This window comes from Ascidiella aspersa, chromosome 4 (assembly GCF_963924565.1).
Source record: "Ascidiella aspersa chromosome 4, kaAscAspe10.2, whole genome shotgun sequence".
In the NCBI taxonomy this organism is placed as follows: Eukaryota; Metazoa; Chordata; class Ascidiacea; order Phlebobranchia; family Ascidiidae; genus Ascidiella; species Ascidiella aspersa.
In genome coordinates, this window is record NC_139450.1 from 7,623,044 (window position 1) to 7,767,222 (window position 144,179).

The window sequence follows — 144,179 nt, forward strand, 5'->3', positions numbered from 1 at the left end:
GCGAAGCGCCGAAACTTTAGACGAGCATGTGTACAAACAGGGATTTATGTACACCTGTATTTCACAAACCTTTCAGCGAGGGGGAGGGGGCTGCATAGCGCCAAAATATTAATATGTGCACGTGTACAAACAGGGATTTATGTGCACCTTTATTTTTTACTTTTCAAAACACCGATGTAAACCAAGTGAACACTGTCAAAAATTGGGTGTGAATTTTGCTTGTTCAGTGTGCACCCTATGATTTGCATTATATATATATATATATATATGTGTAATTATGATGCATATATAGTTGAATGTGCACCTTCCACAGAATGCAAGTTAGCATATATAGGGTCGGCGCATAGACGTCATGTAATGACATACGCAATTGCACTAGCACTTTGACCCATCGTTATTATTTAAAGTGATTTTTCGTCATCACTATGCGTTAACCCATTAGTATCGACGTCAAAATCAATCGTTTAACAATATTTTACATCAGGTGCGTGCGGCGTGATGGTAACTTGCAAATGCCAAAGATTTATTAAATGAATATTTCAATCATTCACACAGTTAAGTAAAACAGCCGTTAACCTGGCCATTTTTTCAGCGAATAGCGACGTATACCTCGCTTCGCAAGCGGCCTTTGTTGTGATTTGACCTGATATTGATATGTGGTTCATCGTGCGAGAAACCTGATTTAGGTGTTCTTTCTAATGTAAAGCTCAAAGGCTACCACAAAAAACACAACCACAAGGCAGTATAGGCAATAAGTGGATAAATACGTCCGGTGTACACTCATTTAATTGGTTGGTCAAGTGAAATTCTTTCAAATAAAGGCGAATTCGAAATGAAGTTCTTTTTTAGACATATCATTTTTTAGGCACTGAAATTGAAAAAAAATCCTCACAATCAAGAGTATTGCGTTGCACAGCAAACAACATAAACCTAATTTTTAGCGTTGAAACCGTTCTTGTTGTCGAAATTCCAAGAGATACCTACGCGATCGCTTTCGCTATTTCGTTCATCAATTCGTTTTTCGAAAAGTGCAAGGCTATTGATTTCGTCAGAGGGCTCAATGTAATTTAAAGTCTTTCTGTGACATTCGCAACCAAATGGGTTGATTTATATAAGTCAAGTCATTCAAACGGGGCACTGAATTACTTTGGCACACGTCCACCCCTTAGTCCACTCCCCACGTGGTCCCGCGAGTCGGCCTGTTCAATTTCGGCAATTTCAAACTGACAGGGGCCAATCAAGAGGTTAGCGCGCGGTTAAAGGGGTCGGCGGCCTCGGGGCAGGGATGACGTGTTGGCCCGTGGCTCCGTTGGCCGGCGTCAGGCCGCAAGGCAAATCGCGGTGAATTAAAGTGCTCAATCCCTGCGGGTATAGCAGCGGTTTACGCAAGCCAGGAGCGACGCGCCATTGATTCATCAGCAATCGACTTGTCTGGGAGCCCGAAGTGGCCTAAGATTTAAATTAATTCACGATGCGCACGTCCAGGCAGAAGCTCCCAAGTCCAAGTCGGTTATATACAATGCGAAGTGGACGAAACAAGACGTTTTTCGTATTCTGCTATCGGAGCAGTGGCGTCTAAACGTTTTTCTGGTCGTTTTCACTGAGAACAATTTAACCGTTGTCGAACTTAAGCGTGGCCTGCAATCAAATAATGATAAAAAAGTAAACCACATACTGATTAAGGTAATAGGTTACACTCAAATGTCCTTACAAGTTAAACAACTAAAGGCCTATAGTTGCCATTGCTATTAAAGCGGTTCATAATCAGGCTTGTTTTTCATATGCCCTAAATAGCTTTAATTATCCTGCTATGGGGGTTATTATTAACAGTTCATTAGTTTAGACTTAGGGATTAAAAGAGAGGCACCTGAATGCGTTGTTTTTACGTGTTCCCAGAGCTTAAAAAAATACCAAAAATAAATCATCTGACGTCACACTTTAGCCTGTCGTAAAGATACACTTCAAATCGAGCAACACTATAACTACTTAAAAAAAAAACTAAGAAAAAACTACCAAGAGTGCCAAAAAATTTCAAACTAATTCATAGGACTCGTTAAACCAGAGAATGGTATTGCATTCGCAGCATAGCATCATTGTATGTGTAACATACAGGTACCTGCTACGTAAAATAGCATTTGTCGTAGTCATTTCAAAGCAAATAGTGAAGAGGATAACTGATTCATTTTGCAAGTGACCCCTTTTGTGATTGGACTTGAAATAGGCATGTTGTTATGACAAAACATGTTGTTATGCAAATCATGACAAACCTGTGTTTTTATGTGTTAAGCTCAAGAAATCAGAAAAAAATGAAAAAAAATGCTTTTTGGCCATGTTTGACAGTAATATGACAATTTTACGATTTAAAATATTGCAGGATTGCTGAGCAAAAAAAAAATTATAAACAAGGGGCATCGGCGTTAATTCAAACCGAACCATTTGGTGGGAAAATGCAATCACACTTGGCATTTCACATCACACTCTGAGACTGCCAAGCTGAATTTGTTCACCATATTTTTTGGGTGTCTTTCAAATTTATTCTTTTTCGGTAAAAAAAATAGAAACGAAACTCAGGTGGGGCAAATCGAGGGCGCGGGTAACAAAATCAAAACGGATGGCGAGGCTCAGCGACAAATGAGCGTCTGAAATAACAAGGTGAGAAAACACAGGGTGAAAGCGGCGAAAAGGCCTGGGGACTGACTGGGGCTAGAACCACCCGGCACCGCGGCGGTGGTGCAACCGGCACATTTGCCCGGTAGCCGAGAATGGCGCACTTTAAAATGGGTAGTGGTGTTTGTGTAAAGCCGATGGTGGCTACCTGCCATAGTCACAGTGGTCAAGTCTACAGCGCCATGTCGGTGGTCATGGTGCTTGTTAAGCTGACTCTGTGTGGTGGGCTTGGGCTCCGTCTGGGCTGAACAGTTGTAGCAGTTGGACATTGTCAACGCCGGCTCGTTTTCTGTATTCAGGCCTGAACAGAACATAACGTTGTGTTGATTTTTTATGGTTTTAGCTGGAACTTCAGCCATAAGACAACGAGATAAGAACAACATCAACGTCAAAATATAACACAGTTCGGAATAAGGCCAAAATAGGACTAATACATAATGGTTGTAGTGCTGTTTAAAACAGAATAAGTCCTAAATCCGTCGTAATGGGACCTAAATGGACAAAATCAGGCCTAAAAAACACTTTTACTAACCCCAAACCCCACCCTTAAGTACATCACTAACTCCCCTAATAATTTAAACCCTAACCCAGGGATGTCCAACCTGCGGCCCGCGGGCCACATTGCGGCCCGTCTGAAATTTTTGTGCGGCCCGCTAGTCATTTTCACACCCAAGTAGTATTTTAAACGTTCAATATTAGCCCAATTAAAAGGTACCAGTCAGCTTTTAGGGGCGCGCTAACAGTACAATATGGGTAAATAAATATATATATAACTCTGAAGGACCGTTATAACTCTAAAGAGCAATACCTAATCTTTAAACGTAGTAGGTTCTGCGGCCCATTGAATTATTTCAAGTGTCAATGCGGCCCACTATAATAAAATGTTGGAAATCCCTGCCCTAACCTATTTTCTAACCCAACCCATTATCCTACAATAACTCCAAACAGGACCAAAAATCTGGCATCCAAACATCGTCACCAAAACGGCAGATGCCAGACCGACGGCCCCTGATTTTCCCATATCCTCCACACACAGTTTCAGGTGTTATTTTAGCCATTTTAGCCTTATTCGGACGATTTTAGGACGTATTTCGGCAGATTTAAGCTTATCCAGATGATTCCAATCTTATTCTGTAATGGATATTACTGTGTATTTGGCTATATTATGTGGTTGGTTTTAATTTATGGTTTTATAGATTTTTCTGCTTTAGGTATCATTGCTTTTTAGGTCTTATTGTGTGTTCCCCCAGGAACCTATGGCTGTTTTGATAATGTATTCTTGATCGCAGATAAATCTAAGCAATTATTATTTGTTATCATGACTTAAATAAAACTACATGAGGGCATGACCCCTTTTAAATGTATTTGTTTAAAAACAAGTGTATATCATAACAAAATTCTCCACACTTTGCTCGAATCCTGTTTGTCTATTCTGCCTGTTAGCCGATTTGACGAAGACCTTTATATCCGTACAAAATTTTTTCACACTTCCTGCATTGTCTTTATAAACAACCAAATTCAACTAGATGTGGAAAAATACAATATGGCTCATTGAAATACAATCAAAAACAGTTGGGTTTAATGGCTCCCTTCAAAGTAAAAAAGGTACCAGTTCACTTAATTGGTTTATTAATTAGGAAACAGCAGCCTAGTTTCGTTAGTCTTGGATTTTAGCGGCATTTTTTTTACTAATCAGTGGCCACAAGCGGAAAACATTAACGTCCTGTATTTTGATCTACCTTTTAAATAACATTAACCAACTGTTGGGGTTTGAGGCTTTATGTATCGTTTTTACTGATGTAGCCCAATAGTAAAAGTAACATGTTCACTTCTAGTTTTTACATGTTTGTGGACGTTAATAAAAACATCTGCCTAACGCTGCCCATCAAAAAAGTTTATCATATAATCTAGAACCGGGATCCGCAACCTTTTTCTAGTTGTGGGCCAAAACCAAACTCAGCAAGGTCTGGCAGGTTAGAATAAATTTCTTTAACAATTTTGTTATAATAATGTGTGGCTCTTGACAATTTAATTAGAATAAACGTTAATGAAAATTAGTCCAATTCTATTACAAAAGGCAGCGTCGCAGAAGCGCGAAACATTTGGCATTTGTTTAGTTTAAGGCAACATTTTCACATTAAAAGGAGACGTGACACATTGCACACACAAAAATTCACACAATGCTTATACTTTAGTTATATACTTTATATATATCACTAACTAAGAAATGTATCAGCGAAAAATAAACTTAGCAAAACTTGTATTCTAGAGAGTTTCAGTGCAAACAGTGCTTTAAAATTTCTGTAGTGTGCAGCATGCCAAAAAAGGTTGCGAAAAACTGTTTTACAGGTTTTCACTATGACTCAAGGCTGACGCTCTCAGTGATGCAGTTTTAGCCAAATTAATCTAGTTAAAAAAATTCTACACTTATAAACGCTTCGTTGCCAGTCTCGTTGTCACTCGATTTCATTTGCGCACAAGTTCAACGATAGTAGCAAGTTTGTGGACCTTATATGTCCTTCGACGTTACTTTTTGACGATGCTTTGCGGCGTCATCGTTAAACTTTTCATACCCTGACCAAACGAAAATGTAGCCTGCTTTATGTGGCCCGCCAAGAGTAAGCAACAAATATTGTGGCCCGTGATGCTGTCAACCTTGGACCACCCTGATCTAGACTAGTGTTTAAGACGTCTTTTTGCACTTTCGTTTGCTTTAAACAAAACAGCACAGCCTACAAGATATTTCACCATTTTATGCGAGTGTCTCAGCTTGTAGTTTTCTTGTTTTATGTTTGCCTGTTACTGAAACAGTGGTAACTGCCTGTGTATTTACCTCGGCAAATGAATACAGGCTGTCCACCGCGCAGCTTGGTCTGGTTGTAAATCCTAAAAAAGGGGCAGGAGGCTTCAGCGTCGAGACAGTGTGTTGAGCAAGGCTTGTACACCACCAATGAACCATTCTTGGTCGCCCTGTAAAGTTTATGGTGCTCCGAACAGACCCACGACTTGTAGGCCGCCTGAAAGAAGAAACACAATATGGTTGTTTAATCTGTTTTGGGTTGACATCTTTCGGACAAGGATATTCATATTGGCAATGTTTATCCATGCACTGGTTGAAAAGGCAAGCCAAAACATAGAGGAGAAATCAGGCTGCCTAATATAATTCGGTTTCTCTCTAATTATATATGTCTACAACAGATGCCACCAAACTATGACCAGCAGGTCTGATTGCAGCATTAGTTTTTTCAGCCTGTTGGATATTCTCCTAAGAACATAAAATATGGTGGAAATGTTGTAGGCTACAAATCCAAATCAAATTTAGAAAAAAAATTGTGTAATAAACAGTGCTGCAACTGCTGGGTTGCACTAATTTCTCACAAAAAGTTTGGCATGACTGAAGGTAAAAACAATTAAGAAACCTGAAGTTTGGGAAAAGTACAACGAAAAAAACGGGACAATTTTTTTGATTTTTCTTTCTGGCAACACCATCAATTTGAACAAAAAAACTGTAAACAAAGATCAATGCTTTGCTTGTTCAAAAATATCAACCCAACAATACGACGACAGACTTGTCAAAATTGCCAGCAAAGCAAACAATTCAATGGGGCAAAAGTTTACTGGATAAAATTTAAAAAAATCAGGCTCATGAATAATTTAAAACACATAGAAACTGCTTTCAGAATGCACAAACAAAACAAGCAAGAAGAGCCTCATAAACGTCAATGATTTTGTCATGTAATAACATTGTGACCATAGAAGAAATGCTTTTGGGAAAAATTAATTATTTATTTGAACACTTTTAACTGAAGTACTTCAAAATTATACGTACATGAAAGTTTTGAAACATGTTGTAAGTTCATTTGTCATTTTCTTTGTGTTAGTGGATTAGGCAGACTAATAATGACGTTTTTGAAGCCTTCTCCGTTGCTACAAATTTTATAGTTTTTGAAAGATTTTTTTTAACCTTACAACATCTTGGATTTAAATGAACTTCGTAATATTTACAGATTTTAAAAGTAATTTCTATAAAAAATATAACAGCCAGCCAATTCCAAACAATCAACCTACGATCTTACTGATTTTATTGTTAACATCAAGGGTTTGAATTGAATGAGAATAACGGCTGAATGAAGTCTATAAAGCCCTTAAATTCAACAATTACTCAAAGTTAAGCAGGTTGGCAAAACGGCAAAACATCAATTAAATAACTAAAAAAGAGGGATTTAAACAAGTGATCAACAGCTCCACAGTTAACACCAAAATAACCCACAGGTAATTGAGATCCTAAAAAAATACAGCTGCTAAAATCAATCAATTTGGTAACAGACTGAAGTGTCAATTAGATTTACTGTTTACTGAGTTCCTAAGCTAAAAAGGCATGTGTGAATACATTTTTATGCATTGCTTGTCATTAATCACATTTTAAATAGCTGATTGGGTTTCCGATTAGCATTTATATTTACAATGACTTTATGTAAAGCATAAAATCAATGCAAAATGAAAGACATTGTGGATAACTTATATATAATCCAAAATAACCATAAATTAATTATCAACGATGACATATTGTGGATAATTTATAATTCAAAATAACTATGGGTGTCTTGTATATTCGTCATCCTTAGCTTGACAGAATATTAAACAAATATAAAAAATAAATGCAATACTCAATCTTCTAATTTCAATTATAATTAAGTGAGTTTCGCATTAGGCCAGATTTTATTAAATTATTTAGCTACATACATATTCAATGTATTTATAAATGTGGGCCATATGCCATATAAAGCAAGCTAATTTATAAGTAAACCAAAAACTAAATTTACTGCGATAAAAAAGGTTGATGTTGCATCAGAAAAAAATAATTCTTTCATAAATAACTCAGATAACCGAATGTTGGTATAAATGCAAAAGAGGAATAATGTTAGGTAATCATACATATAAATCAAGCTTGATTCAGTTCATGTATATATACCTATTTAATTGCACTACCCTTATTTTGCATGATACAGATCACAGCAAACTAAGCAATATGTTAATTAGTTTATTAATAAGAAAAAGCGATAATAATTTTATAGCGGATTATTGGCAAAAACATCAAGGGTAGACAAATTATATTTTCTAATTTTAATTGCAAAAAATTAATATTACACAACAATGATATATTATTGGGTTAAATGCTAGCGTGTAATGCCGGGTGTATAGATTAAACATAAACCTAAATGCATCAAGTTGCCAATATTTAACAGGAAATTGCGCTGGCCTCAGAAAAGTTATTTCAACATGGAAGACATGACCACCGTGCTATCTTAACTCCACTAAATTGATACTAAACAATCTGTCGTAGCATTTCAAAGAGCATACTGTCAGGTCGCTTATAGATTTATCATACATTCACAAAATTCAGCATAGTTCTTTCAATGAAATGGCTTACAGCGCAGTAAAAACATGTCTTGCAAGTAAGGCATGCATCTGTTGACTGTTGTTTTTTATTCAGGAGGTTACTCAAGGTTAACTTCAGATGTAATTGGTAATCGATGGCAGCATAATAATTGACTGCATAATAGATTGTACCCATTTAGCAAAGTACAACTAAACATTCAACATGTTTCATAAAACATAAAAAACTTATGATCAAGATTGATAAAGAGGTTTTAGTGTTTTGCATGGCGCTTATTAGATCTATCAAAAAACAAGTTTCACTTATTCAAGGTTCGAAAACAACTATTGTAGAAAACCTGGGTGCATTGAACATCCCTAGTCCAAGCTGATAATTGAGAAAAGATGGCGTGCCACAAATTTTAAACTTATTTTTCTCCTTTAAGCTTTTTATAACTGCTTCCATGATGGTGCATTGGACAACTAAGGACATTTTACACTATTCAGTATATTATAAATATTGACTAAGTAATCAAGCTTTAAATAATTAAGTGTTTCTGAGTGAACGACTCAAATGGTGCTTTAGTCTTTGAAGAAATTAACCACTAATCACACTGGCAGATTTCTTTTAAAAACAGGTAAAACTAAGTAGTACTGTTAGATAACAATATTCTGATGTTTACACTTGTTCATTTGTGGACAATGTTGCAGCAAGAAAAAGAAACCAAATCAGATTGGTTTAAAATAATGAATAATACACAATAAAAATTATTATGGCAGAATGCTAGCGACTTACATCTATGTTGCTTAAAGAATAAGGTAGAAAAAGAAAGAAATTAATAAATAAATAAAAATGTGTATATATATAATATTTTTTACACTGTTTGTCATTTAAAAACAAACGATTATTATACCTTACAACATGAAACAAGTTAAAAAACACTTTGTCAATCTTAATAGTTTTTGAAAGCATGATAATATGCGAAGACTTCATACTAGAAATAGTGGAAATCTATTATGTTATGCAATTCTGAAAAATGTTATATATCAGTATGTACAACTTATCTATAACAGTGCGAGTGTAAGAAAAACAGATTATATACCTCTTTACGCCCTGTTTGTCCTACTAATCGAGTGGTTTTAGTGCGACTCAAATTTGAGTATTGTGAACATCTTTGGACTCAAGACACATACGACACCCAGGGGCGTATCCAGAAAATCAAAAAGGGGCACATTTTCAACTTAGGGAATTCCTTATTTTCCGTCTATCGTTAATGCATAATGACGTCGTAAACAAGTGATGGATATGACCTCATAAAAAATAACCAGACACAAACAATTAACGTCCAGCAAAGCAAACTTTTACGATGCCAAGCAAACACGTGTGTCGAAACGGCTAAGTGTGCAATCGTCAGGCGAAAAAGTAAACCAAGATGGTGAAGTATGTGTGATTGATTTTGGTAGAATCATGTTTAGACCATCAGCAGCGCATTTTCCTAAGTTCTGTGTACAGAACCACACTCAATTGCAAGCAGCCAAGCACATCTTATTAAATTGCAAGCAGGTCTCTCACCACATGAAATACTAAACGGAGATCGTTTATCTTGGATTTGATTGTGTCATGATTAGCGCAGCATCTGCGCGTAGCAGTGGGCTGAATCAGCTAAAATACAAGCTGTGGTTGAGGTCACAGGATCGTAGGATATGCTTATATACAATAATTTTGCGGTAACAATCATTATGTATAAAAGACCACTTTGAAAATAACAGTTAACCCTCTCAAGAGAATCTGCTTCAGTTAAAAAAATGCATGGAACAGCGAGGAACATTAGCTGCACCTAACTCGACATTTTTAATGATAAAAAATGTAAAAGACTTGACTTTGTGTTGTCCATTGTTGACTACACCCTTGCTAATCAGCCAACCTTAACGAATAACGAAAGGTGAAAAAGAAAAAAATCTTCTGCATTTACGGTCGACCAAACAAGAGATGAAAAACGGCGTTTCCGTTTGATTTTGGTTGAGCATTAGCTTAAGAGGCGATGACCTAATTATATTAAAAAGATTGCTGCTTAGGACAGTGAGTAAACCCTGATAAAAACGACAAGCATAAGGGTACACTCAAATTCCCGCTGCATTGAACTTCAGTGTAATTACTGTCACACTGGTGATGTAAGCCTGGGTTCTTCCAGTAAATTCTATATCAGGGTTATTCGTTCAGGTTGGCTGGTTAAAGTATGTATTCGACAATTGAATAACAACACTAAGCCAAGCCTTCTTCACTTTTCTGATAAAAGAGTTAGGCTAATGTTTCTCGCTGTTCGTGGTCGGCACTTTTGAACTGAAGCAGATTCTCTTATTAGATGGTCTAAATGTAACTGTTTTGCGCGTTTTTAATTCGTTATTTTTATGTAATGATAATTACCGCAAAATTATTTCTCAAAAATATTCTAAGACCATGTGTTTATTTCGCAATTGACACAACTTACTTTCTCTAAACCGGACTTGAATTTTAGCTGACCTGGCACACAGTCCACGCAAATGTTATGCTAATCATGGCATAATAACATCCGGATAAAAGGCTTTTTGTTAGATATTGCAGGTGGCGAAAGATGTGCTTGTAATTTAGCGCTATTAGTCCCGTACATGGAACTTCGGCAATTGAGCTGTTGATTCTTATGTTGCCAGACATCCGTAAGTATTCATTTTATGGCTGTGAGCTACATGAATTCAAAAGATTCAATTTGGAAAAAAAAATACACAGTTTGATCAACAAAAAATAAATGTGACTTCAAGGCTGAGGCCAATTCCAGCAATTAGTTTGGAGCAGGGGTGTCCAACCTTTCAGCTTTTGACGGCCGCATTGACAGTCTTATTTTCCTCACGGCCGCAAGTTAAATTTTTTAGGGATGACTCAAAAAGTTATTGTTATAAACACAAGCATTTATGTAAGAATTGGATTTTATTTGTAATGCAGCGCAATATGCCATGATATAAAAAAAAAAATAAAAAAATAGCGTTTGTGCAAAGCGCGAAAAAATAGCGTATCTAATGACCAGCAATGGTAGACGAATGTCTGCCTGGCCTATAACATAAAAACCCCTGTTTATTTTTAGACCTGCCTCAAAGTTCCAAATTTAGCATTTTTTTTCTATACTGGCATTTGTATTAAATTTCGTGCAAGTTTTTATTACATCGCCAAAAATAAAAAAACAATTAAAAAATTTTTTTTTTTTTCGGGCCACATAAATATTTGCCCAATATTTTAGAATATGGTTTCTGTTTGTCGGCAACCCACTTGTCAGCCTTCCACTGTTCAACGGTAAAGGAGTGCTGATCTAGTTCAAAAGATGGACTCGTGTCTAGTTTGTCCAAAGAAGCCGCGGGCCGGATAAATTAAATTGGCAAGTCGATCCGGTCGGCGGGCCGTAGGTTGCCTACTCCTGTCATACACTGATTTCTTTGTGCATCAATCAATCAATGAAATCAAGTTTTTTCCGTGCACATAAGAAATCTATTCACTGAGAATGTAGCCAAAACATCTTAGCTCACTGATTTAACTGCAATCCCTATAGTCGTAAAAATTCCAATCTGCATTTAGCATATCAACCATTACACATGCTTATTAAAATACGTGTTAATGGCAGCACAATTATTCATCGACGGCCGCAGGTTGGACACCGTTGGTTTAGACTTTAGTTTAGAGTATTATACTTTGCAGTCGGTTTTAATATAAATTGGTGATTTATACATATTGCTGCAATTACAATTTAGTTAAATTTCAATAAACGCATTTTAACTTAATCTTCGCTTAAAGCAGGGATGTCCAACCTGCGGCCCGCGGGCCACATTGCAGCCCGTCTGAAATGTTTGTGCGGCCCGCTGGTCATTTTCACTTCCAAGTTATATTTTAGACATTCAATATTAGCCTAATTAAAATGTACCAGTCAGCTTTTAGGGGCGCACTAATAGTATAGGATGGGTAAAATATATATATATATAATTCTAAAGGCCCGTTATAAACCTAAAGAGCAATACTTAATCTTGAAACGTAATAGGTTCTGCGGCCCATTAAATTATTTCAAGTGTCAATGTGGCCGACTATAATAAAACGTTGGACATCCCTGGCTTAAAGTAATATCAAGTCCAGGCAGTAGCATATCCAGAGGGGGGGGTCTGGGTATCCGGTCACCCCTCTTTTTCGTTAGTGATTTTAACATTTTATTTTTGTCAGGGTTTTACTCACAGTCCTAAGCAGTGTTTTAATGTAGTTAGGTCACTAGTCTTAAGTTAAATGCAAAACCATAATCAAACGCAAATGCCGGTTTTTGTCTCCTGTTTGGTCGATCGTAAACGAAAGGGTTATGAAACCTTCAGACCTGTGTCATCACCACTAGTAAGCCTTATTTAACAGTGTTCTTAATACTACGAATTCACACAAAAAGCTCTGAAGGCAACAATTGTGACAAAAAATATTTTCTCAAATACTTGTGACGACAATTATTAAGTATATTAATACCAGCTAGGTAATATTACCGCAGCAACAGCAAACCACTATAATACTTACTGAATAAGTAGAAACTACCACTGACTTTTTAATAAGCCCTTAAAAGTCTGTATCTAAGCTTATTGTTTTAAAATTTCAATCCAATTGATTTTAAAATTGGTATTGAAATCAACAAAATAAGGAGAAGGAATTTCATACACATTTCATCCCAATAACCATATTTTGTGCAAAAAGTATATATATGACACAAATGATCTCAATAGGATTGTCATTTGTCAATTAACTTTTCTAACATGATGAGCATAGCTTATGTTTTTCAGGTATTTTATCTAAAACTTCACTATCTTAGAACGGTAAATTTCACCATTTTTTAGAAATTTATCTTTTAATGCAATTTTGCAAAAATATAATAAACATTTAACACATCGTTCAAAGCCTGCTTAACTACACAAATGAGATTATACCAAATCAAAACAACCATAAGTATTAAGCAAATATAAGCCAACCTATTGTATGTTTAAAAATAATATACTTACCAAGCATTGGCCAATATTCCACTGAACCGAATAATGTCGTGGAGTTGTGTACTTTGTTAAGGTGTCAAGAAAAGGTAAATAATCCTGCCAGGCATGGTGGTCGTTTCGAAGTATATCCATGATGCTATCTCGACATTGGTCCAAACAGGTTCCGTTAAACTGATATCGGTAATCACAGAGTTTGAAGTGGCCAAAAAGCAAGTTGTTCACTGGTAAGTGGTTGCAAAACAACCAGCTGTTTTCTGGCTGTGGAACTTGACAGAAGCTTTGATTGTGAACAAATTCAAAGGCACTCTTTTGTTTTGAGTGCTTGAGGTCAGCCATGTAAAATGCGATTTTATTACAAATGCACAAACTGCTTTGCTGATAGTTGGAACTTGGATCTAGCTTGGTAATGCAGTCGTCAAAGTTGAATAAAGACTGATTTATTGCCTTTTCCCTGTAAAAGCTTTTGTAATCGTCCGGAAAGGTTGTGTTAAAGCATTGCACTTGAATAAACAGTGTATTGGATAGACAAAGCAACAATATCAGGCTGTGTGCAAGGTGAACTGAACAGCTCTTCCACAATTCAAGGCAACTGGAAAGAAACATGCCCCTTAATTCATGGAGAAACTTAAAGCGTTTGCATTTTGCTGGATGATAGGCATATAGGGAGGTTCTTGACATGGTAGTTTGTTTTTCGGAATTTTTAAGTGGAAGGTTGTGCGAAGTGTTTTTGCGTTGATGCAAACCACAGGTGCATTGTATGCACAAGGGAAGACCAGGCACACCTTTAATTGGATCTCCTAAAGAAATCACAGTGGATTGTCTACTTTTGGGGATGGCCATTTGATTACAGTTGTCAATTTGTGTGCTAGAATCTTGACCATGATGTGATATGCAAGGAATAGTTTCAGGGGGAAGTTTAAATCGTTCTTTAAACGAGTTGGAATCTGTCCTTAAACAAGCACTTCTTGGGCACACAGACTCATTCTCATCCTGTTGATAATCTAACTGACTGTACTTGTCGTAATGTAGGAGCAAGTCATATAAACTTTTTTGCTGCTTACAATCGACAATTTCGTCCTTATTCAGGCACATCTTCGAATTGGGATAATCAGTAACATTGATTGCGCAGGGATTTCTTTTTTAAAATGAATGTCATTATACCTTTTAGAACATCTGCAATAAATGGCACAGAACTTCAAATTCAACATGAGTCTGCACAAGAAAAACAGAATAAATAACATAACATATAAAACAATTCCTTAGATAACATATTTATATCGCAAGTCTAACATACTCCACATTATAGTGTAGGATTTGCATTGCACAACTGCAAATAATAAAATATTAATTAAAATTGAAAGGACCTACTAGCCTATCCAATGCAATTATTTAAGATCTGTCTGTATGACATAAAAAATTAATTGGCAATGATATTACTATATGCAGAGCACCCAAGGTGCACCTTTGTTGCACCCAGGCGCCCAGATTTATGAAATAAGCCAAAATTATTATGGCTCACTAAAGAGCCAAATGAAATAAACCAATATTATTATGGCTCACTAACTAGGCAAATAGAATAAGCCAATATTATATGGCTCACAAACAAGCCATACAATATAAGTCAACATGATTTTAAAATAAGCCAATATGACATTGGCTCTTGAGTAAGCCCTATAAAAAAGTACATATGATTTTGGCTCACTAATGAGCCAAGTAAACAAACCAATATGTAATTATGGCTTATGTATGAACCATATCAAATAAGCCATTGAATTTTAGGCTCAGACATGAGTTTAACAAGTTTTTTGCTTGTCAGAGAGATAAATAAAAAACAATTTTTTTCTGGATTTTGCATGGGCCATAGATATATCCAAACTACTGCAAACGCAAACAATAAGAAAGGTGCTGACTTGGACATGTTACAGAAATTAGGACACCAGTTCAAAGCATTTTTATTTTATTGAAAGTTTGTTTTAATAAGTAATGCCAAAAGAGGATTAATTATACCAGCGTAAGTGGCTCATGGCTCATGCCACAAAAGTTTAGTATATTCCACAAAAGTGTATAAATTTTTAGCTTTTAGCATGTAATATGCATTTAGCAAAGAGTTTAGGTCACAAGTTTTAAAACAGTTAGCGAGCAATAACACTTTGCTTGCAGTAGGCAATATTTCATCCACTTGGCTAAATGATGGCATGTCATTTTTGACACTTATTTGTACGAAGCATTTTTTTTAACCTTGTGCCATTTGGCATTGAACCAATTACAGCATTTAGCATTTAGGGTTGCAACAAAATAACCTTTTTCAGATAGATTGTGATTTAGGCCTTCAGAAACAATCTGTACCTGGCCAAGCTGACATGCGTTTGCAAACATTTCACCATCTCATAATTCCATGCAAAAGTGTTTTTGTTTGGGTATTATGTTTTTTTCACTGAAACACTTTTTAAACATTTGCAGGTAATTGCTGATTTGGAGATCAAGCAATGCAAGTGTTGATTTAGAAATAGCTGGAGAAAACAAAGTACTTGTGGTTTTCAATTGAGTGATTAAACAAGTATATACTGGATCAAAAGTATCTACGTGAGAATAGACTCCCGAACTTGAGGTGTGCGTAAAAATTGATTGCACCCCTGTGCCTGTTTGAAAAGTTTGCAGACCTCAGCGCGATCTTGCGGATGCACCCCAAAAAAATCTGAACTGCACCCCAAATATGTAAAAAGCTTGTGCAGCACAAGTTTACAGTGCAATGTATGCAATACAGAGTGCATCGGAAAATCATAAAGTGCACCCGAAAATTTGAAAGTGCACCTCATGTGTTGGTTGGACAGTGGGTTTAATTTTTTACCAGAAATCCATAGCTAGTGACCTAGGTTTGCATTAGGGTTCCTCGAATGTTTCGACAGAAAATTCCTGGGATTTCACCCTAATTAACAATCCTGAATCCCGGGAATTTTTTTTCTTAATCCCGGTTATTCGGCAACATAGCAAAACTTTAAAAAAATTGTCTTTTTGAGAACTATAAAGAAAAAAATATGGCGCTGGTCTAGAATCCTACCACAACGAAACACCATTTGGGTTAGGGTGCGGGTTAGCGTTTGGGTTAAGGTGGGTCAAGTATTATTATTAAACAAAGAATATAATAATACTTGACCCACCCACACCCAAACGCTAACCCGCAACCTAACTCAAATTTTGTGCGTTGATTTTAGAACTGTGGTAGGATTCTAGACCAGCGCCAAAAGATGAGCCCTGGTTTGCATTTTTCAAGAACTTTGCAGCTAAACCCAAAATATTTAAAAACAAATTGGCGTTGGTTTAGAATCCTACCACTTTTTAGACAGTAAGGAAATACAGTTAGAAAACTAGTATTCAAAAATGAAAATTGAGAGAATAAATATAATAATACCTGACCAAACCAAAAGCTAAAGCTATTTTGCTAATAATTATAAACGCTGTGGTAGAATTCTAGGCCAGAGGCCTGCTGCGTCCTTAAAAAGAAATAAAATTGCGTCACAAAGTGCTATTTCTTAGCATAAACTTTCCTAAAACACCAACTGCAACTACAAAGTAATTTAGTAACACTGCAATCACCTTTTTTTATCCTGATTGTTATTTTATAGTAAAAATGCCACTAAAAGTTATACACCACTGAGGAGAATTGTCGCAGACCTTTTTACTTAGAAATGCACTAATTTCTAACAGACCAGGTGAAAAAATACACCTACTCCAAGTCCAGTCGACATCTTGTCGGAATTTCCAAAAAAATCAATAAAAGCCCAAATTTTCTGAGAGCATAGAATACTAAAATAAACATTGCAACCACTGATCTCTATGTCTTTATAGAGATTTGATTGTAAATCTAAAAGAGGGAGTCGAACCGGAACCGAACCGGAACTTTATGAACCGGTTTTGGGTCAATTCTTTCCGAACCGTAACCGAACATGAACCGGTTTTTATAAGATTTTAAGGAGCCGAACCGGAACTGAACCGAATAATTTGAAAGTACCTGAACCTTAACCGAACCCGAACCTGTAAACTAAAGCGGTTCGCTCCAGCATGACGTCACAACTTCTATTTTACAGAGTCAAGTTACGCCATGTTCGAAATTTTATGAAAAAAATATGAATATTGAATAAAAAAACGTTCATTTTTTATTTTTTATATATTTCAATATTGAATTGCTGTTTTTTTAATAAGTCACGGAACTTAGATTAAATGACTTACAATTCAAAGATTGTTCCCTACATTTATCGACCCACATTTTGAGATTTAACGCAAATTATATTGTATCTGAACCGGAACTTTATGAACCGGTTTTGAAATAATGATGTTCGAACTGGAGCTGAACCGGAACTTTTAAATTACTCCGAACCGAAACCGGAACTGAACCGGATTCCGAAAAAATCCTTGAACCCGAACCGAACCTGAACCGGAAAAGTCAAACGGTTCGACTCCCTGTTCTAAAACCTAAAACCATTAAGCAATTTGCACGAAAGGCTATTTGCACATTTAAAAGTTTTTCGTGTCAACCAACTTATATTTTAGTCCAGGATTCGGTTTACTTTTCCCGAACAGTTACCGAAACCGACGTTATGAAACAACTTTGGTAAAAGCGGATAAACCTGAACAGATTAGATAAAACGGTTCAATCTGTTAAACTTTTAAGGCATTCTTGGATCGGTTTCAAGTTTTATTTTTCAAATGCGACAAGATTTGCTAAAAAAATAGAAAAAATCGTAACGCTGGGATAGCAGGTGGTAGAATATTTGCCAACCACGTATTGTGGAGGGATGAATAGTATGACACCCCTATAAGTGTATTGCTGAATGCCCACCTTATTTAAGTTAAGCAATTTGGTTAATAAGAGGCTGTACAGGTTGAGCTGGACTCACGACTCGACCGAATCGGCATGTTTGGTCGGAGTAGGACTCCGGTTCACAAACTCCGCAGCCCTGTTTAAAACTTATCCTGGCGGTTTAGTTTTAGATTATGTTCTGACGGGTTTAGATCTTCAAACTTAATTTTAAACAAAAAGTGATAACAACCACTTTTATTTTTTTACTTATAACTGACAGTAACAAAAACTACCAAATCAAAGAGTGCAAAACGTGACTTGCACGAGAATAAAACCTAGAAGCCCAACCCACAGAAAACGCAATAACTCGACCACCATTAATTCGGTTGAGGGATTGGAGTTCGTTTATAAGTTCATAAACGACTAAAATTCTTAAAGCAGGACAACAAACCAAAAGCCGTATAACTCGTGTAATAGGCTAACAAAGGTTTTAGATAGACATTTTTACACATTACTCATTACATAAACATTTTAATCGAATTTTTTTAAAAATATCAAAATTTATCTTATGAATATTAATATCAGGGATATTCGATTAGAAGCATTGTACGTGCAAAAAAACCTACCAGATTTATTTTTGGGTGAAAATACTTTTCGTTCGAGTACTTCAAAGAAAAAAAAACAACAAAAAAAGAAAGCACTATTTTTTAGTTTGTTTATTCTTTGGGACAAACGCTTGCTGTCGCTTTGGCCGTTATAAAGGCAAGCGCAGCCTCGCAACAGCGACAAGAAGTGGAACTGCGAAATTGTACGAAACAAGAAAACAGGTGCAATAGCTTGTGAGAGAACTTTTCGATTGGCTTGAACTTCAGTAGATTGCGGAAGGTTAGATCGGAGAAGTTGCAGTTTTTGGGTGTAGCGGCGCAAATCGACATCAATTCGTGAATACGCAAGGTTTTTAAAAAAAGAGCCGACGCGAAAAAAACCGGCTGGATAATTTTGAAAACTCCATAATGCCGACTGGGTGTTTGCATATGGTCTTGACGGGAAATTTAGCCCGCAAATATTCCATCGCAAACAAAACCTGCAGAGTGTTTTTTTTTTAATTTGATACTAGACCAAAAAACGGAAACTCGGGAAAAAATAAATTTGCTGCTCCAATCTACCAAGTTTTATGTTTTACGTAAAATCGTCGCGAGAAATTGAAAGTAATTAGTGCTGGCTGAAATTAAGGCGATGAAAACGCGTGAAGTGCTGAGGTAACGCTAAATCGCAATCGGGGCTCTTAAAGGCTTTGAACAAAGGAGAAGCGCAAAACTACTAAAGAAAGACATCTGTTTGGAGAGCCATGACCCGCCGTAATTCTCCCCAAAAATAAAGCTACCCGCGTCGGGCAACGAAACGCGACGAAAAAGACACACTTACACGACGCAGCGAACTTTATCGCGAATACCAATGGGCAAACAAAACAAAAAGAAACACAAATAGATCATGTATTTTGGGGAGTCACACAAACGAACAAAAGAAGAAACCGAGTTAAATTGGAAGTTCGAATTTGACGTCGATCGAGGCCTCTTTGGCAAGATGAACGATGTTGGACAGTTTGACGGTCTGCAAAGCAACAGAAATCAGGATAACTCAATGGTAAGTGTCTGGTTCTGAGTGGTCTACAGTCGCCTTTACTTGTAATGATAAAAGTAAGTTTTGAGACAAATATGTTTTCTAGTGGGAATATCCAATGTTGATTTTTTAAAGTAGCGGTGTTGGGTAGCTTCGGTAGCTTAGGTGTTTATTTTGAAGCATGGCTTGAAATGGTAAAAAAATGAGCAGGTGTTTTAATGGTTTAGCTTTGGTACCCGTTAGTAAATTAAGGGGCGTCAACCTTTTTATCAATTGTACGCTAAGCTTAGTGCTAGTTTATTGCTATATAGTTACACAAGTAAGCAATGTTTTGACAAACCGTTGAATAAATTTAAAAGCCCGATTTGACCGTTTAAAAAACACTTTGAAAACAACACTACTTAGTACCTAATGGCATACAGAGAGGTTCTCAAACATTTAGAGAATACCCACTGGAATTGACATTTATCTGCATGTATGGCGCACCCCTTTAAAATATAATTTGAAAATACAAAAATGTGTGTTTTTAGTATTGGAAGACATAACTTTGGTTTATCTCCATAAATGTATAAACTTCAGCAAAAATACATTTTTTAGATTATCGTTGTGGAATCTTCCCAAAGAAACCTGGCTTACATCATCAGCACGCGAGCGGATAAATTGACATCCACCACAGTTACTGTAGTTGTGGCCAGTAACGTCACAAAAGAGTGTAAAAATATTTTGGTTACGCAACAGACAATAATATCCGCCAAGAGCCTAAAAATAGGGTTAAAAATAACCGTTGAATATAGTTGAGCAAAAGATTATTTAGTAGTTTGCTACATAAAATAGCATTCCAGTAAAAGCGGTTTGAATAGCAGCCAGTCAAGAGCATGTACATTGTACAGAGGCAAAAACCTTGAAGGGCGATAGCAATTACTCTAAATAAGGGTGCAAAATCAAAGAGACATCATTATCTGTCAACTCTTTACGTCTTATGAAAAGTAACAAATTGTGTTTAAATTATTCCTATAACTTGCGGTCAGGGGCTGCCAGTGCATGTAAGTTTGCATACAACTGAATTAAACGTAAGCACCGATTTATTTTAACCAATAAAAGGAAAACTGTTAAGTGCCAGTAAATGAACTTGCTCGCGTCGCATACCACTTTCGGAGACGCGCAGCCGAGTTTATTAAACCCTGGTATAAGGTATCAGTTTCAATTAATATTTTAATAACGGACCTCCTTATAGTGTAAAGACCGCAAATAACGATTACAAAAAAGAGGGGTGAAAAACTTACCATTTTAGCAGCTTCGTTCAGGTTGTCGCACGTCAGGATTCTCAACTGGGATTGTGCGATCAAGGCTTTTGCATCTTCAACTTGTGTGCCTGGAGGAAAAAAACGAGTTAGACCGCACTTGACTGTAATCTTGTTTGCCTCATTTCCGCCGAGAAGAATTCGATCGATTTTCATTAGTTTTTTAAACGAAATGCATAGGTTTTACAGATCTAAAAATCGATAACTTAACGAAGTATAAACCATAAAAAAATATCAAAGCTATGGCCAACACAATAGCAAAGTTAAAAAGCAGAATAGCAAAGTTAAAAAGTAATATATTTAAAAAATATTTTTTTTTAACATTTTTCGACAAGCAAATCAATTTTAGACAATCGAAGCCCTTTAAATGTTTAAATACCTTGTAGCATACCTGTTTTACTCGATACCTATAGCAACAACCAGCACACTACATTCTAAGCAGGGCTGCGAAGTACGCTAAAAATAACCGTCCAAATGGGGCAAAAAAATGAATGCGAGTAAGACCCCCCTTTCGGGCGCCGGCCAAATATGCCGATTTCACGGAGTCCCGAGTTCGGCTCCGACTCTACACTCTCTATTTTACCCAACATTACTAACCTATAGCCAGCGAGAGAGTGTAGTTGGGTTAGGAGCTGCTTAGTAGAAAAACAACATAAAAATAATACCTTGAAGGCGAACGACGATGGGAATCTTGAGGTCGAGGGTCTGTGCGGCCTGGATGATGCCTTGGGCGATGATATCACAACGCATAATGCCACCGAAGATGTTGACCAGGATCGAATTGACCTAGAGCCGAGTAACAGAGGATTAAACGTTTGTTTCCGTAAATTTAAGTTCGTTGTTTAGTCAAAACGTATGCAATTATTGAAAAAAAAAGAAAAAAAAAAGTTGAAATGTCACTCAAAAGAAATGTCGGAGTTCAAAGTTGAAATGTCACTGAGCTACATTACAGCTTTGTTTCAAAGGGCTGCATTATATATGTAACTATATGATTAAGTGAATTAAGTAATTACAACGAACGCGTTTAAAGGTATGTGTTACATTTCTAATGTGTTTAATAACATCTGTGATCTAGCCCCTCGGAAGTTGCTTTATGAAATTATTGTTCCAATTGATCAGTTATGCAAAATAAAACAAGTACCGGAAGAGCTTCTTTTCAGTATATACTATGCCTGGTAGCAACATACTACTCAGTTATACGAGTTTTGTCCCACTTAAGCGTATTATAATATAACATAACAAGTCTGGTCATACCAAGGAATAAAAATAAATGTTGCAAAAAAATTAAAATTTTGTTTGGAATACTCACTGAAGCCACTTTAAAAAACTTTGAAGTCCAATTTAGGTTGTGAGCCTAAATTCTAAGTACTAGAGACAAGCAACTTCGTCCTAAATAGGTCGTTAACGTAAAATATTTTAGTCCATGTGGAGCAATTTTGTTCTTAAAGTCCAAATAGGTGGTTTTACACAAAAGAGTATAGCGGCGCCGTTAAGTCAATTAGATCCGTACAACAGAATCAAAGCCCACAAGTTAAGTCGTTAACTAAAAAGAGTTTAGTACATGTAAAGCAGGGGTTCCTAATCTTTTTTGTGTGTTTTATCCTTTTAACAAAGAAGAACATCAAATTTACCCCAAATATATAAAGTGGTGCTCATTTATTAAAAAAAACGAAAGTAACAAATTACATCAGTGCGACGGCTGCTTAAATGCTTATCCTAGGATTTACAACTAAACAGAGGAAATTTACCCCCTGGGGTAAATTTACCCCAGGTTGAGAAAGGCTGATGAAAGCAAGCCCTAATAAGTGGATTTGGCAAAAGACTCCTATAGGACAATGACGTTGTCCAACGCGCATCAAATCTCACCGAAGAGTCGGAGGTGATGAGCTTGAAGGCCTCTTCCACTTGCTCTGAGGTTGCTCCGCCTCCAACATCCAGAAAGTTAGCGGGGGTTCCCCCGTGGAGCTGGATGATGTCCATGGTGGCCATGGCAAGACCGGCTCCGTTCACTGCAAAGCAAGTCGCTTGTGGTTGGAGTGGAGGTTGTTTTTCAATGTGTAATACACTTGCTTGTTCAGATTAGGTATTGTCCGAAAAAATTGGATCGGAGCTGATAATAACCTATGCCGAGTGGTAGGATCGGCACCACCCAAAACTAGGGTCCAGGGTGTATCGGTGCCGTGCCGATCCGATACTAAATTAGTTTGGAAATCTTGGCAATGACATGCAATCCAACGCAGCGTTTTCTACCTTTTACTAAAATTTAGTAAAAATATTGGGATAACAATTGGGGGAAACTAAACTTATTACAGCTAAAACCAATTTTGGCCTTAAAACCAAGAAAAAAAATACTTTTTGGCCGTTTTTTGTTTTAGCTTATAGTAATCACGTCATTTAGTATTGGATGAGTTCGCAATACTGTTTTAAAAAATATTTGGGTATCGGTATCAGAAAATGATGAAAAGTATTGGCCATCGCTATAGTTTAGATATATTATAACCTATAGCCTATAGAGAATTAGGGATCTGTATCCGATACTTGTTATTTTGTTCCCGTGCCTTGCGCCATGATTTAGCTAAAACTTATGCATCTTCAGGAAGTCATGTTAACGCGCCGAAATAGAAGAGTGTGTTAAATCATTTGTAAAAAAAAATTTAGATAAGACGCATTACAACTTTTTTTTTTTACCTTGCAGTTCATTTTGGGTCGCTTTTATTCACCTAGCGCAGGGGTGGGCAACGTTTTGCTTGTGTCACGTGGTTATGATAACGAATTGCTTTCTAACAATTACACTTGTCTAGTAAGGTGTAGCAGACTTTTGGCACGCATATTGACTGAGATGTTATGTTTAATAGCTGGTTTTGAATTAAGTCTGTTAATTAAATTGTACTGAGCCGATCCATACGATAATGGCGTCATTGGGATTATAGGAAAATTTATTTCCGAATGCAAGTAGACAGCACTGACAAAACTGACGTAGTTACAGCCTAGTAGCTCATTTTTTCTAGTAAAAGCTCAAAATATGAATTAGTGTTTATTTGATGTGCGGCCTTCCTGTAAGTTTTACATTTCCTAACTGGCCCTTGTATTGAAAAGGTTGCCCACCCCTGACCTATAGCGGAACATTTTTAGTAAGTGATTGCTTAACTGTGTGGCGTGCCTCGAGAGATTCGTAAGTTGAAAATAAGACACGCAAGTAAGCATGCGAGATTTGAGTGAACACTACAATTTGGAAAACAGCTAATATTATAGTATTCGCATATTACCTAGTTGTATACAAAAGGCGTTTGACAAAGTTTAGGTGTTATTGTTTGATGAAAGTTTGCCGCCAACTTACGCCGCAAAATAAAATAAAGTTTGAGAAACACCGCTTTGAGTAGTATTTTTTTTCAGGGTATACATTTTAGGTGTTAAGATAAAACAATGGGCAAAAACAACAAATCAAACCTAATTGCAATGCGAAACTGGTACTTCCCTACACAACTTTAAAAAGCTTCTGTTGGGCATGAAATGGCGAAAGCATCGCGGTTCTTAAAACATTTTTTTAACGCGTACTCCTTAAAATTTTGATTTTCGTGGACCAGGGTCGACGTGGAATTTTTAGAGATGACGTCATACAATAAGTTGACTTAGAAATCCTGCCGTTTTCGGTCCGACAAATGTATAACTGAAATCAAGTACATTTGAGAAAGGTGCCAAATCGTTTCTTTTTAATTTAACTCTTTTCTTTTTCAAAAAAAAAGTTCGACTTAATTTTTAAAATATTCACCAAGCTTTTAATTAGGCTTTCATGGACCTCCTACAATTTGTCCAGGAAACCAAGTTCAAGAATCCCTGATCTAACGGGCTATAGCTATTGGCTTAAACCAAAATTTAAAATATATATCTTAAAAAAAACTTGCCAAGATGAAACAAAGAAATACCCCAAGTCGCTATTTAAAAGAATAGCTTTTCAACTTTAACTTTAATGCAAAATAAGTGGCAGCGGACAAGTGATAAAAGAGGGGTCACCCACCGAGACAACCAATGTTTCCATCGAGGCCGATATAGTTGAGGTTATGCTTGGCCGCTTCCACGTCACGTTCATCTTCCTGGCTCCAATCGCGCTGGGAGAAGATCTCCTGTTGACGATGTCCGGCGTTGTCATCGAAATTCAGCTTGGCGTCCATACAAATAACTACAAAGGAAAAAGCGTCCATTTACAAATGCTATAGGATAAGTTTGACAAATTTTCGTTTGATTAAGTGCCACAGCGCAGAGGGCGACTTTTATCTTCTCCAAAACACGCGGAACTTACAAAAAAGACAAAAGAGCGAAACACCAAAACAATTTCCTTTTTTAGTCACTAAAACAGGCTAAAAATGGAGTTAGGCGGGGACATTATATTCGTCCTATGTTTCAACTAAATATGTTTCGCCCTGATGCGAAAAAAATTTCGCCCTGATGGTATTTTGCCCAGGTCTGGTGTAGACAAATAGACAGTTTCAGTACTGCTGAACGTCGGCAAATAAATACAAAGGTTACGTTTGTTCTCAGTTTATGTGTGGCGTTTTTTTCAGTTTTTTATTGCGTTTTAGCCTCTGTTAGCCTTGGGTATCTGGCGGCAATAGTTGAATTAAGCGAGGCGGGATATTCTGGCAAGTCTTAAAACTACTTACTATCAACTTGATATTTAACGTGAGGTTTAATTTAAAAGTTTGAACCTTATAACGGTAAAATGCTGTCGCACGTTTTAATTACTTTTCACATTGACTTGCTGGTCACCCCTGATTCACATGAGAGCATGCAACCAGATACACAACAAATTGCAAGTGTTGAGAGATTCAAGCATTTTATAACGCCAACAACTTGAATATAGATTCAACCATTCTAGTAACGGATTCGGAGTTGATTGCTGTTTACCAAGTATGGATAAACTCTGCATTTACTATTTACTAGTCAACTATACAGTCGCCATTAAGCTTATTTTGACTTTTACCTCCACCGTCTGTATCTTCTGACATGGGGTTAATCTCAATTAAAGTGGCGTCCAACTTGACGAACAAGTTGTACATCTTTAAAATGTAGTCGGCAGCTTGTTCCTGATTGGACTTGGAGAAACCCATCCTGGATGCAAGCCTCAGGCACTGTTCCTTAGTTGCTCCTGAAAATATCGAATTTTGCATTAACCAGGCCAGGGACGTCGAAATCTACGTTTAACAGCACTAGATACTTTTATTTTCTTTAGTATTATATTATGCACTACAGTGAATGATTATATACATATAAAAAATATTTTTCTTAGCATTTTTTAAAGAACTTGTAACTCTTAAACACTATGCAACCCATATACACTGAAATCTATGCTAAACGGTTAACAGATGCTTTGGTTTCCTTAGCATTATGTAGAATATGCATTACATTGAATGATTATATACATATAAAAAAAATATTATTCTTAGCATTTTTTAAAGAACTTGTTGTAACTCATATACACTACGCAACCCATATACACTGGAATCTATGTTAAACGGTTCACAGATGCTTTGCTTTTCTTGATATCTTATATTGCAGTTGAAGATAACATAATTATGTGAAAGAAAAAATAATCCTTAAACATCCAACTTGTTTTTTCGTTTTGAACTTTCTAAAATTGTCTGTCATCTATATTGAAAAAAAGAAATACAACAAACAAGGGAAATTGAAAAACATTCTTTCGCAATTGTGAAAGACAAAAGTTAAACTTATGTAAAATTAATGTGTTGAAAGCAGTTCTATAAAAAGAATCTAAAGACCTAACCTGTTGTTACATCAACATATTCCTTTAGGATTGCTTCTGGTTGTTTCATTGCTACTGCCTCTATGTCCATTCCACCTTGAGAGCTGCCAATTAAAACTGGACCCTAAAAACAGGTAATTGTGAAAGAATTTTCAAGCGACAAAATTTTTCAGAAAGGAAAAAACATTGTTAAACACAATCGGACAACCATATCTAAAAAAACAGGTAAATTAATCCCAGGTTAGTCTACTGGCACAATTGAAGTACCAGTTAACTAAGGTTTTACAACTCTTTGTTATTTTTTTGGCCCATTCAAGGTACACTTATGATAAACCTTGGTTTTCAAAAATACTTTTATCCGATGGGAAGGTAATACTTTTAAATTGAAGTGTTGGTTATAAGATTTGAAATGGAATGGTATCACCATATCCATGGGTGTAGCCTGACGTTTAGAATAATATAATTTTGTTTGAAGTTGCATGCTGTTTTCTACGTGGTTGACAGGTCGTAACTCTGTTATGATATTTTTCTGATATCAGGCCTGTGTTGGATTAAGTGTCTTGGTGACAGATACTTAAATCATGGGTGTAAGGACAGACAGTTTTTAATGCCAGGTGCAATGTTGCCGGTTTAACATTGTAGCAATCACCTTTTTTGCAAACATTATATGGTGGAATTTTTGAAGGATGGTGTTTAGGCTTCTAGATACCATGCTACACCCCTGAATGAATTAAACATATCAGGGATCTAAACCACTTTTGTCTGCACTGTCTAAAACTTAATAATCAGCAATTAGCTTTTTTTAATTTTACGTAGTTATTCTTAAAACAGGCAATATAAGCTTTTAACAAAAAAATGCAAATCACCATTTATACTCTTAGATTGTGTTTACTATGAGTGACTGGAAAATTGTATTCATATCCCCTAACCTTGGGATGAAAGTTGTAGCAAGTAGTTTTATTTATTATATATATATAAATTTAAAGCAAACTTACAAAGCGGTCAGTTCCTCTTTCCATTGTAATGGCAAAGTAGAATTCGCGCCTTGCATATCTTCGTTCAACCACAAGGACTTTGTTGCAAATCCGTCCCTTTTCGCCCGTTTGCTTCGTAACAAGTTTGTTGCCAATCATTTGACTTGCAATATCTTTTGCTTCGTTTGGCCTGAACATAAAAATTTTATTATTAGTAAATTAACAAAAACTGGTAGAAAAATTAATCTAACCTTATTACAACCAAAATCTATGCTTTTTATATCAATATTGCTTGAAAAAGCTGTTGGCAGCACAAGGGTTTTAATTGTATATTATAATTAATAGTTAAGTTGAAACACGCGGATAAAAAACAGCATCATTTGATGTAATAAATATATACACACCCAAGTAAGTTAGTTAATTCAGAGACCTCTAACAATAACAAATAACTTAAACACATATTAAAAAAAAAGTTAATAGTATGAGAACACATGCCAACAGGCAACATAAATCATATTTACACTTACGAAAAGACAATTTTCACACCCCCTTGCAGTCCACTTTCAAATGTACCTTTCCCCCGACCTCCAGCCAAGACCTGTGCTTTGATGACAGAATCTTTGGTTTCTAAAATCACAAATCATGGAGGTTTAGAACAAAAGCTATGAAATGCATAGGCACGTTTCTAATGACTTGTTGTTTATAGTTGTAATACGACACTAATGTTGTCCATTCATAGCTGTAATGCAACAATTTGAACAGAACGATTGTTGTCTTTAAAAATCTGGCAAAATTATGGGTAAGGTATTTATTAACATCTTAAACAATATTTCTTAACAGAAAGTTGAAAGTAACCTAGTTATTAACGCCTTAAAAAAAATTGACAGCAATGACAAACCAGCTGCACACATAATACAGTTACGATAAAAAACTTACTCAAATTTTTGGCAATGTTGAAAGCCTCCTCTGGAGTGGATGCAACTCCCCCTTCGGGAGTTCCAATGCCTGCATCTTTCAAGATACCAAGGCTGATGTATTCATGAAGCGAAAGTTTTCTTACTTGGAGTGTAGAGGCTCCAGACACGAGCTTAAGCAGAAAATATTCAGCGCATTATATATACATTCACATTTAGTTTTGTTTTATTAGGAATTATTTGATGGCTTGAATAGATAATTGTGTCACACATGTTTTTAGCAGTTTTTAACATTAGCTTATATTTTTTTTACATCCATTTTTTGTAGGTTTAAGGGATTATAAAATTTTGTTCTAGGTAGTTTAAGGACCTGAATGATTGTTTCTCGACCTTACACGGACTGTGCCCATTGTCCATGCCGTCTTTCATGTCTTCTCCACTAGTTGTGGCCTGCCTGGTCACGATTTAGAAAAGTTTGTCATGGAAATTCACAATGAAAACCACTTTTTTGGGTTTAACTGGTAATAAACTTTAGCATGAAAGTACTTTTTATTCTGCGTTCTGATGTTTTTTGAAAATAACATAGGTTTGAGTTAGATCAATGTTATATATACCTACGGTAGTACAAAAGGAAAGTAAAACACCTACACCCAAAGATTTTAGTGAAAAAAAAACAAGTCATAGTGTATGTTTAGAAGCGGCTATTTCCCCAGACCGTTTCTTACATCATTTGCATGAGTTCCATCCTTAATCAACTGAATTACTTTGTTAGTTGTGTCAAAAGCCTAAGAAAGTGGCTATATGATGGATTTGGGTTTTTATGGCTATATGATGGATTTGGATTTTTATGCATTAGTGATGATATTTCCAAATACTTAAGTGTTTAGGGTAAATAACCTCTTCCCTTATGTTTTGTGATGTACTTGCTAGTGCTCTTATTGGCGCTAGAATCCTACCACTTTTTTTACACTAACAAAACGAGTTTGTCAAAAATTGCAAGAAATAAATAAATATGGGAGAATAAAAATAAAAAAGGCGCTGGTCTGGAATCCTACCCTGGCGTTCAAACAATTATAAAATCATTGCACAATATTTGGGTTAGCGTTTGAGTTAAGGTTCCTCTCCGGGAATGTTTCGACGAGAAATTTCCAGGATTTCCCACGAAATAACAATCCCGAATGCCGGGAAATTTTTTTTATAATCCCGGTTATCGGCAACATAGCAAAACTTAAAAAAAAAAAAAAAAAAAAAATTGTCATTTTTGACTAATTTAAAGAAAAAATATGTTACCAAACCTATTAAATTCGTTGCTTAAGTTGCTTTTTTTGCGCTTACCAGCGGAAAAACGTAATTCAATTTATTTTACCAATAAAAATGCGCCTAGTATGCTCGTGTTTTCTAAAAAAAACAAATGGGTGATGACTTTAATACGAAAAAAAAGGGTGATGACTTTAATACGAGAACGTCTTGTCAGATTGTAGAAGCAATACTACAGAACATAAATGAGCTTAATTAAATGTTTGGAGCTAATATAATGTAATTTTAAACATCATAATGAAGTAATTAGGGCACGAAAATTTCGTCAGGATTCCTGCGATTCCCGGGAAGTTTCATTTGTCAATCCCGTTTCCCGGGAGTGAAAAAATCCGGAAAAAGGAACCCTAGTTTGAGTGGGTCAAGTATGATTATTTAATAATAATATGCTTAACCCACCGAAACCCGCACCTTTCCCAAATAATGTGAATTGTGGTAGGATTCTAGACCAGCGACCTCTTATTTGTTTGCATAAATAGTAATGATTTGAGAACCACTTACCTTGATTGCGTTTCTGACAGAAATCTGGTTTACATGCTTGGTCAGGAGACTTCGTGCAATCGATGCCATTTTAAAACAGAAAAATAAATAGAAAACACTAAACGTTTAACGCCGTTCTCTTGCACAAAAATGTCTGCACGGTAACAGATCAAGGTAAAGGGTGTCTTCGAAATAAAAGAATATCAGCAGACGTGGCAATCTTACCATAACGGCCATAGATTTGGAGATGCAACAGAAACGGTTAAAAAACTTGCCGAATATACACAAACAAATGCCGCAACATTTGGAACTACACGGGCTTCGTCAAATTTGACCACAATACTCAGTCACTTTACAATAACTAGTTCGACTTTCATCTGGTTACACAACGCACACCATTTTACAGCAACGACTACAGCTACAGACAACAAACAAAACATAGCGGCGTACTTTGTGAGTGAAAGTCAATTTGTCAACATTGCCCGGACTAGTCGGTAAAACTTTTGTTACGTCATAACGCCAAGGTGATATCCATTTTGTGTCAGTCGAAAAATACATTTGAACATTAGTCAGCAGTTGTTAAAAGCCATTTCAACATGAAATTAAACATACCGACAGATATATATGTTTACCTTATTATATCTACTTGGGATGTTTAACAGTACCGAAAAAGCAGACACAGGATGTGGTAAAAGGGCTACCATAGACGGGATGCCATCAATATTTCATAGTTTAGGATTGACAGATCCGGATGAAGAAATAAACATGATTGAGTTCGTATCAGAAGTCCGACCACATATTATAAGTATTTAGGACCAATTTGAAAAAAAAGACCGACTTCACTCTTCTTGCAAAGCCGATAACTACAGTTGACAATCAGTTGACTGATTACAAAATCTATGGATATACGATACGGCTGTAGAGAATATTAATTTTAGGCTGACTATTCCCGGACCGTAACAAATTACTGAACCGTTTCTTCATAAGGTTTTAAGAAGGCGAAGCGGAACTGACCCGAATAAATGAGCTATTCACTCCAGCATGGCGTAACAACTTCTATTTTCATAGAGTTAATTTCGTTTCCATTCTATTGTTTAAAGGTTTCAATCATGAGCGGCTGTTTATTTCTGTGTTTTTTAATAATTCATAAAACTTAAAACTTCATGAAACTTAAAAACTAATTCAATAATTATAATTAATAATAATTATTTTATAATTTTATTGACCCACAGTTTGTGTTTAACGAAATTTATATTGCACCCCTACCGGAACTTATGAACCGGTTTTGACTGAGTCAAACGGTTAGACTCTTTGTTGCATAACGACTCTTTATAATTGACCACCTATGCTATACGGTTTAAATGCCCGAACCACAGATGTTTTTAACCATTAAAGTTTTTGGATCACAACCTTCAAACATTTTAGTGTAATAAACGCCTATGCGGCGGTTCATAAAGTTGGTGTTCGCTTTGAGTCCCTGGACAAAACACAATGCTAACATTTTAGGGCAGTGCATGGTTCCCAAACTGTGGGCCATGATCCAGCAGTGGGCCATGAGACACGGAATAAAAAAGTTTGGGACCACTGTTTTAGGGCGTAAAACTTTGTTGCTTGAAAAAATACTTATAGTTTAATAAAATTGGTAATAGTCTACTAATATTTGATACAAAATACGATTGGACAATTTTTGTAAAATTTGGATGCAAGCGCCTCAGGTTTCTTGGATAAACGTTGCTTAAATTAATAATACCAGTAACCTTTCAAGAAAGAAGACAAGTATTTATTCCTAGTATATTATTGTAATACCCTGATTGGTTTTCTGTTACATTAATGATTAAGCCTAAGTCCACATGAAAGTTTTTGCGCCAATATCATTGGCGCAACATTTTTTACTTGTATGTTTCATTTTGTTGTCGCGTGCGGATTTTTGTCACATATTTTTTGATTTTTTGTTAATTTTCACGTTTGTTGTCAGGGAGTTCAACCAAACCCAACCAGATTTATAGGACCTTTGTAAACCGATTTTTTTTTCGAACCGTAATCGAACCAGAATCGGTTTTGTAACATTTGAAGCTTTTGTAGCAACCAGCGTCTGTATTTGTTATTTGCAGTACTGTACGTTTGTTGTGCGTGTGCTAAAGTCTTTCTGGCGTATTTCCTTTCCCTGCATCCTGCTCGTTAACTGGCCAGTTTTAATCCCCAACGCATTCGCTTTTACTGCAACGTTGGTCGTGTCCTTTCTACTGCAAAACAGTCAACGATGCGCTCCTTACTGGCAACCAGGGCTGGGAAGCCACCGTAAAATAGCATTAGCTCCGGCTCCAGCTCCGGAGTAGTAAAACTCAATCCTTTGGCTCCGGCTCCAGCTCCGGAGCCATCAAACACACACCCAATGACTCCGGCTCCAGCTCCGGTGCCACCACAGTCACTTATTCGATGACAAGTTTGAAAAAATACTTTTGGCTAACTAACATTGGAGATGGAACAAAATATAATTTCTTAGCTTTAGCACCACAAATTGAAAAATGGCTCCAGCTCCACAAAAATAATAAAAAGGGCTCCGGCTCCGGCACCAGCTTCACAAAAATAATAAAAATGGCTCCGGCTCCGGCTCCAGCTCCACAAAAATAATAAAAATGGCTCCTGCTCCAGCTCAACAAAAATAATAACAATGGCTCAGGCTCCGGCTCTGGCCCCAGAGAAAATGCTTAGCTCCGGGATCCGGGCTCCAGCTCCGGCTCCCCAGCCCTGCAGTGGCAACACGTGTTTTTACTGCGCTGTAAGCTCTTTCATTGAAAGCGAAATATGCTAAATTATGTGAATGCACAATAAATCTTTAAGCGACCTGACAGTATGCTCTTCAAATTACAATGGCAGTTTGTTTCAGTTTCGATTTAGTGGAGTCAAATAGCACGGTGGTCATGTCTCCCCTGTTAAAATATACACTTCCAAACCCGATATAAATCAGTAATTTAAAATCACTTGAACCTTATTCAGAAATACTGTTAAAAAGAGGTTTACTATAACGGATAACTGTTTATTTGTTGCTACAATGCGCAGGCCTACACACTACACAGTAGCAAAGGATCAACGAAAAAACACAAATAGGTTATCGTCAGTTAACCCTGAAGGTATAAGAAACTCAGGTTACAACAGAAAATAGGAATTATCAATATCAATCCTTTGCTACTGTCTACGCCAGAGGTCGGCAACCCCTGGCACGCGTGTCACTTGTGGCACGCAAGCTGATTTTGCATGGCACGCCAATTGATTTAACGCGCACGATACATCACCTTAAGAAAGTGCAACCATTAAATTACTAACACTATTAAATTACTAACTAAATGGTTGCACACATCGCCAGTTCGTGTCACAAATAAGTGTCTTAACTGTGTTGTATTTAATATTATTTTTTGTGGGCGTTATACTTGTTGTTTACGATTAACCGTTCGTATTACGTCACAATGCCCCAAATTTGGCGTAACGTTTACTACGTTAAAGCAGGATATTCTACATCAGTGGTTCTCATACGCCGGTCTGCTTCAACTTTCCTGCCGGTCCGCCAAATATATTGCAAATTTATGTCTCAATTGTAAAAAGCAGGATGTTGAAAGCTTGTCCATCAAATTTAGAACTTAGCCAGTTCCGTAATTTGCAACATTGTGACGTAACATAGAGCTAATGGTCTATTTCGGACTTTATCGTACGTTACAATGCTACAAGTATTGTGCCCAATTGTTTAAAAGTAGGCTACAACTTGTTTAAGTCTTAAACTTCAAGACAAGTTATACGTGAAAAACTTCAAGGGAAACACGTATGATATCAAAAAGACAGCAGCAAATTTCTCATTACATTTCTCATTTCGTTATTTGCTTTTAAGTTGCATACTTTTGTCATAATTACATTTTGGGTTGATTCTAATTTTTGAAGGTCCACCGGTCCACAAACATTGTTTTAAAATTTTACCGGTCCGTAAATTAAAAAGGTTCCACTGTTCTACAATGAAAGTAAGCACGTGTGTTTTTGTACGACTGAGAAACCAACAAAAAGCGAAACTGATAGTTAACACTTAGGTTTAACACCTAGGTATCGGCTTAAAAGCATCGAAGTGTATTTTAAAAAAGATACGTAAATTAGATGCCAGATCACAGCAGGGCTGCTGAGTCTGACTCGGAACTCGAGTAAGACCAGGTAAAACTACCCGAGTCCGACGAGTGCGGCATGTGCAGCACCAAATTTCGAAACTGATAAGGCAGCAAACTGTAAATTGTTAAGGTGAAATAGCATATGCTCGTGGCATATATTCCATGACCCTAAGAGTGGATTGCCGAATATTCACCTTAATTGAGTTGTTAAATTGATCAAATACAGGCTGTAGAGCCAAAGTCGGATTCGGGTTTGTTTTTAACCAAGTCCGCAGCCCTGATTGCCAGTGCGAAACCAAACATAGAAAAATGTTTGGCACGCGAGTTGTTATATTTTGACATTATTCATAAACTGGCACACTGCGTACGAAAGGTTGCCGACCCCTGATTTAGACAAAGTCGAAAAATTAGTTGATCAAATTTTGCCAACAATTTGCAAACCAGAGAGTCGAATCGGAATCGAACCGGAACTTTATGGACCGGTTTTGGGTCAATTTTTTCCGAACCTGAACCGTTTATTGTAAGATTTTGAGGAGCCGAACCGGAACTGAACCGAATAATTTTAAAGAACTTGAACCTCAACCGAACCTGTAAACGAAAGCGGTTCACTCCAGCATGACGTCACAAGTCGCAACTTTTATTTTACAGAGTCAAGTTATGCCATGTTCAAAGTTTTACAAAAAATATGAAAATTAATTAAATAAAACGTGGATTTTTTTGATTTTTTAGATATTTCAATTAAGAGTTGTAGTTTTTTAATACGTCGCATAACTTGGATTAAATGACCAATTCAAAGATTATTCTCTACATTTATTGAACCACATTTTTAAATTTAACGCGACTTGTTGTATCCTAACCGGAACTTTATGAACCGGTTTTGAAATAACGACGGTCGAACCGGAGCTGAACCGGAACTTTTAAATTACTCCGAACCGAAACCGGAACTGAACCGGATTCTGAAAAAATCATTGAACCCGAACCGAACCTGAACCGGAAAGTCAAACGGTTCGACTCCCTGATGCAAACGCCTATAAGTGGCATTTAAGAAACATCCTAAATAGGCCGTCTTCTCTCTTCTGTGATGACAAAGTACCACATAAACAGAAGGTTATAAATTGTGGAATCAATTAGGACTAAAAGCTGACGCTGCTATACTACCATCGGTCCATCACGTACCTTGTACGAATGTACGATTTACCAGACATAAACCCAAATTCTAAAAAATATTCAAACTGGAAAAGTCCATTGTTTGGTCTAATCTGTTTCGTAACAAAGGGCAGATAGCAACGGAAGTAAAACACATAATTGTTATACAACTAGTCACTTAAAATCTTAGATTTAGATAAAAGACAAACTGTACGAAACTAAGAAACCTAGCTCAGCTTGTTTTGTTTTTTCACAATTTAGATTTAGCCAAATTCTTTTATTGGAAAGAAAACTGTAACTTGAAGTTTTAACTGTTGAAAGCAAAAGGCAAAATTGCTGTCATAAAATTGAATATAAAATAACTAAAATTCAGCTTGACTTTAAAATAGATTTGTTTGTCTTGTGTATGTTCACAGTCGCTTAATTTTGTGGGTATAAATATCAGGCAAATTATTTAAACAGGCATTTAATGACAGATATGACTCGGGGTTCTTCATGAATATAGCTTGGGAATATTTTTCTTTTTGAGTATATTAAAAGGTTTTGCCTTGAAATAGTGCACCAACGTTTGGTGATTTTTAACAGTTGATACATATATTTTTAATCGTAGTCAAACACGATTACTAGACATTGTAAAGCCTGTATTTCACTGTGATGTTTAGGGAAGTAAACGAAGAAATATACCCCAGGGTAGGAAGTATTGTTCAACATGATTTAAGCTAGTTGTTTCCAATTATTTAGTACCACAAATGTAACTAACAATAAAAGTGTCCAGTGTTAATAGTTTCGGATACGACAAACGAGAACTGATACAAAATATTTCTCGCTAGAATGAGAAAATATGTGAAATTTTGGAAACGTACTTTGTCACAAAGGCTCTATGAACAATTTTTATGTGATATTCGTAGCCTATCCAACGCGTCCAATCACTACGACTTTAAGTTGTGCCAAATAGGCTACCCTGACATTGAAAGTACACTCCTTGTAGTCATATTCTGTATATTTTGAACGCTGTAACATGTGAAATATTTTAACAAGATGGCAATTTTAAGTAGTTTTTAAAGTCTTACAATCCCCGAATTTTTAGTCGTAGTAAATTAAACCACTTCACAACGCTTACATAATGTGGAAGTACAAATCACATTTATTTACAGTTTTGCCATACGAATTCGCCTAAACAGTACAACCTGTTTCCATATTTACAAAAATATGTGGAAGGACCATAGGGGTCACCAATTTTTTTTTATAAAGCACCGAATAACTGCAAAGCCTTAATAACTATAAAGCCGGATAACTGTTACAAATGATGATTAAAGGCCTGGGCCCCGCGCGGGCTGTATAGTTTTGTGACACCTGGTTTAGACAAACATGTTGTAGAAAGTGAAGCTGGAAATACAAAAGTATGTTGAGTTTTACTTTTAAAATATATACGTTGTAAAACTTTGGCAGGACATAAATCTCTTTTAGAGTGATTAACTTTGTTGTAAATAAGCACAGCGTTCAGTGGAAAACGAGATAGCACAGCGATTAGAAAAGCCACCAATCACAAAACACAAAATCAGCCAAAGTTGCGAGCTGCTGTATTGACTTTTTTGGTCTTAATCAGGCGAGTTCAAATCCAGTGTTGTGATAACCTAAGTCAATGACCTGACTCTGTTTTCAAATGATTAGACTTAAAGAAGGATTTTGGGCAACTTGACTTGACTTAAGTATTTCAGATAAACGACTAGACTTGACTAAAGTCTTTTGAAGAAATGACTTGGGTTGAAATAAAGTGTTTTTAATTAACATTTGTTTTATATAATTGGATTAGTTTTCCAATTTGTGCGTGAAAACATTTGGACTTCGGTAATTTCAAAATGACTTGTTTATAACAACGTTCACATCTTCATATTTTAAACTCGTCTAAATAAGACCAAACTAAGTCATAAAAAACATTGTGGATTTCATTGTATTATGTCGTTGGTCCTGTTATACATTATTGTCCTGTAGGTATATTCGTATGTGTTCCTGTTCAGTTATTCTTTGTTAGGTTCACTACCCAGGCGGTGATCTTCGGGGTAAGCCTGGCAAAGACCGAATCGGCTTCCGAAGTTCCGCACTTGGTCGACGCCCTTTCGTTTTCCAAATCCAGTGACAGTCCCCACGATACGACACCGTAGACGCTAAACTTGTTGGTGGCGCTGTTCTTTATCATGAACGGCCCTCCTGAATCGCCTCTACACGTGTGGCTGTTAGACGAACCCCTTGAACACAAAGAAAACTTCGACTTGCGAAAACTTTAAAGCAGTGTTTTTTAGCCACGGAACACATATGCATTAAAATAATTTTGCGAACACCAAACGAAAGTTCGTAATAATGTGTAAAAAGTGCCCCCAAACAGTTTTTATCTACCTTTTCAGATTATCGCAGAATTTATACACTTAGGAAGCAATATAGGTCCACGCAATAACATTACTATTCATATAAAACGAGTAATGTTATTACAGAACAATAAGTGGAGCAAATCAAGACGTAACATTCCAACTGACGACAGCTTTCTTATGTAAAAACTATTTACGCTTATTATGTTAAACCAGTGATTTTCAACCGCTGTCCCATGGAACATAACTTAGTTACGATATATTACTAATTTGTGACAAATTACTTTTTCAAGGTAGACAACTTTGCTTTGGATGACAAACTTTAGACGAATTTTAGTCAAACGTAAAGTTGGTTACTCAGTACCGGTAGAAAAATTCCTTTTTGTATTTAAACTAAGATTTAAGCTGCATATTTGTGTACTACATCGAATGATTACCTCAGATTAACTTTGTGACGTCATCTCTGAAAATTTCTTACCATTCAAATAAAAAAATATTCTACCTTGCCTTTGGTGTGGATACTATCACTTGGCAGCGGGCAATTATTTGAAACCGATCAAACGAGACATCCCTATTCTATCCGTTTGCTTAGATGCTAAGGGTGAGCAAACCTAAAAAAGTTTAAGAAACACTGGTCTAACTTACGCGGAATCAGCGCAGAACATGTTGCCGGTCACCGACAGCCACGGATCCAATGTAACGTTGTTGTTCGAGGCCAGCGTACGCATATTGTTCATGCAACTCACGGTCGGGATGATCATCATTCTGGAGTCCTGCAGCACGTTTGAACCGACTGTATCCTCGCTGAACATTCCCCAACCCGCCACGGAGCCAGTGGTAAAGTCGGGCTAAAACGCAAGCGGGAAAATCGTCGAATTAGACGAGTGTGTGTATATCAATTGTCTCCAAACTATCTCATAGTTGTAATGACCAAATCGCTATTTTTAAGTGTCTTACTGTTTTTAAATGACCTGACTTGACTTAAGTGTTTTAGGTATAATGACTTGACTAGGACTTGAGTCAATTTGGCAAATAAATTGGTTTAATTGTAAATAATTTGAGTTTACTTTAGCAACAAAACTCTATCAGGTGCGGTTCATGTTTCCGTAAATAGCTTTAGTCCGAGGGATTGCGATTCTGCAAATAGGCTATTCCAGGGCTGGGCAAATGTATTCAATGGAAGAGCCATTTGCAGAAAATACAAGTACCAGGGAGTCTTAAAATTATTTCAATACAAAAATGTTAAATAATTAATTCAAGCTAAACAATAACAACAGAATTGGAATATAACAAAACGGTAATAATTAACACAATAGTAATAACGGTAATAACAAAATACCACGCACAATGTTTATTAATATCAGTCTTTTGTTAATTAACTCTTCGGTGCAACGTCATAAACGAAATGCCAACAAAAAGAAAAAGAGGGAAACTTTCATCAACGGAATCTTGATAGACTTTACAAGTATTTCGGAATTTTACGATTCAACTAGAGCCACGAAAAACATGCCGGCAAGCCGCAGTTTGTCCACCCCTGGGCTACACCGTTTCACAAGTCTTACCGGGCTCCGGTTCAAAGGCAAGCAAATTGGTCGGACGTCGTCGTCCATAATCACTTCTGTGGCGAGTCGTAGGACTCCCACGTCATAGTCTTGAGTTGTAGAGTTGTGACTGGGGTGTTTAAAAACTTCTGCCACCCGAACCATTCTACAAAAGAGCATCTTTCAACAGCAGTTTTCATGTTTGTAAGGACTTTAATTTAGTGCTCTCAAGAGTTCAGCAAAAACTAAGAAGCAAAACTTTTGACTAAATTCAATCACTTGACTTCGGAATACTTCAGTACACTTATGTCACTGTTTTTTATTATCATTTAGCTTGACTTTAAAGGTAAAATATTTTAAATAGTTAAACGCCGGGAACCAACAACTTGTCTTGGCCGATTGGACATTAAGGAAGATTTTTTGTTTTTTTCGGGGAGGAAGTTTGTTCCAGGGAGGAAACATGATTAAAAAAGAAGATATTTTTTCGGCTATATGCAAATAATAAGCTTACTTTACTTTAATGGTTGATATTGTAAAGGGTCTGTAATCTAATAATCTCTATAAGTAGCCTATATTGTTTCATTACAATTACAGCCACATAACGAGTTTAGAGACTATTGCCCTGCTACCTGTTAAGCCTACCACAAAACCTTGCTCTTTGAACCATATTAATACCAAAGTTACCTTCCAAACCTAAGTTACCTTTCCAACTGTCTATAGCATATTCAGTGAAAGTACATTAGAAACAGCAATGCAGGCATTTTTACATAAGTGCAAAATTAAAGTTTATACCATATACATTCAAATAAACTCAACTTTTAGGCAATTAACGCATCCGAATTTTGTAACAAGTCTTGTTTTATTGGATCATTTTAACTGTGACAAACTGACGCTAAAAGCAATGTCAGCCAAACGAAATAACACTTACCTGGCAACAGTTTGTCCTGCGGCGTCATTATCCCGATTATGTGCCCCTAACCAGACGAATATCTCAGATGGGGCACGTAGTGTTTCGTCTTGTTTGATGAGGCAATGCGCGGCGGTTAAAACAAAGCTAAAAATGCACGAAAATATGTAACAGGAAGATTTGAAAATCACCAATGCTCATTTCATTCCCGGGTCAATTGCTATCGTTTTGAGACAATTCCAATAATCATAATATAACGTCAAATATACAAAAGCAAAAAACAAAAGGGGGTGAAAAACTTTTTAACGACACGAAATTGATTACCTACTACGCGTATCACATATGTTACTCAATCTGACCGTCACCAACATCACATTAGTATTCAGTAAGATTTGTTAGTTGATTTAAATTCAATGGCATTATGAAAAAGGCGCGAATTTAAACAGAAAATCATGTGCTAGAACAAGTATTTAAATTAGTGGCTCTTTCTTTTTACAGACAAGACAAAACACATTTAATGAATGATAGATGCTTGTGCTTAGGCACGGTGTTACAATGACTTAAGTAAATAATTGCACATAAGTCACTGTTTTAAATAACTTAACTTTACTTACACCTTTTCAACAAATGACTTGGGTTTAAACAATGATTTTATTAAGCATTTTTCTTTATAAAATTCGATATTCATCTCAAGTTTAGCACATAAAAAATATGTTGTGTTTTCTGTTATTGTAGACTTGAGTTACTAGGCCTATCATAAAAATCGGACTAGTTTACCAATTTTAAAGGTAACGTTTAATTTTTATGAAAAAGACTTGACTTGAAATTGACTTAATTGCTCTATTCATGACTTGACTTGGACACGTTGTTTCTCTGCGAATGACTTGAATAAGACTTTGGTCATTTTAAAATGACTTGATTTACAACACTGCTTAGAAGTGAGTGAAGTTTATGCTATGGAGTGAGAAAAGTTTGTAATAGAAACACTACAAACAGTTTGTGTTGCGGAGTATTTGTGCTTAGGAGTGAGTGCAGCTTGCTTTTAGGAGTGAAAGTAATATGTGCTTAAGAGAGTGTGAAGATTTTGCTTAGATGTGAGTACAATTTGTGCCTAGAGCAGTGGTTCTTAATCTTTTTCCTTGCTGCACCCGTTTCAAATCACCAACCAATTTTCGCACCCCCTTCTGTAATTGCTTAAATAACAAAACCATTGTAATTTAATTTTTATACAAGTAGGCTAACTGATAACACAGCCTGACACGAGATTTCCGATGAAGAGGAAAAATTGACGCTTAGCGCTTGACTCTAAAAATTGGCGAAATAGCTGACGGCGCTGTCACCTTCGTCAACTAAAAAATAAACTAACGGCGCTAGCGTGAGTGTCAACGTACAACACTGATAATGGGTTTTTGTATTTGCATAGAATAAACCTAACCAACCTTAATGATTCAGCATCCCCGCACCCCCTACAAATAGTTCTCGCACCCCTTGGGGGTGCGTTCACCCCTGGTTAAGAACCCCTGGCCTAGAGGTAAATGCAGTTTATGCGGAGAAGTGAATGCAGTTTGTGCTTAGAAGTAAATGCAGTTTGTGACTAGGAATGAGGACAGTTTGTGCTTAGAAGAGAGTACAGTTTATTTAGTGCTGTAAACGAGTATTTATTTTGTTCTCCGATGTGAGAATACTTTGTACTTGTGTTGTGGACCCGCTTGATTTACTTTTCTTGAGGCAGTAATCACGTATGCGCATTTTAAAGTCACGTCTTTCGTTAATTGTACCGCATTTCTTTACTGTTTTTCCTGTGGTGATTACAATTCGTCTGTGTTATGTAAATTGTACTAACTAATTATCCAAGCTATAAAGGCTTGTTACGTTTATTTGTTAGTCCCATTCTATTTTACTCTTCGAGCGAACAATGCAAAAAAAGAAAAAAAATGAAAAAAAATACAACATTAAGAATAAAAAAAAATGCAACATTAAGTATGGCAGAACTTACTTGGCGTCGAAAAGTGATCCACCGCAAACTGCTCTGCTGGAGGCAACGTCGGGTTTAGTCCCAAAGTTGATGAAAGCCATCCAAGGCCATTCGTTAGGCGACGCATCAAGACCATTGCTGATAAGCGTTTGCAAGAGGGAAGGTCTATTCTTTTCCCCGCAGACTTAAAAAGTAAAAAAGCAAATTGAGTTTGCAGATCGAAAGGAAATTTACTGCTACTTGTAAAAAGTTCTGCCTGTTGTGGTTCGCGGTAAAATTTGCCCATCGTTTATATAACTGTTAGACATAAGAGCTTCAATTCACCTGGCAAGTTTTTATTTTTGCGGGCTCACAACATTCTCAAAGTTAAACGTCAGTGACTGGGAAAATCCTTTTTTACTAATTTACAAATGTGTTGTGTCTAATTTGTTTTAAAAAAACAACTCGGATCTTTTTCGATTAAATATTTTACCTTTAACGCTTCAATAAACAGAGTTTACACGTTGCGTGCCTTTAGGCCTAAAAAGTTTCTGATGTTCAAAATGCCGTCGCAGGCAAATCGCATTTTTTCTATTTCAAATTTGTGTTGCATAACACCTTTGTATACACTAAGCATCAAAGAAACGTTTTAAGCACTTGCCACTTACCAGCTAAAAACGCTGAAAAGCAATTAGTTTAGTGCGGTATTGCCTTTCTAAACCCCGAAAACTAGTTATTTAAACGTTAGGCAAATTTTATTTTAAGGCATTTTCAAAAAAGATGATTAATTATCGCACAAACTATGCTCGTAACTATACTCGTAACATTTTGCTTACCAGGTTTACATTTCGGTAAAACGTTTTCTCTGTTCCCGGTAGGCACCCATTGCTTGTGTTCATTGCATGTCCACGCAGTAGTCCCGCCTGTCAACTCGTACCTATAAAGTAAGTAGGCCAACATGTTTTAGAAAAATTGATAAACTCGAATTTAAAATGGACAAATACGAAACTGTCGCACAGGGCTGATCACAGTATTTACTCATGTGGATTACATGGATCCCCATACATAAATTTGTGTGTAAAAACAGGATGCAACAGCCAGTTATTTATCTAGCCTGCCCTGTTTGTATCATTGATCGACAGATTCGGTGAGTCTGCGATGGCTTGCGGTGTACTAAATTTCTAGTCTGGCCTTGCGTGTGCTGCGATCCAGATTAGGTCAATGTGTCGCACTATTTAAAAAAATCTATCGTTTCAGAACGCTATACGTCTCTTTCGCATCGGGATTGTCGATGGTACCAGTTTTTTTTTAGTTATCTTTTTTCAACAAAATCAACTGCATTTTCGAAGTGTTTAACTGTTAAATACAGAAGGGTGTCGTGCCTTTTTAATATTATTTAGCTTCGCAGCACTATTAGGATTTAATTATTGAATGATTCGGGCCAAACTGAAATGAATCTAGCTTTGGCTGATGATCAATATTTTTCGCAGTGAAACGGCCCGAGGAAATTAAACAGAAATGTGCAGACTGGTTTTAACTTTGAGTCGTTCTGTCTACTATTTTCGAAACTTTAAAAATACGTGGTGACGCACAGTGTCGCTGGGTTTGGAAACTTCAAGACAAAACAAAACTGCCCCGGGTTTAATATTACCCAGAAGCGTATCGCGTAAACATGACGAATGAAAAGAAAATACCAAATGAGTTATTAGGTGGTGTGCCAAAATTAAACATCAAGTGCTGTCACTGAGTGTTAGTTTTGTATATGACGGCACCAAGTTGTTAAAATCAGTTGAGTATATAGCCGTGTTTTTTCAAAATAAACACCAAGAAAATATGAATATGAATTTAATCAACTATATATAATTCTGATTGACAGTGTAGTACAGATTTAAATGTTTTTCTTTGCTGATACAGTTTAAAACTCGTGACCTTGTGTCAAAAACGACTTTAGCAAAAAAAAAAAAAAAAACTTAATTTAAAACATTTACTTAAATGCACTTGCGTTTATTATTATTTTTTTTTTGGGGGGGGGGGGGGGGGGACAAAGCTTTACGTCAATAAGAGAGACTAAAGAGAACGAAGGCATAGAAAATGATTCTTCAAACAACACTTCGGGGTATTTAGCCTTTACAAAGTAATCCACTTACTAGGGAACACAACTGGAAACTGTTGCTGTACGACTTACCAGTTGTTACACGTAACCGTTACGTTGCTGTTGTACGTAAACGTAGCCCCGGCGTTCAGATGGGAGTTGGCCACTCTCAATTGCAGTGGGTCGCCACACGACTTTACTTGAAAAAAAAATACGGTTGTGTAAAAAAAGTCATTTATCTTAGGGCAGTTGGTCTCAACCTTTCAAGTTCCAAAAACAGACTCACGAAACCCGCGTTACCCATTATTTGCTGTGTTTAATTCATGTTTTGGTATGCAGTAGTCTCTGTATTTGCCGTAGAAAACTTTGAATATTTCATTTTAACGAAATCAGTGTAAACTTGCTCCTGATTACTAAGGCTAGCTTCCTGATTTGCAGTTTTTTATAACCCTATCATTCACCGGAAAAGATCCGTTTTGGTGAAACAATGGCTCCCGACTGAGAAACCATGCCTTATGGACATGGTGCTCCATAAGAATATCGTGACCTCATGTTTCTTTTTTTTTCGTTCAGAACAACGGTCATTTTATGTGCAAACGGCTTAAGTCATCTGCTGCCCAAACACTTAGCCTGTGTCAGATTTAAATCATTCTAACTGAAACTAACCTAACAGTTTGTACATTGTAAAAAGTAACGAACTTTAAAATACTTTTAAGCACTTTAATGTTGAAAAGAGCTCAGCCGGGAATGTCGCAAAGGATAAATCATGCACTATTTTTTAGGCAATAGGCCTAATTTAATATAAAATAATATACTTTATAATAGCTGACGTTTGGACACTGCATCTCTGCAATTTAACAGTAATTCCTGACATGCGTATTTCTATGAAAAACATACAGGACAGCATATATTATTGTAGTAGAGTTTGCGACTGAATGTTCTTAAGTTACTGACTTGACTTAATTGCACTAAACTCACTGTTTTCAAATGACTTGATTTGATTTAGGTATTTTGACCAAAATGACTTGACTTTGGACAATTGACTTGACAAAGTCATTTCGTCAAATATCTTGGGATTAATTAGGTGTTTTTCATTAAAATGCATCTCAAGTTTGCACGAGAAACAATTAGATTGCTGTATATTTAGTTTGTGTGATTTTTTAGTTAAATGATTGCTCATAAGCGGACGAGTTTACCAATTTTATTAGTTAACATTTTGCTTTCATGTCAATGACATGTAGTGGAATAGACTTGCTCTCATAATGATTTGACTTGGTTTGTTGCAAAAGATTTGACTTGGACTTAAGTTCTGTCGCAAATTACTTGACTGCAGGGACTTAAGTCATTTCAAAATGGCTTTTTTACAACACTGAGCAGGTCGTACCAACAAACTATTCACAACTTACTTTGACATCGCGGAGGCTGGGCGTCCCAGCTACCGTCGTCCAGACACACAATACGCTCGGGTCCGACCATAGAGTAGCCGGTGTCACAGGCGAACTGGATCTCGTCCTCAAACAAGTAGTGTTCACGATTCTGGGCCTCGAGTACCGAGTCCACTATCGAACCTCCATTCGGTGCGGGCGGCTGATGATTGCACCTCACCCCTGCAAAGATGGTGATACTTACTCGTTCGATTGAAATTAAAGCCTGAGTGATGCCTCAGTTCCGAACTTCCTTTCACGTGTTAAATTAATACTGTAGTATATGGAAGTTCGCTCTTATCGTTGCGATTTGCAAAGTGACATGAACCCAAGCATCAGATAATGATGCTCTGCTTGGAATTAGGAGTGGAATGACTTGAACTGAGACAAGTTTGTTTTTTAAATACTTGTCTAGGAACTAAGTTATTTTGCAAATAATTTCGCTGGGATTTTAGTGATTTCAAATTGACTTGTTGCGATAGGGATATCCGATACTTGATGTTTTTTCCCCTTTTCCAATACTCGATATTTTAGACAAAAGTATCGCGAGCCAATTCGATACCAAGAGATGTCATTGCTAAACTCCAAAAGCAACATAGGTGAAATCGAAACATTCAAAGGACTTTTATGCAAGTTTTTGGTCAAAGGTTAAGAAGTTTAGTTACCTCCAGTTGTTAACCTGACATAATTTTCGATAAATTTACCTTTCAAGTTTCAATCGCTGCTTTAGATCGCAAACCATAGCTGAAATCCTCGTGTTAATTTGGTATCGAATCGCAACCAATACCCTTCTTATATCCGACGATTACCGATACTATTACTTTGGATCGAGTATCAGCTCCGATCCGATATTTAAGGGCGACCCTATTTTACAACACTGGTTCTTACTAGACGTGTTGTAGGTGATTTCAAAGCCGCGTTTCTCGATCGCGTAGTCTGTGTGGAAAACGAAGCGAGCCGACCGACCGTTGGTGCGAATTTCACGCCCGCCATTCGGAACCTCATCGCCGCAGTAGGTACGCTCGACGTCGCCGTAGGACATCTGCGTATAAGATGACGCGTAGATTAGCCATGACGTCACGATGTGTAACGTAGGCGACTTTAGCTGCGGTCGCATTCCCGAGTTTGGAAATATTCTCGTGGATCTTTTTTTTCAATTTTGAGGGTTAAAATCAATTGTTCTTGACTTCTCATTATTCTGAACACAGGGTTGACAAATAGAAATTATACTCATTCGACATTTTTTATTGGCTATAATTTTGTTTGCTTCACTTCTGTGAACAAGGTATGGTATTAATGCAGTGGTTGTTAACCTTTGGCAACCTGTCGAAACCCTATGTTATTCTGCAAGCTTTCGTCGAACCCCAAACTTCCCCTTAGTATTCATTTCGTCCTCCTAGCAGCTGAAACTGGGCATAATCAAATTATAAACTTGCATTTATATAGGTTTAATTGGCCAAACTTTTAATTTATAACGTTACATGACATCTTGGATTTTTAATTATATCAACTACGTCAGATGTTGGTGATTTGATTATTCGTTTTAGTATAAGCTTGAACCAGAAATTAACTTTTCAGTCAAGACAGGATAGGGCCAGAGGTAATTCGTAAAATACTCAACTCTAGGGCCCCAAGAGATTATAGTAAAACATATAGGCCGCCATGCTAGATAATACCCCATGGACAGGTAACTAGGTCAACGTTTCGTTTCCAATTTAACGTTAGCCTATCTTGGAAGAAAATGTTTAACATTATATAAATAACGTACCTTCAACCAGTCGTAGACACACTCTGTGTAGTTGTAATGATCTTCGATCTCAAATGGGCTGCTAAAGACGAAGTTCAAACTGAGTCCGTTTCGCACCTGCATGAAATTTTTTTAGTTGAAAATCTACTGCAATGTTACTTAACAATTTGGATTTGGACATTCCTCAGGAAAATATGATTAAAAAGCTTCCTTTTACGTTTACTCACATTCTTGCGCATATTGATGGCCATTGTGCTTTTTGGGAAAATCTTTACGTTTTTGAAGAGACTGAAACAGTGGAAACGTTATAGGTGCAATTGGTTTAGGAAAAATGTTCTTAAACTGTTTTCAACGCGGAGCCCAGCCATTTTTTTTAAGTCCAAGTCATGTCTATTCGAATAAATAACAAGTCGATTAGGTACCAGTCAAGTCATATTTTAGAGCAAGTCAAGTTCTTGTCATAAAACTGATAAATTTGCCCGATTATAAGCAATACCTCAAGTAAAAAACAACATCAACACATCATATATGGCAAGTAAATTGTTTTTTGCGCAAAAATTAAGAACAATACCGAATTTTATCAAAAAAATGCTTAGTGAAAACACTTCATTTTAACCTAAGTCATTTAACTAAAAGACTTAAGTGAAGTCAAGTCATTTTTTCTCAAATAACTTTAGTCAAATCAAGTAATTTGAAAACAGTCATTTAAGCGCACTTAAGTTAAGTCATTGACTTGAGTCATGACAACACTGGCTTTATTTTTTTTTGTTCTTACCTTAATGCTCCAGTCACAATCGGTCAACTTGGAATAGGGTGCTGGATAGTCCGGACTGGTTATTTTTCCGGAGTCGTCCGTGAGCTGATTTCCGCTGCAAACAGCTAGAAAACAAACAAAGTAGCCTGATCATTACACATAAACAATGGATTTGCCAGAAATCAAATTATTTTCGTGTTTTCTTACATTATTTTGATTTGTTTTGTTAGGTTTGTCCTACCTTATTTTTTGCCATCTTTTTAACCCGTACGTTGCTGACTGCCTCTTTCAACAACGGGGAAGTGAATCGTCTACTCTTATACATAAACATTTGTAACTTACTCTAATTCATACCACTGATGTTGATTTCAGTTTTTATATGTTTACATTGTTTTGATAATGTCTACAACCTTATGATACCTATATTTTGGCGAAATATACTTAAGAACTTGGAAACGGCTGGCATTTATTGTTAATTCGTGATAGGGAGTGGGCAAGCCAAACCATTGACTGTTTGTATGGTAAGGTATTTCACATCACATCCTTCTCCGATACTAGAATGCGTAACACAGCGGTTTGTTATCAAATTCATCTTGAAACGCAACATTAATGTGATCCAAAAGTGCTTTACTTTTTGCATACCATTAAAAATCGTAATACAGCTTCTTCCAAAATCTGTTTTTTGTCTTACACTTTACCGCGTAAAGCAACATAAAGTCCTAAGAAAATTGAAAAGAAAGAATTAACAAATTATTTTATGTTTTGTACCTCTTTTATAAACAGTCTTAAGAACATTAAACTTACTTTTTGAATTTAAATAACTTGACTTGGAATTCAACTTCCAAAGCATTGGTTTTGACTCGACTTTTTTTACAATGTTTTTTATTTTGCAAAAGGCTTGTTTGGGACTTACGTAAATACCTACCCGTCTTTTTAGGAAGCAACGCTTTTTAAGTTACTCATGAAAAACCCACTGGCGCCGTTTTACCTGTACAAGTGTGCTGGTTTGCGTGGAGCACGAAACCTGCGCGGCAAGTGCAGTAATAGGAGCCTGGTACGTTAATGCAGAAGTGGTCGCAGTAGATGACCTGGTCCCAATCCTCGCTTGTAGTTCGTACACGCTTTCTCAGCTCCGCACATTCGTCTTTGTCTATTCGAAATAAATTATATGTCGTTGGTACAGGGGTGCCCGATGATACTGGATCCGACCTGACACCCGATAACAAGTGGTAGTATCGGTACTCATCCGATACTGGGTGGTATCGGTGCCGATCCTATATCCAGCGATCGCAACAAAAAAGTATAAGTAAAGTATTTTTCAAAAAAAAACAACTTTAATCGAGTCCCAGTCAAAGTCGTCAGTTGCCCAAGTCAAGTCCCAGTCAAGTGATTATTAGAGCAAGTTATCAACTTCAAGTCCAATCACTAATATGAAAATAAAACGATAAACTAATAAATTTGGTAAGCTTGGCCGACTATGATAATTAACTCAACCGAAAAATAACCAAAAAAAACATATAACCAGCAAATTGTTTTACCGGCAAAATTGAGATAAAAAGCTAAATTTTATAATAAAATAAATATGCTGTTGCTACCAGGCATAGTATAATAAAAATAAGTTCTTCTGGTATATATTTGTTAAACCAACGTTTCGGTTTACTATTCGGAAAGCCTTTTATTTTATGATAAAATGTTTTATAAAAAAGTTCAATTTCAACCCAAGTTGTGTGACTTCATGACTTAAGTCCAAGTCAAGTTATTTAGCCAAATGACTAAAGTCAAGTCAATTCATTTTGCCCAAATGACTAAAGTCAAGTCAATTCATTTAGCCAAAATACTAAAGTCAAGTCATTTGAGCGAAAAGTCTTAAGTCAAGTCAAGTCATTTTGCCGAAAAGACTAAAGTCAAGTTAAGTCATTTTAAAACAGTGACTGACTTAACTGCACTTAGGTCAAGCCAATGAGTCGCTACAGCAACTGCAACTTACCGTCGATGTAGTAATGCGCCCGAAACCCAAAGGGCCGCGGCACCTCATTGGAATAGTCGGAAACAAGCGTAAGGGTCATGTTGTTGCCTTCGGATCGAAATCTCCGCCACTCCGGCGGCCCGTGTCCGCACAAGCGTGTCGTTGGCCCGACGCCTTCGATCTGCGTGGGATAGACCAGTGTTTGTAAAACTTATAAGTAACGTGGACATTTTAAGCATTAAAATAATTTTGAGGAAGACCAAACGAAGGTTCGTATAATAGTGCATTTAAATCAGTTGTTCCCAAACTTTTCTAAAATTCTTTATTTAAAAAAATATTTAATCACTTTATTTTAACCTAACTTTAACCAAACGTTGGTACAAAATATGTAAAGATTCATAGAGATGCCGGGTTTAATGAAACCATGGTTGCTTTGTGCATCCTTAGTTAGTGCATTAACTTGGTTAATAAAAATAGATTGTTCGGACTATTCGTCAAAATGGTTTGTTTACACATTCTTCCAATATATCTCGGGTACCGGTTTGCGGATTTAAATAAATTCAGTGAGCACGATCATTTGCACCTAGAATCATGACAAGAGTATTGTTTAAAGTCAAAACGTCTGTCGGGTGTCAATAAGGCCCAATTAGTCCTACGCTGGTACCTATGAAAGCTTACGAAATTGACAAATCTGCAGCACTTATAGACGATGTATTAAAACATACTGAACATGTTGTCTGTAATTCATGTCTGGCTGATCCTTACCAAATGCAATGTGATATCGAACATAATTTGGTGAGGTAGTACGTCAACAGCTGTAATGGCACAGGAAGAATCTAATATACTACATCACGTTCGCCTCAACGTGATTCTTTACAGCAAATTAACTTGCAGATAACTTTGTAATGAATTCGTTTCTGGTATTTGCCTTGTGAATAGCTTAAAGGGAAACACACAAGACACAATGAGACCTACAAGGCAACAATATCCAAAGCAGAATAATCTATATCTATAATATCATAGTATTAGGACCAACGACATAATAAAGCCAAATACACAGTAATATCTACAACAGAATAAGATCTAAATCGTCTAAATAAGACCTGCATCTGTCGGATTTAAATCCTAAATTCATTGGAATAAAGCCTCAATGGCCACAATAACACCTGAAACTATCGGGAGAGCTTATGAAGCCTGAAACTGTAAGGACACCGGGTTGTTTGTCCCTTTTCGGGTTTAGTGGAGTGTTAGAAATCGGTTTAGGGTAAAACGTATTAGGTGTGGGTTTTGGGGTTCAGTAGAGGGTTGTATAGGCCTGGTTTTCACCACTTAGGCCTTATTCCGATTTAGACGTTATACTATAACTATTAGGTATTAGTCTTATGTTAGTCTCATTAATTACGGTGTTTTCTTCCGACGTTGATGTTGATCTTATTTCGGTCTTATGGCTGGAGTCCGCTCAAGTTCAAATATTTTAATATTAATGAATTGACTGGTTATAATCATTAAGGTGAGGCAACACATTGACAATAAATTGGAAACTATACTTGAATAATAAATTAGAATCTTAATTACAGGGGTGAATGTAGAATAGATTAATTACTTTTAGAACACATGAAAACTTTTGCAGAACTTAAAAACGCGAACGAACTGCGACGTGATAAATTGGCGCAGACCTGTTTGTGCCCTATGTTGTGTATGTAACATAATCGAAAGTCACTAACTCCACGATTGCAATGGTTTCCTGTGAAAGGACTGAACAAGGCACTTGTTTAAAGGTCATTGGCCTCATACAGCTTCCGCTTTGCAGTACAGCGTTCTTGTTTCAATTGTTGGGAGTTTACGGTTACACAAAATGTCCTTTTACATTTTACTTAAAGCAACCCGGGGACCTTTCAATGCTTTGGAAAACGATTGCACTTTTTAAAAATAACAAGGCAGTTCAAATTAACAAAGCAGCACAGTTGGCACGCAAAGACTATAGTCGATTACTGTGATGTGCCGTTTATTTTTTTTGTTTTTTGTTTTCTGACCAAACTATTATTCTAAATATGGTGAAATACTTATCTTAAATGAGGTTTTGGACGACTGGAGATATTATTAGCTCCTACTTTATTGTTCCGACAATATTTGTTTTGATTTGCAGTAAAATGAATAGGTTAATAGCATTAACCCTATATGCTTTGTTGTTTGACTTTCGCAGCGAATGCATGAGTCAAGCCTTGACGAAATGTCAACAGGTGTTTCAACATATAAACACCTGGCTCTGATTCTGTTTAAATTTAAGCAGTTCGCAATCTGGGCCACTAAAAAAACTCGTTATCAAATAGTTGCAGCACTTCATCTATTCTTTGTGATCTAACCAACCGTTTTTCCCACTGTATTTTAAAAATATGCCTTTTGACAATAAAGGTAACTATAAGTTTGCCAACCGTAACACAATCGCTCGCCTAGCAACCTGGAGCGTTTGCACGTTTAACGTCGTCAAATTTGCTTATACACCATGATTGACGGTAGTTATGATTCATTTCGTTATGTGTTTGGCACACCAAATCGGGTGTCGGTATGAGGACAAAATAACCATTATCGGACAGCACCTTTACCCAGTGTTGTATAATGACTTAAGTAAATGACTTGACTTAAGTCACTGTTTTTGAATGACATTACTTGACTTATGTCCGGTGACCAACCTTGGGTTAAAATTAAGTGTTTTTATTATTTTTGAATAAAATTGGGTTATTTGTTACATTTTTGTACGTAGAACAATTTTCATGCTGTATCTGGCGTTTTTGTTGTTTTTAGTTGCTCATAATGGGACGAATTTACCATTTTATTAGTTTAACGTTTTAGTTTTTTTATCAATGACTTGCCATGAACTTGAACTGAAGTTGTCTGGGACTTAAGTCATTTAAAAATGACTTGTTTACAACACTGCAATTACCTAAATAGGACTTACAGTTAAGTAGTCGTAGACGCAATAGCCGCCCAACTCGGGGTCGAAAGAGTCTTCCAAGTCGAAGACGCTAAAGTAGAGCACCACTTGGTAACCGGGGTCGGCCACAATCACCCACGTCTCGTTGACATCGTCAGGGTAAGGTTGGGGAAGTCCCGGGCTCTCAATGACGCCGTAAAGCGCGGTCAGGCGTGTCTCGGACCTAGCGGCGCCGGCCAGGAGTGCCAGAAGGGCCAACAGCGCCGTAAGGCTGACGTATAATCTGCGACGAATTTCAAGTTTTTGTTGCTGTTGTTTTTTAATATAGTTTTGCAAGTCCTACATCTTGGCAAGGGTATTTCCAATTTCTAATATTTAAATGCGGGTTACTGTAGAGGAGTGGTTCTCAACCGTGGTGCAGAGGCATCCTGGGGTGCCATTTTTAATGCTCAAGGGTGCCCAGAGATATTTGAGAATCTTAAAGAATCTGATTTTTGCTTTTCTTTTGTGTAAGATTAGAACTCTTACAACTTTTTGTGCAAGATTAGAACTCTTACAACTTTTTGTGCAAGATTAGAGTGGAATAAATCCATTTAAAACTTCCTGAGTTGCGTAGAGTTGATGTTTGTTGTTCCAGTTCCGTTCATGATAACGCTCTAGTGAATGACCAATCGAAAAATCTTATAGTAGTGCCGCAATCTATTTGTTATTTCTAAGGGGTGCCGGTAGCCATAAAAGGCTAAGAAAGTATAGAGAAAGAGGCTATATTTGCCCGGATCGCTAGGTTAGGCATACATCCATTAGTGAATTTGATACATTAATTTGTTAGGGTTAGGTTGGTAATATTCACATAGCCCAAGTGTAATTTAGACAGTTTACAAAATTAACATGATTTATTCCCTAATCCGATTAAATTACTCTTTTACAATGGACCAGTGGCTATTTGCCCGGCTCGATCGGGTACCCATTAGTGAACATATTTCGATTTAAAGTAGGTACTTTGCTGTCCGGGTGAATAACCTCTTTCTTCCAATACTGTATATTTTGTCTTTGAGGCAAGTTAGAAACTCGCTAAATTCGGCGAATCAGACAGAACACGCTAAATTGCTGATGAATGTAAAATGACCATAAATTTGATGTACGAAATCCAATGTACTGAATTTAATCCAGCCTTTGGATTTTCGAAATGCGTTGGCATGTACAATAATGTCGTATACTTTGTTCTTTTTACTAACAACAATATTTTTTTGATCAAAAATCTTTACATGTTTAACCGTCGCTCAGAGTTGTTCATGTCACGAGTTTAATTTCACATTAAGCACTCAGTTACCGTTTGTGTCTCGGGTCTGATTTACTGCTGTGTAACAAAAATACTGAAAGGCAACATTAAGCGTTTTATTTTTTCTAAAACATTTTTCTAAGAAACCTAATTTTTCACAGAAGATGAATTTTAAAAGTCATTATATTGAAGGTCCGTGCGAACAGCAGTGTTTCTATGTTTTAAATAGTTTTAAGCATTTGGCGACTTTATTTAGGGAAACACGTCAGCGAAAACATATTTAAAATCTTTAGATCGAGCACTAATTGTTTGCTTCTCGCCCTACTTATATTCTCGCTAAATACTGAATAGACATGGGCTACAAATCTCCATAACGTTTTTGTTTCGCAGGACCACGGCACCAGACATAAATCCGTTTTTTAAATAGGCATTTTTCTAGCCGATATGGTCATACTCATATCCCATATAGGCCCATCGTATCCGTTTTTAACAGGGTCGTTTTTCAATAACTTGGATGTTTGTTTTGCATTTTAAGTAGTATCAAACTACACAGTTGGTGAATATACATTTGTATTCAAGCCATAATTTTTAAAAAAATAAAAAAAAGCTTCAACGAAGAGCGTCAGCAGCGTAAGATGTTGTCACATCGTTAGCACAAAAAACCCAGTTATTTATTATGTCTATAGTTTATACGATTTTCTGCTGAGCTGATTATGCAAGGGATAAATTTCGGCCAAGGCTTGCTTTTCTTTATGTGAGAATTACGGGAAGTATACAAAATAGTTAACGCAATGCTTGTTACTACATACTGTGATTAAGATAAAATCATCTGCTGATATGCTAGTAGCTTTATATTTTCCAGTCAACAACGTACCTCATTGTCTGATATCCGCAGAAAAGAAGACCAAATATCAACTTGATTCAACAGAAGTTTTTTTCCCTTGGTGGCCAATTCTCAACAGCTACAGTAGCCGACTGATGTAGCCTAAAGCTGCAAAAAGAGGCGATGCGAATGCTGGAGGCAAAAAACGCGCTGCTTGCTGTTCGCCTGTTTACTCGGAATGCAGTCGGGCTGAACTTTGGTCACAGACAATGTTGATTTCGTCCGGGTTACAAGGTTATGTCTGCCAAGTCAATTTGCTTTTGTATCCGATAAGTGGCCTTACACCTGTGCGCGCCCTAATTTTATTACGGGAAAAATAAATGATGCTTGTTACGGATGCAAAGATTGTAAATGTGATGAGGTTGCCAACAACGCAGAAGTTTGTAAAAGGGATTTTCAACCGGATAAAGCGAGATATATTTGTTAGTACTTCATACTTTAATGCCGACAACAATTACGAAACAATGGGCTTCGAAAACGCAACTCTTAACAACGTTTTTTACCCGCGATAAAAAACAATAATAAAATATTGGAGTGGACTCCAGCCATAAGACCGAGATAAGAACAACACCAACGTCAGAATAAAACACAATTCGGAATAAGGCCAAAATAGGACTAATACCTAATGGTATTACTACCGTCTAAATCGGAATACGTCATAAATCCGCCGGAATAAGACCTTAAAGGTCAGAATCAGGCTGAAACAACACTTTAACCAACCCCAAACCCCACCCCTAAGTAAGCTACATGACTAACCCCTCTAATAATTTCAACACTAACCCATTTTCTAACCCCACCCATTATCCACCAATAACCCCAAACAGGACTAAAAATCCGTTGCCAAAAGAGCGGCGCCCTGATGGCGCCGGTCAGACTATGACGTCCAAACCTTGGCACCAAAACGGCCGATGCCAGACCGATGTCCCGCGATCGTCTCATCCCCTCTACCCACAGGTTCTGACGTTATTATGGCCATTTAGGCCATCTTCCGATAAATTTAGGCCTTATTCCGATGAATTTAGGACTAATTCCGATGAATTTATGCTTTATTCCGATGAATTTAGGCCTTAGTCCGATGAATTTAGACCTTATTCCAACAGATTTAGGTCTTATTCAGACGATTTTGATCTTACGTTATACTGGATATTACTTCGTATTTGGCTGTATTATGTCGTTGGTCTTTACTATGGTTTTATAGATTTTTCTGCTTTAGGTATTTTTGCTTTTTAGGTCTTATTGAGTGTTCCCATTGGAGTGACTAGAAACCATATACGACTAAAAAATTCGAAGGAATTTTCCGAAACATTATACAAATCAATGGTTGTCAACCAGGGTCGCCCTGGATCTGACTCGCCTGTGTAATTTATCCGGCCAGCGACCCCGCAAATTGGAAAAGAGCTACATATTTTGGATGTTTTAACTACACTAAAATATTTCGGCTGATTATGTTTTGCGAAAAATCTTTTCAGCCCAAAAGACGTGAGCATTGAAAAACTCTCCAAAATATAGGCTACAACTTTCGCTATTTTTTTTCGTCTTTTTTACGCTGATGCATTTCATCGTTCAAGATATACATATAGCAAAAGTAAAGCATTCTGTGATTTTTTTATGTGTTTTCGGCCTTATCGCTTTTGAATTTTGTTAATGCGCATGCACCCGTCGGAATCGGAACTCTGGTTGTTTTACGTAGGCTTACTGGAGTCCCGACTTCGCAGCAGGGCTTTGGAGCCGGATCCGGAGCGCGGAGCCGGAGCCGTGCATTTTTAACGGAGCCGGAGCTCTATACGTGAAATTCAAACGAAGCTGGAGCAGGAGCTGGAGCCAGCTGTTTAAAAATAGCTCCGGCTCCGATGTATTTCATAAGATGCTATGCTACTATTATTGGCTGAATCCACATAATTTAACAGCTACCCTTGACAAAATCAAAAAATGTGGCCTCTTTGGGGGCAACTTTTCTAACTAATCATTGTAGTTTTTTTGTTGTGGTTTTTTGTTTGTGATTAGTTTAAAACGCTAGATATTGCAAATTGGGCGTTCATCTTTAAATCTCGGTTTTTGACATAATGGAGCCGGAGCTGGATCCGGAGCAGTGGTATTAATAAGCTCCGGAGCTGAAGCTGGAGGTAACCTAGGATAAAAGAGAGCTACGGAGCTGGAGCCGGAGCAGTTTAACTTTGACGCCAGCTCCAAAGCCCTGCTTTTGGCTAAACCGATGTTTAAAAATTGGCTCAGACAACTAAAAATATGTTTACGATTCGTGTGGAAAGCGAATAATTTTGCGCAAATTCTAGCAATTCTATGGGGGGCGCGAGCTCGACTTCACTATTTCAACTTTTTGCAGTGATTTTAATGGTTTCGTTTGTGTTAGGCATAATTCCTACATACCGCTCGACATCATACAACTCTTACAACTGTGGAGTAAATGCCCTCGCAACATGTCCGTCAAAATCAGCTCGATAAAATCAATGTGTCGAGCTCGCGCAATTTGTTGTGTGCCCAATGCGAAACGTCTCTTCGGTTGCAGTTTAGCCAAATCGACAAAATAAAACTCAAATTTTTTAGCGCTTCGCGCGACCAACAACACCCTTCACTATTTTCCTGTTTTCTTTGTGATATTTAATTGCAAAATGTCGAAATATTTTAATAGGGGGGTTGGAAGGCATGAGAAAATTACCAAAGGGGGGCGCGGCTGAAAAAAGGTTATGAACCACCGCTATATAGGGTAATAAGTTTCCAAGACGCAAAATTTGTAGCCTAGCTGTTGTGCTCCATAATGCTCGAATTTGTTGCCCAGCTGAAAAGTCTCCTTTAACTTTGTGATGGTAAATCAGAGGACTTTTAATTAGCATTGCAAAAACATACTGGAAAACTGTGTTTGGTACTTCAATACTCAAAATTATATTTTAGTACGCATACCAACCAGATAACAAAAATCGGTGATAACCGAAGCTAACAAGCAAAAAAATGGCTATATATTTTAATAGAATTTGTCTTTGATGTCCAGGGACACTTTGCGTTTGCCTCGCCTTTGTACAGTCTACACGGGCGAAAGCCTGGTTCCAAAATTATTTTTTTACAAATTAAAGGTAGCATGCGAGATTTTCATCAAGACGTTTTTTTACTAATTCAGTAAAGTTAAGGATTTTTTGCATACTGTCAGTATAACAAGCTAGTTATAGGGTACGGCTAAATTTGTATTTACTTTCAGACCGTATCCTTTGGAAAAAGCCACTAAAAAACACCTTGGCACACCTGTCATGGTCGCGCGACACGACGGTCACTGACCTAATGTGCACAGAAAGCAACAACAAACAAAGAAACATACCACGACAAACATTGTATTTATACCGTTGGGAGAATGTGAATTATACACAGCGAGATAAGAGTATATGTCCATCCATATATTTGTTGTACAGTTTAACAGAGATGACGAGTAGCCGGGAGAAGAAGGGGTGTTGAAAGAAAGCAACTAATAACACTACGAAAGGCTGGGCGGAAGTCGCGGTCTGTTTTTCTTCGTCATGAGGTATCACAACTTTAGGTCTTAATAGATCGAACGCCATCGGCAAACACGAGCATAAAAGCATCTGTCCCATTCTCCTCGTAACCGACAAAGCCCCTGGTTACTTTATTTTCCCACTGATTATCCGGAGCGAGCACCTGCAAGGAATACAAAGTGCTGTTAGTAGACTTGGACATTTTTTAATTTCGTGAATTAGAACAGCGGTTTCCAAACTTTTCTAAAAATTTTGTCTGGTGGAGCAGTTGCAATTATTTTGATATTTCGCGGCCCTACAAAATTCAAAGGTTAGTGGATCCATGTTTCTTGTAGTACACTTTTTTTAATGTAACAACTTGCTAACTAATGCGAACGATATTTTGACAGCAGGTAGTACAGCATAATAGAAGCTTTAGAATGTCACATAAGACATCATAAAAGCAGTTATATGATCCAAAAATCAAACAAAAGACATTATTGATGACAGATAATGCTTTAACCATAAATGGTACTTTATCCAAAGGCATTTTTTAGTCTCTCAGTTAAAACAAAGAATTCAAAACGACTTGTATGGTAATTTTTACAGACTAAAAAGCAAAAAAAGGCTTTAAAATTAGCACACACATATTTCCCATTCACGTTCTTATTAGAATAATTTGAGATTGAAATTAATTTAATTGTGAATAAATAAATGTAATTTTAGTTCAAATTCTATATAAAATTTGATTTTTTAGGAAATCGGTAATTCTAATCTAATTTGAATTTACCGAAAACTCAAAACGATATAATTCTTATCTTAAAAAAAAAACTTAAACGCTCTAGTTTTAATTCTTATCTAATTTAAAAAAGCTAAAATAAATCCAGTTGTCCAAGTCTGGCTGTTAGTAGCGATTTGTCATACACAAAGCAAGCAGCCCTCTGCTCAGCTTAAAAAATGTGGGAGATTATGTCAGAATTTTACGTCTGTATGTAAAGTCGTAAAACAAGTAACATTTAAGAACGTAGTAAGATTAATGACAAACCCCCATACTGAATGGCAATAGCGAAAACGTTCAACATGCCACCTATTTCTGTATGAGCTTTGATATTCTTTCTACGCCTTACTACAACCTCCAACCATTATGCTAGAAAATTTAAGAACTTGTTGTTCTCGGTCAAACTCGTGCGTAAGTGCAAACAAATCGGAAATAAATCGAAAAAATACGTCTAAGGAACAAACGTTGTGTGATTTGAATAAGAACTACAAAATACTTGAAATGTTTTGTACAATTTAAAACACACGAAACATTAGAGCGAAGCAATAAAACTGCACTTGGTAAATTCGAAAATATTATTAGAAAGTGCCATGATACACACGCCGTCTTTAAAAAGTATCTAGCAAATGCTATCGTTATATAGCAGAATTACAGTGTTCGCGTCTTAATCGAGCCACTGCGGGAATTTATATTGTTTTATCTTGCGATTTCACGGCAACAGCTATTTTCTAGCTTATTGGATGCAGCTGATCTATAAATTTAAAATACTAAAACAGTTGTCAGAAAAATAAAGTGAAACAGATTCCAAAAAATCTTAGATGTCTACGTGAAAAAGCAGATAGTGTTATCAAAGGCCACCAGACGCTTTGGAAGAAATACCAGGTATGTAGGACCGTTAACTAGAGATAGACCGATATATCGGTATGGGTAAATTTTGGCCAATATTTTACTATGAAAGTAAGATATAGTTCGTCCTGAAAAACAAACAAATTTTCATTTTATTGGCAATTTTTATTGTTTAACAGTATGCCTAGGAAACTTGCAAAATAGAGTTTAATAAATATAGTTGGATAAACTGAAATTTAATTTGCATTTTATTTAAAAAAAAACGGGTATCGGGCCGAAAAAGTGATATCGGTCGATTTCTACCAGGAATACTAGAAATTTAGGTCTCTAGTGGGGAAACAACATTTAAATGTCAATGGCGGTATTTCAGTTTGTAGTCTGGATGACAGAAAAATCTGTACTACAAGAAAAACAGAGATCATGATGATAGTTTTCGAAGTGCCTTTTTCAAGGTCATGTACATCTGGATAGAGGGATTACTAGCGGTGCAAGTAACAAAAGCGAAAAACAGAAAACAAAATCCATTTCTATTTGCCTTAGTTCCTGCAAAATTAAGTGCCATTTCATATTTTTCTTGGTATATAGAAAAGCGAGCAGATAACATCAGCTTAGGCGATATTGAAGACGCGGCACAAAATCCATCTTCATAATAGATCCAACTGTTTTTAATAAAATTATTAGTGTGACGCAAAGTTACCTCCAAGTCTTTAAAATTGGTAGTCAGGTACTTGAAGGCTTCCTTTGCTCTCGCCTCATACTCTGCTAATTTTGTAGGGCATTTTTCCGTTTCTGCAATTTTTTCTTTCAAGCTGTAAAATGTAATGATAATAAAATTGGTGTAGTGCAAATGCAGCTTTATTAAAAAAAACTAAAAATGAAACAGCTGTAACTAAAACAGGAATAGCTAATCGATTGAATGTTTTTTTGAAGATTCGAAAAGTTTTCGCAAAATGTTGGGATGTATAAAAGGAATAAACAAATACCACAACACAATGTCTCTTAAATTTGAGCCAGGGTTAGGGTGCAATACATAAAACACTTTCATGACGTCATACCAATAATTTTATACGAGACAGACAGTGCATGGCTGGCAGCTTTCAGCCTACAAGGACACACAGCTAACAATAAGAACTTTCAATTGATTTAATCTACCTCTAACTTGTATTAGGAAAGATGACAAAAAGCTATTTATAGACATCAAACGTTGTGTTGTGTGGCTTATACCCAGGCCTAAGTGGACAACTTGTCCCAATACAATTTGGGAAATTGCAGAAAACTCACTGAAATTGCTAGATACCTGTTAACTTTTAATTTTTTTTTTAATTTGAAACCACTACAAAGTTTTGATTACATAGTACATCCCTAATAAATGCAAAACTCGTAAATCGTAATTCTAAACTAATGGTTTCCAAACTTTTTTGGTTGCGGCACACTAAAAAAATCTTCTTAACTATTTCGCGGCACAATTTTAATAGAACAACAATAGCAGGGTTGTTCCTAAGCAAAAATTTACACTCGCCAGCTGGGAGAGCGGCAGTCAATCGGCACTCGCCCAGACGAAATAACACTCGCCAAATTTGTTGGCATGCCTTTTGCAAATTTTCGTCCTAGCGCGGTCATTTCCTGGGTTATCGTTAACCTGTTGTGGTTTTTCTACGTAAACAGCAGTTTTTATAAGTCTGGTTGTTTATTTCCAAGCACGGATGAACAAATTAATGACCTGTAAAGCAGTTTACGCTTAAGACAATGTTTAAATATTTTTAACAATCTTTAGTGAAAAAAAGAACACTGACAATTTAGTAGCCACGGCCTGCCTATTTTCCATTTTTTTTAATTCCTTGCGCTCTCTTTTTTCGTATTCTGGTTTTTCTGTGCTTGAAGGACGTTTTAACGCAGGTTGTTTCACGCCACAAACAAAACGCCACATTTCGCCTAACACAGTGGAGGGTTTCGGTCCCTCAAAACATAAAAAACACTACTTATAAATATTATTAGAAGATATTTGCATTGAAACTTATTGTTAGCAAAAACTCTAGCAATTGCTCTTAATTTCGTAATACAAACAATTAAATAAATACAAAAAAGTAGAATTATTATCCTGGGTACATCGCAAGTCCAATAAACTTTTCCAAAGGCGTTAATTAACAATGTTCAAGGTAAACAATAAACCTCATAACTATTTTCCACTGCAGCAATGACGTCTTTGATTGTTTGCCGGTAAACGATTTTTTTTGAAAAACGGGACAAAGAGTCTTTATTACGAGCTTCGAACGCGACTTCGATTAACCTTGTTATTTGTGTGGTGTTGAATGTATTTGCGTCTTAGTTTTTAGGAAAATAACTGGCTCTAAGTATTATTTCGCTTAGTAGTGGTGCTTAACACAAGTTATCCTACACCAACTAATTAAATTTCTCGCCGAAGTCACTCGCCAGTCGGGCGAGTGGGTGTCACTCGCCACTCGCCCGGGGCGATTTGCACTCGCATTGGCGAGCGGGCGAGTGCTTAAGGCCAACCCTGAATAGAGTAATTTTCCAATCGCCCTTAACACACGACAAACTACATGCAAATGTCTCAATATTAATAGATGGTAATGGATAGTGCTTGCAAACAAGTCTAAAGTGGTCTATACTAACCTTTTAAAATATTCTTTACCGTACAGGAGGACTTCTTTTTTAGAAGAGAAATCAGGCAATACCAATAAATTGTTTTGGTCAACCACATCATAAACTTTTTCTCCAGGATTATCATCCACTTCACACTCATCCGGATCTTCAGCCGATTTATTTCCCCCAATTAGACGTTCATCTATATTATCCGATTTTTTAGTAATTTTCTAAAAAAAAAAACATTTGAGATCAAAAACAGACAGGGTTACGGTTGTTGCATATCTGTCCGATGTAGCCTTGTTAAAACTAAATTGGGCACTTTTTTTCACCGTACCTAGCTCCAAAAAACAAATTTGGGCACTTTTTTGTCCGTTTGTAGATCAGATAAAACTAATTTCGGCACTTTTTTGTCCGTACGTTGCCCTGATATAACTAAATTGGGCCCTTTTTTGTCCCTTTATAGTGTCAATAAAACTAATTTGGGCACTTTTTGTCTGTACGTAGCACCAATAAAACTAATTTGGGCACTTTTTTGTATGTACGAAGCTCAAATAATACTAATTTTGGGCACTTTTTTGTCTTTGAAAATAGGAAAAAATCTGAAAAATAGGGGAAAAAAAATTGAAATAGGAAATTCCTTAATTGGATGTTCGTGACACCCGATTTGGGGATTTCTTGCTACGCATCTGCTTGTATCTAAACATTTACGGGGCATAAATTTATTTCAAACTGCATTTTTCATTTGTCTGTCTGAAGCAGTGTTTGGAACCATTTATTTTCCTTACTTTATATTTTCGCATAACAACAGAATGTAATTGTTTTATGTCATTATCTTTAAGCATAATTCAAATTCTTATTTAAACATAAAAAATCTAAAATAGATGTTAAAAAAATAAACAAACAAATTTGAAAATTTGATATTCTGGACTTGTTATTCTAGAATACTTTGTGATTTCACTTTGAGCATTGCAAAATCTGATAAACGTTTTTAATTTTCAAAACATACTTAAAAACAGTACACACATATGTCTGTGTGTCTTTCATTGCATACTTAAAAACACTGTTAAGTATGCGATTAATTTTTGACTTGTCAAAATAGACATTAGGTCAAAATTATTTGACAAAACTATTATTATTTATTAGGTCATTGATTTAAAAATGCAAAATCATTTACAAAATTAAAAAAAACTATAGCAAACTTTTTGAAATTGTAGTTCAGCTAAAATTGTATCAAAAAAAATTAGTTTTGAGTTATATTCAATGATATTTTAACAGTATTATGTCTTCGTTAGCAATATCCAGTATACACGAGCTTGCGGAATTAACCACCCACCTAAGCCTAGTTTATTGAATTAGGTTCAACTTTGTTTTTGCAATATAGAATTGTTTATCTCTGATTTGAACAAATGTTCTGAACAGTATTTGCGGTGTTTTTAACTTGTGATTTGCAATTATCTTATTTCCTACTTCGATAATTAGGTCTTTAATTAATTTTCTAAAATTATTTTTACGTTATATTTTAACTGTTTACACAACAGTTTTCTAAAATAACCAGCGTCTTAATTGTTTGTCTTTTTTAAATGACAAAAATGTCAATTAAGCATTTTCATACGTTTTGCATAAACCAGAAAAAATAACTGATTACTTTTCTAAGGGCAAGACTTTTTGTTGTTGCATAACATACTAACCTTTATACTAATTTTGTAAAATGGACCTTGACGGTGAATTGTAAATGCATCTGAAAAGAGCTCACCATCTAAAATGTAAAATTTTGCTATTAGTTATGTTACAGCAAACCTTAACAACTATTGCCAGTTTGGTAGTGATTATTATGTTTTAGTTTTCACAAAAATATTTGAACAATTCATCTTGATTGGCCTAGTGATTTAATATGGAGAGAAAAAGTGTTATTATAGAAAAAAAATGCCTATAAGCAATGTTGGGGAGTTTGAGCCAGAAGAATTTACATTTTGCTTGGAGCCGAAGCAAGATCCAATTTTTAATTTTAAGAGCTCAAGCTATAAATTTCTCTAGCTTGAATGAATTTAAATTCCTCAAATAAAAACTGTGACTCAAGTGTGACAAATGTAACTTAATTCAGCCCGCGGTGAAGACACTTTCAAAAAATCATCAGGAGCTAAAGGTGGGCCATTAGTGGGTCAAGTGTTTAATGGCTGTAGGCAGAAATGTGAGTGCAAATCGTTTCGGGTGAGTGCCGATAGAAACTCACTTGCCTAACTGGCTTTGGCGAGAAATTTAATTGGTTGATGTAGCAACTAAGCGCAAATATTACTTAGCGCAAGTTATTTCCTTAGCTGCAAATACAAACACTAAGGTGCAAATACATTCAATACTACACAAATACTAAGGTCAATCGAAGGTCACATTCAGTAATGATCGTAATAAAGACTCTTTATTTATTTTTTAATGTTTAACTGAGTTGTTGACGCCATTGGAAAAGTTTATCTTACTTGCGATGTACCCAGCGATAAGAATTTAATTTTTTTGTATCTATTAGATTGTAAGCAATTGTTCCAATACAAGTCCCCTGAACACTATGGTATTTTAAAATATTACCTACTTGTGTAACTACACGTGAAAATTAGCAATTAGTCTACGTAAGTATGTTGTTGCAATCTCTTAAAAGTTCATAGCGGTCAACCAAGCCAAAGCTTAAAAAATAACTGTCTGTGAATGTTTTATATCGCAATTAAGTTTAGATCTGAATCCAAACCATTGTGTGACGCCCTTATAAAATTGAAACAATACACTATAGGGCGTCGCTCACATCCAGTTGTAAATATTGTCAGTGATAAGAAAGGATTTAAATACAAATGAAGATTAGTTTCAAGCATCCTAAAGTCCACTTACCAAAAATGCCAGTGTTGTTACAATGTTAATGTTGATATAACTTAAATGGATTTAATTGTTCTGAATGCTTTAGTATTCATAGAAGAAAAAACAATTGCTAAATGAGTAGTCAAAAATTTGTGTTCAAAATTTGGAGTATCACAATTTGTAATTCTTGTCAAATTGAGAAAAATGTCTGCTAATCATTTACAGGAGGACGGGTGCAAATCTAACACACTTATCATAAATGTTTAGTTTATATTGTTTACAATTACCAAAAGGTCATTGCGATTTTGGCTCTTGAACATTTATCAATACCTATACACCTTTAAGTATAGTTTGAGCTAAGGCATAATACAACATTGTACTTCTTTGTTGCAAACAAATTTTATAGCAGTGTTACGAACTTCAAATTTACAACTTCTGTCCATAATTCATTCGCCATATATGGAAAATGTATTGTGTTTCAAATTTTAAAGTTTGATATCCAGTTGTCTACAAAATAGTCTCTTCCAAGCGATTTTTAAGTTGGCCAATAAAGGCTTTTGGAAAACAACATTTAACATTACAAACAGACATGGAGGCAGGCAGGCAGACATCAGACCTAAATGCACGCTATCCATTTAAAATTAGGATATCTTGCTATTTTCCTGCAGTTACCCTCTTAGATGCAATCATAGCAGCGCACTTGTGAAAAAAAATCGCTGATGTAAAATGCATAAATGTACTGTTTTTGAGTTCATGATTTACCCCTCTTTGTGTGACTAATTCCAAGCAGTTAGCAATAAAAGATGGCCAAAAAATGCTGGCTCCAAACAGGTTCGCACCGAAAAATATTAGTGGCGCTTTAACATGCAACACTGAAGTTGCTCCAATAGTTTTCAGTATAATACCTAATTTTTAGCCGTGAAAAAATTAGAAATAAAATTATTACGGTTGCGAAATTTGAAGTTGAAAAAGTGCCTCACCAAAAAATACCCACAGTTTCCAATCTGGTAAGTAATAGCAGATAAAAGGCGAGTAGCCCTGGCATTATAGTTTGTAGAAATGTCTTGATACAATTTTGTTCACTTGAAATTTGAATTGGGCAAGTGACGAGCGTTTAAAAATTACTGCGATCGCCTATAAATATTAGTATCTGTTATCGTCTATAAAAACTTATGGCTTCAACTACTACCACGTCACATGTGGCATCGTTAGAAAGGTATAAACTAGGGCTAAGTTTTTTTGGTCTCTTGTGTAAATTGATTTTTGGGTCTATTTTGGTCGGATGAAAATTCTCGATATTACCCATATTAAATGTTGAATATAAAATATATTGCATTTTGCCGTTTAAATTTCGTTGGCGGTCCTGGCTAGCTTTTGGTAGTTGTCAGTACACTACACTGGTCTAGAATCCCAAAAATAATTAAACCAACGCACAATATTTGGGTTAGGGTGTGAGTTGGCATTTTGGTGTGTCAAGTATTAATGTATTCATTATATAATAATAGTATATATCCAACCCTAAAACAAATCGCGGCACTGGTCTAGAATACTACCGCAACGAACAATATTTGGGTTTACGGGTTAGCATAGTTATGGGTTAGGGTGGGTCAAGCAATAAATTATTAAATAATGAATGGAATAATACTAAACCCACTCACGCCTAAACTCTAACTCGCACCCTAACACAAATTTTGTGCATTGATATAATAATTGGGCACTCTTTCACTATTGTACGTAAAAATTAATAAAAAAATTTTTTTCTTCAAATGCCTCATACCACAACACATATTGTTTGGGTTAGGGTGCGGGTTAGCGTTTGGTTGAGGGTGGGTCAAGTTATTATTAATAATAAACATAATATTACTTGACCCACCCTCACCCAAACGCTAATCCAAACAATACGCGTTGTGGTATGCGGTATTATTTTGTTTTGTTTTTTGCATAACTTTTCACGTACATAAGTTAAAGAGCGCCACTAATTGTGGTAGGATTCTAGACCACCGCCCAAATCGCTAACCCGCACCATGCACCCTAACCCAAACAATGTGCGCTGTAAATTCTAGACCTGCGCCTAGTAATCTGTTTTACGTCATGCTGATTGTAGAAATAAGTTATTACAGCCGCATAAACACCCCCGCGCAAAAATACTTTTTTCAAATCGGGCCTTTAGTTTTTAAACAGCAACTTTATCGAGTTATGTAAAAGTCTATCACAAACTGAAAAATCAAACGGAACTTACCGGTAAGCAAACACGAGTAGATCAACATTTCGCCGCGGTAAAAGAAAAACTTTTAACAAAAGTAAAAGTAATGTTAACGCAGATCAGCTGCGAGTAAAAAGGAAGAATCGGACGTGTTTTTTCATTACGTTAATAAAACGTCAAACTTTAGGCTTTACGCTCGATCAAACATATTGAAAATAATTTAGATCAACTTAAAGAACAATATTGTTTTAACAAATTTTTAAGGTACATTTTAACAAAACAAAAAACATTTAACAAACAAAAACGAAATTGCTTTATTTCGTCAAAGTTAATTTACTTCTTAGATAAGCATTAAATAAAACGATTTGGATGATTAATTTCCTCCAGCAGATCTCGTCATTTGCTTATATTCATTTACGTCATAAGTTATCATGAACTTTCAACCGAAGTCCATAGAAATTATACAAGTTGTGCAACTCCGATTCATGCGCGCTCAAATGCAGGGAGTCGAACCGGAACCGAACCGGAACTTTATGAACCGGTTTTGGGTCAATTTTTTCCGAACCGTAACCAAACCTGAACCGGTTTTTATAAGATTTTAAGGAGCCGAACCGGAACTGAACCGAATAATTTGAAAGTACGAACTTTAACCGAACCCGAACCTGTAAACAAAAGCGGTTCGCTCCAGCATGACGTCACAACTTCTATTTTACAGAGTCAAATTACGCCATGTCCGAAATTTTATGAAAAAAATATGAATATTGAATAAAAAAATCGTTCATTTTTTATTTTTTAGTTATTTAATATTGAGTTGCTGTTTTTTCAATAAGTCGCAGAACTTTATCGGCCCACATTTTGAGATTTAACGCAAATTATATTGTTTCTGAACCGGAACTTTATGAACCGGTTTTGAAATAACGATGTTCGAACCGGAGCTGAACCGGAACTTTTAAATTACTCCGATCCGAAACCGGAACTGAACCGGATTCCTAAAAAAGCCTTGAACCCGAACCTGAACCGGAAAAGTCAAACGGTTCGACTCCCTGCTCAAATGTTTTCCAAATTGTCTCAATTTATAATGGGCTCTTATGGGAGCAAAATAGAAAATCGTTGTTTTTAACTTTTTTGGCAATTTCTAAATTGTGGCGACCCAGCAATTTACAAACGTATATGTATAATGCATCGAATTAAGTTTAAAAATAGATATAAAACGCTCTGATATATTGCCTGGTGGAGCTAACTCTATTTTTAAGTTTAAAAATGTTACATTTGTGGGTTATATGATTTATATCGCATTAATTTGGTTTAATAGTGGCGTTCGAATGAAAAGGTAGCAATTATGCAGGGGTGTTCAAATGATTTTTGCCATGATCCACCACAGCCAAACCTGACAAGATGACGATCCACTAAATACGAATATTGCTGGTAAACATATTGGACATACTTTAATTTTTATGGTGCTTGATTTATGTTAATGTATCTTACAACATATAAATAACTTTGTAAAAGTCAAAAGTGAAGTGCGCTACAGCTGCAAGATTGTTTGAGTGAGAAAAAAAGTTGGTTTAGATCTCACAACAGCATCGAATCGGGGCTTTTCGTTCACCTTTTGATATCCTCAAAAGCTCATGAAGTTTTCAACACTGACAATTGGTATCCACATAAAAATACTGTGAAAGTTTTTTTTTTTCAAGACGACATTGGAAGATTCACACATAAAGTTGAGAAGATCCAGGACCGGATCGCGATCCGCCATTTGAACACCTTTGAACTATAGGTTTCGACATTTTAGTTAGGTAAGAGGCTGTTTACCCGGATCACTAAGAAGGTAAATCAATATATAATTACAAAATAGTGTATGCATACTCCAGTGTGCCAGGCAAATAGCCAACAGGTAGGCCTACTTTTTTGGTTATTTACCTGGCTATGAAAGTAACTTTTCAGTTAGAAAATTATTCATGAAAATAATGCAATCGTCGGAAAATTAAAATGGTCAATTATTTTTGTAATTTTCCTATGAATCGATAACAAAATATCTGAATATGTTCTAAATAAAACCTAGCATATTGTCTTACAGCTGATGTACCCTGTTTTTAACAGAATAATAAAAATATTTAAAATCCTGCTGCTACCGGACTACCTGCTATAAGATTAATGTCTTTGGAATTTACCGTATGTTTTATGATGTTTCTGCTTATGTGACAGAACTATTGCCTATGCCAAGCTACGCTAACTCGCACCAAAGTGTTAAGTGCTTAATGACTTGTTCTGCATTTTCTTTGTGCGGCATTCAGCATTTGAATTTGTGTACTTAAAGACCGCCGCTATCCGCTTGTAAAAATAACCCCTTCTTAGTTATCGACTTGTTCTGTTAATAGCGTTGGTATTTGCAAGTGACATCTGCTATTTGCTAACTTGCTTCGCCATCTATAGTTTGAAACTGGTTGTTTGTTCATCATCTTATACAATTCTAATCACCAGAAAGTCTTGTGGCTGGCACATGAGTTAGATACGCAACTTGAAATTGGAGTCAGAACTGAAGCGTCAGTCAGAAGCCCTCCTGTTGAATAAACTAATATAAGTTTCAACAATTAAACTTGTGCCCCACAACTGCCTTTTATTGTCTCCTTAATGCAGGCTATAAACAGGAATAGGTCCTTTAAAATTTAAATTCTTCTTCAACCAATAGTACCAATCAAACATTTCCTTTATTTTCATTAGACTTTACATTAGTTCAATGAAACATACATACATATGTGTGTTAACAACTGAGATGTATCCCTTCTGAAGTTGCTTTTTGACCAACGACTACGTCTACAACTAGCCTGCAGTGTCTCACGACCTCAACCCGGGACAGTCGCTCTAAATGAGCTATGCAGGCTCAGAGAGGAGCGAGTCGAGAAACAACCATACGCCAATGCTTGCTCAATCTGTTAGTGCAAGCAATTCAATTAAAGGGGATCCACAGTACCATATCATTTATTCAATGAAACATGCATACATATGTGTGTTAACAACTAAGATCTAGCCTTTCGTTAACACTCATATCAGAAGCCCTTTGTGTTATTTGAATCTATCAGCATATTGCTGGTCGTGGTCGACACTGGTCGTGTTTGTCAATTGTCCAGAATTTTCTGTTTTCTATTTTCTATTAAGCGTAATGCCACGTAAAACTAAATCGAAATCTGCTATAAAGCTAATGAGTGATGACATTTCATGCCAAAAACACGCAGTCTCATCTGCTGTTCAATCGTGGAGTTTTGATCGCGCACATTTACGGAGGTAAAATTATTGAACTTATCGTAACTAAAACCGTTAGATGTTTTGCCGATTGTTTATTCGCAATAAATAATCTTTTACAGTGGTTCACAACCACACAGGTATTGTTGACATTAGAGATGTCCGATTTTGCAATAAGAAGTAAAACGACAACGATATTTAAAAAAAAACATTTTTTGTTTTGAGAAGACAAAGGTTGGTTGAACCAAACCCTGTTCATAAATCTTGACTGACAAAAACGCCTCTTTATCTCGCAGGTTCATTTGTTGAAAAAAGAACAAAATAAATGACCTTCCAATCTTCCACGATGTTCATAAAGAGTTATTGGTTGGCACGCCAAATACATCCAGTAAAGATAATAGAAAACAAAAAAAGGCTTTATCGCGTTGTGTTATGTGCATAAAGGACTAAATCAGTGTTTTCCAACAAGTGGGGTCGCCATAACTTATTATATATTCCTACTATTTTAGTACGATTTATGTATTTTGATTTCTTTGCAATTACGTCACACCAAAAAATGTACATAGGAAAAGAGTACATAGGAAAGATAAGTTTTGTTTCTTTTACATCAAATAGGTGTTTTTAGCTCTTAAGAGCTGCAAGGTTACAAAGATTTCAGCAAATAAATATTTACTTTTGGACTTTTATGCAACTAACTTACCCGACTCTGTCCAATTTTGTGAGTTAACCACTCTTTCCGTTTTTAACCACATGACTTTGTTTAACGAAATTTAGCACTGAGCATATTAAAAACGAAATATCGTAAATCGATTGGAAGTAGCCTAAACCATGGCGTTTATGCTTATGCAAAGTGAAGCCGCGTTTTCAAAAACTGAATTTTTTTTTCAAAAACTGGAGATTATGCAGGCGCAACCATCGTACAGTGTTAAAACAAAATTTTTGCTTTTTAGTTCGTGTGTTAAATTTAAATTCATACTGTTAATAAAACTACCTAAATGAAATCATTTTGGTGCACATATATAGCCACAGTTCTCTGAAAATTTACACATATTCGCTTCTGTTACTTAGTTCCAGCATTATTATATATATATAATTTATTCCTATCTGAAAAAACGGAGTCGCAATGTAAATTCTGATTTAATTTTATTTAAATTGGGGTTGCTTATTAAAATAGTTTAAGACCACTGGACTAAATAAACGACAGGCACCAGAATCCGCCCAGGGCCCTAAAAATATAGTAACAAATGTGGTGAACTCATTTTTTACAAAACATTTTTTTACAATAACTGTCACACAGGTAAAGCATTTTTGGGCATTATTTTAAGATTTTGTTTTAATCTATTAAGAACCCTGTTTTCAAATTATATTTTTTTCCTATTTCAACTATACATTGTTAGATTTTTTCTAATGTTAGTTAGTTTAGCTTGTGGCAACTATTCAGATTTTTTTCATACCGCTAGACCCGAATAAACTCTGGGTTAAAACCTCCGCCCCTCTCTTCACCAGTTCAGTTACATTTTCTATTGTCAGTCTTTTGAAATTTTTATTTTAACGATCCACCGCTAAAGGACGGTAGAGACAAGCAATTGTTCCGCGCTGTTAGACACAGTACGAGAGGGTGACCCAAGTCATTGTTTTCCAATCTTTGTTATTCCGACCCTGTATTTGTATTTTTGGCCTAACGGCAAACTAACATAAATGTACTTGCCATTTGGCCACATTGCCAATATATTGTTGACATTATGCGGTAACACTTGATAAAGCGCTGCTTAGGCGTTCCTTACAAAGCGCTGCTTAGGCGTTCCTTATGAAAAATATAGGCCAACATAGATGCACTTTGCAAGGACGATTATGTTTTTGAGTTACCTGTTTCTGGTTACCCACTGTGGCACGCCATAGTTCTGCGGTCGCTAAAATAAAATATTCGTCGTGGCAAACACCATCGCATTATGGCCCATATAGTTAAACGGGCGTTGCGTTAGGGCTTTTAACTGCACACATCGTGGCAAACAAAGGGCTTCGGGCAATTAGGATTTATTGTATAAACAATGTGTTTTTTTTAAATACCCAGTCAAGACCAAGATCAGCTAATCTGTTGTCAAAGTCAAGTGTAAGTCGAAGTCATATTTAGAGCAAGTCAATTCCAAGCCAAGTCATTGACATAAAAATAAAACGTTGAACTTTTAAAATTGGAAAATCATCCTAATTTAATCAATAACTCAATTACTAAGAAAAACAAAATCTCAACATATAGCGAGCGAACTGCATGATTCGAAGTGCAAAATTGAGATAGATAAATCGATTTTATCAACAAAATCGTTTTAGGAAAACATTAATTTTACCATAAGTCACTTGACTCACTGACTTGAGTGAAATTAAGTCGACTCATGAACTTAAGTCGTTGAAACACTGGCTTTAAGTTATCTCATTTCTCTGTGGAATGAAAAACTAAAAAACGCAGGAGGCAAAAAATTTTTTTTAATTGAATGAAACAAGCCGTTTGAGCCAAAAAAATTATTTATTTTGGATTCAAGTGGTACGCAGACACTGAAAGTCCACTAACTGATACTTGGTCACAAAAGGTTGGAAAACACTATAGCCTACACCTAAATTAATACACGGCGGTCATATGTTTTAATTGTCTAACAATGAAAAAAGTCTGCCGCAGCGTTTGCAAATGAAAGCGCTACCTCCCGCGGCAAAAAAAAAACAAAAAATAAGATTTTTCTGTCGTTGTCATCATAATCCCAAAAGAAAACGAAGACTTAATTGCACTTAAATATCACGTCACCAGTACCGAAGTCAAGACTATGTACAAATAAACAACTTAATTCCATAGAATATGTACCTCATTTAAGTACTTATGTTTAAGTCAAGTTATTCCCAAAAAGAATGTAGTATACCATTTCGGGTCACTTGTCGAAATGACTCACTCACGCCAGGTTAAAAAGTTTTACAAAAAATGCAACAAAGAACAGAACTTGATTAACAAGGACATACACGATGCGATCCCAGTCGTCATTCTTTTACCCCGCCTCGCTTTTTGCTTTTACGTTCGTACATTGATGTCATAATAAGTGCCGGTACGCAAAATAGTTAGTTTGACAACACGCTTTTCGAGAGGCGTAAATTGCAACAGAATCTAGGATTTTTCAAGAGAGGATATTACTTGGTCGTTTGAAAGACCCCCTAACCTTTTCTCCCCCAACTCCAAAAAAATGGGCACTCTTCTCTTAAAAATGTCGGCTTTATGTTGAGGGTGGCACGCAGTTAAGTTTGTATTTTTTATGAAATTTAATTCTAAATATAGCTTACTATACGAACAACAATTAAAACAGCTACCGCCGGGCGATTCAAAAGTGCAAAAACTCATATCAAAAAAGGTAATTTCCTAATTATCGTATTTTTAGGTTTAGAAATAAACTGTATTCGCTTTTTTCGTTTTTATAAAAGTCGCTTTCCCCTTTTTTTTTATTTGATTTATTTGTGAAATACTGAATATTTCACCATATAGCGAAAAATAGCGTAAAAAAGAGCAGTAAAATGTCGCCAGATTTGCTCCGACTAGCAGCAAACACGAACCGAATTCCTGTGGGCAGCGACAACAAACAAACGGCCCCTTTCCGATATGAAATTTCATCCGGCCCGGCCCACTTGTTATCATTGCCAATAATTTGCTGCCGCGCGCTTAATCAGCTCTAACGACCAAAGCGAGGGGCCCCCGATTGGCTTTGTTGGCACTGGCTTCATTGTACGGTCGCTAGCGCTGGGCGTACACAAATATGGCGTCACAATCGCGCTCGTGCGCCTTTAAACGTTTCGCGCCCGTCGTCAATTAGCTTCGTTTAAGGCCCTTTGCCGACGAACCGACGTACGGGACGACCTCCCTGAACTGAAGGTGTCCTTTCAAGGACGCTTCGCAGTCGATGCGCAAGCGAGGCAAGATCTCTGACACTATTTTAATCGAATTAACGAGCCACACGCGACTCTGACGAGTTAACGAAAACCTAAGCGAGCGACTGTTACAATCGATTTCGGCCTTGCTAATGCGTACATTTGGGCAGTGACGTTTTTTTACTAATCTCACTTAAGTTAAGTGATCTACAGAACGAGAAAATCCGTGTCCAACAAATTGCTTACTCAAGATTTTAAAGTCGGGTAACTCTCTACAATATCTGGCAAAGTTTTCTGTAAAAACACCAAAATCCTTGTCAGGGGTATTTACTAATACAATGCCTGGCAGCAACAGTAGCTTAGTAATAAATAAAGCAACGGCGGCATTTTCAACTAAATGTTGTGGACGATTGTTTATCCAAACAATTTACTTGTCCAAAGAACAAGTCCTAGTCCTTTACTGAAATAATTTAAGTGGAATAAATACCTTCAGTCCAATGAATGAAGCGCCATAATAATTTATGCTATTGGTAAGGAAAAATTCACAAGGAAAAGCAAGTATTTACTAAAAAGAATTTTTTGGTATAACATGAATTAAAAAAAAAAAAAAACTGTCTAACGTAGATTTATTTTGTGAAAGGTTAGTTCGTTTTACATGTAAAAAAAATTAATACCCCTCTCTATATATTTATTTTTGAAACAAAGTTATACATTTTCTACTAATATTTTATTAGTTAAATTGATTAAGCGCCGTTGTTTTGATACCGGATTCTTTGCCCCTGTTTTGGGTTCCAGGCGTGGAAAATGAGTGAAGTTAAAAATTGGGTTAGTGTTATATTTATGAAGTTAGTAATGATGAAGTTTGGATGTGGTTAGGTAAAATGTTGAACAGGCCTTATTTTGGCATTTAGGTCATATTCTGACTGGTTGCCTTTATTCCGATTTAGACGTTATTATTATTATTTTTTTTTTCTTATTCCGAACTGTGTTTCATTTCAACGTTAATGCTGGAGCTGTTGCAGCAAAAGAAATTCTCCTTGAGTTGAAGCTGTAATAAATTTCCATTGCAGAGCATTTTTTTATTGAAAGACAGGCCTCGATAAAATTTCGGTTCAAATCTTTGCGTATTGCAAAAAAGGCTACCCGATGGTTTAAAAGTATATATTTCGAATCAGGCATGATGTGTTTTTTTCTCACAAGTTTTACGTGATTACCCTTGTGAATTCGAGTCCGAAAAACTTCTTTGCAGAGATTTTTTACGAGCCACTCTTCTCTTTTTGCACTCGGCATTGCTTCGTAAGAACTTTGCAAAGGAAAAAAGTTCGTTTTTATTTGGTGCTGACTGTTATAAGCAATGATTCGACTGAGTTTCGCGCCATTTGCGATTTCGCTGCACACCGAAAAGTCTCCTCAAAATAGACCGAAAATTAAGTGCAGGTTGCAATATTCGCATGCTGTTTGCTATCGAGTAAAACTTTCCCATTGAAACTCCATCTCAAATTTTCTTGATTTTTAATGACTGTCAAACGTGTCGAAAACCCTAAGTAACAAATTTGTACAGCAAGTGAAATAATCAAAACCTCAAATATTGCCACTGCTGGCAAACTGTGTTTTAATGTTGAATATCTAACTTCGACATTTAGCAGCACACATGTGCGAAAACTTAACAACATTAAATTGGAGTCTGACACGGTGTCACTCCTATTCTTAGATTATAATAAGACAAATCGTCTATCAACCAAGTTAACCAGTACGCTTTGCACAGTAACAGCCTATAGAAATACTTCTACGCTAAATTGCAACGTATATTCTTGAAGTTTTGACTTATAAATTTACCATTCATTTAGTTGTGCTTTATGCTGAAAGATTCAGTTTAGAAAAACGCATGTACGACTAATTTCAGTGCGAAATGGAGGATGATTCTTAAACTATGTGCCGAAGCGGCAAACCATAAAGAAATTCTTAAGTGTTCTGTAAAGTTTGTGTATTAGATCAGCAGGATTTTTGTGCTACGAGTGGCCTCACAGCATACAGGCAAGCATGCAACACTGAATGTTCACCACCCATAACAGAACTGGTGAAATTGTAGTATTTACCTTCACCTATGGCTTCGTATTACGGGCGATTATCAAGATATATTAATAACTTGTATAGGAAGTATAGCTTTTTTATTTCTTAGTACGTCGCCAGCCATAAAACGTTTGAGCACAGGTATAGGAGTATCATTACGCGCACGAGAACTACAATTCAACTATACTTGGTAAGGTTTAACGGAGCATCTCAACTGGTGCATAGCCCAGACTTAGACAACTTAAATATTTTTAGCTTTTTGAATTTGTTAGGAATTAAAATTAAAATTTAAAGTTTTCTTAAATTAAAATGGAATTAGAATTACTCAATTCTTAACTAGAAATTAAACTTCAATGTGAACCAGAATTTTATATTTATTAATTCAAAAATTATATGTGGTATATCGCATTTTTTTATTTGAAATATATATGGCAACTACTTGGCTAAGATTTAATTGGCTTCAATATTCACCTGCATAATAAAAATTTTGTTCCAGATAAAAAAACTGAAAAAGCTGTTGGACAAAGTCGCATGTTTTAGAAAATCGAAAATTAGGTTGGAACTATAGAATAAAGAAACTCACAAGTTATACGAGATGAGCCGCATTTGTCTATTTTTTTTTAAATTGGGCAACTAGCACTGCCTATAGTTGTCCAAGTGTGGCTCGATTTGAGTCGGTTTGGCCAGACGTCACTCAGCAGAGTCGCTCGACAAATATCGATACATTGGGACGGTGATTTAAAACTGAAACAAGGCGAACAATGACGCCGCGAAATTCCGCCTCGCATTATCGCGTAACTGGAGCCGACCAAAAGGTGAAAATTAATTCCGTGGGGCCATCCGGCGTGTGTGTGCGCGCACGCCTGTTGAACCATTGCTCCAAACCTTTAGAACACGCAAAAATAAGCTGTGCAGAGAAAGTGGCAAAAATAGGCTGCGATTTGCACAGAATGACTAGAGTTTATTTATATTCTTGTTATTTTCGTACAAAATGTGATCTTCTTGTACAAATTGGCGTAAGTGACGCCTGGCCGGCAACAGTTTAATAATACATTGAAGGTGGTGCTTTAATTTGCGAAATAAGTTCCTCTTGACTGAAATGAAACCGATGACTATGACTTATTTCCAGCACAGACTGAATATTATTGTAACACTCAAGTAAGACCCTTTTGTATTCCCGTTTTTTGTGAAAGCTTTCAAAACTTGTCGTCGTTTGAAAAGTAGTAATTTCCCTTTTGACTATAAGAGACTATTTGAAGTTTAAGGCAGTCGCCATTTTCCTTAAGGGATGGAAAAGTTTATTTAATGGAAAAGTGTTGTTAAAGTTATTTTGGGCCTCACACTGTTTTCTGTACGTTTGGACAATTCTAAAAGCTGGCAAAATTGTCGCCATCTTAAAAGCAAACCAGCGGTGTTATTTCCTTTACGATAAAATAGCGTTAAAGTCATTATAAAATCGCGCATTATATTAGGACGTAACATTCGAAGCGATTTATAGTAAGTTTCATGCGGTCGCATTCTTTTGAAGAACGTGAAAATCTCCACAGCGGCGCGGAAAAAGGTGCGAGCGACAACTCAAAACGGCCGCTCGAATCGGCTTCGAAGTGCGCGCGCGCGCTTCAGGACTACAACAGGCGCGAAACAAAAGACGGCGTTGTGTCGACGAGCAACACTTACGCGAGGGCGTCATGTCGCTACACGGGATCGCTTGTTCGGGCACGCGTAAACATTGGTTGTACAAGGGCCTGTTGAAGCGGCTAAGCAGCGCTTTACTGCGAGAGAGGGTGACAGCAGGTAATTTCGGGGCAGATGTTTGGGGGGCTGGGGGGTGTTTCGGACACCTGGGCGATTTTGCGCCCGAGCGCGCACGCTTCTTGACAGATTTGCCCGATTTTAGGGGGTTAGGAGGGTGCTTTGTGTCAGGGCCGCTGGAAATGGCAAGAACCGGCAATAAGTAAAAAAAAGATTCGAGGTACTTTTTGGCGTTGCTGTACTTATCATAGAGGAAACGGTGTCGGCTTATCGTTGCCTGGCGCGCAAAGTGTTCCGGGAGAAAAATGTTAACCTTTATGTGATGTCTGAAGCGTCTGCCGCGTTTTGCTACGTTATAGAATGGATGGACGGCGGTTCATTGGCCGGAAAAACAACCGCATCGCGTCGTTTTTTTATTGGTGCGGATTTGTGACGCGTTGCCGAGTGGTTCATTATTGGCTTTGCAAGAATTTACGGGTTTACGTCTTTCCAGCATCTTTTAAGGTAATTTTCTACTTTTTTGTTTTTAAAGGAACAACAGGATAGAATAAAATTAGGATGAATGTATTAAATGTTACGTTGTTTGTCGGTAACTGTTCAAACGTCTATTGCAAATTAGCGGTGAGGACAAAACAACTTAACGCACCAAAGCAGGTGCAACGGCTTTGCTGAACGGTATTTTAAATATTTGTATCAAAAATAAGATAAAAAACGTCTGAAAGCAATATTCTTTTTTTCTTCGGTGATGTTTAAAGCTTACAAAATAGAGAATAGGTCGAGCTTAGTTTTGCGCTAGAAATTGTTATTGTATTTTCGGCGCTAAAATGTGTTTTCGATTTATTTGATTTAAAAAATGACATCGGGATCTTTTGTCTTTTTTTCCGCCCAAGATGTTCTTCTGAGGCCTGAAATTAAAACGAATACAAAAATATCTAAAACGCCGATTCAGCTTCAGAACTGTTAAAAATGACAGCGATTTGAAGATTGAGCGACAGCGTTTGATGGCTTATTCGAACTTTAAGCGATGTAATTCCTCAAAGATTAAAATGTAAAGCCGTAACGTTTTATTATAATGTGCAAGAAGGCGACATACAGGTTTAGACGCTTCAAAATCGTTGACATGTACTACACCGCAACACACAGCTTAGCCTGTCTTTATGTAAAGTGAAAATAAAGTCCGGCGGAAACGTCGTGTGTGTATGTTGATAGCGGCGCGAAACGGACAAAGGTAACAGCAATTATTGGCTACAAGCGACAACATGAGATAAAGAAACGGTCGCATCAGTACTGTTTAGTCTAAAACCTGTCAAACTTTAGCGCTTTGCGGGCACCCTCCGATATACTTGATCGTACCTTATTGCTTATTAAATTTGGAGCGCGATTTGCTCAGTTTTTGTTGGTCGCCGCCATAGGGTCAATCAGGGTGATAAAACGTTTACCCGTGGTGTCAAAAAAACTAACAAAAACTGTGACAGGTCTAAGCCACGAATTCAGTGATCGGACCGTTTCTTAAGTGTCTATAAACCAGTGTTGTAAACAGGACCACTTCAGCAAGGCTGTATCGCAATATATTCCCGTGTGAAGACATGTGTATTAACTGGCTTAAATGTAAACAAGTCATTTAAATGGCATAAGTTCAAGTCAGGTCATTTTCCATCAATGGCCATTCAAGTCCAAGTTTATATAATTACTTATTGAAGTCAAGTTCCGTCAAGGTCATTTGCCATAGCAAGTCCAGAATCAACTATAAATATTAAAGTTTTGAAATTGGCAAACGAATTTTATTTCGAGACTTTCTTTGCAATAATAAACCTTCAAAGCAAAACAAACACCAAGAAAACTGTTTTAAACGTAAATCTGTTGGAGTAAACAACGATTTTTTACCGAATATGCATTAATTTGCGACAACAATTGAAGTCGTCAAGTCATTTAAAAAATATGGCTTAAGAGAAAAAAAACTTCAAGTCATTTAAAAATAATGGCTTAAGAGCATTTTTTAAGTCAAGTCATTGCAACACGGTTTTACGTAAAGCGATGTAAGTGACTCGAAAAAACCTAGAACCGTTTTGTGGGCTGATAAATAATTGCGGCTTTCGAAACGAGTTAAGCGGATAAGCGTTTTACGCCCAAATTTGGGACGCATCTGCCAGCCAAGTTTACTGGCGATTCCGATTTTACATTTTTTCGGAAAAATAGACTGGATGATTAAAGCGCAATTAATCGTAATCCGCTTTTGCGCGGGCCCGGAGCCCTGTGTACGATCGGATATTTACCGGGAGCCGCTGCAAGTGGTATTGGCGTTGCTTTAATCGGTTGGCTTCTTAGAATGGCGTCGGTTTAACCAGATTGACAAATGCCGATTGCTGGAGATCTTGCATTGGCTGTGATGGTTTGTCGCAACATGGTGACGCACAATCCAAAAAAATCCGTTTTTGTTTTTCAGGCTGCTGTTCTTGAAAAACGACGGGGACTTAAAGCTCCTATGAGTGGCCACGTGTGTGGGCTGAGTTGTAAGAAAAATGTCGGAACCGAAGCGCCAATTATCGCATTATTGCAGCTCTCGCGTCAGAAGTGCCCAAAAGTAGCGGCCGCAATCTCAAAATCGTTTCTTTCGGTTCTTTTTAAGACATAATAACCGTGTCGCCAAAAAGATTTTAGTGCGAGTTTACAGTTAAAGTTTGATTAGTTAAGATGCTGTGTAAACCAGAAGCTAACAGTACCTGTATAAGAACGGGAGTCTGTTATTGCGAAGGCCAAGTTAGGTAGCCCGGCTGTATTTACGCATTATATTATATATAGTTTTACTTTGCGTTTTTGGACTTTAGAGAGCTTTAGACAAAAAATAATTATTATCAAAAGTTGTAAAACATCCATCGATATTAAACGTACACACAGTCAGAAATGAAAGGTTATGAAAAAGGTAGGAAATTTTAGAAGGTCCTTTGATAATATTTTTGCCAGTAATTTGTCAAAATGTGTTGATTGCGCTGCAGTTCAGGTCCAACGTTAATTGTTTCTTATACTGTCCGACCGAATTCGCTGCCCTTAAACTATATGCACCGTAGGACATTATATTGTGCCTTGGAGAGATTCTCCAGTGTGCCACGAAACATTTTTAATTTAAAATAAATAGCTAATTCGACAAACAACAAGCCATACAGGTAAGCTTGCGAGAATCTAAGGATTATACTGTTTACTTGATGACCGATATAATGCTCTAATATTTACTTGTTGCCTTGATGTGCATATTAAAGTTAAAGTTCTAATTGCACAGGATTTTCAAATACTGATTGATTGTGTGCCGTGTTTTTATTTTAAGGCATCGTAACCTCGAAAACTTTGAAAGTAACTGTTTCAGACATACAAAATACTCTTCTATATTCATTATCATCTACCCAGAAAAAGATTGAATCCTTACAATCGGCGCCTAATGACTTCGCGGGTTACAAAACATATAAATACATGCCGTAAACATTTTTCGGAAAACACGCTTTCAAACTTGACCGCCTTCGCCGAAAATAACATAATTCGGGCAAATCTAAGCGTTGGCGAAGGACGGTCATAACCGCGTCAGCAGCACTCTTTCATTTTCTCGTTATACGAAAAGGTTTCAGCGATGTTCTGTAGGCGAATTCAAAAGCATAATACCTATATTAATCACGAATAATTGATACTAGCCTTCTTACGAATAAAATACGATTAGATTTAAATTAATTAAAGGTAATTCAGGTTCACGTGTTGGTTTAATGTCTATAGTTTCAGTGAATTTGGTAGTTCTACTTCGAACTAATTTGTTCCTAACTGAAGGACACCAATTTTAATTTATTTTTAATTAGAAAAAGCCAATAAAATTACAGTTCTACAGGTCGGGGCAAACGATAGAGTTACAGCATCAGCTTTAGCAGCAGCTGTATCGAGAGGCCGCTGCGTATATTGCCATAATAAACTTTCGAACGACGGGTAATGGCTCCGTGCAGCTGGCGCGGGTCAAAACCGCCACCCTTTAGCGATTAACTCGCTTCCCTTTCTTCGCACCTGTGCCGAGGCAAATGGGTTTCACGTCAATCTGGGGGTCACGTGCGTGGAGCCCCATAGGGTTCTCCGAGCGATCCCCAGTGGTGCTTGGGACTGGTGAGGGGCAAATTGCGCCAAGAGGAATTAACCCACTGGTGGTGGGTCCTGTATACATCGGCGGGGAAAAGCAATTTTCGCGGGTCAGCGGTTTTGCTGTGTGTACGGTATAGGCAAGCTGCTTCCCGGCAAAACGCAATTTTATATACATACACGCAAAACGCAAGGCAGATTACAGTATGTGGGCGTTTGCTGCCCTGAACCCCAGGTGTTTTCGCAACTCGCTAAGTGCGAAAATAAAACCAATTAGGAGGCGTTTAGTGTTGCGAATGATATTCGACGGCGGCCGGAGGAAAGAAAAAGTTTATTTAGAATACTAAGGGCCTGACATGGCCTTATTAAAACGCTGTGCTCGAATTTGACGATTTATGTTTTATCGTTTAGTTTTGAAGTACAGAACCTTTTATTTATTTATTTTTGATGAATATCGAGTGCGTAGTTTATAAACCCCAAAAAGCTTTTGATCAGTTTCCCTTAGTTTTCGTATTACCAGGGTTTAGTAAAGTGTCATAAATAATGAAAAGCCCTTTTAGTGTAAACGCAGTTTGGGTTCGACTTTTTTGCAGCAGATACCAGCTTTTCTCACAAGAGTAAATAAATAAATGAATCCATGAATAATTCACACTGTAATAATAATCTAGAGTCACTGGATAAACGTGAAACTGATTTTCGAAGACACCATTTCGCTCAAATTATTTTTTTTTATATATATATATTCAAAATGGAGTGAACAAAAAAACAATTTGAAGGCCAGCCGCGCATTTTAGATAATGGGTCCATTTAATGTGGCAAAGCGTTAATATTACCCAACTCATAAAACTGTTAACACCTAAAAAAATGTTTGAAAACCACTTCTCTGGTGTCGACTGGTGTGGCTAAGTATTTACATGCCATCTGCATACGGTATGTAAATAGAACTTTGCAGGCCACAACAATTAACGATTTATCTTTCACGTTGGTAACGTCATTTTCTTTGTATTTCTCAGCATCCGTAATACCTAAAAAATTGTAATTTGTAATCGTTAATCGAACGCAACGATGAATCGTCGAGCGAGCGAGAATCTGTTATCCCGGGACTTGTACGACTTCCGCGCCGCCGAAGGCCGCCGGGACTTTCCCTGGTTCCACCCGCGCCTCCCTGGCGCCGGCGCCGCTTCAAAGGAGTGCTCCCTGTCGCCTCCGGATCTTCCTTACTCCTCCTCTGAGGATGACTTGTCTCCCAAGGACTCGCCGAAAAAGTCCCCATCCTTTCGCATCAGGGACATTTTGAGGGGCTTCGCAGACCCAAGGGAGCCCCGCTGCCCCTCGCCTGCAAGTGACGCGTACCCAAGCCCCCGTGATGACGTCAAGGACCCCCAGTGCCCCAGCTCGGAGGGCGAGCTGTGTAGCCCCACGACGCGGTTTGAAGATGATGCGGCTCCTAGAGGATTTTCTTCGGGTCTTCGATTTGGAGTCAGCGCCATATTGGCTTGCCCGTCGCTGCAGACCAAAAATGGTGGGTTCTGGATGTAGTTGTTGTTTTGGTGTTACAACCAGTTATCGTGCATATAAATTATTGACTTGCCCGTCGCTACAGACCAAAAATGGTGGGCTTGTTGTTCTTTGGGTATTTTAACTGGGTAACATGATTTAAAATTATTGGCTTGTCCGTCGCTGCAGACCAAAAATGGTTGGATTCTTGTTGTTGTTGTTGCTATTGCTGTTCTGGTTACTCTTACGCAAGTTAGATAACCGCTGTGATTAACCTATCTTGATTTTGTTGGTGATCTATTTAAGGCAAACATCAATTTAAAAAAGTTTAAGTTTCTCATAGTCCTAAAACTTGGAATTCTATAAAAACTTGGAGCATCAAACATATAACTGTTATACCACGCCGTACAATTAAAACTTGCTAACTCGTTGTGGAAATAGAACGAATATTCAAACCCGTACAGAAGTGTCTAAACTACACAGCCATCAACCGTGATAATCAAAAATTAATTATAAAAACTTCCACATGTATTTAGCATATATGACGCTTACTTCTATAACCGAAAGATTTTTTCCGCATTGCTTTTATTGTGCGCACTGTGAGTAAAGGTACACAAGTGGTGACAATGAGAAGCAGCAAATTATCGGCTAGAAATGCTCTAAATAGCGCAAGAATGAATAACGAAAATCGTTATTAAATAGAGCTATGATTAGGTGTAATGCGTCACCAAAAAATCGACAAAGAACACTTGGAAGGTGAACATGATCGAGACCTGAACATCACCGAGTGACAGGTTTTAGGAATTTACAGCGATTTACTGTCGCGATAATCCCATCCGACCGAGCGCTTTCAAGTCGAACGGGCGGCTCGCTAATCGGAACCGAGCGCATATACAAGGCGCAAATCTGCCTCGCAAATCTAAACACGTCAATTTGCCCGGGCGCGATATTAAAGCGTCGGATTAGCGCAAATTGCCTCGGCTTTGGCAGCGCTTTGATACCTCAAAAAAACGACGGCGTGTTGTGTCTAATGCGCAAGCACACATCAGCAGCGGTCCGTGTTATTAGCGCGTTTGCCTGGCGACGTCGCTTTGATGCGGATACCTGGATCACGATATGATCTTCGCCTTGCTCCGTTTCGATCCCCATCTTTCGTGGAGGACACGACTTGGCGGACAATTAGAGTTCCGGGGAAGTTTGTTTGTTGATGTTGCCTCTGCTGATGCATTGGAGCCTCGTGTTTACGTGCGTATATCGCAGCGCCTATCTCGCCCTGCACCCCCGGTTAAAGTTTTTTCGCAATGAAAACCAGCGGGGAAGCCGTTATCTCTCTTTGCAGTGACGTAACAGGTATAAGCGATCGCGGCGAGATTTTTATAGCACGTGTGCAAGCGAATATGTTGGCTTCACCACAAAATGCAAAGAGTCGCAATAGCGCCGAAACTTTTGCACGCTTTGCTGCTTAAAGGATCTATAGCTGTGAGTTTATTTATACGCTTGAGAATTTTTTTTTCTGAATTTAAAAAAGAAATATTTGTATTTTTTAATTATTTGACGTTGTTTTTTTGTTGAAATCCAACGTTTCTGTGCTAGTGGGGGTACTGGTTGAAATTAGTGAAATTGCCATAATTTTTGGATCTTTTAATTTCAATACCCTTAAATATGACGTGAACGCCTATTAACGAAAAAGCGGTAATCCAGGAAATACTACTAATATTATTTGGACTTCTTTGTCGCAAAGGGAAATATATTTCGCCAAAAAATCATATCACGTTTTTTAATTTGAGTGAATGAAAATTAAGACTTAGGAATGTCAACCCAACAGAAGGCCTATATTAGTCCGAACATCGCATTATAAATCCGCGTCACTAAATAGCAATGTCAATAAACAGAAGGGCAGTTAAAATTGCTTTCCAAACAACAGCAGCACATCTTTTAAACCGTTGCAAGGCAAGCTCTAAATGCAATGGGCCGCACTGGAAATAAACGGGAGCTGGAGTACGACCGCTTGCACCGCTATAAACAAACAGCGATAAGCGTACGATTAAGGCGCCTATGACGAGGTTGATCCGATCAAATTGCGGCGATGGCGCTTCTATATATCGGCCGTTTGAAGCGACAGGCGAATTCTTATTTTGCGGCCGAACGACTGTTTTTCTTGCGGATTGCAATCTCGGTAATGAGACTCTGATCGGTTCGATTGAGGCGCCCTGCTTACAGAAACAGATAACGGCTATCTCGCTTCGTTTTTTGGACTTGGCCGCTTTGAAAGTTTGCGCTTACCTTATATGGGACGTACATATGGTGTTTACACTTAGAAAAAACAACAAATACTATGGGAGTTGTGCTTAGTACATGCATTATAATGCCGCGTTTAATTTAAACTGTTTAATTTAAAGCATGTTTGATTATCGGGCACAAGTCACCCTTACTATTCCTACACTGTGTTGCCTGATGTTTAAGTGATACCATTTTGTAAGAAGTTTAAGACACGTTTTTTCAAGCGATTGACTTTTTTATTTTTTTGCTGATGCCAAAGCTTTTACGTGGACAAATTTCATAGATAAAATTCAAGGAAATTATTTTAAAACAATAGTTTTTCTGTAGTTCCGTCTCAAAAAGTAAAACTTTGTTTTTCGATTTAGAACAAAAATATTTACTATTTAATTATAAGGTTTTAAACCTTTATCCGAAGTTCAGAAATTAATTTTTAATTAAAAAAAATAATCTAATAAAAAAAAACATAACGTAACGAAAAAGTATATAAAATCGTTAGGTTTTGATGTGAATATTTAAAAGTATATTTTTTACCTAAATCTTATGTTTAATCGTTTTTTGTCCCAAAATATATTTTTGTAATAATATAAAATATTTGTTAAACGAATGAGCAATATACTGGAAAGTATAAGCACCAACGTTAAAGGCAGTAATATTCAAACAGCATTGTTATTTTACCTTGATTTAAACTTTGTTTTTTTAGGCGATTTGCCACGCGATGAACGGCTGAACGACTCTAAGCAACGTAAGGCCATCAAGCGACAACACATCACTGTTGATGACGTCATGCACCCCTACGTCAGCGAGGCTCGACGCGAGTCGCACAGGTTGGAGACTGTTTTAAATGTGTCCTTTGCAATATTACACTACAATAAGGCGAGTAAAATGTTAAGGTATTGGGTTGATCCATTGAACTGCTGTGAGGAATCGGCTTCTGGTGCTATTGCTTTGTTCTTAGTACCGTAAGTAATGAACTAGGTTTAAATATAGGGCTGTGATTTGGAAAGAGACATGGCACAAAAATAATGCTTTGAAGGGTCATTTCAACGGGTTCTTACAGGGACGCGGGCACCAGGTCACAGCAATTCAGACTTGTGTAGCGCTTTGTGTAGCAGTACGACCATTATGCGACGTTATGCAGTTGTGAGGGGAAAAACAAAGAAATAAAACAAATTACATCAACCCCAAAACATATGTTGTTGTATTTTTTGCTTGTCGATCGCTGCTTCGCTGACGCGTATTTAACAAGTAAACACTTTTAATTATCGTCAGAACTGAAGAACTGTTGATGTCACTTATGCGTAACACTAATTCCTTTTCAACATAAACACAAGTTTCTGCAAATTTCGTTTTTTAAACTAGCAAAATCGAAGTCATTTCCAAACTTACTTTAGTGGAAGTCAAGGAATTTGTCCGAAATATTCAAAATAAGTAAAGCACCCTCACCCAGAAGACTTAAGTCAAGTCAAGCCAATTTAAAAGCATTACCTTTAATCACTGGATAACACTGTGTATATGTTTTGTTCGTCAGCCACCATCAGCAGCAACAGCAGCAAAACAGCACCATCAGGTCGCCCGAGCCTAAGAGACTGCCTCCACCCGTCTCCAGCCCCAACAACAATAACAACAGCAGCAACAGCATCAGTAGCGAACAAATGGCCCGGCAAATCCAACTCCAGCTGGCCAGCAATCTACTCCTTCAGCAGCAAATGGAGAGGGTTCCCTCGCCTAGCAATGGCGCATTGGGACGGTACGACCTTGCCTCCGTGGCAACAGGCCTGTACCCCGGCGCGTTTCCCACCGCGCTGGCCCGAGGGGGCGTCCCTACTTCACCTCAACAGATCGGAACCTATTGCCAGCAGGTTGGTTGATGACGTGTGATGACTGAACTGAACTAGGTTGAACTGAACTTAGTCGGATCTAGTGGTTTTTAGGATGTTTTACGAACAAGTGAACTTACAGCAGTTAAAAATGTTAAAGCAGTGGTTTTCAACCGGTGCGCCGCGGCACTACGGTTCCATTTTCAACGCTCAAGGGTGCCGAGATATATTTCAAATTTTTTAGGATTCGTATTTTTGCTCTATTGGTAAGCTTCTTAAAACAATTTTTTGTGTACGATAAAGTGCCAAAAATGAAACAGGTTTTTCAACCATGTTGCACAGTTAATCTGCTATGTCAATCTCATTTATTGTAACGTTACAGTTAACCACTCAGCAAAAATACGAGGAAGGGTGTCGCGAACTATCTATAATTCCATGAGGTGCCCCCCAAAAAGGTGTCGAAACACTGTGTTAAGTTATAGGATAAACATCTGCAGTTTACTTTATTTTCAACTTTAAGTTTTATTTGTTTATTCACTTCACTGCGTCTGTGACCATTAGGTAGATACCAACTTCCAATGTTTTCACCCGTTTATTTAGGTATGTTTCCACAATAGAGCAAGCCTCCTATAATTGCCGATTTTATTTAAAGTTCTGGTTTAGTCTAAAAGATCAGCAGCTTTTCATTAAAATGTTTGCGAATGTTACGCAAAACATTAGGGAGGTAATAGAGGAGAAAACAGAGATATAACATTTGGTATTGATTGCCTACAACGCCTAAAAAGACGTATGATACACATAAAGACGCATAACGAGAAAGAGAAAAAGAATCAGTTTTGAATCTCAGATTTCTGTAGGAGAGGAGGTTATGTAACTAGTTTTACTCGCGTTTCAAAAGTTATCGTTTTACATGTTGCCCGCGTGGAAGTCTTGTTTCAATTCGATTCTTACAAGATAGACGCTTTTTATTTGCACTCTACTCCTTTAAACTGGAAGCGAATCTATTTTGGGAGCGGCCGCTGCAATTTACAAGGCCAGTTCAATAGCAATCGGCCCTATTTTTGTAAAGTAAACACGCCTTGATAATTAACGCAGACTGGAAACTATTAATACAGCTATAAAAAAGCCAATTTGTAAAAAATACACCAGAAATTTTGTAAAAAGCTCAGTCGCATTTCGACTATAGACTATCGTATACAAACATTGAGCGTGTTAGACTGTTGCTGGTTGGCCGAGCGATTACCTTGGGCGGAGTGTCTATATGGGCAATACACTTCGGGATTAGCCTACATATTAAAGAGGTGTGCAGGAGTAAAGCAATTTATTCGTTTTAGCGAGACACAAGATGAGCGACGTATTATTGTAGAAAACAATTATCGGTACTTATTCACGCGTGACAGATGATTTGTGTCAATAACATAAGTTTCCTTTTCTTATAGCTCCAAACATGACGATGAGTTTTACCAAAAAAAGGGCCTGTCGAAGGCTATTAGTCTATATGACTGATACATCTACCTAAAACGCCTCAACGTTTATATTTTTAAAACCTGTTACATTTAAACTCTTTAGTGTCAGCAATAATGTAACGAAAAGAGGGTTAGAACTGCATAAACTTAACTTTTTTATAGAAGGCCACACTCGAAACTCGAAAAGCACAAAGACTTTAACAACCAGTCAAACTAGCGAGCCCCCAATACTCAGAATGTGGTCAAATTCCCCAGGAAGGCAGCCCTACGAACACACCACCAGCCCAATGGTGGAACCTACAGCAAGAACTAAAACTGAACTATATGTGTTTAGCAATTCAACAACCAGAACGCCTTGCTTACGGCCGTTGCAGCGGCACAAATGGCCCAACAGCAGCAGGCAGCCCTGCATCAACACCCAGTCATTTCGCAACCTCTCGCTGCTGCAGCTGCCGCCACACCCGCCCTTCTGGCAAACTACCACGCTCTTTCTGGTAAGTTTTTTCCTTATCAAATACTATATTAATTGATGAAAGTATTGCTGTGTGGTGTTACATCTACATTCGTGATTACCTTTTGCTGGTAATTACAAGGGCGCTTTGATGGCGTAACTTTACTTCAGTTTTGTGTATGACCGACATCTTAATAATAACACTACTATATATACTTTTATTTAAATAGTTTTATATTAAGCTCTATAGAAAGCTAACTATGGGTCTTTTTTACCGATTCAAGAGGTAAATGTAGTTACTTTGCTGTATGGACCACAAAGTCTTTATATCTGTCAAACCAAACTCCACGAAAAAGTCATTCAAGTTTCCGTTTGTATAAAATTGCACGTGTCTACAATATGTCCCTTTCGTCGTATACATTTAAAGGATATTTTTCTCTTGTTTTATAAATATAAAATCAACGACAGCAGAAGAACAAATCTCTGCGTATCAAAAACCTTTCTTCTATTTTTTTTTGTTCTTTCTCACCGTTCGTGATTGTTTTCCGGTGCAAACCATTACAATATCGTTAGGTCGTTTGTACAAACACGTTTTGAACATAAAAGCTGGTTCAATCTAGAGGTATCCAGATTTTTAACTCCTTGCGATTTATATTCTAAATATTAAATTAAACAGCACAAGGACTTCTTGCGCAGTTGAAAACCTTCCACCCACCTTTCCCGCCTTTCCTTACTTTCATTCCATTTCCAAAAAGTTTAAACCTCTGCGCTTTTCCTCCAGAGCACATCTCAAACATCCAAGGTCTCCTTTCCTCCCCCCTCGCGTCCGGATTCGCGAAGAGCAGTTCCCTTCCGGAGCAAATGTTCGATCTCTACGCGCTTTCCAAGTCCTCCTCCTCCTCCTTACCCGCTCCGGGTCCTCTCATCAATCCCCATCAACTCGGAGGTTTTACCCGCGAGGAGAGCAAGTCCGCGCAGCGCCAGAGCGCCTTCGATCACGTGACCACGGCGGCGGGAAAGTACCCGCGCTTCCCACAGTGCATCGCGACGCCGTTCGACCGTAACGTGACGTTGCCGCTCTTCCTGAGGCGTGACGTGTCGAGTCCCGATCTGTCACCGAACGGGGTAAGTCGACTATAGCTTTTCCTCATTTAGGTAACTTAGGTCTTTTGGGGCAAGTTATTTAAATTAAATTAAACCTTTTGATAACTAACCTGAATTGGACTAAATTAATTTGGGTAAATTGGCCTACATTACTTTTATTACTAAAATCCTATATAACACAATGTTTTTCGTCGATGTAAATTTGCACTTTTTACTTTTGATATTCAAAATATGAAACACTCCTAACTATAGTTGCCTAAATAAATAAATAGATGTTTTATCACTGTCATTAGGCGTGGTCGAAATTTCGATAAATTTATAGGCGATCTTAAACTGAAAAGTTTATTGGGAATCATATAGTGTCTAAGTGCCTAATCTTTATACTGTTACGTTGTTTATTCAGATATACTAACGATGCCTTTGCCGGCGAAATGTATTTAAATATTCAGTAGCATCTATAAAAGTATCTGGCCTGTAAGCATTGCTAGATTATTTTAACTCCCGAAACAAATAGGAATTTGTTTTTCAAACTAAAACAAAATTCTCTGCGCAGGATCTCAAATCGAAGAAATGTCGGAGGAGCCGAACGGTCTTCACCGAGCTCCAGCTCATGGGATTGGAGCGCAAGTTCGACCAGAAAAAGTACCTGTCGACCCCCGACCGCATGGAACTGGCCGACACCCTGGGGCTCACCCAGCTTCAGGTGAAGACCTGGTACCAGAACAGGAGGATGAAGTGGAAAAAGCAGGTGGGTTTGGACGAAGGAGTCTCGTAGAATATGGGTGAATACTTTACTAAAGCTGACTGGCCCAGGTAAATATCACGGAAGGATTTATAAAGCATGTTATAAAAATAGTGTTTTCAATTTTTCCACCTTGACAAAAAATATTTCAAGAAGTGGTTCGTCTTCACTTACTTCATCCTTATTGTCCCCATGCTATTTTTCTTCTTGTTTATGCTGTAACGTGAGAATGTTGAAAGCGCAGAGACACTTCCTATACTTGAAGCACGTAGTGTGGATTTTGCAACGTTATAAGTCAAGTAGTGCAGAGGAATGACTGGTGCTAGAGCACTTTTGACTTGAAGCACACAGGTTTAATTTTGCAACGTTGAAAGGCAAAGAGCATTAGATTGACTGGTGCTAGAATCATTTGACTCAAACCAAACAAAGTGGATTTTGCAACATTAGAAGGCAATTAGGACAGTGGATTGACTAGCGCTATCGTCTCATTTGACTTGAAGAACACATGGTGAATTTTGTAACGATGGAAGTAGAGGCGAGCGGGATACAGGAGGTGCCTATTTAATTGCAAAAGCGCTAAAACGCAAAAAGTTGCGCAATGCTGGATTAAAGTTGTGCAACACAGGACTCGAACTAGTAGCGTAAGGTACGGCCGGTTCTCAAATCCGCCTTGCTTGTAACACGTGGCTTGATCGCTGCAACGTTAGAATTTGACGCAAAATAAGTTCAAAAAAATTCAAAAATCAGAGGCGAAAGCAAATTTTAAATCGCACTTAATTCTTCCAGTGTTTGGTCTGGATTTGATCTGTATTTTTATAAGTAATTTTAGGGTTAACCCTAGGGCTCTCTACTCGAACGGAAGGTGTCAATCTACTGCTGATCTGTATAAAAGGTAAAGCAATGAAATTCAAAATGGGTCGACCAGACTTTTACGACGGATGGTAGTTAAAAAACGGATTGATGGTTGAAAACAAACAAACATAGGATTCCAATTTTAAAGCAATGACCAAGGCGGAGTTAGGTGATTATATTTTCAGATGGAAGGAGAATAGAATCACGCTTAAGACGGAATGCCGACAGGCAAGACCAAGGCCAAGCACGTGAACGACAGTAATTGGTTTTCAACTTGAAAGACCCGCTGGCCCCGAAACCGCAGATTAAACAAAAGCGTCACCCTTTAGGGATCGCTGGGGCCAATGGGGTGCAATGCCTGGGGGTAAAAAAGCGAAACTCCTTCCTTCAGCAACCCGATAGGCCAATTAATGCCCGCTTAGAATGCCGCATGGTGAGCCATTATCGTCTACCGGGCGTATTTATCTTCGCTAAATTACCGTACTTAGGGTTATGCGCATCCATCAGGCGAGCTATGTAGTGTCAGAACGAAGGCAATTTTAAAGCGGCTCCGGAGAGCGTATAATACCCATTACCGTCAAAGGTTTGTTTCAAAGGCGAAAAAGCGCCGAAAATGATAATCTCATGCCCGCTTGTCTTTACGTTTCGAATTAGGAAAATCGGCATTAATATTGCAGAGTCGAAGCGAGTCCAGCCTCTGATGGCGCCAACAAACAGTCGTTAATCATCGCTCTAGAAATTCAACTGCGCTTTGGTTAATCTTCTGACATGTAATATTCAAGGTAAACAGGCGCTTAACGGTAATGACCCGTTGTTCTCCATATGCCAGACGTTTAGTTGGGCCTCCGGTTCGCCAGCACCCATCAAATGCTGCCGTGTTATTGCGTTTACTCAACGAATAGGAACAACAAACGCCCATTAGCGCAAAACGCCGCTATCAAAGCACTTTAACAACACGCTTTTCGGGCGCCGTAGTCTTCTCTTGATAGGTTTGTGCCTTGAGCATGATAAACCGCTGTGCGGCGAGGTATTTACGTTTGCGAAATGCTGGACTTGTGTACACGAAATGTTTCGAATGTTGTTGATGTTAGTTCAATACTGAGTTATATATCCAGTTTGTACTAGATTAGGGGCCAATAAAATAAGGGCAAGTGTTTTTTTCAAACTTCGATTACGTAAGGCCGCAAAAAAAGGCCTTTTTGTAATCTGTTGTGGCATTTTTAAGCCTAATAATTGCCCGTTTTAACAGAAGTGGAAACATCCACAATATTGTTTGCGAACTTGCTGTGTTTTGATTGATATTACGCCTGATAACAAGAGTTTACTTGTGTAGAAAAAATACACCCTTATACTGAGATCGGTAACGCACGTTGTATGGATTAAACGTAGCAATCACGACAATTAGTTTCCAACTTACAATTTCAATCCAATTTTTATTATTGTATGAGAAACCCCAAAACATACAAAATCGTTTCACGAGCCGTCAACCAAAGTTTCGAAGGCACGATTCTTGGAACAACTAAGAAAGCTAAATTAAAGCTAGAGTGGCAAAAAACAACCCAGGCGTTTTTGTAATGACCAGACTCCACAAAAAGGCTTGACATACTAACAATTTTGTTTCATTTACGTTAACGTATTTATAGTTGGTAATTAAAATATAGTACTGAACTGACACAATTAAACAATTTGTTTTGCGGACTGGCTAAAAACTATTGTCACCGGGCCGTGGACCGACGGCTAGGAACCACTGGCTTCTAGAGTTAGACCATACTATTCGATACATTTCCTCACACATAAGTAATGGCTTTGTAAGCGTTGCGACCTCGCTCTTAAAGATGCTTTTGATTTCCAGGGTCAGTTGAACGGCTCCGTGTCCGAGACCCAGCTCAAGCCAAAGGGAAGGCCACGAAAGAGTCCTGAGCCAAGAGAGGAAGACAACGAAGATTGCGAGCGGATGCAAGAAAAAGAGGTTGAGCAGGAGCCGGATTCTGAGCAGCGAGCTGTTTCCATAGTGACCGCGGTTAACTGAGAGCCGAGACTCGGGCGTCTTGGCCACGGAACAAACAGAGTCAGCTTTGACATTTGAAAGATCTTCACCTGACATGGCTTGTTAATAGGTTAGGCCTTGCGCGCTTGAAGCACTTGTTGGTACATGGCGAAATACAGAATCACGTTTGATATGAGCACTTACGCCTTAATACTGCGATTCTTAAACTTTTGGGGCCGCGCTCCTTTTGCGAAATCCAGGAATTATATGATTTATGGCTCCACAAAGCCAATGTGCCCTTTTCACTTGTACTTTTTTATGTTTAAGAATGATTTGCATTAGACAGCAAGGGTTTTTAGAATAACATAAATTGGGTATACAGAGAGGACAAAAAGTGATTTAAAAAGTAAAGGTTGCCAGTCAGGTAGGTCTTTTCAGTGATACTTCGCGTCCCTTGCTATTCATATACTCCCCCATAGGTGAACGCGCCCCTAAGTTTAAGAAACCCAGGATTAAACTATCGTTGTTACTATTAATTACTATGTCACCTAAGTGCCGTTCTTCTATATTGCCCTTGATCGTTTTTCTTTGACAATTTTGTTGCGTTTTTTTCACATTTCTTTGCGCTTTTTTAGACTCGTCTCTTGAATGTGAGCGCAGAGCCAGCAATGCAAGTTTGTTGTGTTGTGTGGTCGCTGTAACTGCAACAGACATTATTAAACTGCCCACACAGAGAGTATATAGTTTTACTTGCAGTAGCCTATTTATTAACTTTGCCCTTATTGTTCCTATTTTATCTCATTTATACCTTAACGATTGTAAGATAGTCTCTCTGTACTGACGAGTAATAGTCTCGATTTATGTTAACCTTTGGTTTTTATTGTCCAACATTGTTCAACATATGGTATACAGCAGAATAAGTAAAGATTTAAACGTTAGGTAAAAAGTTCTCAGTTCCTGACTGTCTAAGCGACTTTCCCGTTAAATATTTGTTTTGTTATTTAATCCAAATCTCGCAGAACAAGTTTCAGTTGTTTATGTAACGTTTTTTTGTACAACTGTTTTTTTTGTACTATTGCCTTTTATGTCTTTTAACCGTTTATATATATGTATATGTGTTCATACACTTTATATTTGTAAAGACCGACGCCTCGTACATGTGCTTGGCATTTTAGTTTTTAAAGGGGTGTCGGTCGTTTTATTGCTTACATGTTCCATTTCTGACGCTCTTATTTCTCCTTTTGTCTTACCGTACGCCTGTATCACGGTCATAAGTTCCGTACAAGTTCTATTTGTATCAAAACCGTTTTTTTGTTCTGTTTACGTCTTGCATATATACTGTACGTCTCGCGTTTTCTATACAAATATTACGAAACCGACATTTCATTGTGTGTTGTAGAGGTATATAAGTCAACTTTTTTGCTAAAAACACCAGGTGCGGTGGTTTTGCTATTACTCGCAGGGCGCGACGTTTATCTGAAATAATTTAAAGTTTAAAAAAATGTACAGCAGTTCAGCTGGTTATCGTTTTGCACTAAACCTTTGGTCGTTCGCTAATGAGGTTGCGCTGAGTCTTATGTTGAACTGTATTTGAACAGCTTTTTTGAAATTTAGAGGTGTGTATATTTACCGATTAACTTTTTTGTTTTAGCCGATCACTAAAATCGAACATAATCGAGAAACAATTCGTTGTTGAAAATTTCCCTTGGTTGATAAATCATACAAGAGTCTGCTAAACTGCTTGTTATCAGATATAAATCTGTAAACATTCAAAACCCCATACATTTACAATAAAACCGGCACATGGTTGAAGACTGGGGCAATAAAAAAAATTCAAATTTCCAGTGCTGATCAATAAGGATCGCAAAATCAAACACATTCTTTTCAACACTGGATATATATAGTCGCTTACTTAACATGTCAAGCGTGACGTACATGCACAGCTTTAACACGAGGGAAAACAATTATGTAATTGAAAACTTGTACATCGATTGAATATGTTTAAAGTCAGGGTGTACCTTCATATCAACATGCTTTTCAAGGTTTCGCAAAAATTAAGAAAGACATATTGAGCAAATAATAAAACGGGGTAGGCCTATCTTTATGAAATTTAAAACCATTGGCAACAGGTTTTCTACTTGTCGATCACTGTTCCGTTGACGCGAGAATAAAGAAAAGTTAAAAAAATCGGTTGAAACACAGGATTAGACATTTTTTAAAGGAATATATATTTCGCCTTTACAAAGGCATCTACTGTACCTAACTCAAATAGTTATTAAGGAAGTGATGATTCCAATATAGAACAGGCAAAACGTCTCTTCGTGAATATTAGCATCGTGAAACACGTAACTTTAACATAATCCTCCAAAAAATTTCAACTCACAATAAGCAGCTGTGAAGCGCAACCGCAAAGTACACCGTCCGCAGATTCACGATTAAAGGTCGCATAGAGTCGAACCGTTCGGTCGAATTAAGGGGCGCTTTTCGGCCGTAAATTGCCTCGTGGCTTCAACACCTCTAAACGTCATCGCCTTATCGCGTACATGACGTCACGAATCGCGTCTTCGGATCTGCGAAATGACCGGGTCCAAAAATGCGCGACACGGTTTTCGCGTGTGGAGCTGTAATCTTGGGTTTCGTTGGGTTTTAAAGCGCTCGTTAGAGCCACAAAACGGCCACTTTAGTTGTCTTGAATCTAGATCAGGGAAAATTTAACTATTTCGACTAAACTAAGGGATGGATTACAGTAAAGACCGAAAATCGCTGGTTATGATATAAATCCTGTGTCCAATATTACTGACTGGATAAATTTTACATGATATAAGCATAACAAAGTACATCAAATTTAAGTTTTGATTAGTATCCGTCAAAAGAAAAACAAAGGCCACCGGCCATTTCATGAACGTAATTGCTCAAGATTACCTCTTATCTAATTCAACTTCGAAAAGTTCGGGAAAAATGTAAATAACTCTAAGCCAATCAAATTTGAGTGGCATTTGTACTGCAATGCAATGCACATCTAATTATGTTTTCAATAAAAATGTTGCTATGTCTACGGCGTTTACCGTCAAGTAATGCGAAGCATCCCGTTATACAAGGGCCTTTCCTGATATTGGTCAATGAGAGAGAATAATAAGGTTACAAGTTTAACGTTTTAGGCACACTTGTGTACCGCAGCACACAGTATTAAGAATCACTTTAGTGGCGAGACTATAAGTTTAATAACAATGGGGACAATACAATTTTACTTTTTTTCTTTTTTTTAATTCAGTCTTGTTATAAATTTTGCCTTTCACATAGCCGATAGTATAGAACTTTTTAAATAACCATATTTTTGCAAGCAAACAAAAATTAAAAGGAATTAGGCTAAATCACGACATATTGATTATAAAAATTACCGGTATGATGCACGAAATGTTTTCCAACGGGTGGCATTAAGCGTTAAAAATAAACCCCTCATCCAAAAAGAAACCCCCTTATCCGAACGTAACCCCCCCTCCTCCGATCGTAGTGAATTTCACACGTTTCTTGTATTGTGATTTTCGTAAAGGTTTCAAAGAGTTATATAACACACTCACCGTTAAATTGATACTGTTAAAACGATTAATCCGCGCCCGACGCCTATAAGAAGCTCTCTCGATCGTTTTGTATCAAAAACCTAACCCCTCCTAACTCCCTTGCCTTGCACCCTGGCACGTGACAACATTAACATAAATCACGGGGGCTAAGTAACGTTATCTCGCTACTTTGTCCGGACTTTGTCGCATTGACCTATTTGATCTGCGCTGCAATCGAAAGGCCAACAACAACAAACAGACCTTAAAAACGGGCGTTGGAATGAGCAGTAATTTGCTCGGACCGCGGACTTCTATCGGTGAAGATCACCGTTTTTGAGAGAAACCGTCTCTTACCTTTGTACACGAGAAGCGTCGAAAACCCTTTTCGAAGTTTTTGCGATTGCACCGCAGCCCTTAAAGCTCGTGTCGAGCGTGGATATCTTAATCCGTAAAGGTCTAACTCGTATGAGCGCAAAATCAGGCGCCGTTTAATGGAATAATCGTGGCCAAAATTTTTGCCTTATCGCTTGCTATCGCCGCCACAAGTTGCTAACGGCGTCACTGCACAGATCGAACTGCCCTGCACAAATATACATTGCCCTATGAAATGTGCATTTGGATTTATTTCCGAGGGCCATTTACATTTTTGCGGCTAGTAAGGAGTTCTTAAATGTTTTTCTTGAGTCGCGTTAAAATCCTTTTTTTGACCTTTGATCATTGATGGAAAGATGAATGTATAGGAGGGATAAGCAAAGCTGGAAAGTTCTACCGAGGTTCGTACCTACAAATTAGTCCAATTACCCTACATTTTCACCGTCTTGTCTGTTGACACAAAATCATTTAGATCGCTGGTGTTTCTTATCTGAATAATTTGGCCCGAAAATAATTAACGTTAAAGACTTCTAGCAGGTTTACGCAATAGAGAGTATTTGTGGCCCACGGCCGTCTTTCGTTTTAGGCCAGTATTTATAAATCAATTAAAAAACATTTTGATCGCACATCCAGTTTCAATTTTTTATTTGCAGATCTATAGGAAATAGCAGCCCTTATTATGTTTGTTTTGTTGCACTTAATAACATTAGTTTTTGGAGCAAATATTTCATAAGAAATTACACAAGCGTAACATAATGCCAGAAAAAAATGTATTATGTTGCAAAAATGAGGCTCATTACCAAATTTTTCCGAAAATGTTTTTAATTAAAACACTAGTCATTTTACTTAGTGACTGATTTTCCCAGTCTTTGTCAAATGGCCGACTTATATTACAGTGTTGACAAGCTTTCGCATAACCGTTCTTCATCAGTCGTAGTAGGAATAAACAACGAGCATTGTAAACAAATTATTATTAAACAGTGACACACGGTTTACAGATCTAAAATACTGACGTCAAGTCAAACGATTGTTCTCCAAATAACCCAAATAAAATAAAGTCAATCAAAAACAGTGCTAAGCCATTACAACAGTGGTTTGATATGCATCACCAGATTTCCTGATTTATTTGTGACAAAATAAGTCAGGGAGTTCCGACAAGTAATACCAAGCCAATCGAAAACAGTGATTAAGCCATTACAACACTGGTTTGCAGGGCATCACCAGATTTTCCTGATGTTCAGATCAAGTCCAGGGATTTCCGCCAAGTAATACTGTATAAAGTCAATTCAAAAAATTGACCTAATTTTAAGATATAGCCATTTGAAAACAGTGATTAAACTTTTAGAACAGTGGTTTGCAGCGCATCAATCTCTGTCATCGCCCGGCTTTTAATTAAGCTAACCTCGCCATAATGGAGGGAGCCAATCGCTCTAGGACGGACGAGCGCGCCGCAAAAATTATCACCCGCAAAAATCGCGTCTTCCCCCGTGCGCAACAACAAACAAGCAGTTTTGCGTTCAACAGCCTAAAATCTATGTTTTGTTCTTTCTCTCGTCACGATTTCCTGCGTTGCCGTCGCCACGCGTTTTAGAGGATCAGTCGCCCAAAGTGCGTATTTGGTTTACGCGATGCGGCGGACTGCGGTTCCAGGCAGACCGCTGGCCAGGTGACGCCAGGGCGCCTAACGTTTTTGTGGTCGCATGAGATCCGCTTAGCTCGGATTAGGATATTGGGGAGAGGACGTGTTGTTCTCTTCCGGTTACTATAGATCAGTGTTTGTCAGCCATCGAAGGCGTGCGCCATTAATTGTTTAGCCCAGCTGCTCAATCACTTGATGATACTGAAACAAGGTTGTCTTTAATAAAACAATTTATTAACTTTGATAATTTATTGAACAACTTTTGACATATTTTAGAATAAAAAGTGGTTAAATCAAGTTTTTTTTTTTATAACATTCGGTGAAAATAATTTAAATCAAATAAGATTTCCATGTTTGTCACGCTATTTTGTCAGCTCAAAATGTTATATCCTGCGCACGATTTCCATTCATAACAGAATCAAAACGTTTGATGAACTCTTCTTGATTTTTAATTTTTCGAAACAAACCTAAAATGATTTTATGGGGCGAATGTGACATCCAACATTAACTTTATTGACACTGCACTTGGAATATGACTTTACTAGGACATAGGTCATTTCTGTTACGTTAAACTATTCCAGAACCTTACTTCTCAGCCTGACGTCTGCCAAGCGCTACAATGCGTGTTTTTTAGTTGTATTAAAATAAGCGACAAGTAAAATTATAAAACACTAAAACAACGAAAAGCGGCCAACGCCTAAAAAGGTGACAAAAACATCAATTCCCAGGATTTCTATAATGATACCAAGCTAGCCCCAAAACACGACTGCCCACAATGGTTTTCGGGTACGGTACGCCAATTGCAACAGCGAGAGAGAAAAAAGGTGTGTGTGTCATATGTAACTAATTATTAGGTGCCAACGGAAAACGATAAGATAAGAAATAAAGCGTGAAAGGTGAGGTGCAAAAGTGGAAAAGCGATATCAAGTGAGTGAGAAAGAAAGAGTGTAAAGAACAACAAGAGTACAAACGATAAAACGTAAACAATAACGCACACACAAATGATAAACAATCGGTGCAACATTTCAACATGACTGGTTAACCACACTGCCCTTTTATCACTTCGGTTTGAATCTTTTTTATAAATTTTTATCAAAATATAATGTTTAATTTCACGCACACCTTGTTAACCGTAACCGCTCAGAATTATATGCAAACAACCCGTCAATATCCTTTTAAAGATAACAGCCTTCTAATGTCGAGGCAAACCTGGTCGCCAAGTGTATTTCAATTCATGGGCAGACGGCCAAAAGCGTTGTCTCGTTTTGTGAAGACCTTGAGGATTCGCGGCAATAAACGATTCTAATCCCCAGAAGAAAAAAATCAAAAGCTTACAGCCGCAAACCGTTGCATATTTCGCTCGCATTTAATTCGTGCAGGCTAGTCTGCACTCTAGCCCGGGGAGCGATTAGCATCGCAAAAACCCGATTTAAGATCGTCTTAATGTCGAAAAAGTCGACGCTTTCGCTTGTTGTCGGTCGGAGAACGCGATCAAAGGTGCTGAAAAAGATGAAAAATTGTTCGGGAAAGAAATCGTTAGAAAATCTGTGTTTTTTTCAGTGGCACCATTAGACCAAGTGGCACAGCATTGCGATGGAAATCTCTCGAAGATGGGAGCGCGGCTTGTTATACGGGACAACAGATATATAGCTGCTGCAGTCTCCGTTCAATCGCGCGCCTATCTGGGCACGTTTTGCTCGCTTAATGGCCTGACATAAATCGGTGATAAACTGCGGCTTTTTAAACAAGCACGAAGTCCGCCGTAATCGTCGCCCGGAATGTTTGGGCTAGATTTGATTTTCACTGATTGATTTGTTGATCGACGCTCGTGCATACGTCACAACGAGCATTGCAGCTATCTGCTCTTGATCCCGGATGACGTCACATCACAAGATCACCACATCTTTGCATTCCTCAGCGAGATTTTTATTTTGGAGGCAAATAAGCCCTTTACATGAGAGTAGCTCTGGCGACTTTTTGTCCTCGTTTTCACATGAAAAATTTCGCACAAATTTATCTTTTGCACGGAATGCGAACGGTGTTAAACGAGGAAAGAATATGGCGTCCAAGAAAATAGGCGTTTGTTTTTGCAAATTTCTTGGTGTCCCAAAAGGTTAATTGGCAACTCTGAAAAGATTCAACCTGAAATATTCATACATGTGCGTCGTGCGTGTTTAAAAACTCTGGTCTAGCCCTTCTGAAGTCTCTTTTTGACCGACGATAACGGCTTTCATATCATAGTATACCGGAAGCCGCCGATAGACTAACCGAATTTGTCGATCAAGATGTAAGCAAAGCTGGCTAGCAAAATAACTAGCCCGCGTTGAGGTTCGCATTTACGACTTCCAGTCATACCGTGACCGTCGTTATACCGACTGAGCTGCACAGGTTTAGAGGATGACACCTTTAAATATTTTTTATGTTGTGCAGTTGCACCTTTAGAAAAATCCCTTATTAATTAGTGATCATTCCCAATTAAAAGTAAAACAAAATATATGTTTTTAGCTTTTCGTGGTAAATTCATTGCGATTTCCCGAACAGAATCATTAATTTTACTAAAAACGCCTAACAAGATTTAAAAGAACCTTTCAAAACGGAATACTGACTTTAGCTACAAAATAAATACAAGCGTTTCAAAAGCTAACAAGTTGTTTTTTCGTACTACTTTAATTAGTAGGACGAGAAGAGAATATTAGAAAAAAACAAAATAGTAAAAGTATCTGTGACAACGAAATGCCCCGCCGATTTATTTAAACACTTCAAGGTTTTCTTATCGGCAACTTCGGGTGTTCTTTTTGATCGATTTATGCTCTTTTTTACCGGGGCGTAAAGTTTTTATTTATACAACGACACACCAAAGCGAGTGCGAAAGAAAATAAAAGAGGCGAGATAAAACACATGTCAAAAAGTGACGAAGATTTAGCAGGGAGGCATTATTAAAATACAGTTGGGATTCAGGGTTACTTGTACTGAGCTTTAAAATAGACCTGTCCACCTACCGAAAAAGTCATTAATTGTATTATTCTTAGTGGCGACAAGATGTTCCGATTTTTGTACCGATTTGACCATACCGAGGAACATATTAAAATTGGGCACGGATTCGGCGTACTCACACCGGTTCGATTTATGCTCTTTAAAAGCTATGTTGCCATCTTGTGGCGGGAAAATTCATTCTGTTTAACGCGTGGCGGAGCTTGTGGAAAGACAAGTTCACTGTGGCAGATGTCTCGGGAAGGACGATCTCGTCATTCACGGGCCTTGTCTGCCTTGCAGATGCTTGTCGGAAATGACTATTGAGGTAACGTTTTTGTTTTTCTTAGTCTTTTTCATTATTGCAAGTTCAATGTTCACTTAACACTCCGTGTAACACATTGGAATTATTTATCTATAGGTAGCTACTATAGTATATACAGAACAAAAATATAATATTAGTTATAAAAAAGGTATTTAGACTGTAGTAATAATATAGCCTTGTAAAAGGTATTTAAATGTATTGCATTTTACTTCAGGATTTTTATATTTATTAAATGGTATTTGTACACATTTGAAAAACTTTCTAATTAACTGGTTTAGCGTTGCACAATATTCGCACAAGATTCTTTTTTTCAGTGGCATAAATTTCGTTCAAGACCACAATAATCCTTGTGGTCTTAAACGAAAATTGACTCAAGGTACTCGGTATTAAAATATAAATAGCATTCTACAAGCAAATATTTTTTAATTTAACTATATGAAAAAAAATATATGTTTGAAAACTCACAAAAAACCTGTAGATAAATCTAATTACAAAAAAACACTTTTGCTTAAGGCTATTTTCAATTAAAGCACTTTGGAATGCGGCTTAATGGGCGGCAAAACTCTGTTGAAAAGATGATTTGATTAAAGCCTGAGAAAAGCGTGTAATTAGGAAACTCGCCTGGCTTTTAACTGAGAAAGAAGAAAAAATGGATTCTGTAAAGCTCGATTCATTTTAGCAAATAGACGGCGAACTGAAAAAGATAACCAGTCTTGCTAGTTAGAAAGAACCCATGAGCCCTAAAAAAAGAAATTTAGAATTATATCCCATTAAGGGAATGTTGAATGCGAATTAACAAACCTACAGTTTATTTATACCGTAGTTTTGCTAGCAGAATTTGCTCTGAATTCTGGACGCAGATTGTGAATTACCATTACATTTAAATAACCCGAATTCAAGGTATTACTTTTCAGTTTAGGCTGAAAGTTGCGCCTTAGGGAAGTGTAAAATTGGTCAGGAGAGTATACGCTGTCGTTTGTAGGTCAGAGTGTGTGTTTTAAAGAATTTACAACTGCCTGAAAATCCAATGTCAAGGTTTTTTGAAAAAATTAAAACAAGTTTTAGAATATTACGTCTAGTTGCCAGTGAGTCACGAAATTTGTTGTGTTCTGCCGCAACTTATTGTGGTGGGCTTTCATTTTGTGACCTTTTTGAATCCTTTGTGGAATATTTCAACACCAAGCCTGAACTTTTATTATTTTATCGAAGATTCGACGAAGGACCTTGGATGTTGAAGACCGCGTGAACATGAATCTGGAACTCCAAACAAATCCGGTTTTCATTTGGAGGTAAATTTAAACAAAAAGACGGAACTAAGAAATATGGTTATACATTGTTTACGAACTAAAACGGTGCTGAAACGATTTTATGATAAGTCGACTAAATTAGATGCTAAATCAACAGTTAAAATAAAACCAGCGTGAAACAGATCAACTAATCACAATTGATTTAATTTCCAATGGTTTGTTGCCCTACCGTAGCTTACAGTTAGTCGCGTTAATTACAGCGAATCTGTAAATCTTTGCAAAGCAAAACCTTCCTAAACAGAACATAGCTGAGTTTCTCCAACATTGTGAAAATGAGTTGTGCTTTACAAATAACTAAATATATTTAGGTTTTCGGAAAAAAAAAAAAACTATGCTACTATTTAAATTCCCTTTAGTATACCTATTTGTCGGACGGTAGCACAATAACGTTTCCACAAATATTAGGTTGATTGCCTTTAAAGAGTAACTTGTTATTTCTTGTTTCAGGATTCATTCGGCATCTCTCCAGAAGTAAAAACTTTTACGATGGCAGAAATTGTCAGACGGGTGAGTTATTTGGAGTAAGCTTAAGGCACAATTTGGCAATTATATAAAGAGAAGTTATAATGTCACGTTTAGGAAAATTAATCGAATGTTATACGTGAAGAATAATTTTTAACGGTCCGTATTATTTTCCCTGTTTTTATTTTAGTTTTCAGTATTTCATTTGCATTTTGCCCAAAAGTCACATGAAGTCTCACAACTTTTGATGGTGTTAGCATTTAACACCAATTCATTATGGTTATTTTTAGTTCTAATATTAAACCAATTATAAACCATTTTTGCCATTTTTCTTTTATTTGCGAATTCTATGTTTTGCAAAATATAATAGTTCTTAAATGACATCTTGAATAACTTTCTCCTTCATAATATTATAGGTTTTTTTATGATAAAATGTATTTTTTTTTACAATAATATGTAGTTTTTTCTTACAGTAAGATGTAATTTTTGTATTATTGCAATATATATAAATTTGATTTCTTGCAGATAGCTTCCCACACCCACTACAGTTCACGCGTTGTTCCATTGTCCCCTCTTCGATGTCACAACCGACTTAACGACATTTCCGATCAGCAAATAACCAAGTAACGTAGTAATATAACTGGCTGTAGCGCGCCTCAACTTCGATTGTAAGAGTGTGTTTTTTTAGGCAACTCTTATTTGCTGAAAACCGGTACGTACAGGAAAGTGCGTTTGTTTTTTTGTGGGAGTTTTTTTCGGTTTAGTAATTTTATATGGCAACTTTGCTTATTGATGAAATAGTTGCTGTCTCTTAAGAATTGCTAAGCGTCATCCCAGCCAATTCTTAGTTGTCTTATTTGGTGCATCTGCGAATGTAAATGACGTAATAGCTTACGTCACTATTTAAATCGCCTCTTTTGCGACTATGACGTATCGATACGTCAGATCGGTGCGGTGCGTAACGTTAAGATATATGTTACTATAATTAAATAGGTTTCGTAATGATAATGTGGCGGACGTTATGCGGTAAAAGTTATTCGCAAATAGAACCTTCAACGCGTGCGTATATACATTTAAACCGGATTTTTAAATGCTTTTGTCTGTATTTATTATATTACCTTTCAATCGAAGTTGATCCTTACTGTACACACAAGTTGGGTAATGAACGTCAATCAAATTAGTTAATTGGGATTTCTCCTAGCGTTTGCTAAAATTGCAAACTTTTTGCATAAAAATATTAAATTTTGAATATTTGTTAAAAGTATAGTTAAAAGTGTTTACAAAACTGCGCTACAGCCATTGTTTTCGTGCTTTTTTCCCTAAATTTACCTTTATTGTTGGTTCAGCATTAGAAATATTTTGTAGTTTTCCATTTTAAATTGGGTAATCAGTCAAATAATAATATTTGATCTGGATTCGATCTTTGTGTTTATTTATGCGCATTTCTAATCTGAACCAAAACTGTAGAAATTAAATATGTTGTACCATTGGCGGGACCGAGATCACCGAATCCGTTAAAGCGCGTTTTTATCGCATTTTATCGCTGTTCGTCGCTGTTCGTCGCTGCGCATTCGTCCTACGCGTTTCGCCTTTGCGTGTGTAATGATAAACTTGCGCCTGAAGTAATCAATTAGGAAAGAAGCAAAGACACCACTCAAGGACCCAAGCCTAGCAAAGAGAAGAACTTGAAGCAAACAAGAACAAATCAAACGAGTAAGTTGTGTGTTTGATTTTGAACGAATGCATTTTTTGTTAAGTTACCGCGATTTATGTTTTTGCAGAACAACCACCAGCTCACTCCCGCCCCAAGCGGATTACACATGACCAAATGTTTGCCTTTTACTACAAGGTAGGTAAGAACATTTGATATAGTTTTACTTGGATAGGCGCTTTTATTATTATTCTATAATTTTAATTGTTCAACGCAAGGCTTTTCAAGTGTTACACGATCAGATTTTAAGTCTTATGTGTAATTTTGGAAAATTACCGAAACTATAACACTATTGTAGCTTTTCTAAGTTAGAATGTATTCGCCACATTGACTTGACTCATTAAAATCTATGAACAGCACTGAAAGCGATTTTTGTAGTTTTCAGGGTTTAACAAACATAAGTTAGGCAAAACAATTTCTTGTGATACGTAGCGATTTTTCAATAAACGTCTAGTGAAAGCCATCAAGAAAGAAACACACTTTTTATCCTTTGTGAAAACAGTTAACGTTATGGTAACTGTTTAAATTGTTTCAATGGTATTTTACTTATCCCCATTAGGTGCACCAAGCCGACTGTCATCTGAACGAATGTGATGAACTTCCAAGTCGAATAGACATCTCGTGCTTATGGATTTATAGCAAGGTGATTATAATTTTCATATTTTGCTGCTTAATAACAGTACACTATAAACGCCCCCGTGTGCTATACGCCTGTAGGTCTACGTATAATTACATATTGGTAAGCTGTTGTGAGGGTGAACAGGCAGGCAGGTGTCCGATTTAGTGAACATACTACCCCCATGAAGAACAGGAGTTGCTAATGATTCATTTTATTGCAGGTATTTAACAGCTGTTTTCCGTCCAGGTTTAATTTTAACATTTTGCAGGTTGTAGGACGTTGTGGGTTATTTAAAACACGTATAATTTCTGTTAAATTTTGCTGCTGATTCTTCAATTAAAATGGAGTGGTAGGTATGACAGCAAAATTGTGAGTGAATCTTAATTTTACTTTAATAAAGTTGCTCCTAAAATATTTTTTATTTTACAGAAAGACAAACGCCTTGAGCGCTCACTACAGATGTCTTGTTGCTGGACCCTGGATGCAACTAAACATTTGTTGAAATAAAACAAACAAAACACACAAAGTGTCGTATTTTCTGTAGAAAATTAGAAGAATATGTGCAACAGTGCACCGCAATCAGTGTATTCCTCACACTGTATTATAGATTACTGCTTAACAAGCCTTTTTTCAGTACTTTTATAGTTTTTTTAAATATAACCTATAGAGTAGACATGACTATATTTTGTTATTTACTCTGATTACTGCCACTTAAAGGACTTCGTTAAATTAAATTTATCCCACAACTGTTGCTATACTATAGGCATAATAATAATGAAAATGTTCACATAGGTTATTAAGTTCCTTTTCTATTAAAGTAACAACCCTAAAACAAACAAGTTGCCAGGTGTCAAGGGTACTCTTTATAACGCCACGTTATGACGTATCTTTGTAAAGTCGTCTCTGAAAAATAAAATTGTCATGGTTAAATAGAGTATTTACATATAACAATAATATGCAGCATTTTGCAATAAGCGCGATATATCATGTGCATTCGGGCAATGCCCGGATTTTGCGTGGTTAAAAAGTGCTGGGTCAAGTAAATACTTTCTCACAATTCAAAGTAGAATGCGGCCCTTATGAAAGCAGCAACAGTATTAGGTCTAACCAATCTTGCAACTTTAGCTAACAGCAGCAATTATCAAACAAAACGGTATTTAGTTTAAAAGTACCAACCGAACCAGCGATTCTGTCGTAGTGTTTAAACTGTATGGCAATATAAAGCAGCTGCGCTTCTATATAAACTGATGAGCATTTAACAAATATAACTGTCTTTAGTTTTACAGTTGTTACCGAACAGCGATCAACCTTACTTTCGAACCTAGTTACATCCGACAAAATCTTATTTACAAATATGAAGCACGAACAAACTGTTTTGAAAATTTACAAAGAATTGCACAGCGGGGTTAATATTTGTAATCTTGCAACTTTAGCAAAACTGTCGGTTTCGGGATGCTTTAGTAAATAAGCGCTAACCTAATCGGCTTCAACTTAATGACATTTTGTAATATGTATATCGATCGGAAATCACTAACAAACCTAAACCTTATTTTGTTACTTGAAACGACTAAATACCCAACGACTAAGCACATCAAACATCTTTTACGTAACGAAAACCCATGACCTGTACCGATAGAGAACCACTCACAAACGTAAAACCTTAAGTTGTAGCAGCCATTGTTCGCATTGCGTCAAATTCAAGCAATTACGTAATTCCGGTACCATACTGCGTCAAACGTAAGTAAAATCTCGTTTAAAACTGAAAAATGATTACCGGTACTATAAAAACCGCCGCAATAAATGCGACATTTTGCGACATCTATATACCCAGTTTTGCGCAATAACATACTTCAAGGAGTTCTTAATTATAAAAGTCTTAAGTTCGAAACATAACAATTTATTTTTATTAAGCCAACTTTATACTTTATGTCCATTAACTATGTAACTTATCTGCGCGGCTTTAAAGATCTAATTCTTTGTCTCTGTAATTTCCCAGTAGCTAACACGTCTCGCATATTTTACTTAACGAAAACCGGTGACATATATCGATCAAAAATCATTAAGAAAAGAATGTCATAGCAGGAATTGTTAAATTGCGAAAAGCAAATACGTAATCCCGGTAGGTACAATATGTCATTCAATGAAAGAAAATCCCGTTTGAAAAGTAAATTTATTTAGTGTTCAAACCGCTGCAGTAAACGCGATAATTTGCTAATTCAGTCCAAATGTTGCGTAGTTTATACTCGGTTAGGGTTGCTGTACTTTCACACGTTTTTTTATGCACAGCAACTAAATATGTAGCGACATTTATCGATCTAGAATTGTTAACAAACGCCTTAAAAATAAAAGTTGCTCACCTGTGACCGGTTTGCGACGGCGCCTGCTTGAGATGCGACTTTCTCTCATATAAAGAAACAATTTTTTTTCTGTCTGGGAGCACACGAGTTTCTTTCTATTTTTCCACGTGCTCGGCGACTCGCCTAAGAGGGAGCAAAATGAGCCACGTTGCTCTGTCTGTGTCTCCCTAAAACACGCGAACATGCAGCCGACTGCCGGTTAACAGATATCGTGTGCAGCTTTTATAATTGAGAGCATGAAAATAAAAAAATGGATAGGTTAAGGCAGGGGTAAAATATAGAATCTAAAATAGACATAATGTAAAATTCAGCATAAAACGTAAAGTATATTATTTTACCTAAATGAGTCTCGGGACAGATTAAATAGTTTGTCCGGCCGGTCCCGGCCCGCGGGCTGTATTTTGCCCAAGCCTGCTCTAATACAATTTTTTTCTCACTCACCATAGCATGGTGTCAACGAGGCTGTTGTAAAGACGTTAAACAGCAAACCACAACACACTCGCATTGAATTCATAATATATTCACAAAAATATTAACGATTTATTTACAGAGTTTCCATTTCATTGCGTACATAAGAATCAGCACCGAGACTGGGTAATTTCGCTTTTTGTAATTAGCACTTCAAAAATTCCATCCTCAGACTGGCGTAGTTGCTAAATGACATAACGTACAGGCGGAAGTACCTTGCGGTTATGGCTGGAATGAATAGGTTCACTTTGTAGCTTTCACGGTCGTGGTTGCCGACGAAAATCTGTAAAATGTCGAGTTGGTGATAAAGACTAGTTTTACTACAGTTGCTCGACATTTAAGGTTTTTCTAACTATCCTAACAAGTCTACATTTGTATTAAGTCGTCTCTAGGGCGGATCTATTTGGGGCCATGCCCCCGAAACTGTTGGTTATATTTTGCCTATAAAGTTGAAAATATCTCCAATCTAAATTTGGTTTCCAATATACTATTGCCATTTTGTTGAAATCGTTTAAGCCCAAAGGCGTCGTGCGTCTCATCGCTTAAAAAATGAAAATTTTGGTAACAAATTATTTTAGGCCACTTTTAACGCTGCACGCCAGAGTTTTTGTGATGTAAGTTATCCTTAAAATAAGCATTCCCCTCCCAAACAAAAACGCTTTACCAGCTCCTGGGCGATATTAAAGTTTTTGAAAGATTAAAGCCAAATAAAAGCAAACGGTGCAAAGACAGGACATTATTTAAAAAAATATTTTTGGGCCTCTGTTTAAACGTTACTTTGTCTGTTCCTTGTGCGTTGTTCACGAATTGTTGGGAGGTTGTGCTGTTGCCGTAGGATATCCTGAAAGATGTGATCCACTGGTCGTACAACCTTCGGCCTTGGGTTACTATCCCCGTGATGGTAGTGGATGAACCCAGATCAACTTGAATCCATTGGCCGACTTGAGCTGTTGATCACAAAAAAATCGCGCCGAAATAAGATATACCCAATGTGTATTCTGTGATGAAGCCCTTCTGAATCGTATTTGCTAACGATGGCAGTGGTGCGACGTGCTCCCAGAGCGACGGCCCAGATTGGCCGGAGGTCGTGAGTTCGAACCTTACCGCAGGCTAGTTGTCTTTCGCCTCACAAGGCTACCTGATTTTGGTTAGCTTTTCTAAAGGCATCCGATGTGTTGATCTAGTAATGACTTTCAGGGTACACCGAAAGCCATTGCAGACTTACCGAATCTGTCGATCAATGATGCAAGCAGAGCAGACTAAAACAAACTAGCCTGCAGCGAGGTTCGAACTCACGACCTCCGGTCAAGCCGGGACCGTCGCTCTACCAACTGAGCTATACAGGCTCAGAAGGGAACGAGTCGAGAAACAACCATACGCCAATGCTTGCTTAATCTGTTAGTACAAGCAACTTCATATTGAAGGGGATCCACATTACAATATTATTGTTCAATGAAACATGTACACACATATATATGTGCATGTCAACCACTGAGATCTAGCGCTTCTGAAGCTGCTTTAAAGGTCATAAAGCATAATGTGTCAATTGCTTGATGTTGCTACTGTAAATCATCTTCGATGTAATCGTTCAGTCAACGACGCTTTTGTTGCGTCTTTACTTTGTCGTAAAATTAGACCTATGAAACAAAGTTGAAATAACAACCGTCCCGCTATGACGAGTCCGATTCTCACCTCACTTGTGTTTTTCAAGCTTTATATTCGTTCGTTCTTTTGGTGCGTGTGTCGTTTAAGCTAATCATTACGACTAAGTGATAGACTCCGCACAACTGTGGTTTTTAATTACTTTTAGCTTGCGTGCAGTCACAAAATAATTTATATATATTTGTGGAACAAAAACAACCTTTTCATAACTTGCAAAACAAGTACAAAAATGGCAAGTTGGTAAATATCCTAACATTATTACATTTCTTTTGGATAGTGTGCATTTCATTCTACTGTTCCGTGCTTAATGAACGTTACATGGCAGACTTGAGAAACTGTCGAGGCACGACAAACAGTTTAAGAAACAGTGGTATAAATGTTTGGTATTGTGTTGAACCGTGGTGTAACGACAAGTAGTTACCATTGCCCCTGCCGGCGACCCACACTCCTGGATCGATCGGGTTGTCCAGTCGAGCAAAACGCGGCCCGTGATTGGCGTCGTACACCATAGATGCTGTAAGAGCTGAATCTGGTATTTGCCGATTCTTCAAGCCAACATAACAATCCTCTAAAATGTATTTTAGTTTATTTGGATTAAAGTCTGCTAGCAAATAAAAGAACAAACTGACAGTTTTGTGTTTTATTCTACCGATTACAACTTAGTTATCTGGTTTACAGAGAAAGGTAGCCTACTTCGGTCTAACAAAAAAAAAATTAAACTAGCTTTTGAAAAGAATTCCCAAGAAAGAAGAACATTAATATTATGTTATATAAAGAAGTTTCTGTTCGTAGCAAACAAAACTTGCTTAGTTTGAACCCCTGGTATTATTTCGCCTTTAATAAGGTTATTATTGTATAGGCTAAGACTTGAAACCTACCCGGGTTTGCCTTGAAATTGAGGAGAGTCAGTGATGGTTTTAATTCGCGGTAAAATCCTGAACACAGAAGATTAACGTTAGTTAGTTAGTTTGTGTACATTTTTTACAATATTTAATTTGACATTAAAGACGTAAGTTATATACCAAGGTGCGAATCCCATTTTTTGTTTGGGTTAGGGGCCCTGAAAAAATTGCAGAGATAACAAAATGTTAATTGATGACCTGAAGTTACAAATTTACATAAAACATTTTACGTTACAAAGTTACATCTACATGTGAGGCAAAATCCCACTTTATATATGTTTTTTTTAATATTTGACGATCATATAAGCGTAAGATGCTTCCATCACCTTTCAAGCGATCTATCTCGCTTTGCATTTCATCAAGTCTCTGCTGGTCGCAAACGCATTCTCCGGGGGGTCCAACGTCGCCCTTAAAGCCCCTCGGTCCCCTTGGACCCATTTTACCTACAAGAAAAGCATAGTTAATACGTTTGTACCTAAACGCAAAGTTTAAAAACCAGAGTAGGCCTTATGTAAAATATAATTCGCACAATATGACACGTCCTTGTAATCAGTTCCATGTTACATCAAACATTTTCAGGGTAAGGACATCAAACAAACAAAAATACTTGTTTTTTCAAATGCGTCGGTGAAGCAGTGTTCGACAAGCAGAATCCTGCTACCAATAATTTAGGATTCAAGGAAAATACATCCGTTTACAGCAGTGTTTCCCAACCTTTTTTCATAGTAGTGCCCCCTTGCGCTCCATATTATTTCGTACCGCCCCTCACTAAATTAATGACGTAGGTGCATAACTTAAAAAAATTAAAGCAAATACTTTACATATAACACTAATTTCGTTAAGGTTTAAACACACTGGTGCAAGGTACTCTGAGCTAATGGAATTTTACTGGATTACTGGCACTGGTCTAGAATAGTGCTCCGCAACCTTTTTCCACTTGCGGCACACCAACAGAGATAAAACAATTTGACCGCACACCTACGAAATGTATGTCGATTGACAATAGACAACATCAGCAAATATCATAGGCAGTAAATAGAAAAAAGGGGCGATTTGTTATGAAAGGCGTCGAAAATTTTACGTACTACATTCCTTTATCATCTGATTTTAGGGTTTGGCAGAATTACTAGATTTTCTCGGTTAACGTCCTGAAAAGTGTGCCCCCTTGCAATAGCTACTTACAGAGGGCTTTTATAGCATTCAAAAAATCCAACCCAAACTTGGTGCTTTGTACTTTTTCGTTTAATATATTTTTTGAACTAGCTGCTAAGATTAACTTATGGGTGGGGTTAGAATTATACGATCAAAACTTTACCTGCCTTGATGAAATATACATTTTTCGCATTAATTCGATTGATCATTAAAAAATGCATCTCCGGGAACTTCGAGGCACACCGGTTGCAGAGAACTGGTAATCCTACCACATGGTTGAAACATTTATTAAAGCAATGCATAACTTTTAGGTTAAGGTGTCGGTTAGTGTTTGGGTGGGTCAAGTATTATCATTTAACAATATTGCTTTTAACATAGCCAAACGCTAACCCGCACCCTAACCCAAATAATGTTTGCTGTGGTAGGATTCTAGACCAACGCCAGATTACTGCCTATAATATACATGCATTATTTCTCAACGTTATGTTATTACGAGGAAAAATTAAACTTTTTGCACCAAGACTTTTAATAAACAAACATCTGCACCAAGACTTTTAATAAACAAACATTTTATCGCGTATAAAAAAGTGAAACGCATCAACAACCAACGGGAACACACAATGAGACCTAAAAAGCAACAATACCTAAAGCAGAAAAATCTATAATTCCATAGTATTAAAACCAACAACATAATATAGTCAAATACCCAGTAATATCCAGTACAGAATAAGATCCAAATCGTCTAAATAAGACCTAAATCTGTCGGAATACGTCCTAAAATCATCCGAATAAGGCCTAAATAACGCCCGAAACTGTAGATAGAAGATATGGGACAATCCGTCGGTCTGGCATTGGCCGTTTTAGTGACGATGTTTGGGCGCCACCGCCACTGTTTTGGCACCGGATTTTGGGTCCTGTTAGGGGTTATTGTAGGGCAATGGGTTGGGTTAGTAGAAGATGGGTTGGTTGAAATTATTAGGGGAGTTAGTTATGCACTTAGGATTGGGTTTGGGGTTAGTTAAAGTGTTGTTTAGGCCTAATTTTGACCATTAAAGTCTTATTCCGACGGATTTAGGACTTATTGCGATTTAAACAGCACTACAACCATTATGTATTAGTCCTATTTTGGCCTTATTCCGAACTGTGTTTCATTCTGACGTTGATGTTGTTCTTATCTCGGTCTTATGGCTAAAAAAGCGAATTATTACGTCAGGAGTTAACAATGCGTGGGAAACTACTACGTTCGCAGTACTAAATTGCCATTTAAGCCTCAATGTTACATATTACAGTGCTGTTTGTTACTATTTTTATGTAAACAGTTCAGAAAATTTTGCAAAAAGTACTTTTACGTAACGCCCCCTTAAGTGCGTTCAGTGCCCCCCAAATGAGACAAAGACCCAAAACGCCCCCTTGTAACTCGCTAACGCCCACAAGGGGGTGGTACCGCCCACGGTGGGAACCTCTTGTTTACAGTGTTTATATTTCGATAACGATTACTTGTTAGCAATTAGAAACAAAGTGTGATATCTTTATGGAGAGGCTTTATCTCACTTACCAGCACGATTTACTTGCGAAGTAGAATTAATATTGTTCACCCTCGGCGAGTCTCGTTGGCGCACTGAAACACAAACATCGAAATCGCCTTGGTCGCCAGCAGAGCAAAGACAGACTGCAGAAGAAAGAAAGACCGTCCAAATAAACAAAAATGTCCCCAAAGCAGTAACCATTCTGTAGGTATTTCTAGGTACTAGTTTTATCTTGGTAACCGTTTTCTGCTTATTTTATTCGCACCTAACCATATAAAATAGTCAATCAGAAAGTTTTTAGGAGGAAGTTAGCCTTATCTTATTATCCAGATAACTTGTAAACTTATATAAATTAGTAGCTGTTTCTGTGATGTTATAGCTGTAGAAACCAATTAAAACATCCGAAATTTTATAGATACGCTGGGTTCTACCTTTCAAACTTAATCAAATTTAAACAAACATTATATGGAATGCAATGTTGTTCCACAAAAGGTTAACGTTAATCAATCACATTAAAGATTGTAAGATAAACACTTTTTTAACACACGCCTGCTAATAAACTGCAAATGGAAGAACGCATGATTTTGTACGCCTTCACACATAAAATTTCCCAATCAATGCTCGTCAAAAAAAGTTTCAAATTAAAAGGTAAGTCTCATACCCTTAAACACGCTTACAAACTTCGCAATGAGTTCATTAACCAAAGTGTTTATAAAAAACTGTAACATCAATATCCTGTGTATAACTGCTTATACTTTCCTGCGACAAAAAGTCCTTTTCGTCAAGCAACTGGCACACTTTATGCAAAAATATTTTAGTTATTTTGATATAGTTACCAGCAAAAATGTATTACACAGAAGTGGCGAAAACTTAATTCTGAGTTGCTTATGAATGTTAGCGTCTCGTTTCCAATATACGAACAGCTAATGCTAAGCGCATTGCCATTTTCGTGAAACCTGCAAAACACTGGTTCGTATCTCCGATAAAGCATATTAACAACTATAATTATCGTGTCGGCGTGTCGTATTTCTCGTAACCCCATGATTGACATGCAACATAATTGACAACACATTGGACCAAAGCATGAAAAAATCGGCTTTTTGCACCTGCCTGGTACCTGTGTAAAGTGCCTGTGTAAGTTTGCCAAAATCTGGGCTGCGTCATTTTGCTGTGTTGCCAAAATCTGGGCTGCGTCAAATCTTATGATTTTTTTACAGTGTAACCCGTAGCGGCTTAATGTCCTATATTAGTTAATTTTATTAATAAGCTTTACTAGCTAATTCTGCCTATTTATTTAAGAGCATCAACGGCCGTGAGTTCGTGTTGTTTTCCTAGATTAATCTTGTTTGAAGCTTGTAACAAAACACACACCACTCGATTCCAATTGATAGATATATTAAATGCATTAAAGTTAGTATTCATAATTATTGCCAAACGAATCGATTGATGTACACAAAACACCATGGTCTTACATTTCCGATTATTCTAACATATTGCGAATGACAAACATTAACTGACAATTCATAATTGAAAACTCACAGCCGATAACTTAAAAGTCCAAAGCAAATTCACACAAATTACAAAGCGCCGCCGCTGATTAGGCCTGCCATATTCGAGACTTTTAGTTTGTGTCTGTTGACTGGCGTTGAGACCATTACATGGCTGGCAATCCCAAAGGAACTGTTTCGCCAGATTTAGCTCGGCACAGCTGAGCAGACGAGCTATTAATTTGATTAATTTGAACCACATGTAAGTTAATTACATGTTGCGAACGTACGTAAGGGCGACGTAACAGTGAGGCAACATAACCTGACAGGGCTATGCAGTGTTTTTTAAGCCTTCGGCGTCAGGTGCACCTGGCGAGCGAAGTTGTCGAGATATTTTTGTGGTTATACCGACATTTCTCTTGAATTTCATTCAGATTTTTCTTAAATATCATAATAAAAATACTTTCGCTCCAGGGGCACCACCAAATTTACAGGTCTACAGGTGTGCCCGGCGGTAAAATATGTTGAACACTACCCTAAGGACAAAAACCAACATGTAACAATATAAAATGTGCCTTCTTGTCGCCCATAGCGGCAACCAACCTAGCGAAGAAATATTTGTGTCTAATTTGTAAATCGATGTATTTCTACCAACTCAGTAATGTTTCGGATTTTATTCAACGCATGGAGTTGTTTGTTCTATTGTAAAACAGATTTATTGTCAGTGATTTCAATCTTGAATATTCATTTCTTCTATTTAGTTCCAGTGACTTAAATGTGGCCATTCCTCGAAACAAAATTTTACCTTTATTTCTTTTTTTTTGGAAAAGGTTTTTCGCTTGAACGAATTTTTTGTTTTAGCACTTTTTTAAGTGTTAAGTACTGCACGCCACATGTTGTGTTGTATAAAATCATACTTTCAGAAACAACAGTGAATTTACACCTAGCAATTAAATGCACAACTAATTTTTTTTACATTGAACTGCCTCTTATTTGCACTATGGGTGTGATGTTTCTATTTATCTGAAAACACTCTCGGTATATAGCTGAGCGTTTGACTATAATACATATTAGTCGTATTGTGGCGTGCGAATTTGGTAAATTGTGTCAAGGGGGCGCGTCCCCAAAAGTTTAGGACCCCTGCTATCGGGATTTGTTTGCACGTTTAACGCTCACCAACCCGCGGGTCCACGTTAAACTTTTTAACCTCCCTAAAAGATAAACATAAAAACTGTAATATTAATAAATCAATTTTTACGATAACGTAAAACCAATTAGTACATTTGAAGGTTCTCAAACATTACATTAGTGCTCTCAATTTGATGTCAACTGAGACAAGCGTTTGGAGCTAAGTGTGCTGTATTTTGCATCTGGAAATGTAAAAATGGCGAATTAGTGCTATAAAAATTAAAGGATTCTTTTTAAGAAGAGCCCGTTTCTTTAACTAATTGAGCGAATTGGTAGTTCTTTGAATTTGATTTTACCTGCCGATTTCTTAGTTAACATACGTAAGCGTTGAGTGAAATTTACAGTTGATATTATTTAGTTTAGGGGGTATGTAAACTTTTAAACCAATGGGCAAATATGTGTATCCAGGACAGCCTATGGGCCAGAAATTTGCATGGGGATTAAAAAGCGAAAAACTACATTGAGCAGATTTAGCTTAATTGTTCTTTGTTTAAGCCTAAAATACAATGACTTTTTTCTGTTAAAACTGTTTTTAAAATTGCATATCCTTCTTTTAGTCACGCAACAATACAAGAAGAGTTTCATATTGAGCTTATGACGTGGTGAAAACAAGTCTAAAACCTAGGCCAGACTGTATCGAACAGACAGACTTTAAAAATGGTAATTTGTTTAATCAGAAATGAGCGAACGTTTTAGCTCAATTTTCATCAACAAACACCCTTAAAATTAATATGTACATCGGTGTAAAATAAAATACCTTACAATACATTTAAAAGCATAACACGATAAGAAACATAACATAGACTGTTGATTAAAGGTTTTGTACTAAGAGATTTATAATAAACAAATCAATTACATTTTAGCTTATAGCCATAAAACTTAAAAAAAAAACGCTGCGCCGTAACAAACCAATTTTGATATAACACTTATACATCATAAAAATCAATATGTGCACCAGAATTAAAAGAATTCTTGTGAATTAACATCATGAGCTTGGACGCTGACGCAGAGCATTCAACATACGTTTTGTTATTTTTCAAATCTTGAAATATTTTTGCAGTAATGGGATCATTTATGCAAGATAATGTATCCGTCATAGCTGTTGGCATTGGACCAGGAGCCCAGTTTAGCACTCGCACATCTTTTCTTTCCTCTGCCAAGACTCTAAACATCATGTCTCTGGCTGATTTGCCTGCACAATACATTGACATTCCCCGAAAAGGCTGAATTGCACACAATGATGAAATGTGTATCACAAAACATGTGCAATGTTTAGGAATGCTTTGCAGAAATTGTGCTGTCAGAAACATTGCAGAGGTCACATTAGTATCCATATACTTTGAAATTTCGCCAAAGTCTTTTTGCATGTCAAACTGGACATTTACATCTCCAAGGGTTCCAGCATTATTGAAAAGAATACTACTGACAAACGTGTGAGAGTTAAGACCTTCAAGACAACGATCCATAAAATGAACTAGATCTTGCTCATTACTAATATCAGCAACTAAAAGCTTTAATACAATTCCTTGATTTTCATTTTGTTTGCTCAAAAGGGTTTTCTGTGCACATTTCAATTCTTTTTCGTTTCTTCCTGATAAGACCAATACAGAACCATCACACAATTTTGGCAGCAAAGCTTCAGCAATTGCATATCCATATCCACGATTTGCGCCAGTTATTATGGCAAACACAGGATTTTGGAGGGGGTCCATTATCAAAAAATATACAGAAATAATCAAGGATCTAAAAATAAAAACAGCATTCAATATCTTATATATCTAAAATATATTATGTTTTAAATAGATAAGGTCTAACTGTATTCCTACTACACCGTAAGACTTTTAAAAGACTAGCCCAATCAGTCAATCAATTAAATATTTTATGCCAGAAAGGCCAGGCTAGATATACAATAGAACTATCATTATGCGAGGTTTAAAAGCACGACCTCGGTCATACCAGGCCGTCTCTCTACCAACTAAGCTCAGAGGGGAGCAATCAAGAAACAACCTTAACACTATTGCTTGCATCCTGTTAGTACATTTGCATTGCACGTCGTCGACGAAAGATGTATGCATGTAACTGTAGAACAACTGTGATCTAGCCTTTAAAGCTTGTTTTTTGATAAACAATAACGGATTGCATATTGCATTGCTTATTACGTTTACCTTAAAGATTTGCATTAAAGACTTGCTCACTTACGGTGTAGTCTGATATGTAAGCCTTTATCGACGTCAAAATACAACTACAGAAAAGCCAGATCACAGTTGTTGTTCGTTTATTTATAAATGCATCTTTATTTTAAATTCCTACTATTTGGAACATTTATTTTCACACTAAACAAAACGCATTTTCACAATCAACGTATTTTTTTAACAATAGCTCAAATTGCAGCCGAGTGAGCACGATGTGTCCAGAACTTCCTGGTTGTGTCAAAATATTTCCTGGTTGTGTCAATATGAATTAACAGCCACCATCCGGTCGATGATGAACAGTTTAAGGCCATATGGAAAGCCATAGCCACATATGTGAATTTTGAAAAGTATTGTTAGGTAAAGCCACATAAGTTCTGACGGTTCAACATTAATTGCAATTTACTATTCTATTTTTTATTACGTATGCCTACTTAGTGTTTGTAATGACTACTGCGAACCATTTGTCCACTTTATATTTCGAATATAATGGCTAGAATAAAATGTATTTACTTTCTTTAAAATGCCGTAGCAAAACAGCAGGCGCGGATCCAGAAATTTTGTTTTGGGGGAATAAAGACTTTTCAAGATATGGCGTCACAAAGTTTTGTTATAACATGACGTCATAAAGTTACGTTATTACTCGACGTCACAAAGTTACGTTATAACGTGACGTCACAAAGTTCGATCCAAACGTGGTCACGTAGTTACTTTAAGCAACACGCACTTAATTCGTTTATTTGCTTAAAGTTAGATTGGAGAGGCTTAGTTTCAATACACAGGCTTTAATAAAAATTAGTCTTGATTCAAAAACAACGCCTTTTATGTTTAGGACTGGTTTTCAACCCTTCATTTCCGAGGGTGCAATGAGAAGGACAACGCCTTCGGATTCGCGTGGATGGCCAACTATACTTTTGCATATAGTTCAAATAGGCCAAAAATTCAGTGGCTAAGACATAACCACGTGGTTTTCTCCCCTGGATCCACCCTGGTTCACAGCCGAGCGCATTGTGGCCTCAGACCCTTTAGTAAATGCAGTTTTCGCTATTTATTTCTTTGCAATATTGCCTTTGTATCACGCGTACTTTGCTAACATATTTTCAATTTTTAAAAAACAAGATAAACGTTACCATGCCATAAAATGTCTATTTTCAGATTTAAAAAAGGGAACGGTCTGGGACGCTGTTCGAACAAGAATAGCTGGCCGAGCGGCGACCCGGTAAAATAGTTTTTGCAGGTACGCGGTACCTGTAAAAAATCTTGAAAATAATTATTTGCCTGCCTGCATGTCAAATTGAACCTGAGTCGATACTTAATCATTCTCGTAAATTTCATAACGGGTTTGGACATTTTAAATACTAGTCGATTCGAAAGTTTAAATTGTCTAGCCATATAGGGTTTGATTTAATTTGGTTGTTACCTACCCTCATGTAAAGAATTTGCTAATATTACTTAAATGTTTTTTAACAAGTAATTTGTTTGGTAAGAGTTTAGTATTTCGCTCTAAATCCCCCCACATATGCCGCCTTTAAGGTGCAACATTTTTATTGCCGTTTGAGTCCAATTTTGAAAACGGTATGATAAGTTATAATCAATCGACAAATATGTGTTATGTACTGGCATACGAAAATTGGTATTAGTTGACGGTAATCTGCATGGCAGGAGTGGCGTGAATAGGTCTTGGAATGCATTATCGTAAAGCTGCAACGAAGCAGAATGAGCGTGCAACTCTATAGTACCAACACAACAAAGTTTCACCTTTAAAGTTTGTGTGTAGGTTAGTCGTAAAAAAAGTTGTGAAGGGAATTAACATTGGCCGCCTCATCAAAAGTACATGATTAAACAAACACATTGTTTTCGCATTATATTTCTATTAACTTCCAAATATATATATTTTAGCGTATTTGCTGTAACCTCCTAATCACCATTGTAAAAGTTTATTCGGATTATTACTAGTTTACTTCGGATACTCAAAACTTGTTAAGCAACGCTGCGTTCTGAGGCACGAGTTCACCTAACCGTTTTTACTGCGTTTTGCTTGACAACTTTCGATATATCAACTCCTATGGTAACATAAAAAGTCCCAACAGCAGTTTATAGGCTACCTGTTGGATTGCTACTATTTCTCAAATGTAAAACAAAGTTTTAATCCAAAAATCTGTTTTGGTAAAGAGCGATAGCTCAACCATAAGTGAAAAATTTTATTTAACGTTCACAGTGATTATCTATCTCAGAAGTTCTTCAACCATGCTCCGCGACTCCCTGTTGCGTCGTACAATGATCTCGTAGCTTCGTGATTTTCGTTTGCGCGCTCCGTCGCCATATCGTGTTTGATCGGATGAATGGTGTGTCACAATTTTGGATTGAATGTTTAGACAAATCATATGGGCCTAAAATTTATTTTCGGGACATATTTTGTTTTTGTTCGAAATCTTTATGTATTGTTTTTTTTTGGTTTGTTTTAGACTGTTATTTGTTGAGAATTTTACAGTAAAACTATAAATCGTAGACACTTGAAGTATCCATACACGAAGTAGGCTGATATGTAGATGTCGTTTTGCGGGTTAGGGTTCTGTTCACTTAGGGTCCTTTCATAGCTGGGGGTAAAATTTCAAACAAATTGTGAAGTCTTCGTAAAATAGATTTTAGCCCTGTACTCCTACCTAGTGGTAGAAATATCTCCTAAGTAAACCCGGTCGTCTAGCGGTAATACGTAATGACCTGACAGGGACTTGGTTTAGGTAACAGATGACTTAGACTGGAACTTGACTTATCGTTCATCGAAAACGACTTGACTTGAACTAGTATTAAACCTATTTAGTCTCCCAATCTGGTCTTCTGCCCTCAACGTCATCAGTGACCGTCGGACGCAGCCCACAGAAACCACCTAGGCCGCACCGGGCGTTCGCTTCAGGCACTCGTTAGGAGAGAAAAAGGTTATTACGTCAGACAGTGGTAGGCAAGCCTTATCGCGGGTTGGCCGCTCTATAGAAAAGTAAAGCCTATATGTCGTACATTCAGAGCCCGGATATTTCAAGCGGCGATACAGCACCTCGACTTAACACAGTAGCAACTGTTAATCGCGAAGCCAGCCATTGGCGCCGAAAAAAATTTAAGTAACTGTCGTTTTACCGTTTAGGCTGCCGTGCCGAAATCCAGGAATGGCGACGTTTTTTCTCATGTTTCTCACACTGTTTGCTTTCTGGAAGAGCACCGATGCAACCAATCTAACTGACTTCTACAATTTTATTCGGTGAGGTGCGCTGGGGCCGCGTTGCATTACTTACTTTAGTGCTGTGTCTCGTTAAGTCGCATGCTTGACCGAAAGATTATATAACTGACCCAAAGAGGCGTAGGTACTAATGTACCTTGTTTCGTATTTTTTTCGTTTTATATGAAAAAATGATGAACTTGAATTAAATCACAGCCAGGGAGAAGCTGACTAGATGACTTAACAGTCTTTCGACGCCCCCTGGGAACCACGGCCGCTTCTTTTTTATTTTAAATTTTGCATGCATATACCGGTACCGGTTTTCCGAAATAAATTTAAATTTATCTATCCATCTAAGGGGAGGGGATACATATGTCCAGGGGCTCCAAGGTGCAGGGGCGCCCAAATGAGGCTAACAAATGCCAAAATGAAGCCGCTTCTTCTTTAAATGCAATATTCTAATAAAATATAAAATAGTTTTCCGTATAATGTAAGGTACATTATGCAAATGTAATATAAAATGTGATTAAACATGGAGGAAGGGGCGCCAACTTTGTAGCTGGCCCCCGGGTGCAAAATACCCTGGCTAACCCTTTGCCCGCTTTTATTAATTTTAGTTGAACAGACTTTATGGCGCTTGTTAATTTTCGCTCAGTTAATAAACGATTAAATCCAAATTATTGGAATAGTTTCTTTGTTGTTAAGTTCTCAATGGTAAATGTGCAATTAAAGCATTAAACACACAGCATACTGTCTGTATAGCAACAACGAAGGAATAATCTTTGAGCTGTTATCTTCAGGCTAATTGTATCCTAAACTTTGCGCACACTTTCGGGTAGCATATAAAACAATTTTATTTGTGGTCATGGGCGCACCCCCCTCTGGAATTTGAAAATGCGATTTTTATTATTGTTTACCTATAATATTTAAGTTAAATTATGGGTATATGTTCATATTGCTATATTTCGCTTTTTTGCGTTTTTCAATCTGTTTGAGGTCTGGGGTGCACATAAAGTTTAAAACAAAGTTTCCCAAGAGCAGTCACCAGATCATACTTTTGTCATTTCATTAGGATGCCCACTCAGTTTCACCAAGTGCTTTCGAAACCGCTGCTGTTTTTTAAGACAATCGATCGTTAGAGTTTCAGAAAACAGCATGGCATTGCGCTCACCCCTCTAATAGCTCTGCCAACTAAACGAGAGCAAGTCCTTTTCAACCTCCAACTCTAAATAGATTCATTTATTATTTTAAATTTGAACGTTTGCCGTTTAGTATCGATGCTGACGTAATTTCCGTTTTTTAACCACGTTAAGACAATTGGCTGCAAGAATTGCAGAAAATGCTGACCTAAGATAAAAAGAGAAAAATATGAAGAGGATAGTCCCCTCACTTTCAACTTTGGATCGATGTATAACTTGTTTCTTTTTGTTCGTAACTTCTTTTCTCCTCTTATAATTTTTTTGGTATCGATTCGGGCTCTTTCCGGGTTTCGTGAAACCACATACAGACAATCGCCTGCTAAAGTTGCGGAAATGACTTAACGCTCGTCCCTTGTAGGAAGACACATACAAAGAGAAAAGAGTAACCGCTTTTAAGTGATTTCAGTCACCTGACTCCATTTGTTTTTAGAATCGTTGCTTCAGCATCCCAATTATTTAAGCATTGTTTCTTTTAATGTCAAGCGGAGTAATTTGGTCCTAGAGAACCGGTTTTGTATTTGATGCAGATTGCTTTAAAACGATTGGCGCAATATGTTCGTGTTCGTGGTCCATCTACTTTTGCTCGTGAGTGCGAGATACATTGTTGCCTATCAGGGTAAGTTCGTTAAAGGAAATATGTGTAGCACGGGATAGCTCTAAATAACCAGTACAGAATGCTCTGTAAGTCGCCTATCGTATATTTTTTATTGTAATCTAAAAAGCTCGATTACCGGTTTGACAATTCTGCTAAGGTGGCCAGCAAATTTAACCGTAATTTCAACAATAGAAGGTTATTGACATTTGGTTCATACCAGACATCAGATGCAGACCCAGAATTTGTGTTTGGAGGGGCATACTTTTTTTAAGATATGACTTCGCAAAATTACGTCATAACGTGACTTTAAGAAATGCATTTGAGAAAACTACAAAAAAAAGTAATGCCTTTGAGTCGTTTAAGTTACCAAAACTTATTTTCGAGGGTGCGATGAGACGCATGGCGCCTTTGGGCTAAACCATTTTTCAAAATAGGCTTGGACTTATTAGAAACAAAACTAGATTCGCGCGGAACGCCAAAATGTTTTGCATTTACGTATTAAAATAGGCAAAAAATCCAATTTGGGGGAATGGCAACGTGACCCCATGGATTCGCCCTTTGCAGGCAATTCTCAATCAGAAATAAACATAAATGTATTTTATTTTATATAACCACCTCTGAAATAGTGCCTCAGTTTCCAATATCGTATTTTCGAAACTGTCCATCCAAATAATGACTTACGAGTCAGAATGGATAAATCATTCCCATTAGAAGTTTAAACACAGATTTATCGTTTATTTTTTGCAAAGGGGTGCTAGTTTTCTAAATGGTTTCACAAATTACAATGTAAATTGGCCTACTGCCACTGCAATGTGCTTTCAGAGCACTTAACACTTAACTATTAAATAATTTATATTATATCGTAGCCTATTACATTATATATTTGTTATTTTATTTTTTAAACTATTGTGTAAACTTCAAAAGGAAACGCAAGTTATTTAGTATTATCGTTTGTATTCGTATTGATTTTTAGACCAATGCATCTCGATTTATTCCGAAGACAACAAGGAATTGAAATCGCTCACTTGGGCTGTTGGTGTTCCAAATATCACAATTGTGATCGTGTCGCGCATGCTTTACCAATATGATACTATATTTTATTTAAAGAATGATTTTAGCTCCAGACCGATAGCGTGGTCATCCCCCTCCTTTCTTTCAGCTTTCAGTTTAAATGAAACCCTAATCAACGTCCAATCTAACACTCTGACAAACAAAACGTTTAATTTTACCCTGACCTTTCTCAGGCCAAATCTGATCAATGGCCATTTTATCAGTGTGAGCCAACGTAGTTGTTACAGCAAAACATCACCAATACGGATTATACGTAAGTTGTCTTCATTGTCTTCAACATCGCAGCAACCTAAATTTAAGTGTATCCAACTTTCCTCACTGTTTTTTGCGGGAATTATTTAACTTGACTTAAAGTTTTTTTGGCAATTGACTTAACTTGAATAAAGTCTTTTGGACAAAAACTGTGTTTTTTTTAATTAAGAAATTTTTGATATACCCCAATTTTTTATTAAAAAACACAATATGCTTGCTATATGTTGCGTTTTTTTATTTGAGTTTAATTGCTCATAGTCGCCCTTGTTTAAAAACTTTGGAATACTTAACGTTTAATTTTAATGACGAGGACTTGACTTGGAATTGGCTTGCTACAAATATAACTTGCCCGGGACTTGATTTGTGATTGGTTTAAGAAGGCGTGACTTGACTTGGGACTAAAGTATTTGAAAAAGACTTGTTTACAACACTGCTTAAACGTTTGTCATTAAACATAGGTTCTGCATTCAGGGCGAAGTTGACTTATATATCTTACGGTAGTGGTTCCCAAACTTTTTGGGCACGCGGCACACTAAAAAAATCTCAAACATTTCGCGACACACCAATAAAGTCATTTTACAGTCGCCCTTAACACACGACAAACTATATGTAAATGTCTCAAAATTATTAACTTGTAATGAATAATAGTGCGTATTTAAGTCTAAAATGCTTGCGTGTATGCCTTTTGGTAATAGAAATATACTCTCTTTTCCGAGATTACAAAAAGTTTCACGGCACACTTGACAATCTTTCGAGGCACACTGGTGTGCCGCGGCCCACAGTTTGGAAATTACTGGTCTAAAATATTTTTACTGCATATAGCCCTTTTATATAGCACCAAATCTATGCGTACGCGAGTGTTATTCATTCGTTTAATCGTTTTTTTCATCGTCTTGATGGTTAGATTGCCCTCAGCCGGAAGGCGTTGTTGTATCCACGAAGACAAGAAGCAAGTGGAACTACAAGAGCGATGTGAAGGTAGGTCGGCCTTGCAACAACTCGGTGTATGTCGGCTCGACGACCAACGCTGTTATCGGGAGATACAAAAAGATTACATGTGGAGCAAAAGCAAAGTGGACGACATCGAACAACCAGCAGTGCTGGAGTGGTGGGTGGAAGCAGTCCGGTTATTAGCGTTTACGCGAAAAGAAAGCTTTGCACGTGTGCAAGAAAAGTTGGCCCGTAAACTATTCAGCATATTGGCTTTTGCAAAAAAACGAATTGTAAGTTATTGTAATTGGTGACCAAGGGTAATAGCGTTTCATTTGGTATTCTCACCTATAGGAGCTCTAAATTTAGTTGTATAAGATTATGTGTTTTTTCCTAAAACGCAACTTCGTTCAGTTGGGGTTTAAACCATTCAAAAAGCCCTCTCGTGCAAAGTAAGCGTCATTGCGATTAAACTTTGGACATACGTAATGTTACTTTCGCTTTCTTTTTAACATAAGTGCGGGACTTTCAAAAACGTTAGCCTTGCCTTGTTTGCGCAATTTTAATTAGGCCTGATTGCGGTAATAGTCTTTCCAAAGACGACCGGTGTTATATAATGAGTATGCCGTAATCGTTCAGCACTTTTTCAGATGGGCTAGATCACAGCATACTTTCCCATGTGAATTTATACGAGTGTGCAGTCGTTTGAAGAGATTTGAGCTTTTGTTACGCCAAGAGGACACATTTCTTTGTTGGGCAAGTCATATTCAGGAAGAACTAAGGTTTTACTTGGTGTTGTACAATTTGCAGGTTCGTTTATCGACTTAATGAAAGGAGAACGCGTTAGAACATTTAAAGCAGGCGAATGGGTTTTGTTGTTCTGTGAAGTCACAGACCAGACAATTGGCAACGTCGCAATACAAGGAAGAAACATCCATTCTAGTGGCAAAATGGTGAGACAATGGGTTTCCATCTTGTGACGTTTTCGAAGATATCTATTAATTAAATGTCTTCCATCTTACAGATGGCGTGGAGTTACGTTCACTTATCGAGTAAGAATAACAATGGGATAATGACGTGTCACCAAACTTCCTTAACGTCATCACAGATATATTCGAAATCAGTGAGGCTTGAAGTGCTCTGTAAGTTTCCGTAAAGGCGATTTTCATCATTTTTTATTATCGCCATAAAGAGCAACATTTTGTCAAAATAAATGTTTTGTGCATTGAAAACATTGGTAATAATTTTTTTCAATAAAACATTGGTAATAGTCAATTTTTATGATGTTAGGTAGCCTATAGTTAGAAAGTGAAATTTATTTCGTGTTATTTCTAATAGAACACGAGAAATACCAGATATCAAAGTATGGCGATTAATTATGTATATCCATTAACCGACGGGCTGTCACTCCGTCATTGCAAATAAATTATAAAATGCTTCGAGTGCGCCTGACTCTTGATTGTGTTGTATATGTGATTGTTTTCCTGTTTTTTTTATTTTGCAGTTTCTCCGTTATTAAGCGAGGTTTACACACGAGACGTAATATTGAACCAATATGGCCACGCTATAATTGAGTTTGAATCGAATCCCGCCATTTCTGGTGTGACTGCAACAAAGCAAGGTGATTTTTGCAAACCTATCCTTTAAATAATTTTCTTAGTAAGTGGCTAGAAGTTTATACAATTCTATTACTACATGTAAGTAGGTAAGGAAGTTAAAAACATCTACAAGAGATACGACCGAGGAATCAACAAAGTCGCACTGCTCTTCCCCGAAGTAAGTAAAATCAGTAGTATTTCTATAAGTTGGTGTTAAGACTCTAAATCATGCTGCTTTACTCATTTCAGCTTTTCATAAATAAATGAAAACAAGTGTAATTTTACCTTACAAAAATCCAACCTTTATTTAGGCTTCGCGTTCAGACCTCGGCGAATACAACGTAACAACAGAGTCAGGGCCTCCGTTTAACACGAGCCAGCACTTCCTTGTTCTAGTCAGAGCAGTGATTGCAGCATCACCGACGACTATCAGCGTATCACCGACGTATTCGACAATTGTCCCAAAAACTTCGATTACCACTTCGGTTTCCATTTCGGTTTCTACTTCTGTGTTTTTTTATCCTCTCATCGGCGTCACAATCTTGCTTCTGCTTGTAACGACGCTGGGAACACTCAAACATTTCGGCTTGCTTTGTTTTAAAGCGAGGCCTAACGCTGGTAAGTTGTGGTCAGAACGCCAACGGGTCCTATACAACTTGGCTTCGAAGGGTCCGTTAAATATTTGGAAGATGCTATAAAATACATCCAAACGAAATTATACTTTCTTAGTTTCGATTGGATAGGAATTCACTAGATTAAACGACGCCTACATTTGAACTTTAAACTGATTTAGTTGTACAGGCCCAGAAACTTAAAAAGTTTTTTTCTGGAAGACATGTTTATGCTTTCAGAAACAAAAGTAGCAATGCCGTTTAAAATAATTTTGTTGTTTTGCACACTTTTCTCGCCTAATGTTTTTAAACCCGTCGCATTAGCGACACAAGTGCAGCGGAACATTTGGATCGCTGTCGCACAAACAACCAAACCACTCAGAGTGCTCCTGCTAGCTTTGGCTTTCACTTACACTTTGCACTGCAGGATCCCCGCAGTTGCAGGTTCGTTACGATCGCGACAACGATGGCGTGCAGGGACAAGCTGAAAACCAAGGGTAAGAGAAAAAATAAAGTGAGGCAAAGTTTATTAAGTGTGATTGGTTAAGTTTATCATATTCGGCAAACTTTTAGGGACATAAACAGGGCTGGATTAACCATTAGGCTCCTAAGGCCACAGCCTTAGGCCCTGAAAAATTCGGCCCTTAATTTTCTTCTGGTTAAATTTTTGTTAGGCTCATAATTAATGATATAAATCCTGTTGGCCTACCAGTACAGCAAAGTTTTTTGCTGAAAAACGTTGACTGAGTCGAGTCAATATGTGCCTTGTGTGTGAGTAGATAAAGCTTGGTTTGTAATATTAGGCCCTTCTCTAGTAAACATTCTTAGGCCTAGATTACCCTTTATCCGGCCCTGGGCATAAAGTGAGCGCAAAAGAGGTGCTTTACTGGCATATAAACCATCACGAAACTCTCCTTTAAATAACCTTTCGCGGGATTAACAAACAATATAGTAGCTCCAATTTTTTTTTAATGGGTCAATAGTATCTATCGTCAAAGAACAATTACTGTGTATAGGAGTAGGCTACACTATAGTTGTTTTTTAGAGGAAGTACACCATCTCGTCCTTCTCCTTAGCCACATAGAAGTCTTTGAGCGAATACTGAACTTTGATATTTCTATTTCCTATAGTAACTACATGATTCCCATGCCTGATGGCAATCCTGGCTTTGAACTTCAAGAAAATTGTTACGAGAACTCTTTACGACAGTTTTCTCAGCAACGTGATCCACAACAGGAGTCGGCATACGAAACCTACTGACTCATCCGAGCCGAACTTTACCAGGATGTATTAATTGCCTAATAAACTTAGAACAAAGCTCAAACTACTGTGTTAAGAAGGTTGGCCTAACCCCATTCACCGACCTTTCAAACGAAAGTTCATGCAGATTTAGATCCCCGCATAATAAAGACTGCAACTACGAATAAGGCGTGCATACAAATCATACTTTCCGCTGCACATATTGAACAGCTATTTAGCTTAAATATGTTTGCCTAGTATGTTTTTTTCTTTTGATATACCAGAGGTAAGCAAACTAGGTGGCAGAAAACTAACACCAGCGAGCCGCAAAATCAATATAGTTAGTAAATGCGTTAAACATTACTATTACTATTCAGCTATAAAAGAACCATAAAACACTTGTTGGCCAGCCACAGCTCAAGAACCGCAGTTATCTCACCTACCTTTTAGGGTTACGATACTTTATCCAACACCGAACTGTCTTATTTATCCAGATTTTTCTTTAGTGTTGAAAAAGTCTATGTATCCCTAAGTGTTAAATAATATTTATTAATTAACTTTTAAAGTACAAATCGCTGCGCTGGATCGCAAATCAAGGCTTAAATCTCTATATTTATTTTTTATGGGATCGAAACCATCAATACCATCATAATATCCGACGAGTTTGCCAATTTTAAACTGACAAATGCATTATTTGCCAGATGCATCTTATTAGCAATTAAAAAAATATAAAAATATTTTGACTATAAATAATGAAAAGCAAACACAGGGTTTATTTAAAGATAAGTTTATTTTACTTAGTCAACGTTTTCTTTTTTGTGCATGAGGTATCCATGTTTTTTCTTAAATCGTTTAAATATACATTTCAGTTTTCTTTTCCTGTTGTTTTTTTCCCCAACTTCACTTTAAACTTAGGTTTTATCATTTTGTTTGTGGTTTATGTAGATTAGATATCGTGTTTTGCTTTGAACCTTTTATATAATATTTGAATGTTTTTTGCTGATTAAATGTTACTTCAAATTTGGACTTTTTGTAAAAATAAAACTATCCTTTCGGTTTAACTCGTTTATCGTCTAAAGAGGGTCTAACAAGCATGCGGAAAGTTTTTTAGACCTGCTTTAATTTTTCGCCAGATTTCGCTGTTCGATGTAGAATACACCAAGCATTTTATCCAATTGTTTTATAAACTTTGCAAAATGTTTTTTTTTTTTTCAAAATGCGATTATTATTATTGTTCATAATTATATTAATTCATATTTAGTAACTCAGTTTTACTATTTCACTAATGAAACAATATTCATTTGTATATAATTTTTTACTGGTATAACGCCGTATGTACATATTGATATCATAAGTACTGAAGCTAAATTATGTGTATTTGTTCATATTGCCCTCCGAATTTTTAATTCATACGGGATCTGATAGATGCATACATGATCTAAAAATATAATTACTTTTCAAAAGTAGAATAGTTTATTGATTGTTTTAGTATTAAATACACAAGGCAAATGTTTTTTTTTCAAATGTGAAAATAATAGATTTCTAAATCTTACTTATTTAACAACAATCACAACATATCTGCAGGATATTCACTTTATTTCGAACACATTTTACAAAGTTTCTGGTTAGTTTATTTTTTCGTAATTAACACTTTAAGTATTCCATCCTCAGACTGGCGAAGGTGTGATAGGTTACAACGTACAAGCGAAAGTATCTTCCCGTTCTGGGTGGAACGAACACGTTCGTCTTGTGAGTGTTACGATCGTCGTTCCCAACAAATATCTAAAAAACATAGTTTGTTACGTAATTTTGTTTAACAGGCGATGCGTGAAAGATGTATTTAATGACATGTATTTTGTGAAGAACATATATGTTCTGAAAGTGAGTATTAGTTGGTGGACCTTTTTAATAGAAGGCACCCAAAACCAATTATGTAAACAAGTAAGGTTGAAATATCTTAAGTCACAGTCTTAAGGCTTAGGCAAAAGATAAATATATATGTCTCAGTCTGAGAGCAATTTCAACCCAAGTCCCTTGTCTCAATAACTGAAGGCCAAGTCAAGTCGTTTGTCCGAACGACTAATGCCAACTCATGCAATATTAGCCAAAATACTCTTTGACAACGGTGTCTTAAATGCAATTAACTTCGTTATAAGTCATTATAACACTGCCCAAAACTAAAAATTGACTGCAACCGTAAATGGCACTTGACAGTTTTTTTTTCGTTTTACTTGAATAAACTTGCATCTCAGGAAATTTCACGCCTAACATAATTTGTTTACGTTTATTAAAATTATTTTTTTGCCAATCGCGAAAGCAAACTAAATGACGTCACTAACACCATAAAGTTGCCACGACAATATTTTTCGGACAGATTTATTCAAAATAAGGCGAACAGTATAACCTAAAAAGAAAGTATACCTATTTTGATGAAAACCTCCATATTTACCGGTTATTTAGCAAAAAATACTCCATTCCGACGCGATACCATATATGACGCATTTACCATGGTTAGGCCTAATAAGCAAAATGGTTAAGCCTAATAAGCAAAGTCTACAGTTTGAAACATACATAGAGCCTAGATGTTTACCGGGTAGGCTATCAAATAAATGTTTTAGAGCTGGAAAAAACAGTTTTCTGTATCATAGGATTTTATCAAATCTACTATCTTTAAATTAAAAATGCGCAGTGGTTTGCAAACCAATGCTGAAATGTTGAAATTTAATTGGTTTGGATTGGCAACGATACCACGACTACCGATACCAACAATTTGCCTATTACCAACAAAGTGCTTATGTTTTAACTCTGGTTTAACAAAAATATAACTATTATACTTTATCCCTTTCTTGGTCATCCTGTATAAATCGTTGGCTAGTCGTGCTCAAGCCGTACGATATCCTGAAAGATGTGATCCACTGGGTAAAATGCTTTCTTCCTTGAGTTATTATTCCCGTGATTGTGGTGGGTACACCTAGGTCGACCTGGATCCACTGGCCAACTTGCTCTGTCGGTCATACATAAAAAATGAAAATAGTATGTAGTGGGGTAATGTTAGACCCAATGGTTTCATACAAGGATAATTTTCTTTCTTCTTACCGAAGGGCATGACATTTTTCAGAACAGACGCCACAATTTACGACATAAGGACGTCTGCAACAAGCAACCTTAATAATTAGCCTGGCGTTATATTCCAATGCCGTACCCCAATCCGTACCTAAAATGGACAAATCTAGTATGGGGACACGGCTTTGAACCAATTGTTTACCGGTAAGAACTATTTTTTTTACCGGTTCGCAATAGTTCGCTTAACGGAACGCCCTTTCGAACCCTTCCGGCTTACATTCATGATTGGCTTTCAAACTACCATGTGCGCCATTATCGCAATTTCAACTTCCGAATTGCTACAAAACATTTGTACACACTAATTGTTAAGTGTTATTCAGTACAACTTCAGGAGTTCTAAAAACGGTTGTACACCAGTACATCATTTACTACGACTTGAAAAAAAATCTAATAACAAACATATACGTTTAAATTTTAATAATGTTTAGTTATAATTTAAGAAGAAGTGTACGCACCGCCTCCAGCAACCCATGCTGCTTGGTTTGTGTCCAGTCGAGCGAAACGCGGTCCATGAATGGACTTAGATGCTGAAAGAGCTGAATCAGGTATTCGCCCATCCTTCAAGCCAACATAACAGGCTTCTGAAAGCAGTGCAGTATTGACTTAATTAATGACTTGACTTAAGTGCACTTAAATCACCTGTTTTCAAATGAATTGGTCTTTAGACCAACGTAACTTGACTTGACATAAGTAGCCTATTTTCGTTGTTATTTATCTCAGTATTTTACATAAAACAATTAGCTTAGTATGTTGCGTTTTGTTATATTTAAGTTATTGTTCGTAATCGTGCACCTTGACCAACCATTAACACCAATTTTTTTCTGACAGGAACTTAAATAGGAATTGACTTGACTAACTAAGAAGTCGACTTGTGATTTATTTAAATAGGCTTAACCTGAACTTCAATAGTTTTACAAATGAATTGACTGGGGTTAAAGTCATTTAAACTTACTTGTTTACAACACTGTTTAAAAGTGCTTTGTGTTGATAGCACGATCTGCTAATAACGGTACAAGCAAGTATTTATCCATTTTTTAAACCCAGCTGGTCTTTTTAAAACAACATATTGAGAAATAATTTGAAAGGCGAAAATTCAAGAGAAAGCTATTAATCTACGTAGGCTAAATATATAGGCGCAAAGTGTAATCTTCTTATTGCAAAAGATTTGATCGAAAATATATCCTGACGTATTTTGGCTTACGACAAGCTTCTCTTTAAATAGAACAATAAAGCTTACCAGGGTTTCTGTTAACGTTGGGGGTAGTGGGTGCTGGTTTCAAACTGCTGTACAGCTCTAAACGCAAAAAGTAATAAAAGATAGAAAGCTTTTGCACAACTCATATCTATTTTGTTACATCCGCGTTTCTCAACCTTTTTTTCGTCGGCCCTAATTTTAAACGTGAACATAAGAGCAAAGCTTTAGCGACCAAACTCTATATTCACTAAACTTTTCATGAACAAAACATAAGACTGATAGCCTAAATAAATTTTAAGTTAATTAAGATGAGCTATGTCTTTGTATTTTACCACAGTTTTCTAAGATTTTGAAGAAATCTAGTCTGGACCGATCTCAATAAATTTAATTATGTGAACTGCTGCAGTCGGCGACCCAACCGAACTAAGCGGCGAATCAGTTTTCGGTTGCGACTCATAGGTCGAAAAACACTAGCTTGTTGTCCGTTGTTCTCATGACCAGATTTGGATAAAATACATTAATTCAGTTCAATTACAATTACAATTACTCCGGCCCTTTAATGTTTCAATTACATTACAATTACAATTACATTAAAAACTGTAATTAATTAATCATCAATTACATTTTGGGTATTGAAACTTCAATTTTCTCAATATCAATGTATTGAGCCAAAATTTTAGCAAATTACAATTACAATTTGAATTACCCAAAATGAAAATGCCTAAATTACTGTACATTATACCATTACATTAAAAACTGTAATTAATTACATCAATTACAATTACAAATTCCAATTGATCCAACTCTGCTCACGGCCCGTTTTTAATATGTATAGCCACCAACCTTTCAAGCGATCTATCTCGGTTTGCATTCCATCAAGTCTCTGCTGGTCGCAAACGCATTCTCCTGGAGGTCCAACATCGCCTTTGAAGCCCCTAGGACCCCTTGGTCCCATTTTACCTGGAATAGTTTAGTTGTTTATCATTGATATGTACGGCGATTATTTTTGGACTTTACAAAAAAAGTCGGAAAAAATGCACATAAATCGTTAACAAAACTAAAGAAAAAACTATAGACATATTTTTGAAATTGTCGTTCAGTTAAAATTTTATCAAAATAAATTAGTTTTGAGTTATATTCAACAACGTTAAAGTGTATTATATATTCATTAGTGCAATGTACGGTTTAGCGAGCTGACAGAAATAACCACGCATGCCTATAGTTTATAGCATTAGGCTGAGCTCGAACTTCGTTTTTGCTTTATATAGTTTTTTATTTCTGATTTGGACAAATGTATTAAACAGTATTGCTATCTTTTTTCGCTTGTGATTTGCAATTATCGCTTTTCCGATTTCGATAACTAGTTTTTTTTTAATTTTCTGCATTTATTTTTACATTATAATTCAACTGTTTACACAACATTTTTTGTAAAATAACCAACGTCGTGGTTTGTTGTTCTTTGGAATTTTTATAGTTCTTTGTCTTTTTGGCATGCCGAAAATATAAACAAATTTTAGTTTTGGCATAATCCCAACAAAATATTTAATTTGTAAACCACCGATCTTCAGTAAAACATCTAAAACGTGTGGTTGACGACGCCAAGACACTAATGCATTACTTTACCCAACAATATGTTGTTTAAACCAATGTTTTTCTTATAGGTCAAAATTTTGTCAAAAAAATGTTTTTTTAGGTCAAAATTTCTCATAATTTCAAGTTTTAGGTCAAAATTTCATATTCTCAAGGTCAAAAAATAATCGCCCTATACTGATATGTGATTTAAATAGAAAATGTATGTAACAAACTCAGTTTTAAACACCCCAATAAAACATTAAATCAGACTTTTACCTGATGTAAAATATATTTCGCCTAAAAGTTAACAACAAAAACAATAATTCTGGATTCGCTCCGAGTGCTTATGCCAGGGCTGCGGGGTCGGTTAAAATAACCCGAGTCCGACTCCCGAGTCCCGAGTCCGACTCCGGTCAAATGTGCGATTTTGTCGAGTTCCGAGTCCAGCCCGGACTCTACAGCCTGTATTTCACCAATTTACGTAACTAAAATAACGTGGATATTCAGCAATCCACTTATAGGGTTGTCGCATAGTTCATTCACTCACAACACATGGTTGGAAAATATTCCGCCATATAATATCCCACCTTTACAATTTCCATTTGGCGGCCAAATCCGTTTTAAAATTCGGTACTGCGCATGCGCATGTCGGACTCGGGACTCGGGTAGTTTTCAAGGTCTTACTCGAGTCCCGAGTCCGACTCCGCAGCCCTGGCGTATACAAAGGAACATTTTGCTGTTTAGGCGTTGTGGGATCCTACTATGATAAAGTTAGGTTATAAGATGCTATATCTCACTTACCAGGACGATTTACTTGCGAAGTAGAATTAATATTGTTCACCCTCGGCGAGTCTCGTTGGCGCACTGAAACACAAACATCGAAATCGCCTTGGTCGCCAGCAGAGCAAACGCGGATGGAATACAAAAAGACGGATAAGATTACCACCATCATAGCACAAACCATTGTATTGCCGTTTTAGATTTCTCTTGACCCAATTCCTAAGAATATGAGTTTTTCGCTTCATTAAAATTTCTGGTTAGAATCACGTAGAAATCGAGGATGTTAAACTTTAACAATAAGTTAAAACATCCGAGTTTGAATTATGTTCCTAATATATCTTACCAATTTCGATCAAATCGTTTTGCCCAAAGGCGTCGTGCGTCTTATCGCACCGTACGAAATAAGTTATTTTGTAACTTAACTGAAAATGTATATAATTGTTTGAAATTAATATTTTGGCACTTCAACGTTTTGTAACTTTAACGATATCGTTTTGTGCGAATCGATAACATCTTTGTAATGCATTTGTATTGAAGGTTACACCTCCTCAAACTTTAATCTTAAAAAGAAATTAACTGTGCAGTGTTCTTTAGATAACTTCTTATGCGTCATCTTTGGATGTAACCTATACGTCAAGTTATGTCGCAACTTCGCGAAGTCATACCGTGAAAAGAAAACTGTGTCCGCCCCCAAACAAAAATCCTGAATTCGCGCAAAAATCCTATAAAGTAATCTAAATAGATTGTAACCAAACAACAGTAATGTGACCTCATTTTGCGCTAATTCAGCAGCCCTATTTAGTTTCTACGTACAATTAACCAGCAGCTAAAACAACGCAAATCTGCAAAATTCACGGCCAGGCAGCAATGTTAAATTGGTGCGTATACAAACGATGAAGCAGTTTAAGGTCTGAATTTGCCGTGTTGCGCTTTATTTTTATAGTCCCGAAATCGACATGCATGATAATTCGATGGAAATGCGTTTTAGCAACCTCATAAAAAGCAAAGCTTTTAGAAATCTGCTTTTGCACCTGCCAATGGCGCCTATTACCTTAAGTGCCTGTGATAATCTAAGCGTAAAATCTGCCACATTCTGTTTTCGTGCGGTGTGACTTGACAGGCTAATGCATCTTAATAGCATTTTTTGGGTAACACGCTTTTTTCAAGTACATGTGACGCCCTGCAAATAACAACTAAATGTAGCAACTTGTTTTTTTGTCACCTTCGGAATACACAACGAGCATTGCATCTTAGCCAAATTTTTTTTTTATTTGTCTTACAGCAGTGGTCTTTAGGCCTATTTAATAAAGGTTTCGTTTTGCATTAACAACTGCTCTGACATTTCCAGAACTACATCAACTTGCTTTCGAACAGAAGGCACTATAGACCCATTAGATATGAATTTGGGTGCTCTACCACACTATTTTGATCGTCACACTATTAGGCAATATTTCAGGGGTGACATTTAACTCACCCACCCACAAGATATAAAAAAAATCGATCCCATGCTTTACTCACCTTCACGATTTAAAGTATGCGACCCAATCGGTTCTCAACTGCTACTGCGCATACGCATATCGGACTTGAGACTGCAGTCTTTTTCTAGTTGCGACCTTCCGACTCAGAGACAAATAAACCGATTCCGCCGAGTCCCAAGCCCTGATATCCGACTCCGACTCCAAAACCGTGCTTACAACTCCAAGCGAACCAATTTATATGCAATACTGTTTAGGAGAAGAAAACTGTTGATGCTATCTTTAAACGCTGGCCAATTTCAAATAAACATCAATCCTTTGTTAAGAGCGTAATTATTTAACAGGGCCAATTAGTTTCAACTTTGCCGCAAAGTTTCACAAGTTCAGTCCCAGTCAAGTCATAATAAAAGCTATTCAACCCTAAGACAAGTAGCCTACTTGTCATAAACAGTTATCATCTGTTTTGAGGTAAAACTCTAGTAGGCTATCGACCAGTGAAAAGAATTCGTCAAATATAACGTCGCGATTTTACCTTTTCGATTTGGTGGAATTTGGTTAAGCCCCAAAATCGTAAGGTCACTTGGCAAATCTAGCGCAGCCTCCTTGAGATTTTTTTTATAACCCCAAATAAAATAATAAACCTAAGAAGAGAAATATTTGAAGAAAACCGGTTACAGTGCAAATATTGCAGCTGATGGGAGTCTTAAGCTTTTTAAGTTGTCTTTATGTTCTATACACAATGGTGATTGGTAGTGGCTGATAGTATTATTTAAAATTCATTAGCATTCAAATCCCACATGACATATATTATAGCTTAGGCTAATTACATGTTTTAAGAGACGATTTTAGGCCTTTTAAAAAAAGGGATTCATTTACATTTTGCAACAGCTGGTTTATTAAATGTTTCGCCACATCATTAGGAAATATATAGCGGTTCACTTTTCAGACGGTATTAGCGTTTTCTAATTTAGAGTTAAGTACAAGTCGATTTACATTTTTTTAGTTATCATATGTTTTACAAGTTACGGCTATGTCATCCGATTTCCTGATTACTTTTCAAGCCCTACAACAACATTACGTCACAAGCCTAAGGAGTTCGCCCAATTAAAATAATATTGTATTACTATATCAAATAAAAGCTTACATTCCCCGGTTAAGGCATTTGGTTGCTTCTAGTTTGGTCGTACAGTAAGATGCGACTTTATTGTTTCGATTGTGACACAACTCAAATCGTCGGTCATGATTGGACAGTTTTGTGAATAGATCCTTGTAAACCTGGTGTTTGTTGTTTATGCGAAAACTCCTATTTTTGGTTTTATGTCTCTACTTTACATTTATTACAAGTTGTTTAATTTTTAAGTGGGCTATTTTAAAAAAGATTTCTTCCGCTTAAGTTTTTAAAACTACGGTTAAATTAAAACTATATAGTGCATGCAAAGTCCATAGAAAGTTTAGAGAATTTGGGTGCATGATTTACGTTAAGTATTTTTTCAGAGGATTTGCAATTATAATTGAATTTGTATAACCGGAATTTTGCTCTTTTGGATTCGTTTATTGTATATAAGTTGCAAGGAACTAATTAAGATTCAGGCGGTGCAGAACAAGGATTTTATTGCAAAATAGAACCTAGGTATACATGTGATTTTTTTATTTATAATAATAACGTTGAATCTTTTTTTGTTTTAATCTCCCACTTGCATTTATAAAACTTAGATGTTTACACTGGGTTAAGCATCTTGCAATTATCTGCATTTTTAGTAATTTTTTTATAATAGAAACCCTGTTTTTGAGATTAAAAATATATATTTCAACCAAGTATTAGAAAACTTTTGCCTATTTAAACTTCCATAATGCAAAAAAAAATTTTTCTAATTCTTTATAGCAGATTAGCAGAAAGAATATTGGTTATGTCAGGTTTTGACAAAACTTTGTGATGTCATGTTATACCTTTTTCATCCTTGATTTTTAACATGCTATTGAGTTTGTACCGGGGCCCGCCTTTTTTACCAATACGTACCAAAATATATTTTATTGCATTAGCGTGCAACAACAGTACACCATTACCGGGTGGTAGATTGATTTCAATTTCGAAACAACATTTAGGCAAATAGTTCTACTACACAGAAACTAAAGTGTGGTTCATGTACTCCCTATATATCTCAATAACCCAGTCTTTAAAAGTTTTGCAGATCTTGCATGTGCAGGGTCAAATTATCAAGCTGACTGAGCCAAAATTAACATATGTGTGTGTTGCATAAAATAATCGGTGTGTATTTTCTACTTTTTTGTTGTATATGTTGGGTAGTGCTACTGCGGTTTACATATTGAATTTTGAAGACTGGATTTTGCAACTTTCATTATCAAGATATAGTAAGAAATAAAAAGATCAACAGTGCTGCCTGATTTTGTATTTTTAATCTGATAAGTTAACCAAAAAACAATCAAATATACTTTCTAACAAGCCCTGTAACTTACAAGAGAAAAATTTTTGCATTTTAAAAATACGGAAACAGAGATATGTGCTTATAACATTCATTTTTACGAAAACTGCCAAAATGGCTTTAGTAGTTAAAGTAAATATTTTTGCAGGTATTGTAAAAAATTTACAGCTATTGTATTACAACTAAATGCATACTTTTCTTTCATTATTTAACATATATAGCCCCTTAATTGTTTAACTTGCAATCACTGGATATTGTTTTCATGGTCTCAGCGCCATGAATGGCCCCAACCAAAACCAGCGCCGAAGGCCCCCGGCCCAACAATCCCCGTCCTCTCTACTCTCCGATCAAGAAAATGCACGATTGTTCGGAATGCTTGGGAAGAAGTGTATTGTAAGATGCTTTATTTGTGTGATTGTGATTTTTGTTTTAAGGATTTGTCTGTTTTTGATCTATTGAATCCAACCATCTCATTAAATAAATTACTTCATTCCAATGCTAAGCCACTAACCTGAAATAACTGTTGTAATTACAGTTGTTGTGTAAATAAATTGTTAATTTTATGACCTCGGTTGCATCTGTTAATTGCATTGAGCAGTTCAGCAGTTATAGTACTTTTTATTTTTTTGGCATAAAATATTTTTATGTGGGAAGGCATGCTTAGCATTTTTATACCAGACTTCTTGAATTACCTCAAAATAATTATTGTATCATTTTCTTGCTAAACTTTTTCCACAAATAACCTTTTTTTAATTTATCTGGCAAACTTGTTAACTTAATTATCATAAAATAAAGAAAACATAAATAATTATTTTACAAAAGTTTCATAGAAATTCTTGAAATTGTTGTTCAGTTTAAATTTTTTTTTTTTTTGGCTTTATCGGGGTAACTTTGCAGCCAGCCAACAAAATTAATCTGGCTGTAGTTTGTTGACTCCTGCTTCAAAACATTGTTTTTTTCTTCAGTCCCTGGCCACTGGGGTGGTACAAGTTTATCTTGCGCAAGGAAACGGAATGAAGTGGCAGAAAAGATGCACCGGAGTTTGTTGTTTCATTAAGGACAATCCAAAGCGTTCATATTTCATTCGAGTCTACAGCATTCGCGTAAGAATCATTATAAACCAGTGGTTTATAACTGGGTTTCCCAGTCCCATGATCAGTTTTTAGGGGGCCCAAGTGTACAATATTTGAATTATTTACATATTGTTTAGAAAAGTTAACTCAAAGGGCTGTGTAAGCTGCCCATAAAACAGCCCACATTCATGTTATTAGAGTTAAGAACCACTGTTATAATGTTGTTGCAAACATGTTATGTCAGTAACATTTCTCATCATTAAATTATATATATATATGCTGTTGGCGACCTACATAACTATCACAAATAGTTATTGTCGTACAGATTAAAAAATTTGAACATATATAAAGCACAATATTTTTATCAATGCTATACTTATGTATAATTTATTTATATAGATAACAATACTTAGGACTACCAACATTGATGATGAAAGTAATCTCTTTTAGCCTAACTCTGTGTGGATGAAGATTGCCTTCAAAAATACAGTCAGCAGCCTTGAGTTGCATTTATAATGTTCAATACCTTAAGTAAACATTCAGCACATCTA

At 36.9% G+C, this 144,179-nt stretch overlaps 9 protein-coding genes across 9 annotated transcripts; 2 read left to right on the plus strand and 7 right to left on the minus strand.

Annotated features, from left to right (window-relative positions):
* Positions 1-2,579: 2,579 nt before the first annotated feature.
* Positions 2,580-14,242, minus strand: LOC146146940 (uncharacterized). The gene is made up of 3 exons (XM_083387856.1): positions 13,087-14,242; positions 5,501-5,684; positions 2,580-2,968 (listed from the first exon to the last, which is right to left on the minus strand). Exons 1-3 carry the CDS (start codon positions 14,164-14,166, stop codon positions 2,622-2,624), a joined length of 1,611 nt encoding a protein of 536 aa, XP_083243982.1. The 5' UTR covers positions 14,167-14,242; the 3' UTR covers positions 2,580-2,621.
* Positions 14,243-18,580: 4,338 nt separating this feature from the next.
* On the minus strand, positions 18,581-36,155 carry LOC146146941 (succinate--CoA ligase [ADP-forming] subunit beta, mitochondrial-like). Its single transcript, XM_083387881.1, is given in 12 exon segments — positions 18,581-19,483; positions 20,776-20,864; positions 21,459-21,579; positions 22,660-22,802; positions 24,809-24,970; positions 25,772-25,936; positions 26,573-26,675; positions 27,547-27,715; positions 28,053-28,152; positions 28,462-28,612; positions 28,830-28,893; positions 36,091-36,155. Coding segments are annotated over 12 exon segments (1,407 nt in total). The 3' UTR covers positions 18,581-19,408.
* A 362-nt stretch (positions 36,156-36,517) lies between these two features.
* On the minus strand, positions 36,518-55,531 carry LOC146146942 (mannan-binding lectin serine protease 1-like). The gene is made up of 15 exons (XM_083387152.1): positions 55,358-55,531; positions 53,229-53,487; positions 50,294-50,453; positions 49,295-49,456; positions 48,328-48,431; positions 47,574-47,669; positions 46,694-46,847; positions 45,788-45,988; positions 44,475-44,580; positions 43,126-43,226; positions 42,332-42,494; positions 40,357-40,482; positions 39,450-39,594; positions 38,533-38,735; positions 36,518-37,770 (listed from the first exon to the last, which is right to left on the minus strand). Exons 1-15 carry the CDS (start codon positions 55,360-55,362, stop codon positions 37,539-37,541), a joined length of 2,217 nt encoding a protein of 738 aa, XP_083243278.1. The 5' UTR covers positions 55,363-55,531; the 3' UTR covers positions 36,518-37,538.
* A 3,157-nt stretch (positions 55,532-58,688) lies between these two features.
* Positions 58,689-68,273, minus strand: LOC146146943 (translationally-controlled tumor protein homolog). Its single transcript, XM_083387723.1, has 5 exons — positions 68,151-68,273; positions 64,762-64,829; positions 63,101-63,300; positions 61,164-61,275; positions 58,689-59,026 (listed from the first exon to the last, which is right to left on the minus strand). The coding sequence occupies exons 1-5, from the start codon at positions 68,176-68,178 to the stop codon at positions 58,904-58,906; spliced, it is 531 nt and encodes a 176-aa protein (XP_083243849.1). The 5' UTR covers positions 68,179-68,273; the 3' UTR covers positions 58,689-58,903.
* A 15,966-nt stretch (positions 68,274-84,239) lies between these two features.
* Positions 84,240-108,297, plus strand: LOC146146944 (uncharacterized). Its single transcript, XM_083387882.1, has 10 exons — positions 84,240-84,696; positions 87,652-87,775; positions 88,480-88,810; positions 90,569-90,728; positions 91,467-91,810; positions 92,343-92,537; positions 95,236-95,403; positions 105,988-106,047; positions 107,784-107,851; positions 108,273-108,297. The coding sequence occupies exons 1-10, from the start codon at positions 84,240-84,242 to the stop codon at positions 108,295-108,297; spliced, it is 1,932 nt and encodes a 643-aa protein (XP_083244008.1).
* Positions 108,298-111,188: 2,891 nt separating this feature from the next.
* On the minus strand, positions 111,189-116,660 carry LOC146146945 (lactadherin-like). The gene is made up of 6 exons (XM_083387448.1): positions 116,429-116,660; positions 114,048-114,164; positions 113,698-113,754; positions 113,241-113,387; positions 111,935-112,104; positions 111,189-111,440 (listed from the first exon to the last, which is right to left on the minus strand). The coding sequence occupies exons 1-6, from the start codon at positions 116,598-116,600 to the stop codon at positions 111,303-111,305; spliced, it is 801 nt and encodes a 266-aa protein (XP_083243574.1). The 5' UTR covers positions 116,601-116,660; the 3' UTR covers positions 111,189-111,302.
* A 3,340-nt stretch (positions 116,661-120,000) lies between these two features.
* On the minus strand, positions 120,001-120,786 carry LOC146146946 (sepiapterin reductase-like). Its single transcript, XM_083387884.1, has one exon. The coding sequence runs from the start codon at positions 120,784-120,786 to the stop codon at positions 120,001-120,003; it is 786 nt and encodes a 261-aa protein (XP_083244010.1).
* A 5,326-nt stretch (positions 120,787-126,112) lies between these two features.
* On the plus strand, positions 126,113-133,122 carry LOC146146947 (uncharacterized). Its single transcript, XM_083387783.1, has 10 exons — positions 126,113-126,289; positions 127,242-127,592; positions 128,496-128,699; positions 129,332-129,474; positions 129,546-129,663; positions 130,026-130,142; positions 130,227-130,297; positions 130,431-130,737; positions 131,158-131,227; positions 131,861-133,122. The coding sequence occupies exons 1-10, from the start codon at positions 126,226-126,228 to the stop codon at positions 131,988-131,990; spliced, it is 1,575 nt and encodes a 524-aa protein (XP_083243909.1). The 5' UTR covers positions 126,113-126,225; the 3' UTR covers positions 131,991-133,122.
* Positions 133,123-133,613: 491 nt separating this feature from the next.
* LOC146146948 (lactadherin-like) lies at positions 133,614-137,242 on the minus strand. Its single transcript, XM_083387885.1, has 5 exons — positions 137,131-137,242; positions 136,330-136,386; positions 135,548-135,673; positions 134,804-134,973; positions 133,614-133,751 (listed from the first exon to the last, which is right to left on the minus strand). Exons 1-5 carry the CDS (start codon positions 137,240-137,242, stop codon positions 133,614-133,616), a joined length of 603 nt encoding a protein of 200 aa, XP_083244011.1.
* Positions 137,243-144,179: the final 6,937 nt, after the last annotated feature.

Excerpts from the sequence above, each read along its gene's own strand:
- LOC146146940 (XM_083387856.1), bottom strand. The coding sequence starts at position 14,166 with ATGTGCCTGAATAAGGACGAAATTGTCGATTGTAAGCAGCAAAAAAGT. Across the intron at positions 5,685-13,086 it reads GGAATATTGGCCAATGCTTG|GCGGCCTACAAGTCGTGGGT; the intron begins GTAAGTATATTA and ends TTCTTCTTTCAG. Across the intron at positions 2,969-5,500 it reads GCCTGTATTCATTTGCCGAG|GCCTGAATACAGAAAACGAG; the intron begins GTAAATACACAG and ends TGTTCTGTTCAG.
- LOC146146942 (XM_083387152.1), bottom strand. Across the intron at positions 48,432-49,294 it reads AAACCAGCACACTTGTACAG|CTGTTTGCAGCGGAAATCAG; the intron begins GTAAAACGGCGC and ends TTTGTTTTCTAG. Across the intron at positions 39,595-40,356 it reads GCAGGACAAACTGTTGCCAG|AATGGTTCGGGTGGCAGAAG; the intron begins GTAAGTGTTATT and ends GCTCTTTTGTAG.
- LOC146146943 (XM_083387723.1), bottom strand. The coding sequence starts at position 68,178 with ATGTTGATCTACTCGTGTTTGCTTACCG. Across the intron at positions 61,276-63,100 it reads GGTAAAGAATATTTTAAAAG|CTTGAAAGAAAAAATTGCAG; the intron begins GTTAGTATAGAC and ends TACATTTTACAG. Across the intron at positions 59,027-61,163 it reads CCAATTTTAAAGACTTGGAG|GTGCTCGCTCCGGATAATCA; the intron begins GTAACTTTGCGT and ends TATTCCTTGCAG.
- LOC146146944 (XM_083387882.1), top strand. The coding sequence starts at position 84,240 with ATGAATCGTCGAGCGAGCGAGAATCTGTTATCCCGGGACTTGTACGAC. Across the intron at positions 88,811-90,568 it reads TCGGAACCTATTGCCAGCAG|CAATTCAACAACCAGAACGC; the intron begins GTTGGTTGATGA and ends ATATGTGTTTAG. Across the intron at positions 90,729-91,466 it reads AAACTACCACGCTCTTTCTG|AGCACATCTCAAACATCCAA; the intron begins GTAAGTTTTTTC and ends CTTTTCCTCCAG.
- LOC146146945 (XM_083387448.1), bottom strand. The coding sequence starts at position 116,600 with ATGGTTACTGCTTTGGGGACATTTTTGTTTATTTGGACGGTCTTTCTT. Across the intron at positions 114,165-116,428 it reads TTCGCAAGTAAATCGTGCTG|GTAAAATGGGTCCAAGGGGA; the intron begins GTAAGTGAGATA and ends CTTTTCTTGTAG. Across the intron at positions 112,105-113,240 it reads GGTCGCCGGCAGGGGCAATG|CTCAAGTCGGCCAATGGATT; the intron begins GTAACTACTTGT and ends TGTGATCAACAG.
- LOC146146946 (XM_083387884.1), bottom strand. The coding sequence starts at position 120,786 with ATGGACCCCCTCCAAAATCCTGTGTTTGCCATAATAACTGGCGCAAAT.
- LOC146146947 (XM_083387783.1), top strand. The coding sequence starts at position 126,226 with ATGTTCGTGTTCGTGGTCCATCTACTTTTGCTCGTGAGTGCGAGATAC. Across the intron at positions 129,664-130,025 it reads AGTGAGGCTTGAAGTGCTCT|TTTCTCCGTTATTAAGCGAG; the intron begins GTAAGTTTCCGT and ends TTTATTTTGCAG. Across the intron at positions 130,298-130,430 it reads TCGCACTGCTCTTCCCCGAA|GCTTCGCGTTCAGACCTCGG; the intron begins GTAAGTAAAATC and ends ACCTTTATTTAG.
- LOC146146948 (XM_083387885.1), bottom strand. The coding sequence starts at position 137,242 with ATGGGACCAAGGGGTCCTAGGGGCTTCAAAGGCGATGTTGGACCTCCA. Across the intron at positions 136,387-137,130 it reads CGAGATAGATCGCTTGAAAG|AGCTGTACAGCAGTTTGAAA; the intron begins GTTGGTGGCTAT and ends TTTTGCGTTTAG. Across the intron at positions 133,752-134,803 it reads ATGACCAAGAAAGGGATAAA|ATATTTGTTGGGAACGACGA; the intron begins GTATAATAGTTA and ends TATGTTTTTTAG.